The 120,546-nt window shown below is 47.9% G+C and overlaps 2 protein-coding genes across 8 annotated transcripts; one reads left to right on the forward strand and one right to left on the reverse strand.

Annotated features, from left to right (window-relative positions):
- Positions 1–10,055: 10,055 nt before the first annotated feature.
- Positions 10,056–99,304, forward strand: ZNRF1 (zinc and ring finger 1). 6 transcript variants are annotated; one of them, XM_068991998.1, is made up of 5 exons: positions 10,056–10,630; positions 88,756–88,851; positions 95,868–95,973; positions 97,155–97,246; positions 97,752–99,304. In XM_068991998.1, the coding sequence occupies exons 1-4, from the start codon at positions 10,207–10,209 to the stop codon at positions 97,210–97,212; spliced, it is 684 nt and encodes a 227-aa protein (XP_068848099.1). In that variant the 5' UTR covers positions 10,056–10,206; the 3' UTR covers positions 97,213–97,246; positions 97,752–99,304. The 6 variants fall into 6 exon arrangements, with proteins under 6 accessions (XP_068848099.1, XP_068848100.1, XP_068848101.1 ...); XM_068991999.1 differs by having other exon boundaries at positions 97,969–99,304; XM_068992000.1 differs by having other exon boundaries at positions 98,108–99,304.
- A 3,365-nt stretch (positions 99,305–102,669) lies between these two features.
- LDHD (lactate dehydrogenase D) lies at positions 102,670–106,997 on the reverse strand. 2 transcript variants are annotated; one of them, XM_068992120.1, is made up of 11 exons: positions 106,913–106,997; positions 106,328–106,440; positions 105,973–106,114; positions 105,648–105,789; positions 105,381–105,540; positions 104,733–104,932; positions 104,529–104,657; positions 104,322–104,449; positions 103,747–103,837; positions 103,556–103,667; positions 102,670–103,467 (listed from the first exon to the last, which is right to left on the reverse strand). In XM_068992120.1, exons 1-11 carry the CDS (start codon positions 106,982–106,984, stop codon positions 103,302–103,304), a joined length of 1,455 nt encoding a protein of 484 aa, XP_068848221.1. In that variant the 5' UTR covers positions 106,985–106,997; the 3' UTR covers positions 102,670–103,301. The 2 variants fall into 2 exon arrangements, with proteins under 2 accessions (XP_068848221.1, XP_068848222.1); XM_068992121.1 differs by having other exon boundaries at positions 106,328–106,496; positions 106,913–106,995.
- Positions 106,998–120,546: the final 13,549 nt, after the last annotated feature.

The following is a 120,546-nucleotide window of genomic DNA, read 5'->3' on the forward strand; positions in this document are numbered from 1 at the left end:
AAGGACACCTTGACCACAGGCCTTCCTCAAGTGCCTTTTGTCCACACAGGGTACACTGGCCTTGTAGGGGTACCCATGGGGCTTGTGGTTTGCCAGAACCAGATTGGCCCAGAAAGGGCAGCCTCCCAGTTGGTCGTCTCTGAGCAGACAAAGCCATTGCAATCATCTGGGTCTCTTGCATATTTCTCTGGGTGTGTTCAGCCTTTTGGGCCATATCGCTATTGTTGAAAACTAAATAAGCCAATTGGAGCGAATCGTTCACTGGAGTCTGAGGGCCAACAGTTGCTCTCTGCATTTTGTGCCTATGTCTGGGGCAGACTGGACTATGAAATGTGTAGCCAAGAGGGCCTGTCCCTCAGAGGAGGAGCAATCTACATTTGTATACTTGCTAAAAGCCTCCACTAATCTCCTTTGGAAGACTGCAGGATTTCATCCTGTCCCTGTTGGAGCTCTTTCACCTTGTCATAATTAACAGGTTTTACTGTAACTTCCTTCATACCCTCTATTAAACAGTTAATCATATGACCCTGTCTATTTCTATCAATAGAGTTCAGCTGGTGATTCCATTGCGGGTTTGCCTCAGGGACAGCTTCATTCCCCCCGAGTTGCACTGCATGCCTCGGGCTGCCAGTATTACACACTGCTTTTCCTTGATGCAGCAGTGGGATAGTAAAATCTGTAAGTCCTCCCGGATGAGATCAAAAGATCTCACTAGTCAGGTAAAGTGTTTTGTAAAACCTTCAGGATTCTCAGGAAAAACTTCTGGACTTGTTTTCTGCCAAACTTAGATCAGACTTTGAGAAAGGTACAGAGACTCTTATTGTTCCTCAGTTTCCATCAGGAACTTCTCTCAGAGGCAAAACTGTAGGGGCAGTTGGTTGGTAACCTGTACCATTGACTGTGCTAGCTGAGCTAAGGATGGGCCCCTTGGGTGACTCAGGGTACAAAGAAGGGGTTCCCTAATATGAGTGAGGCCTCTTTTCATCCCTAGATGTGTCTTCCCCTGAGTCAACGGTTCCTCCCAGTAGGCCAGGAGGAGCTCTGGCTCCTCCTTGCAGAAGATTTAACCTTTGGATGTCCCCATAAGGTAGATCAGTGAAAATGTCTTTTGTGTCCTTATTGGAATTATCCCTCTGAGCGCCTCACACCTTAGGTCCTTTGTGGGGTCTCATTGTCTAAACACAAGACCGTGAAGATTTGAACATATGGAAGCTCACTCCACTTAAACTTCCTTCTACAATATAACTCTAGCTGCAATATAGTATCATAACACTGGGACTCACTTAGCAGTCAATTTTCTTGGCTTCCTAGCTCATATTGCGGCCAATCATGATTACAAAGCCTAATATGTTTCTTTGGTTTTAATCCCAGTGTCCAAATCTTTCCCAATCCTGGAGGATAAGACCCAGGGGGAGTATTGGTTGGGACTGATGCCTCGGGACCCATTTCAGACTCAAACCAGGATGATGTCTCTAACTCCTGTTCTATTCAAAATTTTACCCTTAAGTCAGAATCTACCACACAATTTGGTCAAGATTTGCACTTAGGATTTTAGATGCTATCCCTTCCAAGGGAGTCTCCCAACCGGTTGTTAATGCAAAAAAGTTGTCACAAAGAAATGGCACAAAGACTTCCCCAAAGGTGTTGACGATGAGCTGGAGGTTGTTTATAAGTTGGGAATAAAGGGTCAACACTTGTAAGGGTTAGAGGGAGGGAATAAAAGCAATCTTCTGGGGTTAACAGAAGAAACAGAACAGAAATCAGCAAGAAGAAAAAAATGTAGGAGAAAAACCTCAAAGAAAGCAATTCTGTCTTGGACCTGCTGTTGGACATGTATAAGCATACAGGATTGACCTGCCAGTCACAAATAAGCAGACAGCATAGCACGTTCCTCAGTATACCTGGCTCAGTGTCCCAGGGACCTCTTCGGACCAAGACCTGACTCTAAATCTTTTCTTACCTTATCACTGGCCCATCTGGGTCACCAGCTGAAACCCTTTACCTCAGATTGGTACTCAGATCCACATGGCTGGGACTTGAACCCAGTCCAAACCCAGTTTGAGACTTAAATCCATGTGGCTTCTTCACTTTGTTGAGCACCAAGAATTGGAGTTCATGATCTGAGCCACAGTCAGCTCCTGGTCTTGTTTTTGTTGACTGTATAGAGCTTCTCCATCTTTGGCTGCAAAGAATATAACCAATCTGATTTTGGTGTTGACCATCTGGTGATGTCCATGTGTAGAGTCTTCTCTTGTGTTGTTGGAAGAGGGTGTTTGCTATGACCAGTGCATTTTCTTGGCAAAACTCTATTAGTGTTTGCCCTGCTTCATTTTCGAGGTCAAATTTGCCTGTTACTTCAGGTGTTTCTTGACTTCCTACTTTTGCATTCAAGTCCCCTATAATGAAAAGGACATCTTTTTTGGGTATTAGTTCTAAAAGGTCTTGTAGGTCTTCATAAAACCGTTCAACTTCAGTTTCTTCAGCGTCAATCCTAAAGGAAATCAATCCTGAATATTCATTGGAAGGACTGATGCTGAAGCTGAAACTCCAATACTTTTGCTACCTGATGAACTGACTCATTTGAAAAGACCCTGATGCTGGGAAAGATTGAAGGTGGGAGGAGAAGACAGAGGATGAGATGGTTGGGTAGCATCACCGACGTGATGGACATGAGTTTGAGTAGACTCTGGGAGTTGGTGATGGGCAGAGAAGCCTGCATGGTCCATGGGGTTGCAAAGAGTTGGACATGACTGAGCGACTAAACTGACTGAAATGGAGATTTCCAGGATTTGGGCCACCCCCCACTCTTTGGTCTTTTAACTGTGCCATGGAACTGTCATGACACCTCAGGGTGTGTCATTTCACTTGTTTATTGAGGATTAAAGTCTTGTCTGCCATCTTGGTCCCATTGGATTCTAATCAGTTTATGTTGTGTCTTTAGGCTATGTCATACTTTCAGAAGTTCTGCCCTGCCCCTTTCCCTCCTGTTACACAACCATCTCACCCTTTGTTGTCTCCTGCCTTCAATCTTTCCCAGCATCAGTGTCTTTTCTAATTGGTCGGCTCTTCCCATCAGATGGCCAAAGAATTGAAGCTTCAGTTTCAGCATCAACACTTCCAATGAATATTCAGGGTTGATTTCCTTTAGGATTGACTGGTTTGATCTCCTTACTGTCCAAGGGACTCTCAAGAGTCTTCTCCAACACCACAGTTCGAAAGCATTAATTCTTCCGTGCTCAGCATTTTTTAGGATCCAACTTTCACACTCATAACATGACTGCTGGAAAAACCAAAGCTTTGACTATACAGACCTTTTTGGCAGTTATGTCTCTAATTTTTAATATACTGTCTAGGTTTGTCATAGCTTTTCTTCCAAGGAGCATGTGTCTTTTAATTTCATGGCTGCAGTCACCATCTGCTGTGATTGTGAAGCCCAAGAAAATAAAATCTGTCACTGCTTCCATTTTTTCCACTTCTATTTGCCATGAGTTGATGCCATGATCTTTGTTTTCTGAATGCTGAGTTTTAAGCTAGCGTTATCACTCTCCTCTTTTGCTTTCATCAAGAAGCTCTTTAGTTCCTCTTCGCTTTCTGCCATAAGGGTGGTGTCATCTTACTGATATTTCTCCTAGCAATCTTGATTCCAGCTTGTGCTTCATCTAGCTGGGCATTTCACGTGATGTACTGGGCATATAAATTAAGTAAGCAGGGTGACAATATACAGCTTGGATGTACGTCTTTCCCGATTTGGAACTTGTCCATTGTTCCCTGTCTGGTTCTAACTGTTGTTTCTTGATCTGCATACAGATTTCTCAGTAGGCTGGTAAGGTGGTCTGGTATTCCAACCTCTTTTAGAGGTTTTAGAATTTTCAACAGTTTGTTGTGATCCACAGAGTCAGAAGCTTTAGCATAGTCAATGGAGCAGAAGTAGATGTTCACTGAACGAGTGATTAGCAAATAGTCTGGTGTAGCTATAACTTAGGGAAGATGGCAGGATGTAACAAAAAGTACAGGTAGAAAAGCTGAAAGGTGCTCGTTAGGAAGGGCCCTGCTTAGACTTTGAAGTTTTATTTTGGATAGAAAAAGTGATTCCGAGCCTCTCTGTCTGTCGACATGTAGCTTGGTAATTCCTTTCCCACTAAAACCAGTAGGACTGCCCCTGCCCAAGCATTTCTGAAACCCTCCCCAACTCCCACCTCTTTAGTTTATTTTTGTCTAGTTCTCAAAATCTGCTTGTCATAGGTATTAAGTACAGAAAGTACTTTGGGTTTCAAGTCCTCGGTGCTCTCTGTTTTCCCAATGTTTTCTTTTCTGAACGTGAAAAAGGCCAGGGAGAATTTTTGGAGAGGGACCATGAGCCCCTTTCTAGCCCCTTTCTAGCTACCTCCCCAAGCCTTCTTTCCACCTCCCACCCACGGTGTCACCAGGAAAGAGTAGGGACTCTGCAGAGAAGTCCAGAACTCTCTGCTTGCTTCTTCACTACTGTGGTCCCTGAGATCTGCACTTGAAGGTCCAGTCTGTGTTAGAGACCGAACAGCACTGGGGGTCCCTTGTCAGGCAGATTCCAACTTGCTGACCAGGCTTCAGGGCTCTTATCACCAAACAATGTCTTTTCAGAAAGTCACTTGCTAGCCACGCCACAGGAAGGCAGGGTATGATGTAGTCAACCCTGAAATCCAGGACTCTGGCTGGGTCTTATCAGCAACTTCCTTGCAAGTCTGAGCACAGTCCTTTATCTTTCCGGTCCCCTGCTTCCTCTTCTGCAGAATGTGGAGTTAGCTGACCCCTTAGTCTCTCTATATCTGGGAAGCTTGGGACCCTGCCCTGAAGTCTACCAGTAATTTTCCTCTCTTCATCAATCAACAAATATTTGTGGATGTGCCCACATGCTCTGGCTCCTTGCTACATACATTTGGTTGATCATTAGCCTGGTTTTCTCTCTTTATGTTTTCTCTTTTCAAGTAAAACGATTCAAAAACTAAAGAACTATGCTGCTGCTGCTGCTGTTACTAGGTTGCTTCAGTTGTGTCCAACTCTGTGTGACCCCATAGACGGCAGCTCACCAGGCTCCCCCTTCCCTGGGATTCTCCAGGCAAGAACACTGGAGTGGGTTGCCATTTCCTACTCCAATGCATGAAAGTGAAAAGTGAAAGTGAAGTTGCTCAGTCGTGTCCGACTCTTAGTGATCCCATGGACTGAGGAGCCTGGTATTTTCCAGGCAAGAGTACTGGAGTGGGTTGCCATTGCCTTCTCCAAAGAGCTATGAGAGGGGACTTAACTGGCAGTCCAGTAGTTAGGTCTCCAGGCTTCCACTGCAAGGGATGTGGGTTTCATCCCTGGTTGGGGAACTAAGATCCTGCATGCTGCAGGGTGTGGCCAAAAAAAACCCCAACAAAATAAAACAAACAATGCCAATAACAAACAAACAAACAAAACCAAGAGCTATTAGAGGGCTGAGAGGACATTTCTTATTTGGAAATATTTGTCGGCTCCTAGAAGCTGCAGTCCATGGGGTCGCAAAGAGTTGGACACTACTGAGCGACTTCACTTTCACTTTTCACTTTCATGCATTGGAGGAAATGGCAACCCACTCCAGTGTTCTTGCCTGGAGAATCCCAGGGACGGGGGAGCCTGGTGGGCTGCTGTCTATGGGGTCACACAGAGTCAGACACGACTGAAGCGACTTAGCAGCAGCAGCAGCAGCAGAAGCCGTGGGAGGTCATTCCCAGCCTGGCTACTTCCCAGGAATAGGCCTTAAGAAGCCTTTTCCTTCATTTTCTGAACCCTTCAGGTCCCAGACTTACATTCTTCCAGGTGATGTTCCAAACTGGGGTTTTGCATCACTGTCACACACTCACACTGCAAAGGCAAATGGCTTTGGCAATGCTGATTTGTTAAAAAAAAAAAAAAATTGAGATATAGTTGATTTACAATATTATAAAAGTTTTAGGTGTACAGCATAGTGATTCACAGTGTTTAAAGATTATACTCCATTTATAGTTATTATAAAATATTGATTACAGGCAATGCTGATTTTGTCAGCTCTTTCTCCTGACTATTCCGGTAGGTGGGTCAGTGATTTATTAATCCTGGTTCACAGCTGGCGGAGAACCAGGAAACAGTTCTTCCAGGGTCAGTAAGAGCGTGAAGATAAAAAATAAAATAGAGGGTTCTCGTCTAGCTGGAGCCATTTTTGCATATGATATCCTTGCATCACGTGTGTCCAGAATGACTTGCCACCTCTCCCCAGATCTGTTAACTTTAAACCAAGAACCCACAGGAGAGACTTGGAGCAAAACACATACTGGATTCTTGATGCAACAAAAGACAAACTGAAGCTAATCTGAGGCTGCAGGTTTCAGTGGATGCCTGTTGCTACAGCATGAGTCACTCTCTCTAAGATGTAAAGGACAGAATCAAGCTGCTGATTGAAGAACTTTCCTTGCTCTATATCTTAATATTTTTATTTCAGGGGGAGATTTGTCATCTGAATAACTGCGCAAGGAGATAACAAGGACATTGCCTGAGAAAGACTGTCATTCAAGGTCTCACAGGCCACTTAAGCTCAGTGTCATCACACTGCAGAAAGCAGGGGCTTCACCTTTGCAGGTTAAACTCTCGGCCATTCAGTGTTGCCAGATGTGAGAGACAGGACAGCCAGCAGACTGGAATATATTCCTCAAGGGCAAATTATTAATATACAAAAAGAAATACAGTTATTAGGCAGAACTAATCTTTTTCACCCCATTGGGAAGCATAGAGAAAAAATGAAATTGTCATCCAAATAGGCCTTAATGAGCATGTTCACTGTAAAGCTTAGAAGTCCAGTTTTGCTTCTTCCAGTGGCTTACACTTTCCATATGCTCCCCTCTCTCTGTATCTAGGCTCTCTGTTCAAACACTAAAATACAAAAAAGTACATAATGAAATGAAACATTTCCCATCCATCATCCCAGCTCTCTAGTTCCTACTTCCCACCCGCCAGAGGATTACATTATGTTGTTTCATGTTCCCATCCAGTCTTCCATTCATATCTTTATTCTTGTCTGTATATATATCCCATGGACAAAGGAGCCTGGCCGGCTACAGTCCATGGGGTTGCAAAGAGTCAGACATGACTTAAGGACTAAAGAGCGGCAGCAGCATCTTCAGGGCTCATTAATCATTTGGCCTTATTAATCGTTACTATTTTTAAGGATAATGATGTTGATAAACTTTCCAGAGCCCCCCCTCCCCTCAGGATACAGTTCACGGCTACCCTGGGCCCTTTGGTCAGCTCTGAGGACCAGCTTCATCTCCGGTTCCCACTCCTCTCTTCGCAGCTCCACTGCGTCTTCCAGCTCCTTTGAACATGCTGTTCCTTTTGTCTGGAACATTCTTCTCTTCCTGAAACACAGCTAATTCCCCACCCCCACCCTGCTTTCCCTGGCTAATCTCCAACTCATCTTTTAGGTCTTGGCTTAGAATCACTATGTCTGTGCCCGTCTCCTTCCATCAGCACACGGTCTTCAGCAATTACTCATTCATTCATTTCATAAACATACACTGAGTGTTGCTTACTTGCCAGGCACTGCTCTAGGCTTATCTACCACACTGGAGTGTCACTGCCTGCGTTGATACCTCATATATATGCGTGTGTGTTATTGCACTGTAATTCACATATCATCAAATTTACCCTTTTAAGTGTATAATTCAGTGCTTTTTTTTGTATATGCACAAGGTTGTACAACCATCACCATTATCTAATTCCAGAACATTTTCATCACTCCAAAAATAAACGCAGTAGCAGTCATTCTCCATTCTCCCCTCCCTTCCTTCCCCCAACCCCCACCTTTCTTTCTGTCAATAAATTCGCCTATTCTGGACATTTCATACTTCTTTTACTTAGTGTTTTCAAGATTTATTCATGTGATAGCATGTATCACCACTTCTTTTTCTTTTTTTTTTTTAGCATTTCATTCTTTTAATGACTGTCCATTGTGTGAATGTATCACATTTGCTTTACCCATCCACCAGTTGATGAACATTTAGGTTAGTGTTTCTTCTGAAGCCCTGTGAGAACAAGACTCCATTTGTTTTGCTCACTATCATATCCCAGAACCTAGTGCAATACCTGGCACTTATTAGAAATTCATATTTTGGGAATTACCTGGCTGTCCAGTGGTTAGGACTCTGCTTTCACCATTGGGGGCCCAGGTTGGATTCCTGGTCAAGGAACTAAGGTTCCACAAGCCTCCCAGTGCAGCAAAAAAAAAAAAAAGGTTTATATTTTGTTCAACTTAAAAAAAAAAAGTGTTGAATGAATAGGTAAATCAAAAGCTAGTTAGATGGTTACAATTCTTATGGATTATATATTTATCTCCTCAGTAGAGATCTGCAGAGGGTATCCTCTTTTCTGCACAGTACTGAACTACCTGTCTTCTTTCTTCAGGGAGGAAATTGGGTTAAATTTAACCTTTCTTGTTTTTCTTCAAATCACTCATTTGGATCTTAGCTGTATACAAATTCCCCATTTGGAAACTTACAGATAATGTTTTGGGTATTAAAACATTCTGTTTTTTCCTTCATCATTTCTCATACAGAAATCTCAGCTTCCTTCTGCAGGGCTTTTTGCTGCTTGCAAAGGCCTCCTATTCCTTCCAAGCTGGTCACACTGAGACAATCAATATCTATGACAGATCAACCTTTCTTTTTTCAGTTTTACTATTTCTTTGCACCCTGTTTTGGCTCCTTGATTTGGAAGTATCTGACATTTAGAACAAGGAAGTCAGTTAGACCAGGGACTGAGTGACAGTCCTAGTCAGCACTCAGCACTTAAAAAAATAGCTGTTGAACAAATGAATGAACGAAAGAATGGAATGAGTTGCAAAACGCAGACTCGGTGAGCAAATATTGGGTACCTGCTGTGTCCCAGGCCCTGCGATGCATACCTGGATAAACGGTAAACAAAACAGGAGTCCTTCCTTGAACCAGGGAGTTTCTAAAATCACTAGCTCTAGCTGCATTATTAGATTTCCACGTCTGTTCTTTTTTTTTAATCGTACACCTGATGATTTTCAGAATCGCATTTTATCTTAAGGATCTACCCATTTGCTTAAGTCCAAAATAGGAAGTTCTGATCTATTGGCAGCAAAATCTGAAATGACAAGCAACCCCCCCCACACACACACCCCCCAGCCCTGTTTAATCCCGGAAAAACTATCGAGTCCCAAAACGCTAAACTTCCTGGTGTTGGGGATTCCAGGACATTGAACCTCAGACAGAACGGACAGCAAGTCCACCAGAGGGTGCTGCGGGGGCAAATTCGTGCCGGGAGGGGAGCTTGACCAGTGACCCTCGGGGCTAGGTAGGCGTCTGGAGTCCTTTTTCTTCTTCCCCGGGTTTTTTTCCCAACCCTTGGACCACCGCCGCCCCTCCGCCCACGGGGGGATTCCCCCTGAATGACCAGCTGCTCTTGGGGGCTTAAAGGTGCCGCGTCGCCTCTGGTCCTGAGCTCCAGCGGCTCGGACCACTCCTGCCCCGGGGCCATCGGACAGGGCAGGGCCGGGCCGGGCGGGGCGGGCGGGGCGGGCGAGGCGTCCACGCCGCGCGTCCCCGCCCGGCGCCGCGCGGGCCGCGAAGGGGTTAACGCGGGGGGGCGGGGGCGCCGCCGCGCCTGCGCGCTGCCGCCCTCCATTGTCTCCGCGGCGGCGAGGAGCGCCGGCGAGCGCAGCCCGGGAGCGAGCGGCGCGGCCGGCGGGGCCCGCGCGGCAGGGCCGAGAGCGCGACGCGAGCGCGGCTTCGCGAGCTCCGCGGGCCGCCGGCGCCGCAGCCCGCCCGGGCCTCGGGGGTCCGGGCCGCCGTCCCGGCCGCGGCGTCTTGAGGCGGCACGCGCCGGCGCCCCCGCCCTCCTCCTCCGGCGGCCGCTGCCGGGCGGGCGGCCTCCTCCCCGCGGCGCCCGGCCCTCGGGAGCCCGGGGGCGGCCTGGGGCGCGCCGAGCCCGCGCGCCTCGCCTCTCCGGACCGTGAGGGGAATCATGCGCCGGGCTCGGGACGCCTGCAGCCCGTAGTCTGGGTCCTGCTCGGGTCCTCTCTTTTTCCTTCTTTTTCCCTTCCCCTCCTGTCTCCTTTCTGCTCCCCCGTATGCCCGCCCAGCCCTGCCCCCGCCGCTGAGGACAGGGGGAGGGTCTCGGCCTGCAGGCTCCCGCCCCGCCGGGGCCCGGGCGAGCATGGGCGGCAAGCAGAGCACAGCGGCCCGCTCGCGCGGCCCCTTCCCGGGGGTCTCCACCGACGACAGCGCCGTGCCCCCGCCGGGAGGGGCGCCCCACTTCGGGCACTACCGGGCGGGCGGCGGGGCCATGGGGCTCCGCAGCCGCTCGGTCAGCTCCGTGGCGGGCATGGGCATGGACCCCAGCACGGCCAGCGGGGTGCCCTTTGGCCTCTACACCCCCGCCTCCCGGGGGGCCGGCGACGCCGAGAGGGCGCCCGGCAGCGGAGGGTCGACGTCCGACTCCACCTATGCCCACGGCAATGGTTACCAGGAGACGGGTGGCGGTCACCATAGAGACGGGATGCTGTACCTGGGCTCCCGAGCCTCGCTAGCGGATGCTCTACCTCTGCACATCGCACCCCGGTGGTTCAGCTCGCACAGTGGTGAGTCCGCGGGCGCCGGAGGCCTCGGAGGGTGGGGTGCCAGGGAGGGCGCGCCGAGGTGCCCCGCACCTTCGCACGCGTGCACGCAAAAGGTCTGGAGGCAAAGTGCGCTACCTGGATCTGGCTGTCGTCCTCTTGGTTCCCGAAGCCAAGGGATGAATGGAATACCCACTCTCTAGAAATGAGGCTTTCTGAGAGGCCGAGGAGAGCCAGGTGTGTGAGGACTTCAGGCGTTGGTTCACTTGTGGATGCCTGTTGAAGTCTCATTCATTGGCCTCCCCGTCCTCAGAGAAGTCTGGCTGGTCGCAAGTCGGCCTCCGTGCTTCCTTTCTGTTACTGCTGCATTGTGCTGGGTGCACCGGTAACACAGAAGGGATCCAATTGGACCGAGCATCTCAGACAAAGGATGTGAAGAGAAGATTGGGGCCAAGTGGGGTTTGGATGAGGGCACTTGCTCTTGCTGGAGAAGTGGGTGCCCAGTTTTGCGGCTGTGCTGGAAATCTGAATTGTTTAAAATGGAGCGGCCGACAGGCTGCTGCCATAGACAGGTGTGGCCTGCTGGTTGGAGGGCGCAGCCAGGGAGCCTCCCTGGGAGGCTTTGCGTGACCGGGGCTCTGGTTACCCGTGCTGCATGCAGTAGCAGCCTTGGCTCAGTGACTCTTGGATCCCTCCATCTTTCTTCTCCTCCATGCTAAAGTGCTTGGGTATTCTGCATCTTTTTGTGACCAAGACATGGCAGTTCTCTTGCACTGCTGTTGGCACATGTCGGGGGGAAAGGAGGAGTCAAAGGACCTGGATGAATTCATTTTGTGAACTTCTGGTGACAGGTCAGCAAAAAGCTGGAGGAGGATTTCCTAGACTCTGGCAGGGCAGAAGAGACACTGGCAGGAGCTTCTGGAGGAAAACAGGTCTGTCTGCTTAGCTAACCTGAGAAACCAGGTTAGGCCTCCAGAAAATTGGTCAGAAGGGGTGTGGGGCCGCTATTTACTAATTGGTGAGTTGGAGTAAAGAAGTTAACATATTCAGACTCCTTTGGGCGACTTCAGAAAATTTAGATACTGTGTAGAAGAAAGATTGCTCTATGGAGGATTTATCTGTTGGATCACTGCTTGCTCTTGTGAAATAGGGGAGACACTTTGGATCTCTATTTCTGGAAATAATGTTAATTTTTTTTTCAGTTCTTTAAACTGATTGTGAAATGAGTTTTCGGGAGGAATAGTGACTAATTTAGGGTAATCCTTGAAAGTGGCTTTTAATTGCTAGGATGGAATTTTAATCCCTGAACAGACTTCTAGATATAATTTGGACACTGGCCTGAAGAGATATAGGGTGTGATTACCTCTGACACTTTCAGATATCATTTGATCAGCTTTAGACATCTTAAACTTCGTAATCTTCCTTATAAAATTTGGTCCAGAAAGGGTCAGGTGTATTTTTGAGGTGATTGTAGTTAAGTTTTTAAGAGAGCTGTCATTAGTGTCTGAGTTTAAACAGAAAAGCACTATAAGACAGTTCTCAAAAGTCACAGGGAGAATTTTGTGTGTTGCAGGAATGTTATCTTAGAGTAGGAGTTCCCTTTTTCCACTCAAATTTCTTTTCTTTTACCAGAAAGTTCTTTTTCCTTCTTCCGCCACCAGGTTCCATGCCAGAGTTATGAGCTTGCATTTGGATTCTAAAATTCAGACTCTTCAGCTGTAAAACCTTAATTTTTTTTTTTCCTTTTCCCAGCTAGAGGTTAGGAAGAGCTGCTGAACCAGGGACTACAGGAAAAGTTGAAGCATATTAATCCCTTGAGGGATTGACATTGAAGTGTGTGTGGGGGGGGGCTGCTGTTAATATTTTGGGTAATAAGGTCATCATAGGGCCATCCTGGCCTTTGCAGGCATTGAACATGCCGGGCTCTGCCCATTCAGCGCCCCCACAAATTTCAGAGTGCTCCTGGTTGGGGCTTGATTGAGAACCACTGCCTTAGGGATTTGTTGTTTTATGCAAGTGAAATAATTAATTTTTCCTGTGCAGCGCATTTGAGAGGAACTTTGATGCTTCTGTTCTTCTGCAGTGGTGGTTCTCTCTCGCCTTCTGAAACTGGCCACAAGCCCTTCCTTCCAGGACATCCCCTTCCTTTCTTGTTCGCTGCTCGCTTGCTGTGAGACGAGGAACTTGTCTCCATCGTGGGGCCTTTGGGTAAGGTCCCAGCAGTTCTCACTCTCGTGTCTGAGGAGCAGAGGAGTACGGGTTTCAGGGCACGGTTGACTAGGTGTCTGGAAGTTGTTGTGATGTCGTTTGTGTTTCCAAGGTGCTTTTGGATCTCTTCATGGGCACAAAAAACAGATGTCTGAGAAGTAAGGAGGGGAGTTCAGTGAGCACGAGGCTTGCTCAGAGGGCCTGAGCTGACACTGTGTCAAGGGGCAGAATGCTAGGGTCCCAGGAGCTGGGACCGTGGACGAGACACCTCACCTCTTTTGAGTCTTGTCTTGGTTACTTTAAAAATACAGATAACAGCCTGTAAAGGTTGTTCCCCAAATCCTGTGAGGATACATGGCAGTCACATTTGCCCTCGCCGGGGTCGTGACCCTAGCTTGCACCCTCTGCTCCCTTTGCCTGGAATGCTTTCCGTCCATTCTGTACATGGATACCCTTTTATGATCCCTTGAGGCTTAACTTAAATTTCTCCTCAGGGACCACTCTTAGAAATTGCCTGCCTCCTGTGAGCCTCTTCCATCACTCACCTGTTACCTTAATAGCACTTAACACTCTTTATTTATCCATTTACTCTTTCTGTTTACTTCATCTGAATTTTTACTCCATGAGAGCGAGACTATGCCTCTTGACCACTGTTGTAACTCCTACGCTCTGTGTGCCAGGCACAAATATTTGTTGAGTGAATGAATTTGAATGCTGTATGTCCATCATATCATTACTCATCACTGCAACAGTAGGAGGTAAAATGTTTTTATTCCCATTTTACAGGTGAGGAAACTGAGGTGTAGAGGGAGGTTAAGGAACCCCCACAAGGCCGGACAGCTAATGGGAGGCAGAGCTGGGATTGCAGTGCAGGCCTGCCAGCGTCAGAATCCATTTGACCTCTTAGCCATTACCCTCTGCTTCCTCTCATCCTAAAACAGAAGGAAGCTGGGGAGCCTTGTGGAAATCTCACTGGCCTGCTTGTCAGAGGGCTGGGTTCCTCTCCTGCTTGGGCTGCTCCTTAACTGCCTGACTTGTGACCTTGTGCAAGTCAGTCATTTCACCTCAAAGTTAACCGTTTCTCCACCTGTTAAAATGGAGATCATACCTGCTCTGCCCACCTTACCGGGTCACTGTTGTGGCCTCACGAGAGGCTGTTTACGAAAGCCAAGTAACTTGCAGTGGGAAGTTCTTATCTTACAGGGATCACTTCTGTAGTTCTCTGCCTTCTTTCACCTCCTCAGAATCTGCTGGGCAGAGAGAGACTTAGAATCGTGGGGACTCTTCGTCCAGAATGAAAGCAAGTGCCCTCTGCTGAAATCTGACCTGTATTGAGGGGGCCATCTGTAGTTAACAAATGCCGTTTGAGAAGAGCCGCCTAATAGAGTCCGGGTCCCTTCTTTTCCACATTAAAATGTGTTTTGCTATAAGGTTTTTCACGCCTCTGATGGTTGTCTGGGTGGTATTCTGGAGGTCTGGTCATCCTTTTATAGTCCTGTTTAATTCAGAATGCAGATTGCCAAATGTAGTGGGGAAATATAGAGACCCAGCATGTTGGAAGGAAGAGGTTGCCCGTTTCCTGGGCCTGAATATAAATGGCCGGTCATAGAGATTTCCCTCCGCCTTCCTAGTCATATATGTGTATACACGTGTGTGTTCAGGAAACTAAACTGTTCTGTCTTGTCACCAGGCCATCAAAGGGGCCGGTAGAAGGTGACTTTTGCTAAGTCTTTGAACCTGCCAGCAGGATATCTCATGGGTTCTGTTGCTGGCACTCTGGGGTTCTCAAGCGATTTGATCTTCTCTATTCTTAAATAGAGAGAGTTGCCAATCCCATTGGAGTAGCTCAGAAAGCCTCTTTGTGCCTCACTCTAGGTGTGCTGGATGTAATGGTCCTTTCCATGGATTCTGGAGAAGGAAAACCATTCTGTGGCCTCCAAGTAGCAGGATGAGTCCTTGCCCTGCAAAAGTTCTGTTCCTAATGAAGACTAGTGTTTTTTTTTTTTTTGGAAGACTTTTTACAAAGCAGAGTTTTTAGTTCTCTGTTACCATGAGGGCTTGTTTGCTATAAAAGAAAAGTAGGGTTCCCTTGAGGAGAAGATCATTTCTTGAAGGTCACAGTTACTTCTTCCTCATTGGGGTTTGAAAGGTGTTGCAAAAAAACAGTGGTTTCACTCTGTTATGGGATGTGTACATTTTGCCATTAAACAGAGACACACCAATGGCAACCCACTCCAGTACTCTTGCCTGGAAAATCCCATGGGTGGAGGAGCCTGGTAGGTTGCAGTCCATCGGGTCGCTAAGAGTCGGACACAACGGAGCGACTTCACTTTCACTCTTCACTCTCATGCTTTGGAGAAGGACATGGCAATCCACTCCAGTGTTCTTGCCTGGAGAATCCCAGGGACGGAGGAGCCTGGTGGGCTGCCGTCTATGGGGGCGCACAGAGTCAGACACAACTGAAGCAACTTAGCAGCAGCAGCAGCAGCACCCCAAATAGGTCACAAGGAATACTCTCTGAGCCAAAGCCACTCTTTACCAGAAATGCAACTCTAGTTGCTTTTGGGAAAAGGAACATGCCTTGTATTTTACAGATATGATATTCAACCCAAGTTTATTGGGCACTTATATTTTAGCAAACCCAATTTTAAAACTAAACTTCAATTTTGACAGTTTCAAAATTGGGGGAAATGTCATAGGGAAGTGGTGGTAACTTAAATGGGCTCTTGGTCTCGCTCTTACTAACCCTTAAGTAGGGGGTGTTTTTAATGACTGGGTCACTGAGGTTGTGGTACCAACATTTCAAAGTTAGTCCAAAACTTAAATCCTGTTACTAGTCTTGTAATGAATGCTTACAAATTTTCATCTGTCTCTTTTCCAGGCTCTGTCCTGGCCTGTCTCAATCAGATGGTTCCTAGTGATGACGGTGGGTGTAGGCTTGAATATGAGACCTGGCAGTTTTCACCTCTGAATCTTTATTTCCTCACAAGGTCACATGTTTATCCTTGAAACCAACAGTTGGGTTCCTGATTTTGATAGGTTGAATGGATGAGGGGTGAGTTGTGGGTGTGAGTGAATAACCTGAAGAGCAACCCTCAAATGTGAAGCAAATAAAGAACCAAGTTGAATCTTAAAGCAGCAGCTGGGGTACTTTATAGACTGGTGAGACTGTTTACCTTGAGATCTCCCTGGCGTTGCTGGAATTGAGAGTACAGCCTTGCTCTGCTGGGAGTAAAGAGGAAGGAGGAGTTGGCTGCGCCCTGTAAAGTTAGAGGAGGCATGGTAAGAATTTATAGTGCACTCCCAAATCTGTAGTGAGAAGGAGGCAGATGCGAACGCCGAGCTCTCCTGATTTCTGTGAATGGTTCACAGGGTGTGCAAACTTGACTCTGCCCAGTATTCTCCAGAGCCTCGTTAACAAATGCAGCTCCCAGAGTTCAGTAGAACCTGAATTTGTCACAAATGATTCTAAAAATGTAGTCAGAATGCCCGCTATAAAGGAAAGGCTCCCCGACCATGGATCTAACTTTTCTCTCCCCAGAGAACTCCGAATGCTTTTCTTATGCATTCATCTCTTTCAGCATCTCTAAACTAGATTCCCGAGTGGGATCCACACAGGTCTTGCCTTCTGTTGCTCCCAGAGGGTGTAGCCATCCAGCAAGAGCATTGTTCAGTTTTTGCCCATTTTCTCTCACGCGGAACCAAGCGTTTTTCTCCTGCAGGCAGGCCTGAGCCAGTCTGCCCTGGTCCCCAGTCGCTCCGAACAGAAGGTGGTTGGGACAGGGTCCCCTCCTCCATGCTTCTCCCCTGGTTTTTTCTCCTGAGGCCTGTGTGCTGTTAGCTGCTTGTGCTGCAGGAGGGCTTCCTGAGTTACATCCTCTTTCTTCTATCCCCAGCCGGGAAGCTAGACAAGTCAAGCTCTTAGGATAAATCCAGACTTTAACGTGGACAAAACACCTTTTTCATTTTAATTTTTAATTGACAAAGTATGGACCTTTATGTGTAGATCTGTTGAACTGAGACATTGACTTATTCAACTGAGATTGAGTGCTTCCAGTGTTCCTAGGTGCCGGGCATGTGTACTTATGGTGAAGGTGAGTAGCATTACTTTGTTCTTTCTAAGAATTTTTGCTTCCTTACTCCTCTGAGAGAGAGTCTGAATACTGCAGCCCACGGCAGATTTGGCCTCCTTCTTCGTTCCCCTGTTGAACACTCAGGCAGGTTCGCGTGTTTGCCCATGAGGTGCTACAGGGATGGCCTCCTCCCTGCCCTTGGCTCAACTCTCCCTTCTTTCCTCAGCCCTCTGCTTGGGGCAGGTCATCTGTTCTTTGCGTTTCCAGTCAAGCGCCTACTAAGAAGAAATTCCTCATATGTGCCAACATGAGCGGTCCTCTCCTCCATGGAAATTGCAAAAGAAAAACATTTTTTTGAAATTATCTTTGCCTTCAGTATCTTTGTCATCCCTAGAGCCTCTTTTCTTTCTGGTCACTGAACACTGTTTTCACTGTGTTTTCACCACTCTTAACCCATGTCTGTGAAATTTATCCTAAGCCAAAATGTACTTAAGGAAATGTAAGTAAGAGTTTTTCCTCCTTGGTCTTGTGTTTGTCTGTGAGCTCCACGACATTGACACTTTAGTGCTGTTTTAAGTAATTTTTGAAGGCAGTGCTGGTGACCAAAATGTTATTTCTCCCCCAGAAATTTTAAAATCTGTTTTATATTTGAGGTTTTTTTTTTTTTTTTTTTTACCCAAAGTAAAGAATATAGGATGTTCCATGCTGAAAGACTTTGTATAGACTTTGGCTGTTGAGGTGATCCCTTAGTCTCGGAAGGATAATCTTTGGAGAAACCTCTCCTTGCATTTCCGTGTATTTGGCCTCTTGGTCTTGGTGAATTACACTCGGTTTACCGTGGCTCCAGCTTGCTTATTGATCATACCTTCAGTACTCTACAAAATGTAATTAAATAAACCATGCTTCAAAAATAGTTATCCTGTAATTAGTCACCTCTGTATTATGCAATGTCTTTTAAGGTCGAAGTTGATTTTTAGCATGTGGAGAAACTTAAATCTGGAGTCGCCCACACCATCTGAGACAGAGGTAGGAGGAGAATGCAAAGCTGAGACCCCCGAGACCTCAGCCAGCTTGGTCATTTTGCCCACATTTCTCCAGTGTTTGGAGAACACCCCTAATCCCCTACCCCTGCTGAGATGGTGCGTTTCCTTAGAGAAAGCTCTTAGGATTCTTTATCTTGATTCCCACCTTGGTACTCCAGGAGTCCCGCAAGGATTTGAGGGAGCCCTAGGGATTCCAGTCTAAACCGATGGAGCATTTGGTCCACCATGAATACAGATGAGTTTTCTGTAATATTGTTTTATTCTCTTTAGATCATACACACTGCTAATGCCCTCAAAGGTACAGCACCAGCTAAGTCAGCTTTTCAAAGAAACTTTGTGACAACACTGCCCACTACTGTAGTTAGCATCACGAAATGTAATGTTAGATTTCCTCAGTCCTGGTCAGGAATGGCTGAAAGATTGATACCATTGCAGCCAGTTGTCCTGATGAACTCTGGTTAAATTCAAGGCCTGTGCTCAGGATTGGCTTGCAAGCTAGCTGCCTTCCATCTTAATATCTGAACAAGCCCAGTCATGTTGGCTGTGTTTAATCCATCCATTTCCTGCTGCTGCTGCTGCTAAGTCGCTTCAGTCGTGTCCAACTCTGTGCGACCCCATTTCCTACCTCCTCTCAAATGCAGAGGCCAAATGCAATGTAAAAGAATAGTGAATCTAAGTATCTCCAGTATTTTGAGGTATAGGAATCTCCTATGAAGTGGCAGACCTTTGAGAAATAGTATTATGAGCTGTTCTGTTTTTGCTGTGGCTTTGGAAAACCTTTGGATTCTTCTACTGAACATTTGTTTGGGGAAAAAAAAATCTTTTTAATGAAACAGTGTGAGTCACAGAGCAGCCACTCCTTCTCATAATAGCATTTCTCACCAGGGGAATTTTTGGTAGCTGTTGGGGGAGGATTTGAGTAGGTTGTCGAAGATAAATCCCTCGGTCGAACATAGCCAAAGGGCTGCCATATCAGGACTCTGGTGCTTTCCGTGCTGACAGCAAGCCCTGAATTCAAAGTGCAGGACAGCAGAATAGAATGGGGAAGGCCTGTGCTCAGAGAACTGTCACAGTGGCCTGACCAATGAGGTTGGTGTTTTCAGCATTCAGACTCTCCATTAAAACAGCGTTGTAGTGTAAAAGGACCATGAAACAGACTCCTTGGGTTAGAGGGCCTGAGACTGTGTACTAGAACAATTATTTCTGGATTAAGGGATGACTGTGGTCCTAATGATGAGACTCATAAAAGCCACAAGCATGCCTGCTCTTTCCACATTGTGAAATGGTGGCATGGCGCCTGGCGCTGACCGCCTCACACAGAGAAGATTCGACAGGGTCTGTGCTCTTAAGACTTCAGGTCTAATAAGCACTTAGAATAACACTCTGTGAACCCTTGAGCCAGTGTCTTTGTGGGATGGTGAAGAGGGGATGCTAGAGACACCGAGACTTAGAACAAACCAGGGTTATACCACCAACATCCAGAATGCCTGTCTTCAGCCTCTCTGCCCGCCAGAACCTGAGTTTTCACCGTTTCCAGCTTGAGTGACTTAACAGTACTTCTTCGGTCCTCGTGTCTGAACCATGGCTTATGTAAGCTACAGACGAAGGAAAGTCTGAAAGGTTATTACAACTGTTGAGATTTGCTTTCCTTTGGAAAGTCAGAGCTGTCTCCATTCCGTGTTTTCCTGGCTTTGTGCTTTTCTTCAAAGCCTTTTACCAGTTCCAAGTCTCCAGAGCTCAGTGAGGGGGAACAGGAAGCCAGCGTTTGATGCCTAAGAGCCAGCAATAACTAAGAGAAAAGGGCAGAAGCAGGGAACTGGGAGGGGGAGTTGTGGGCCTTGAAGGTATCCAGGCCTCTAGGATTATAGATGCATCCTGCAGAGATGACTTTAACCAACTTGCTCAAACAAGGAAAAACCAGTAGGAACCTCTGTTCTGAGAATTCAAATTTCTCTTCGATGGTATAGTGGGGCTCAATATTTTTAATTGATGGCATGATTACAAAATACCTTTTCCCTAAGGAGTTCCAAACAATTTCTAAAACATGATTATCACTTTTATAAAATAGCGGAATAACTTTCCTCTCTTTCCCTGGAGGGTCCCCAGGGTACATCTTGTCATGGGATCCAGGCTGGAGCCTGACCCTTCCTTTTCCTGTCCATTCACATTAGATGAACTCCGTGAAGCCCCAGTCCTGTGACTGCAAGATGGAAGGGTCACAGGGGTTTGTGCTATTTCAGTTTTGGTTTCACTTGCATATTTTAGGAAATCAAATAGTGTGACTCTGAATAGGAATTCTTGTCTCTTGGAATCTTTTCAAAAATGAGCTGTTTCAGGCATTCAAGAGAGAATGTGCTAACCTACCAAGCGGATAAGTAAATAGAACATAATAGATGTAATTGTATGGACCTCACGCGAGTCATAGGTTTCTCCTTCCCTTCCCAAAGGTAACCTCTGCCCTGATTCTCCTGTTGATCATCCTATATGTGTTCCTACTTCTTACTCCCTGTTTCTATCTAAAATAGCATTTGCAGCATTCAATCTAAACTTCATAGTGTCTCGTCTTTTTATATCTCTGTCTATAGATAGACCTCAAGATTGGATTTGGGATCTGTAAATCCACTGCACTATTTGCTGCTCTAACACGTTCATCTTTGCTGCTCTTCTCTATTGTATGAATATCGCACAAATATCACCGTTTATCCATCCATTCTCTTGGATATCAGTGGATATTAAAGTTATTTTCAGTTACTTTGAGAATATTTTGCTGTTTCCTTGCATATTTGAGTGAGAGTTTTTCTAGAGTGCATTCTTAGCCATGAGCTCGCTGGGTCATAGGCTCATCAAGAGGCTCCAACTCTTGATTAAATACTACCCAGTAGATGACCAGTGTGCTGGTATCAATTTTATACTCCCCAGATAGCATATATTCACTTGGTCCATGTTCTTGCTGAAACTTGATATTGTTATACTTGAATTTTTGGCAAGCTCTAGTAAGTGCGAGGTGGTGTATCATTGTGATTTTTGTTATTTATATACATATAAATTAATATGCTAGTATATTTTTAATTATCATGCTTGTTCATGTCTTTTATCCATATTTATATTGGATGGTTCCTCCTTTTCTTACTAGTCCCTATAATATGAATTTGTGTTTTTGTTTCGTTTGTTTCCAGATACACATCTGAAGCATATGTTATACAGATGTCTGTCTCCCAGTTTTTGGGTTACCTCTTTGTTCTTTTTGCACTTTCTTATGGTTAGTTTACCTTTAATATAGTATTCCAATGTTTTCCCTCGTGGCTTATGCATTTTGTGTCTTAAGAAAGATTGTCTTTCCCTGAGGTCAGAAGAGATATCTTACATTATCTTCTGAAAGTTTCTGAATTTTTGTCTTTCATATTTCGGTCCTTAAGCTATGGAGAGTTAAGTTGTTTGAATGGGATAAGATAAGGATATCTTTTCCTTCTTCCATATGAATAGCCAGCTCTCCCAACAGCAAGTGAAGAATGGTAAAGCCTTTTCCTACTGATTTGCAAAGCTACCTTTATCAAGTTTCCAAATACCTCTATCCAAATAATCAAGTTTCCTTCCAGGCATAGGTTTGTTCCTGGGCTTTTTGTTCTGTTCCATTGGCCTAGTTGTCTATCCTTGTGCTAATACTTTCTTAATTACTGTAGTTTTGTCTTGCTGTGTGGAAGGGCAAATCCTTTCAACTTGTTATTTATTCTCTTTCAAAGCTGTGTTGTCTAAATAAAGCTTTCTAGGGGACAAAGAAGGGAATCCGGATAGAATCAGCAAAATGAAGCACAGAGTACCAGGAACTGCTCTGTTTATAGCTGTTTTTCTTAGTGACAGGACATCTGGCAAACTGACCCTAGTGGGCAGTTACAAATTTTTTCCCCTACTATATTGCACAAACAATATCATTTCCCTATGTCTTTGTATTGTAAGCGGCAGAATAAACAGTTCTGTATGTTACAGACAACAACAATAAAAACAACACAAACTGGTTAGTTATTTTTGGTGCTTTTTGCATCCATATAAAATTTAAAATCAGCTTTGACAGCTTTTGTGGGGAAGGAACTGTTAGGATATTTATTGGAGTTTTACGTTGAGTTTATCATTTGCTGTCTTTATAAAATTGGGTCTACCCATGAACCTGATGGGAATGGACCTAACAGATAAAAGAATTTATTTTTTTTTACTTTTTTTAAACTTTGAAATAATTTCAGACTCATAGAAGAAGCCAGTGGAGACCCACTCCAGTACTCTTGCCTGGAAAATCCCATGGATGGAGGAGCCTAGTGGGCTGCAGTCCATGGGGTCCCGAAGAGTGGGACACGACGGAGCCACTTCACTTTAACTTTCATGCATTGGAGAAGGAGATGGCAACCCACTCCAGTGTTCTTGCCTGGAGAATCCCAGGGACGGGGGAGCCTGCTATGCTGCCGTCTCTGGGGTCGCACAGAGTCGGACACGACTGAAGCGACTTAGCAGGAGCAGCAGCAGCAGACTTATAGAAAAGTCGCAAAATGCGGAATAAATATTGCATTTCCATTAGCCAGAATGTTCAGATGTTACTGAAAAGACTTAAGCAGTTGAATATCCACCAAGTTCTTGACTTTGCAAAGCAGCTTAAAGTCCTAACACATGAAGCATCTCAAGTCTGAGGAATCTGCGTTGGTCTGTTGCTAGAAATGGGAGAACCACATGATGTTAAAGTGACGCGATGTCTGAAGGGGCGGCTAGGCCTCACACGGAGATCTGCTTTCTTCCGAGTTGGTCTGTGTCTTTATGTGATTTGATGTAATCAGGCCCCAGTCTCTGCTCGCCCGGTGTGTGCTGTGCTGTGATCTCTGCTAAAAGAGGGGCTTCTTGCTTTCAGTTGAGAATCTTAAGACAGCTAGAGGCTGGGTAATTCCGGTCAAGTCTGCCTCAGTATCACCTGAGAATGTCTTTTGGAGCCTTGACTTCAAGTCCAGAGGTTCCTGTATGGGGGATGCCTGCAGTGAGACACCCCTTCCTGGAAGACAACTATGCTTACCAGTGTATCACCAGTGCACACGAGACACCCCTTCTTGGGAGAGGCAGTGTGGGGTGGTGGTTAAGGTTAAGTGAGACTTATAATAATTATATCTTTCATATGTACTTTGTATCAATTTATTGAGCTTATTGACATATCCACCTCTCTCAAAACAGTGCCCAGAGGGTAGTAAGTGATCAGTAAAAGTAACTACTGAATGTCTCTGGGTAAAGCTGAGTAATTATCTAAAGATCTCTAATCTTTTTTCATTAGATTTATCCGTAGGTACCTTATAGTTTTTGTTACTGCTGTAAGTAACATTTAAAATGTTTTTATAACTATTTCAGGTTTCTGGTATATTCAGCAGACTTGCTGAACTCTTGTAGGTCTAATAGTTTTAATGGAAAGCATCTACAGAGAAAATCCAAGCGAGTCACATTGGTAAATAATAACTGTTTTGTTTCTTCTTTTCTAATTCTCTTGTGTGTCACTTCTCTTTCCTACTTTAGGATTGCTGACAACTTCCTGTGTTAAAAAGTCTATTTGAATCTATGTAACCATGGGCATTCTTGTTTTCCTCCTAGTGAAGAAAGTGCTTCTTGCATTAAAAGCATTGTCTGTGTTTTTGTTGGATAGCCTTCATTCCCTCAAAGGTGAATTCCCTTGTGTTCTTAGTTTGTTAAATCAAATATTTCAAATGGCTGTTTTATCAGATTTTCCCTTGCCTTTATTCAGATTGGGCTTCTTTATTATTTCACGTACTTTCTCTTCTGGTCTGTCTTGTCTGGTATTAACGTCAGTATTCTTTTTGTAACTGTTTGCTGGTATCTTTTCCTGTCCTTTTATTTTCAGTCTCTGTGTCCTCATGTCTTAGATGTATCTTCTGTAAATGACAGATAGTTGGACTCTTTTTCAAGCTAATCTGAGACTTTTAATTGGCAGATTTAATTCATTTTAAAAATGCTGTGAATACAACTATATGTTAATTAAATATCTTACTATATATAGTTATTTTGTGTTATATATCATGTTTTCTGTTTGCGTTTTTCTGCTTTCCTTCCTTCTACTATATAAGTTTTCTTTATCTGCATTTGGGAGCTTTCAATTCTTTTAGAGGCTCCTCTTAGATTTTTGGCCTGCATGTTTGAAAATAATCTAATGTTAAATTAATATCACTTCTCTCTTCCCAAATAAAAAAGAACCCGCAGTTTGTCTTAAACATTGTTGAGATTCAGTATTTTAATTCCACTTCATTCTGTTTTTATACTCTAGAATTAGCCTCTTATTTGATAATGTCTGCTTGGTTGGAGTCACCCACCTGCTTAGCAGATTTTTTGCCTCCTGTTCCTTCTTTCATCGTACTTCATCCTTCTGAGTTAATTTCCTTCTTGTAGAGGTAGGCATTACATTTTTCAGTGAGAATATGTTAAACACTGTATAAAATTTTTATTTATTTATTTTTGCCTATGCTGGGTCCTGGTTGCAGCACATGGGCTTCCTCTAATTGCAGGGGACATGGGCTTCTTGTGGCAGCTTCTTTTGTTGCAGAGCATGGGCTTCTGGGCACTGCCTAGCTTCAGTCGTTGTGGTGTGCAGGCTCAGTGGGTGTGGCACACGGGCTCCAGAGCACAGGGTCAGCAGCTGTGCTAAAAGCCCGTAGCGTGTGAGGTCTTAGCTCCTGGACCAGGGATCGAACCCATGTCTCCTGCGTTACAGGGGGATTCTTCTTCTTTTTTAAACAATTATTTATTTGACTGCCAGGTTTTAGTTTTGGAGTGTGGGATCTTTTTAGTTGTGGTATGTAGGATCTAGTTTCCTGACCAGGGATCGAACCCAGGCCTCTTGTGTTGGGAGCGCAGAGTCTTAGCCACTGGAATACCAGGAAAGTCCTGGCGGGTGGATTCTTAACTGCTAGACCACCAGGGAAGTTCCTAAACACTCCCTTTTTTGCTTGCAAATAAAAAAAAAAGTTTTTATTTGCTGTAACTATTGAGTGATAATTTAGCAGAGTATAAAAATCTGTTTTGGCAGTAATTTTTTTCTCAGCAATTGGGCCATGTTATTCCATTTCATTATCTTCTAGCTTTTGATATTGCAGTTGAGAATTCTGATTCTCAGCTCTAAACAGTTAACTTGTGTTTTCTCTTAACTGCTTTATAATCTTTGTTCCTGGTATTCTGCAAATTTACTGTTGTGTGTCCAGGGTTTGATCTATTTCTATATTTCTTGCTTGCTTTTTGTCCTTGAATATGAGAGTTCATGTCTTTAAAAATGTACAAGAAGTACTCAGCCATGTATCCCTTCATATTTTGCCTTTGTTTTATTGTCTCCCGGCTTTGCTTTTGAGAATCTTAGAAGTCATGTATCGGACCTTTTTCTTCTAGCCTTTGTGTTTCTTAAATAGTTCCATATTTTCCCACTCTTTATTTCTGTATGCTTTGCTCTTTCTTATTGCTTCCCTGGTGGCTCAGACAGTAAAGCATCCGCCTGCAATGAGGGACACCTGGATTTGATGCCTGCGTCAGGAAGATCCCCTGGAGGAGGGCATGGCAGCCCACTCCAGTAATCTTGCCTGGAGAATCCCCATGGACAGAGGAGCCTGGCGGGCTGCAGTTCATAGGGTCGCAGAGTCAAACATAATTAAGCACTGATTGACCTTTCAGTACAATAATTCTTTCTTACCTACTTTTTTTTAAACCTGCTCATTGAGTTTTATGTTTCATTGAACTACATTTTAAATTCCTTGTAGGTTGTTTACTTTTTTCCTTCAATTGTGTTAAAAACACTTTTTCACAAGTAAATCATCTTTTCTGGTTCTAGTTTTTCTCTTTGGGAAAATCAGTGGGGTTAGCTAGCTGTGTTCTGTTCTCTCTTCCTGCTCAGAAGTTCCGTAAAGCCCTATCAGTGGCATCATACTGTTGAGTGAACGCTAGGGAACCTGGAAGCCCATCTTCATTTTGCTCTCTACTCCCAGAGGAAGAGTGCCTCCTGAGTCACATAGGGCAGACTTTCGGCACTGTGCCTCTTGGGGGCTCACAGCACTGGCGGGGGTCTGTTTCTATGGCAGTAGAGGACCTAACTCTTTCTCTGTCCTCGGGATATGCAGAGGGAAGTTACAGGGTAAACTTTTAGAGCTTTCCATTTTTTTCTTCATGAGGCTGGATATATTCTCTTTCTTCTGTCCAGTATAGTAGCACCGTCCTGTATAGTAGCCTCTGGTCACGTATGGCTATTTAAATTACCATCAAGTAAAGTTTGGAATTTCCTTTGAGTCCCACTAGCCATATTTCAGGTGCCCAGTAGCCACAGATTGCTAGTGACGACTATAGTCGGACAGCACAGATACAGAACATTTTCATTGTAGCAGAAAGTTGTCCCGGACAGGGCTGTTCTGAACTCTTCCATAGTATTCTTACAGTAGACAGAATGGGTAAATGTAGTTTCACAAAGTCAACTTGTTGATAATCAGAACCTGGAAGTCTTTCCTTCGAGTCATCCCCATTCTGTACTATCAGTATGTGGGAAGAATACAGAAAGGGTGTTGCGCTCTGAGAATGATTTACGGGGTGAAGTGGTAAACCCAAGCTTACTTGTCTTACCTGTAATTTGTTACCATGGGGAGAGGGTAAGTAGAGAAGTGAAATGAACCTAATGTTCAATAAACTTTGGGGAACATGGAAAAGGATTACTGCATGGGTCTGTTGATTTTATGCAATTGTGATTAAACTGAGAATAGGGAAGATGGATTGTGAATGGAGAAAACCAGCCCAAGCAAGGTCTTATTACTTGAAGTTTGAATCAGACTGGAAATTCCTTGTAATGAAACCATCTTTCTCCACCCCCTTAAATTGCCATCTCATTTTCCTTTGAATTGCAATAGAACCTTCAGGATTCTCAAGAAAAGAGGCACCTCCTTTCTCCACCCCCTCTCCCCACCACATACACACACCCACACCTTCTTCAAATTTAGCAACATTTCACAGTGACTGGACTCAAGATAGACCAAAAATAAGAACAATGTGGGTCATACTCGCCTGGCCCCAGCAGGTTGTAAAGAGAGGGAAAGAGCCAGTGACCCTAACCTTGTTTTTTGCCTGTGAAAAAGAACTGCTGAAAACATACCTTACAGGACTTCCTTGGTGGTTCAGTGCCCAAGACTCTGCATTCCCAATGCAGATGGGAATCGATCCCTGGTCAGGGAACTAGATCCCACATGCCAGAACTAAAGATCGCACATGCTGTAACTAATACCTGGCACAGCCAAATAAGTATTTAAAAATCCCAAAACATACTCAGTCTTTATTATGGAGGCTGCAAGCACTCAGCATCCTCAACACAGTGCTCAGGTGCCCAGTTCAGACTAACTAGCTGGAGTTGGCATGTGAGACTAAGCCTGTTGTTTGCTAGGATTTGAACTTGAGGTTTCCTATTCTGAGAAGGAGCATTGTTCTGGTTGATTGCAGAGTACCTATTATGAGCTAGATAGGGTAGTTGAGAAATTTTTTAAATTCTATCTGGAGTATGCATGGCTTATGGTATAGTTCATTTCAGTCGCTCAGTCGTGTCCGACTCTTTGCAACCCCATGAATCGCAGCACGCCAGGCCTCCCTGTCCATCACCATCTCCCGGAGTTCACTCAGACTCACGTCCATCGAGTCAGTGATGCCATCCAGCCATCTCATCCTCGGCCGTCCCCTTCTCCTCCTGTCCCCAATCCCTCCCACCACCAGAGTCTTTTCCAATGAGTCAGCTTTTCGCGTGAGGTGGCCAAAGTACTGGAGTTTTAGCTTTAGCATCATTCCTTCCATAGAACACGTAGGGCTGATCTCCTTTGAATGGACTGGTTGGATCTCCTTGCAGTCCAAGGGACTCTCAGGAGCCTTCTCCAACACCACAGTTCAAAACCATCAATTCTTCGTCACTCACCCTTCTTCACAGTCCAACTCTCACATCCATACATGACCACTGGAAAAACCATAGCCTTGACCAGACGGACCTTTGTTGGCAAAGTAATGTCTCTGCTTTTCAATATGCTATCTAGGTTGGTCATAACTTTGCTTCCAAGGAGTAAGCATCTTTTAATTTCATGGCTACAGTCACCATCTGCAGTGATTTTGGAGCCCCCAAAAATAAAGTCTGATGACACTGTTTCCACTGTTTCCCCATCTATTTCCCATGAAGTGATGGGATCAGATGCCATGATCTTCGTTTTCTGAATGTTGAGCTTTAAGCCAACTTTTTCACTCTCCTCTTTCACTCTCATCAAGAGGCTTTTTAGTTCCTCTTCACATTCTGCCATAAGGGTGGTGTCATCTGCATATCTGAGGTTATTGATATTTCTCCCAGCAATCTTGATTCCAGCTTGTGTTTCTTCCAGCCCAGTGTTTCTCATGATGTACTCTACATATAAGTTAAATAAGCAGGGTGATAATATACAGCCTTGACGTACTCCTTTTCCTATTTGGAACCAGTCTGTTGTTCCACGTCCAGTTCTACTGTTGCTAGGTACCTAAATAAAAGTTGTTCAGTGAACACACATATGAGAAAAGGATGTTAATTTTAGAGGTGAAGTTAAAGGTAATTTTATGGGAAAGAATCCATTACTTATTAGTTCATCCTGGTGGATTTTGTAGGGTTGGCAAAACTAGCTTAGAGGTGACTTTTTGAAAGAAATTAATCTGAAAGAAAAAGATGGCTTGTAAGATGACTGGGAGGGGTTTAGAAAGAATTCAGAGACGGCATTTCTAGAAGGAAAAAGGTTGTAAAAGAGGGAAACGTCCTATAACAGGCTGGAAAGGATGGAAGAAGCTGCAGAGGATGAAACTAATAGGCACTTGGCAGAAACGGAAGTGAACAGACTTGTGGTTTCTAGATTAGCAGGTTTTTGTTTTTCAAGCAAATCTGGAAGCATAGGTTCTTCCTAGGCTTTTTTTCCCCCTGTCACGGAAATAATCAGACTACAAACATTGATACAGAAAGTGAAAGTTCTCTATGATCTCTTTGGTAAGTGTTTCTCCAGATTTTTGCTTGCCCCTGTGGACTAATATGTTTAAAACGGTAGAAATCACATTCTGCTTATCTCATTTCACAACCTTTGTCTTTCATTTAATTTTTTCTTCATTGTTCCATGTCACTCCTGGATTTTGTTTTGTTTTTGTGTCTGTTGTAATTTCCAGAAACCTGTGCCTGTGGAGGGGGAACCTATTCAAAGTGGATCTCTACCCCTCCCCCTTCCAGCTGTTGCGCTTCTTCGAGTGAACTCATAATGTCACAGGTTGATGCCCAGGAAGTTTGCCCCTAAAGAGCTTTTACCCTTTTAACCTCTTTGCTAGAGACCGTGCCTCTGATTTGGTCAGACTTCCTTAGCTGTAAGTTGTTAACGGGATGTCACAGGGAAGGATCACATAGCCCTTCCAGTAAATTTACTTTGTTCTCGGTAGAGCAATTAAATTATAGACTAGAAAGAACCCAGAGCTCAACACCAAACACCAAGAGCGTTTGGTGAGTAGACAACTCCAGGCAGCAGGCTTCACAGGGCCCCGCTGTCTCCCAGCCTTCAATTCTGAAATATTCTGAGTATGTCCAGCTTGTTCCCAAGTTCACGGCTTCTTCCCATTTTTACTTCTGACGCGATAATTGGTTCTGCCAGTAGCTGGACTTAGAGCATAAGAAATTTTTACCTTGGATGCACAATCTGAGCTGCCCTAAAAGAAAACAACAGGTGGGGGCCAGGATGGAAACATTTCAAGCTAGGCCTGTGTGAGGCAGCTAATCTCAGGGCTCTGCACTCGGCGGGTGCTTTTGCTTCCTCGGGGTTCTGCAAACAGACTGTCATACAGGCAGCATGCCAGTGGCGCGTGCAGCAACCCACTGGGACCCGACACTGTGGTGGGATCCCACAGAGGAGTCTGTCAGGTGACAGGCAGGTGAATAACTGATTCTCCTCCTCCTTCCAGTGACATGTGGAGCAATAAAATGACCAGTAACCAGGCATCTTATTTGAACTGTAGAAGAAGTCTGGTCTCTCTTAAATGAACATGTGAAATGTTCCTAAATTTAAAAAACACCCTTTCCTAGGGTGTTTTTTTTTTCAAAGATGTTGCTATTCCATATGACTATCAAGGCCACCTATGTGGGCAGGAAGCTGGCACAGAACTTAGAAATTGAGTTTCAGTTGAAGTTGAACCCATTACCCAACAGCACAGTTAATGTTTATGGAGTTCCTGTGAGCCCACAGCCCTATTGGACGCACATGTTATTTCTCCCGTGTTCCCAGGAAGTGGAGAAACAGGAGCAGAGTGGGAGCAGTACTTGGAAGAATTCTGTAATGACTTGAGCCTGAGCCAGGCTTCATACTTGAGTCTTTGAACTTTGCCCTACTGAGTAGACTGTTCCTTTTATAACAGTCTGTTTTTTGTTGGTTATTGCAGTTTTTAAAAATAAGGAACGTGCACAATCTTTAAGTAGTATGTGAAGCAATGCTGCTAATGGCAGACATTTCTTTATGGCTTACTCAGAGCCAGGCAGAGGTGCATGGGGCACAGGTTTGATCCCTGGTCTGGGAAGATCCCATGTGGGCACGACCAAAAAAACAAAGAAAAACCTCTCTCTCCTTGATTCTCTGATTTTTCTCCTTCTAGTCTCCTTGAACCCACTCTAATCAGGTGTGTTTGTCTGCACTTCTCTGTCAAAACTGTTCTCAAGGTCGCTGAGAACCTTCATGTCAGCTCCATCAGTGCTTGCATCTCAGTACTCAGCTTGGGAAAGCCAGATGCATTTGACAGGTTGATCTCCTTGAAACACTTGGTTCACGTGCATCCGGGATACCACACTCACCTAATTTTCTTGTTGCCTCTCATTGATCACTCTCCCTCCAGTATTGAAGAAAATGGAGGCGTGGTCCTTGGACCACTTCTCATTTTTTTTGTACAGCAAAACCCTGGAGAAGTCTTTGAGAATACTGGTTATAAATACTGTATATATGCTGACAACTCCAAAATTTACCTGTCTATCTCAGTTTCTCCTTCGACCTATTTTTTTAACTGCTTTATTGAGATGTAATTCACATGCCACACCAATTACAGATTTTCAGTGTATTGAGAGTTGTGCAGTTATCACCATAATAAATTTTAGAGCATTTTCATTGCCCCCAAAGAATCCCCGTAACCATTAGCAGTAACTCAACTTCTCTCAATCTACCTCAGCCCCAGACGATTAGCAGTCTGCCCTCCACTGTGTGTATTTGCCTGTTCTGGACGTGTAATGAAGGTGGCACTGTGCCGTGTGTTGACTCTGTGCATGTCACTCTCTCACTTAGCCTGGTGTCTTTACGGTGCATCCGTATTGCGGTGTGTGTCAGTACTGTGTTCCACTGTGTGAGTTTATTACCTTTTGTCTGTCCATTCATCTGTCGATGGGTATTTGCTTTGTTTCCACTTTGGGGGCATTAAAAACAGTACTGCTGAGGACATTCAGGTGGAAGTATTTGTGTGGATATGTCTTCATTTCACCAGTGTTAGATACCTTGGAGTGAAATTGCTGGGTCGTATGGTTACTATGTTTGATGTTTTTGAGAAACTCCAGATTGTTTTCCAAAGGAAATATTCCATTTTATATTCTCCCCCACAGTATAGGAGGGCTCTAATTTCTTTGCATCTTGTCCAGTACTTGTTATTATGTTTTCTTGATAATAGCCATCCTGGTGGTTGTGAAGTGGTATCTCACTGTGGTTTTGATTTGCATTTCCCCAGGGGTGTTGGGGGATATCCCTGGTGGCCCAGCTGGTAAAGACTCTGTCTGCGGTGCAGGGGACCTGGGTTCGATCCCTGGGTTGGGAAGATCCCCTGGAAAAGGGAACTGTCTACCCACTCCAGGATTCTGTCATGGAGAATTCTGTGGACTGTATAGTCCATGGGGTCACAAAGAGTCTGGCATGACTGCACGACTTTCATTTCCACTTTCACTTCCAAGAATGTTGGGCATCTTTTCTCGTTTGTTGCCTCTTAGTATATCTTCTTTGGAGAAACGTCCATTCATGTCCTTAGACAACTTTTTATTTGGATTGTTTTTGTTGTTGTTGAACTGTAAGTTTTCTGTATGTATTTTGGATCCTAATGTCTTGTCAGATACATGATTTGCAAAAATTTACCCATTCTGTTGGTTTTTCATTTTTTTGATAGTGTCCTTTGAGGCACACAAGTTTTTTGTTTTGATGAAGCCCGATTTGTTTTTTTCATTCGTTTCCTATACTTTAAAAAAAACTGTTGCCTATTTTCCGATCAGAAAGATTTACCTGTGTTTACTTCTAAGAGTTTTATAGTTTTCGGTCTTTGATCTCTTGATTTTTATCTGTAGTGTGAGGTGGAGGTCCGCCTTCATCCTTTCTGCATGGAGACACCCAGTTGTCCCCGCATCATCTGTTGAAAACACGAATCTTCCCTAGTTGAGCGGCCTTAGCGCCCTTGCCGATTGGCCATAGACATGTGCACTTACTTCTGTGCTCTCTGTTCTGCTGCTCTGTGTGTTTCTCCTATGCCAGTGCTGTTTTGATTACTATAGCTCTGTAGTTAATTTTGAAGTTGGGAAGTATGAGCCCTACAGCTTTGTTCTTTTTCAAGACTGGGGTTGCTTGCAGCTTCATTTGAATTTTAGACTCATTTTATCCATTTCTGTGAAGAAGGCAATTGAGATTTTGTTAGGGATTGCATTGAATCTTTAGATCAATTTGGGGAGTATTAACATCTAAACAGTACTAAAGTCTTCTAATGTATAGACTTGAATGGGATGTCTTTCTGTTTTTTAGGTCTTCCTTGATTTCTTTCAGCTGTTTTGTAGTTTTCCATGTACACGCCTTATCTTTGCTTTCATAGTTCATTTTCCATCCTGGTTGTTCCAGCACCAGGTGTTGAAAAGACTATGCTTTCCCCTGTTGAATTGTTGATTCTATTTACAGATAAAGAAAATGTGTATATACAATGGAATACTACTCAGCCATTTGCTACAATATAGATGGACTCTAGAGTACTATGCTAGATGAAATGTCAGAGAAACATAAATATTTGATTTCACTCATAATGTGGAGAACAAAGAACAAGCAGACAAAATGAAGAAACCAGGTGAGAATCCGTGCATAGATAGAGAAGAGTAGTGGTTGCCAGGGGCGGGGGGTGGGTGAAAGTGGTCAGCGGGATCGACTGCAGACATGGGCGGAAACCAAGGTTTTGCTGGTGAGTACGCTATAGCGCACAGACGTAGAAATATACAGTGGTACACATGAAGCTTGCACCATGTTGTAAACCCGTGTTACTGCAAAAAAAGAAAGGAATAAGGGAAAGAAACTTCATCGTTTATATGGTGGGTCTGCTTCGGGACTGTGTTCTCTTCTGCTCTGTATGTCTGTCCTTACGCCAGTTCCACACTCTTGATTATTGTGGTGGTATAGTAAGTCTTGAAATCAAAGCAGTGTAAATCTTCTACCTTATTCTTCTAAATAATTTTTTAGAGTATTCGCTATCCTTTGAATTTCTGTGTACATTTTAGAATCAGCTTGTAAGTTTCCAGGAAAAAAGCCTACAGGAATTTTGATTGAGATCAAGTGAAATTTATGAATAAATTTAAATACTGCAACCTCAAATCTGTGAAAATAGTATTTCTCTGCATTTATGTAAGTGATCTTTAATCCCTCTCAGCAGTGTTTTACAGTTTTAGAGTAAAGGTCTTGCACACATTTTTAAACATTTATCTCTAAGAATTTCACTCTAAAATTAAAAAATTGTGGTAAACAGACACATAAAATTTAGCACCGTAGTCATCTTTAAGGGTTCAGTTCAGCAGTGTTATGTGTGTTAGCCAGAACTTTGTCACCTTGAGAAACTGAAACTCTGTGCCCTTTAAACAGCAGCTCCCATTTTTCCCTCCCCTGACCTTGGCAACCACCATTCTGCTTCTGTTGCTGTGAGTTTTGACGACTCTTGCTACCTCACATAAGTAAAATCATGTTATTTGTCTTTCTGTAACTGGCTGATTTCACCTAACGTGATCTCCTCAAAGTTCATCCATTGATGGCAAGTACCAGAGTTTGTTTCTGTTTTAAGGCTGGCTAATATTCTGTTGCGGATGTATCCCATCTTGTTTAACCATTCATTCATTGATGGACACTTGGGTTGCGCCCATCTGTTGACTATTGTGAATAAAACTGCTATAAACATAGGTATACATACATCTCTTTGAAACCTTGTTTTCAGTTTATGTATACCCAGAAGTGGTATTGCTGGACCATATGGTATTTAATTTTTTGAGAAATTGCCATACAATTTCCCATAGTGACTGTACAGTTTACATTCCCTCTGACAGTATAGAAGGATTCCCTTTTCTCCACAATTACCAGCATTTGTTATTTCTTTTCTTATGGATAATAGACATCCTGACAGGTATAAGGGGATAACTCACTGTGGTTTTGATTTGTATTTTCCTCATGATTAATGACGTTAAGCATCTTTTTGAGTGCTTGTTGACTATTTATATATCTTCTTTGGAGAAATTCTGTTCACATTTTCTGTCCATCTTAAAATTTGGGCTGTTTGTTTCTTGTGGTTGTAGAAGTTCTTTATATATTCTGGCTTTTTCTTTTTTTTAAATTCTATTTTATCTTCACTATGGGCTGTTTGGGATCCCCAGGTGGCTCCGTGGTAAAGAATCTGCCTGCCAATACAGGAGACATGGGTTCAGTCTCTGGGTCAGGAAGATCCCCTGGAGGAGGCAGTGGCAACCCACTCCACTATTCTTTGCAGGAAAGTCCTGTGGACAGAGGACCCGGGTGGGCTACAGTCCGTGGGATCACAGAGAGTCTGACATGACTGAGGGACGGAGCAGAGTCATCTTAGCACTTGGGCTTGTTAGCTTTTTACATATGGGCTTATTTTTTTAGTGGTTAGTCTAGGTTTTGCATTGTACATCTTTAACTTATCATAGTGTACCTTCAGTCTCTTTTATAGTATCTAATGTATGGGCTTCCCTAGTGGCTCCCTAGGCGAAGAATTCGCCTGCAGTGCAGGAGACCTGGGTTTGATCCCCTGGAGGAGAGCATGGTAACCCACTCCAGTATTCTTGCCTGGAGAATCCTGTGGACAGAAGAGTCTGGCGGGCTACAGTCCGTGGGATTGCAAAGAGTCGGACACGACTGAGTGACTAACCACAGCACAGCACATCTAATGTACAGGGTAAGAACCTCCCAGCGGTATTCTTCCATTCATTTGCCTCCAGCAGAAGATTTCTGAGTCCTTTACTTCTGCCTCAAGGTCTCAAGTTCAGCCACTGAGAGAGGAGGGGTGAGTGAGTAGGCCCTAAATAATAAAACTGCGATTTCACAGTTCATATAGCAGAATTATAAGATTTGAGCAAATCGTATTGAGACCTGAAAAGCACATGTAGTCTTATTTTTCTGGTTCATGGTTCAAGTGGATAAAAGAGTGAGGGAGATCTGAGTATAAAAGAGACTGGTGAAGATGGGGCTATAATTAGGAGGAGGCTGCTAGTATCAATTTAATGTCAGTGATGAGAAGATTCAGCTTACTATCTTACGTAAGAAGCAAGAAGGATCCTATTGGAAATCCTTGGTCTCCTAAACCCTAGCAGAACTAAGCTCTGTACCTGCTGGCATTCTTCTGAATATGAAGACTTTGTCCTGTTTCAGCCAAAGCCGCCTTCTCTCTTAAGATACTACTTCCCAGCACTGAAGCATTCACTAGCCAGCTCTGAGTTGGGATCATTAAGACTTGCATAGCTCCTTTGGGCTCAGAGCGCATCTCTGCACTTCTCCTTTTAAGGATCTATCTCTGGACAAGCACGGCCTGTTCTCTGGCAGCTAAGTTATCTTCTCTGTTGTCTAAAGAATTTTGGTCAACCTGTTCAGAAATGTGGAAGCAACTTCACTAATTTTCTTTCTCAGATGTTGAAATTATAACCACTTAAAAGGGATGGTAATACCTGTATGGTACTTGGATGAGTAAGATTTATTCAGTGTACTTGGATACTTATGTTTAATCTCCCTGAGCGCTATGAACTGAGCCGTATGTGATTCAGTTTCTTTATTGTGTTTGCTTAGAGTGCCTTCAAGAAAACCCTTGGGCTGTGCAATACTTCACAGGTTTAGCTGCATTGATTTGGGAGGGAAGAGAGAGTAAACGCGAACCTGACATTTCCCGAGTGCTAGTTCAGTGCAAACCTCCCATCTGTTAGATGGGAAAAGACCAAGCCTGACTCGGCGTCCGCTTTCGCATCTTAGATACGATCGGGTTTAAACTCACTTCCCTGTTGTAAGATTGACAGGGGGTTCTGGTATAATGGGGTTTTCCAGGTGGCGCTAGTGGTAAAGAACCTGCCTGCCAATGCAGGAAGTGCAGGAGACGTGGGTTCGATCCCTGGGTCGGGAAGATCCCCTGGAGAAGGGCACAGCAACCCACTGCAGTATTCTTGCCTGGAGAATCCCATGGACAGAGGAGCCTGGTGGGCTACAGTCCACGGGGTCGCAAAGAGTCGGACACGACTGAAGGGACTTAGCACCGCACATGCTGGTATATAGGGGGAAGAAACGAACGGCTGCACTGTAGAAGACTACAACCTTAGGGTCTTTTGTTTGTTTCAGTAAACTCCTAAGATAAGTGGAATCACGGTTGGTGTGTAACGGCAGTACTGTGCCTGATTTGGCCTTTAGAAAAGCACGAAACTCATGTAACCTGATTCTTAAGTACAAAAACTGGGAAGCAACAAAATCTTTTGCCAACAGATTCGAAAAGTCTTTGAAGCAGATTGAGTCTTGGCTTATGGTCACTTATTTTCTTTCCTGGAAACTGGCTTTCAGGCTCTTCCCACCCCTGAGGTATAGAGACCAAGTCCTTTCATGTTGACTAATGTCTGGCCATTTACCAAGAACATTTGAGAGCAAGCTTGAAACCTGTTTTTGTTTTCTCTTGTTAGGTAGCAAGACCTACCCCAAAATGTGACGGCTTAATTGAGCCCACAGCTGCTTTCTCTTTGCTCATAATGCTGTGGCGCAGGAACAGGCAGGGCTCAGCTGGGAGGTTCTCATCTGTGTGGCCGCAGGCGGGGCGTCTCCTGGGGTGGTGGGTAGTGACGGGGCTGGGGTGGAGCAGGGCATCCCTTCACTCACACCGCAGGGACGCTGCTTGGCGTGGCTGGGAGACAAGGATTTTTCCCTTTCTGTGGGGCTTTCCCACTTCTTGTCTAGCTTGGGTTTCATTACATGGCAGCTGGATTCCAAGAGCAAGCCTTCCAGGCAGGGGACACACAGCTGTCTGTAGCTCTCTTACGGTTTAGCCTGGGAAGTGACTTGCTGTTATCCCCTCCATATTCTGTGGGTCAGTAACAGGAGTCAGGGCTAGGAGAGGGTCCGTTGCAGAGAAGCCTGTGGGATGGACTGCATTGTTGGGACTGTCTTCAGAAACATGGAATCCTTGCCCTGGAGACCTTGAGCCCCACCCCAGGCTGTCTCAGTCAGAATCTGAAACAGTGAGGCGAGGCGCTCTGAGGGAGTCCCGCGTGTGCTGTGCTCAGCGCTCTGGCTGCTTCTGGCCTGTGGTATCCCGTGTGCAAGGCCACTCCCACGCTTTTGAACCATACCGATAAGAGAAGTTGAAAAGAATTTAAGTGCTTTTTTTTTTCCCTAGAAGAGAAGTTGAAAATAATTTAAGTGCTTTTCTTTTTTTTCCTAGAACACAGTCCTCTGTAAAAATTTCTCGTTTCTGCACTCACTGATGTTGGGTGCTATTGTTTTTATGATTTTAAAAAGTATGGTTAATTCCCAGTGTGAACCAGGTCTTCTGTGATAGCTGAGCATTAGACTCCACTAGTTACTGAATTGAACCATTAAAAATGGCACCAGTGCTGTTGAATGTTATCCATGGCAGTCAGAATTGTGATCCTATAGATCAGTTACACATCCTTGTTAAGAATTCAGAAAAACATGTGATCGTGCACCTAAACAGATTTAAGACAGATTCAACCCGAAAAGTAGCCTAAACATTTTTAAAGGAGAAATTTTTTAAAATTGTGGAGCCATATTTAGAATACCTTGAATGAATACAGTTTACTTCTCTGCAAATTACTTTATTTAGAAAGGCCTAAGGCAGAACCCCATCTGATTTTGAGCCATGTAAAAATACAGGACGTTTACTTCGTCATTTTCAAAATAAGAGCACACAGATTTACTCTTGGAACTACTTCAAGTCATTGGAATTAATTGTGTATGAGAATGTGATAGCTCATGAAGTGCTGAACCATGAGACTGAGCAGGAGCTTCTCCCGTACAGTTGGCTCTCTTTGTCCCCAGGTTCCCAATCCATGGATTCAACCAACTGTGGATCAAAAATATCTGGGAAAAAAATTCCAGAAAGTTCCAAAAAGCAAAACTTGAATTTGCCACTCCCTGGCAACTGTTTGCATAGTGTTTAGATTGTATTAAGTATTATAAATAATCTCGAGATGGTCTGAAGTGTATGGGTGAGGCTGTGTTTAGTTTTGTGCATCTGCTGTGAGGGACTGGAGCATCTGTGGCTTTAGGTATCCACGAAGGGGTGGCGTGTCCTGGAACTAGTCCCCGTGGACGGGTACTGAGGGACGGCTATGCCTGTAAGAGGTGGAGATATGCCAGGGCCTCCTTTCCTAAAGATTCTGTGTGGTAGACCTCTGATGGGACTTTGGAATCTATTTTTACTGCATGTTCCGGGAGCTTCTTAGAATTGGACATTCATAGGTCCCATCGCAGACCTGCTGAATCCATATCTGGGATGGGAGGCTATCTGGGTATCTGGGTTTTAACAGGTTTCCAGGTGATTCTTACATGTTTCATGCTAAAGCTTACGAATTTTATGCCACAAAGTTCATCTGTTGTGGTGTACAATTTTGAGATTTTTTTAGTAAACTGACAGAGTTGTGCAGCTATCACTGAAATCCAATTTTGTAACATTTCTATCCCCCCAAACATTCTATCTGCTTACAGTCAATCCCTGCTCAGTCCTGCTGACCTGCTGCCCTGGAATGGTGTTCTCTGGAAATTTCCTGTAAATGAAATCATCCAATATGCACTTTTGCATTTGGCTTCCTTCTTTTAGGTTTATCCACATTGAGGGTGTTGTTCCTCCTTATTGCTAAGTAGTATTCCATTGTGTGAATTTACTGCATTTTGTTGATTCATCAGGTGGTGGACACTTGGATTGTTTTTGCTTTAAGGCAGTTATGAATGGTGCTACTGTGAACATTTATGCATAGGTTCTTGTGTGGACATGTGTTTCCACATGGCAGTTCTTTGTTTAACCTTTTAAGAATCTGACAGACTCTTCCAGAGTGGCTGTACGTTCCAGCCAATGGATTGGGGTGGGGGGTATGCCAATTCTGTCACCTCAAAACCCCTGGCATCGTCAGCCTTTTGAGTTTATAGCTATTCTCGTAGATGGAGAGTGGCATCTTCTCGTGGTTTTAATTTGCGTTTTTCCAGTGACTAATGGTGTTGAGCCTCTTCTCATGTGCTTCATGTAAATTCATATATGATCTTTGGTGAAATGTCTACTCATATCTTTGCCCATTTGTTTATCTGGTTTTTCAGTTGGGTTGTCTGTTGTCTTATTGAGTTGTACACTGAATTCCCTGTGTATTCTGGATATGTGATTTGATATTTTCTCCCAATATGTGAGTTGTCCTTTCATTTTCTTATGGTGTTTTTCAGAGAGCAAGTATTTCAGATTTTGATTGAGTCCAGTTTATCAAGGTTTTTCTTTTATTGATCATGCTTTTGATGTCATGTGTAGAAAGATCTTTTCCTAGTTCACGGTCCCTGAGATTTTTCTCCTGTGTGTTCATCTGGGAGTTTTATAGTCTCAGCTCTTACATATGTTTCTGTTCCCTTCTGAGTTAATATTGGGGTGTAGTGCGAAGTACAGGTGCAAGTTCCATGTTTTTTTTAAAGAACCACTTGCACATTCAGTGATCTTAGCACCATTTGTTGAAAAGGCCCTTCTTTCTCCCCACTGAACTCCCGTGGCAAAGTCAGCTGGCTGTAGAGGTGTATTTCTAGGTCCAGTTTTGTTCCATTGATGTATGCGTCTGTCATTGTCCTAGTTACGTACAGCTTTATGGTGACGTTTTGAAATCTGGTAGTGGATGTTCTTCTAATTTGTTCTTTTTCAAAATCATTTTGGCAGCAGCAGGTCCTTGTATTTCCATCCAAATTTTTAGGATCAGCTTCTCGATTTCTGCAAAACAGTCCTCTGTTTTTGAATCCTGATATTTTTCGTTCAGGAGTCTTGGTGACTTCTCAGAGAGAAAGTGAAACTGACTCTGCTCTTTGATAGGTTATAATGAATGACTCCTGAGAGACGCTTGCTGTGCTGGCCTCTCTCCAGCTTAGGCGTACGGCAGGTTGAGCAGCTAATGAGAACACAAGCCAAGGCCAGCTCCAGAACAGTGATAGCTGGGGTGTTTCCCTTCACCTGGATGTCTCACCAGTAGCTGGCACTCCATAAATGCTTAATAGGGGTAAGAGAGCATCTGCAGTAAAGGACAAGTTGAGGATAATGGCTTTATCTTCTCTGTTCTTTTTGAGCCTTCCTTATGTTAAAGCCGCCCTGTGTAGCCATGAGTTGTGAAGCGGCCTGGCCAGTTCTGGTTCCCCCTTCATTGAGTTACCAGCAGCTCCATGGTTTTATCAGATTTTTTTTTTTTTTCACCTGTTCTTGCCTAAGCCTGTAACACATTATCACTCAAAGCAGAGATGCTTTTATCTTTTCAGAAGCTTGCCAGAGGAAACTGGTATTTCCCTTCCTCAATTTAACTTAGAGGAACACTTTATCTATGTCTTGCAGAGGATGGCTGTTCATCTTTTAACGTTTTTTGAACAGGCTGCCTTCCAGACAGTAGTTTTTATCTTTCTTCCCTTTCATCAGGCCTCTTTGGGCCAGATTTGCTTAAACCCAGCTTATGTTTGTTTGAGCATTTGACTATAGGCAGGGTATCCTTCTAGGCCCTAATAGGTCTACAAAAATGGATAAAACCTGGCCCTCATGGAGTTTATGCTCTATTCAGAGAGACAGTATAGAATGGAGCAGGTAGGAAAGAGGAGGATCTCAGGGTCAAATGGAGTACTGGTTTCCAAAGAATCTGCATGAATCAGAAGCCACCGTTGCATATTTTAAAACCCAGATCTTGACTTTCAGAATTTAATCCTTAGAAGTCTCTTGCATGGTTTAACCATCAGCCTTGCTGGGTAAAGAACAGGCCCCTTATCCTGGTGACTCCGTTTGCTGCCATTGATTTTGCAAGGATCGAATTGTTTGATGGACATTCTGTTTTCCCTTGGAAAAAAGGGCTGTATATGTAATGAATGAACCAAGAGTGACATATGCAGTAACGATATTTTAAGGACGTTATCTGTTATTTCATATTTTATTCTTCAAGGGGAGCTTAACATGTTCTCTGTCACCCACCGGCCTGTTGAATGTGGGACCTTTTTTTTTCTCCAGCATTGTGAGATGTTTTTTCTCCAACTTTGCTTAGTACTTCGTTTGAAGGAGGCAGTGGCAGAGGATTTGAAACAGTGGTTCTATGAGCTGTCTCCCTTGTCCCTCTCTGTACCATGGGAAACCCTCGTCTTTAGCAGGGTCTCTAGCAGATGCCCTGGCTTGCTCAGTGGGCAGTGCTTGTCTGGAGGCCTCAGGGACTCCATGAGGGATGTGTAGGTTGAGCGCCTGTTGTGAGACTTTTGTTTCTTTGTTTTTAATCTAACCCGCACCCATGCAAAATAGGTTTCTCCATGCCAGTACCAGAATAACCCTGGCCAGAGCTCAAGAAAAACCTGGTAACTGACCTAAAATTAAACGCATGAACTCTCTCTGCCCTTTGCATTACAGTTTTTTATTAGGCATTCTTGATTTTTTTTTCCCCCTTAGGAAAAGGCTGGGAAGTAGGCACTGAAGTCATTATCCTAGGCACAGAGAAAGGATGGATGAGCGGGGAATGGTGACTGCTAATAAGCATAGGAGGGGCCAGTGCAGGTTTTCCTGGGTCCAAGATTTCTTTTTTAACCTAGCTGTAAAGATTCCTTGACATTATCAGTTCCTGGCTTTATCCAAGGTATCCCAGTTATGGTCCTGATTTGACATGAACCTGGTGCCTGTAATCCTTTGACTTGGCTGAAAATTCTCTTTAATGACCTCACTGAGCGCTCCCAAGTGGAGAATGTGGTGTATTTATATCCCTGGCACCTTTCAGATTATTGGCGATCACACTAGCCACAAGCAAGGGCACTGCCTAAAGTTGGTTTTTATTCTGACTTAAAAATTAGATGTCTTGAAACCTTAAATCGTTTTCTCTGCTGGTTTTATCTTCCTGCTGGGTAGGAACAGTATGGGAGTGAGCTTTTAAGAGTCTCCTAAGAAAGCATATGTGTACAGATAGTAGAGAAGAGTACTGTGGGTCTTTTAAAATCATGAACTCCTTAGAAGTTTTTTAAGTTTGCATTTATCTGGACCTCAAAGAGTCTATTTCTATCCAAAAAATGAAGCCTTTCAAATATATAGAACAGTACAGAAAATGATATGGCAAACATCTGTGTGCCTGTCACCAAGATGAAATGTCTAACATAAACACCCTGCCTGTGGGTTTATCTGTGCTTGTACTTACATGCATCTCCATGATTTGTGTGTATTAAAAATGAATAGATAGAATGTATCTATTTCTTTGTAACTTGCTTTTTTTTTTTTGTTTTTAATTCAGAGTTGTGTTTTTGAGATATATCTGTGCAAATCCAGCCTCTTTATTTTAGAGATAACTGTTTTGCAGTGTCCCCTTGATCTGTGGATAAGTATAGTTCAGTTTCTTTACCCATCTGCACAGTGAGGGACAGTTAATTAAGGTAACTGTTTGTTCTCGAACCGTCGTTAGCGCTTTGGGAGGCGTGCTGTTGACTTTCTTGCGTGTGGATCTCACATCTGGCAGCTTTACTTAGCATTTCCTAGTTCTCGCAGTTTGTAGATTCGCCTGCCTTCCTCATGCAGGTAATCATAGTACAGTGGTGTCTCTTCCCTTCTTGTCCTGTATCTTTTGTCTCTTTCTCACCATGTTAGGTTGCTAGGGCTGCCATAGCAAGGCGCCACCAACTGAGCGGCGTAGACAGCAGAAGTTTATTACAGTTCCAGAGGCTGGAGGTTTACGATCAAGATGTCCATGGGGTTGCTTTCTTCTGACCCTCGCCCCTTGGCTTATGGATGGTCTGTGTCTTTACATGGCCTTCGCTGTGTGTGTGCGCGCTGGTCTCCACTTGGCATACGGACACTACTCATGTTGGACTAGGGCCCATGCTAATGACCTGATTTTACCTTAGTGACCTCCTCCACCGCCCCGTCTCCAAAGACAGTCGTATTAAGGGTTACTGGGCGTTCAGACTTCCACATGGGACTTAGGAGGGCCACGCTCCAGCCTTTAACACTGTGCTGTCTCAGCCGGCTCACACACCACTGAACGGAAGTAGTTACGGCAGATGCCCTTGATTTGTTCCTGACCACAGAGGGATTTTAAGGGGAATGTTCTTAAACTTTCACCTCTGAAAGTGCTTGTTGCTGTGACTTGTAGATGCTTTCCCTGGGCTCGAAGGTCCTCTCAGAGCCGTCTTTGCTCTCAGGAGTGGAGGCTGGAGACTTTCCAAACCAATGAGGGCCTGCTTTCATCAGTTAGAGCTCAGAAAACTTGAATACCTGGCTCTCCTCACAGCAGGGTCCAGAGAGATGACCTGGGCCCCGTCCAAGGGCTAATTTGGAAAGAGCAACTTGAGGCCATGGAGGCGGTGTATGGACGGGTCAAATTCTAGCAAGTAAATGGCATCGGGGTAGGGTGTGGGTGGTGTGATGGTGGTGCTTTTCTCGAGTGTCCCGAGGCGGGAGGCTCCTTGTCGGTCCACTTGCGCCGTGCTGTGCGCCTTGTCCTCAGAAGCTTAGCTTCTCTCTAAGTTACCCTGCCACCACTAATCTTTTTTCTGCCTAAACACCATGGTTGTTTTATTATTTTTGTTTTCTAGTATATGCATTTTCACAACTTTATTGAGAGACAATTTATATATAGTTCATCTATTTGAAGTATACAGTTCTTTTAGTATTTTCAGAATTGTGCAGCCATCATCACCATCAGCTTAACCCCCAAAAGAAGCTCCATGCCTCCCGTCTTCTCTCCCACCCGCCGACCAAGTCTCCCAGCATTAAGCAGTCTACTTCCTGCACAGATTTGCCTGTCCCATGTTCTGCTTTGCTGTCCCACAAGTCTTTTAATCCGTAGAAGAAATTATTTTTTTTATCCTCTTATATTGTTTCTTTCTTAAAAAATCACTTGCACACTCACATAGGAAGCCTTTTGCTAATTTAGTATTCGGGATTCGTGGCTGTAGAATATCTAGTGAGAACATTATTCTTAGATCTTTTGGTGAAGTTGGCAACTACATTTCCTTAGATGATCCAATACAAGTGCAAACTTTTATCAGCTCTGTCTTAAGTAGCATGGAAATGAGATCTCCTGAAGTAAATGAACTAACTCTCCCTCAAATGATCTCCTGGGGACTTCTTTTTTTCTATAAGTTAGCTGGATTGAAACCACATTAAATCTTTCATTAATTGCTTCTAGTTCTTCCATTCTTTTTTAAACCCCACACTCATTACCATATTTACTTAACCTTGATATGTACATTTTATAAACATAAAAGTTTATAAATGTATAAGATAATGCTTTTCTTTTCCCCAACTTGTTATTTTGAAAAATTTCAGTCCCACAGAAGACTTAAAGAACAGGACTGCCAACACCTACATTCATTCGCCTCACCTAGATCCAGCCAATTAATGTTTTGTCATATTTGAACTCTCTTCCTTCTCACGCCCTTACCTCTCTCATGTATAATTTTTTCTGAGCAATTTAAAAGTTAAGGTGTACGTATCCACAGTATCTGTCAGATTGTACTGCTTTGGTACCCTGCTCTTGGTGGGTGGTTTTCCCGTGTGTTTTGTAATTTTTGACTGCGAGCTCATGGGCACCAGAGTAGGAGGTGCAAGCCTGCAGCTACAGAGCTCAGGAGGGGCCTTTTTTCTCTGTAGCATGAGGAGACCAGCCTCCTCCCCACCCTCACTTTCTCTTTTCAGTTCTCTTGGTTTCTGGTGCTTGGGGATTTCCAGTTCTTTCTTTTTGTTCTCCAGTAATATCAGGTATTTGCAGCAATAGGGTTTTCTGGTTTATCATATTACTGTAACTGGAAGTTCCCCTGGTTTTGATTTTCACAATTGAGAGACTCGGCACTTTAGATCATTTTTAAGGCTTAGGTTTATTCTGTGAACTTCTAGCAAGTGACTCAAGTTGTCACCTTTCTCACAGTTTAACAGATCCCAGAATCTTCGCTTCCAGCTTATTGTTAATCCCGATTACAAAAATCTTATGGGTTGTTTTTTCTTAACGGTTGGAGGTTGGAGAAGGGGTGGAGTGGTGGAAAGCAGCAGGAAGGGCAGAAGCTGTTAAGCTGTAGAAGCTCCAAGTGTGTCCTCTTTTGCTTAACCTTCCAGTTCTTAAGGGCATCAGCACATCAGCATTTAAATGTGCCAGAATGGTTGCCTTTTCAGTGTGTTCCAGCAGGAGCAAAGTTATCACATTTTAAGAATCATGGTTCACTCCTCTGCTGAGGTTGTAGTTTGAAGGATTTATGACTTTTTTAACATTTTCTTTTTTTAGGCAGGATCTTATTTTCAACAACAGATGGAAACAGCTGTGTCTGGAGCATGTCCCCCTCTGCTTCTCATGAAATTTACTAGCAAATAATGGCTTGGGAATTCTGAAAGCTAAGAGAAACCCCTTTTGACAAACCTTGGCTTGGTTGTGAAACACTCAGTTTTCTTAAAACTTCCCTGTAATTTTTAGTTCGCACATTTGCAGCTGCTGCTTTGTAACGTAGCATCTCTCTTTTTTTCCCTCTTCTGTTGGTCCACTTGACCTGCCTCTTTTCCACCAGATTACCCCTGTGGATGATCTGAATCCTGATATTACATGTAATGCCAAGAGTGCCTGTCCGAGGGAAGGAAGGGGGTGTATTTAGACACTGTTGGTTTAGAAGTTTCGACAAACATTTCTGGTACCTGATTAAGTTTAGTTTTAGAATTAGAAGGTAAACCTTTTTGTGATTGAGAGAACTCTATAGAATTTTGATTTTTCTTCTCTATAGTCAGTGATTAGACTAAATGAGTCTAGGGAAATTTGGAATTGTCTGAGGAACTTTTGTTTATAGATTCACAGGAAGTTGTAAAAATAGTAGTGATCCCATACACCTTCATACAGTTGCCCGCAGTGGTGTATATCTTATGTAGCTGTGGCATTATATCAAAATGAGGACATTGGCTTTGGTACCTTTGGGACGGCCCACAGACCTTATTCACATTTCACCGTTTGACATGCGCCATGGGTGTGTGTGTGTGTGTGTGTGGTTATATCACATGTGTCAGCTGAAGCGCCCATCACCACAATCAAGCCATAGAATGTTCCGTCACCACTGAGTTCTCGAATACTCCCCTTCATTGTCATACTCCACCACCACCCCGCCCCATTCCTTAGTGTCTGGCAGCTGTGCCGATTTGTTCTCTGTCTCTATAATTTTGTGATTTTGTTAATGCTGTATAAATGAATCACACAGGTACATAACTTTCAGGATTAACTCTTTACATTTAGCATAATTCCCTTTCCAGGTTGTGTTTATCAATAATTCGTTCCTGTTTTTGTTGTTATTGTTGTTACGTAGTATTCCACCGCAATTTGTTTAACCCGCTTGAGGAACTTCCAAAAAACTACTTGTTTTGCTGGTATAGTCATATCACTGCAACCACCACTACCTACCCGAAACACATCTTTTTTACTCTGCTTGTTTATCACCACATTTCTTTTCTTTTCATCTCGCCACGCAGTCTTATTTTTTGATGCATCTCAAAGTAAATGCAGTTCTCTGCATGCTTCCCTCTGAATATTTCAGCGTGCATACCATTAACTGGTTTTTAGTGTTTGTTCAAAGTTTCTCTTGGCGTGAAATTTTACAGAGTGAGATGCACACATTTGAAGTATGTATGTTCACTGAGTTTTGACAGTGTATACACAGGAACAACACAAACCACCACCAAGATAAAAAAATTATACCACTCCGCCAGCCTCAGCTTGTGGGTCAGGAGACTTACAGTGAGGCCCAAGCATTAGTCGTTTGCGAAGGTCCCCAACTTTGAGGAGGCTGGTTCTGAAGTATGCCCTTGTAAAGAGTCCTTGGTGACTTGACAAGCCGCCTTCAGGCCAGCAAGCATGTTTAAGGTGAGGCAAGGTCTTCTGATCTCACATATGTGAGCAATTTCCTCATTCCTTCAAGGCCACCTCCTTCCTCAAGCAGACGGACCCACCAGAGGCAGCACAGTTGAGAGAACTGTGCCGTGAACATCCATATAACCACCACCCAGACTCCATGATCAGCATTTCCCTACCTTTGCTTTATCATGAACTCATCAGTGCAGTCCATGTTATTGTTCTGATGCATTTCACCAAATGCAGGTTTTTTGTGTTTATTTCTATTGGAGTATAGTTGATTTATAATGTGCTAGTTTTAAGTATACAGCAAAGTGAATCAGTTATACATATACCTACACATATACACTTTTCACTTCCATGCATTGGAGAAGGAAATGGCAACCCACTCCAGTGTTCTTGCCTAGAGAATCCCAGGGATGGGGGAGCCTGGTGGGCTGCCGTCTATGGGGTCTCACAGAGTCGGACGCGACTGAAGCGACTTGGTAGCAGCAGCAGCAGCACACATATATGCACTGGTGTTTGGTTTTTTTTAGATTTTTCCCCCATATGGGCCATTGCAGGGTATTGAGTGGAGTTCCCTCTGCTACAGGGCAGGTTCTTGCTAGTTATCTCTTTTGCGTATGGTAGTGTGTGTGTCAGCCGCAGTCTCCCGGTTTGTCCCTCCCCTTCGCATCCCGTGGTAACCACAAGTTCGTTTTCTACATCCGTGACTCTGCTGCTCTTTTGTAAATAAGGTCAAACACACTATTAATCTCTCCATGATTCTGCTCCTTTGTGGCACCAGCTTTTAAAATTAAGGCAGAGTTGGTGACCCATGTGAAAATGAGGGGAATCTGAGCCTGCAGATGGGAAAAGCATTTTCATTTGCTGCCGTCAGGGCTAAGACACATGTGTTCCCAAGGCCAGACATCCCACCACTGCTCCACGAGGCATGTGTGCTGGGGATGAAGGAGGAACCCCCCTCCCAAGGAAACGCACTTCTCTTATAGCCCCGCTCCAGGTCGGCCAGTGGTCTTCCTGAACCTATGTTCATAGATCCCGGAGGAAATCGCAAGGGCTTTCTCTCACTGCCCATCCCACCTTTTAAAATTAAATTAGTTCAGGTGGGTGGCTAGAACCTTAACATTAAACACCGATTATCTAAATATACATGTAAAATGGGAACCGAGGGTCAGAAAAGAATTACATTCTCCAACTTGAGGACTCCAGCTGGAGAGAGGAAAACTGTAGCCATCAAGGCAGCTACCTTTGGGCCTGGAGGTCGTCCCGTTCTCTGCATCTGTAATTCCCATCACAGGGATGCCTCATGCAAAACGCAAGGGACATATTGAATAAGCAGACTTGACTCACAGAAATAGAGATTTCCCTCATGCCCTCAGATGATACCTTTTCATTTCTTGCATTGAGATGACCTGTCACATTTTCAAGAAAATCTGGACTCCAGAGATATTTCTTCTGGGGTTTCCGGATCTGTCTGGGGCTTGTGGGCTCCTGTTCAGGCCGTAGCCTCTGCTGTAGCGTCGTCCACTGGCTTGTCTGGCTCGTCCTGGTAGCTCACATTCTTCTGTTACATTCCTTTCAGTGGCCAGTGTCCTCCCAAGCCCGGGGCAAAACTTGGCTTTGCTTGGATTAAGTCTGTGTCTCCTCCTTCCTCTCTCAGGTTTGCTCCACCCTTCCTTCCCTCCTGGCTGACAGTCGCTTTGTGCTCCGTCTGCACCCAGCAGGACCACTTGGTTCCTTCTGGGCTTGGAGTCCCTGGTGGAGACGGCAGTGCCCATGTGGAGAATAATCGGCCTGCTGTGTGTTTCAGAGGCACAGCGTTTTCATGGGCGCATTTTTGCCTTCCAGAGTGTGAAGGGTCTTGTTAACCATATTGATCCAAAAATGTGGTTCCTGGTTTGAGGAAGGAAACGAAAACCCAGCAAGTGTTGTGAGCGGCAGGGGACTTTCAGGGTCTGGTTCTGGACTTCCAGCCCCGGTCCTGCTGGGGGAACCTGACCCCCCATTGCCTTCCTGATGCCCTGGCTGTCCTTCCACCTTGCTGGTCTCCGTGAGCCTGGGGACAAGCTGGGTGCTGGCTTGGGGCCCCTGGTCTCAGATCCTGGGCAGAGAGAAAGTGTGGGGAGGGCACAGTGGAGCCGGCACGGAGATCCCTGGGGGCTTCTCGGGTCTTATGCTGGGTTTTCAGCCCTGACTCTGACCTCTGAATCACGCATGTCTAATTAAAGGTCTAGAATCATTGCTTTCTTCTTTAAGAAGTAATTCGTAAATCTACCGGTCAGTTGTAGCAGCGTCCTGCGCGTCCCTGGCCGTCTCCTCCGTCTGCGTCCTGTGACGACACTACCACATCGTGCCGTGGTTCCTCTCCTGATAAACTCCCCTGGGGGCTGGCCTCACCTATTCACGTGGACCATCACGTCTCCTGGAGCGGGAGACCAGCTCTTGGCGATGGTCCTTGGTTTTCACTGCCCCGTCTGCTGGACGGTCTCAGCCCTCCTGGTCTCTCATATGTGGCCTTTGGTAGTGGTCAAGTCTGAACAAGAGAGTCTGAGTCTCTTCCCGGTCTGATCTGTGTAGCTCTCTTGTTTTAGAGGGGTAGTGAAGGAGCAGGGCATCCGGATGGGCCTGCTCCTCTGATCGTTCCCGCTTCCCAGAGCAAAGGCAGAGAGAAGGCTGAGGCGGCGGCAGGGCGGGGTCCTCGCGCATCTGCGGGGCTGGCGTCCCAGGAGGGGCCCCGGGCTGCGGCGGTGCGAGGAGAGGGTGGGCAAGTGTGGGAGCGTCGCTTGGGCTTCTCCCCGCTGCCTCCACGCCGGCGTTTTCTACAGGCGCCATTTCTCTGGCTTGAATGAGCAGCAGCGCTGGCTAACAGGAGTGAAGGCCCTCGGTGTGTACTCCGTCGGCTTTCCCGGCCCCTCATCTGCGGTTGGAGAGTTTCGCCCTTTGTGTGCAGAACCAGGGCCCTGATTTCAGGCTCTTGGTGTCTCTTGTGGAAGAACTTGGTCCTCAAACTTGCCATGCCCTGGGCCCGCTGCAGGCCCACTTTCCTCTTAGGAAGGCTGTGGGCTTCATGATGGCACGTCCGCTCCCGCTGCGGGGAGACCCTTTCCTCTGCTCACAGACTCAGCAGCTGCCACCTGGCGCCAGAAAGCCCTTGCTTCTGGTCTGTGGGGAGACACTTCTGCTGGAAAGGCATGGAAATGACGCTCATAACCTCAAGCGAGCTTGGAGACAAAGGACCTTGATTTTACAGAAGAAAAGCAGCATAAACACGTTGTCCGTAGGGGTGATTATTGCCCTTCCTAGCAAACTGAGCTTGCCCTGGGAGAGTCTCTTAACTGCACGTGTCCTCGAAGGACCAGATGGGGTCTCTCGTATCACAAGCTTTGAAGAAATCAAGAAGAGTTTCTGCCCCGGTCTTTCCTCAGTACAGACGTTTTTCTTGCCATAGACCCCGAACCATTCCGGAGCGCTCAGAATCTAGATCCATCCTTGCTGAGCTGGCAGGTTATATTTATGTGTAATCAGGACTATTTGTTGCTTTAGAAAATTCTGAGGGCTGCAGCCATTTTAGCTACTAATAGCTGGTGGTTATTTTTATAGGTCCCCCTTACCATTTCACTTGAAAAGCCTTTTTTTTTTTTTAAATATCTGTTTGAAATAGAAGGATCCATAGGACTCTCCTGGCTGTCCAGTGATTAAGACTTCACACCATCAGTGCAGGAGCGCGGGTTCAGCGCCTGGTCAGGGAACTGAGATCCCATGTGCCACGTGGCCAGTAACAAAGAAAGAGAAGGATCCGTGAAGATGGGCCAGAATCTTCGTCTTCAGCGGTCGGCGCATTTGGAGGTTGACTGTGAAGGACGGTCTACTTCCGTGGGTCACAGTGGCTGTAATGTGCATTCGCGTGCTATTCGGCGGCTCTGGTCAGAGGCCTTGGAAAGAGGCACTGGGCTGAGCAGTGCTTCCTTTCTGATGACGGGCTGCTCATCAATTCTAGCAATGGTTATGGCCAGGGCAGATTTCAAAGCCAGGTAGACAGTTCTTTCCGATGTCGGTGTTAACCTTTCTGGGTTAAAGAATAAAGGCAGGGTGGGCACTCTAATGACAACAGGAACTGTGTCCCTGTCTAGACTTAAAGGGGCCGGAGTTCCCATGTAGCGCATGGGAGGAGGAATCACCATGTTCTTATCTCATGGAAAAGACCTTTAATACCAGTGAGTTCAGCCGTCCACTTTGGGGATTCCCTTGAGAAGCAGCTAGAAAACCCAGAGCTCTCTGGCTCTGGCCGTCCTCTTGCCAGAAAAAGAGGGCCAGCTTTCCTTCCCCGGAGCATTTGTCCAGTCCCATGGCTTCTTCCGGTTCAGTTACTTGGCTTGTTGGAACTCAAGACGTAGGGTTCTTGTTATGATGCTGTTTCTCCTTAGAGAGTCAACGCTCTGTCTTTTCTTTCAGATTCGTTCAGAGTCTCCTGGTGTTTTCCTTCATTCAGAATCCAATGGCTCCAGGGTCTCTGAAAAATTCCATTTTGCCAGCCGCCTCCTCCATCTCCCCACTCCTCTGACTCCTGTGTAACCCAAATGCTTATGTTTCTTTTCATGGCAAGCAGATTTCTGATCTAAACAGATTTTAGTGGGTTATTCCAGTACAAATAGAGCTGGCGATAGAGTTTTGTTTGCTCAGCAAGAATCACCAGGTTTGATCAATACCTGGAGATTTTTTTAAAAGGATTTTCGTTGGGGAAGTGTCGATTTTATTTTTTAATTTTTTGACTCTGCCACACAGCTTGTGGGATCTTAGTTCCCCACCCAGGGATTGAACCTGGGCCTTCAGCAAGGAAAGCATGGAGTCCTGACCACTGGACCACCAGAGAAAACCCCCTTTTAAATGATTTAATTTGGTCCTTGACTGAGAGGGCCCTGATACTAGAAGCCTTCCCTTAGCCCAGAGGTTGGCTGATTCAGGGCATCGAGGTGGCTTCATTCCTTATCATTCCTCTGGGTCTCTGTCAGTTTTGAACCTTCTAGTTCAAGTTCCAGAGTCAGAAGTCTTAGGAAGTAGGATTGAAAATAACTTTACAGGAGCAAATGAAAACTTCATAAACAAGGGATTCATCACCCCAGGCCTCAGGACGGTCATCCACAGCTGCTCTGCGAGGAAGGCGGTGCTGTCTGCTTGCCTTGGGAACTGAGGGTTAGCCTTGCGTTGCGTGTTGGGGTGGGGGCGGGCAGAGCCACTGTCGGCGCCTCAGCACGCGTGGGGCCCGAAGGGCAGAGCCTTTGTTCGTGTGTCTGGTTCTGTAAATCCTCTGACACTTGACCTGCCTGCCCTCCTTTCCTTTCTCTGCAGGAGTGTATGGACCTGCTGGTATCCGGGGCCGTCCCCTTAAGTGGGCTGCTCTCATCAGGGGTGGGCAGCTTTTTCCTTTTTTGGTTTCTCAGTGGCCGTGTTGCAAGGGGCATTCTGAGAATAGCACCGCAGAAACAGTGAAGCCCAGGGATTATTTCTCCATACCTGCTGGCCCAGCAGCACCGCAAGCAGGAGAGGCTACAGGAAGGAAAGCAGCCAAGGCCTCACGCAAGAGTGAGAGGTGCGGCTGCAGTTAGGGGAGTCGGAGCCCTGTCGGACGATGGGGGTCCCAGCCCTTTGTGTGTACTTCTCGTCACGCTGCTTTGGACAGAAACGTTTAGACTGAGTGTGATAATTTCTAAGACGTTGAAAGTGAGGATGACAGTACCCAGTGTCCAGCTCTTTGTGGCCCCATGGGCTGTACTTTCCATGGGATTCTCCAGGCCAGGGTACTGGAGTGGGTAGCGTTCCCTTCTCCAGTGGATCTTTCCAGCCCAAGGGTCGAACCCAGGTCTCCCACATTGCAGGCGGATCTTGACCAGCTGAGCCACGGGGGAAGCCCAGCAACGCTAAGATGCTAGATAGCAGTAACTCCCAGTACTCAGGCTTGCTTTGGGTACAGCTTTTGCTGGTTGGATCCAGAGTGTTTCCTTTCCTTTTCTCCTTTAAATAAACCAAGTCTCTACTTACCGCTGCCCAGTTGGTTTTCCCCGTTTGAGTATAAATAACTGGATCCTGGCTTTGATCTCTAGCTGTGTAGTGTTTGGGATCTGTGATCTGTGAAGGGAGCCCTGGAAACGTCCCCAACCTGGCCCTGCTGGAGGGTCCCACTCTCGGCTGTCTTGGGCTCAGACACTGGACTCATTATAGACGCTTGGCGGTTACCTTCCCTTTGGCAGGCTTGGCGTCAGATATCTGTGGGATTTGAAAAAGAACAGCATCATAAATCAAGATGGAGCACAATAAACCTCTGGTATCAGAGAAAACCAGTTTTTCTGCCATCAGAAGACTCTGGTTCTTGACGTTTGTCCTTAGGTCTTATTTGATCCTCCCAGCTGTGAGCAGAGAAGTGTTTGGAGCCCAGAGCTTGAGTCTTTCTACTCTGCCCGTGGTGACTAGAAGCTGCCTGATCAGCTTTAAAATGGACTGAAGATCTTAGGCTGGTGGATTTGACAGCTCCCCCTTCTCCTTCAGGCTGGCTTTGTTTCATCTGACCCCTGACAGTCACGTTTCATCTTCCTTCCTCTCCACCCTACCCCCATCCCCCCACCATTTCTCCCATCTCTCCTTGGTGCTTACAGAGTCCAGAGATGTAGAGAGTTGGGGAAGGTCTCTTTGACTAGACAGCTGGGTGAGTTAGGCTGATCCTACCTGGACCAAAACAAGAGGGATAAACTCTATTAATGTCTATTCATTTGAGCACCAGCGCCAGGAAACCCGCCCTGTCACGCCAGCCTCAGGAGGGTTGAGGAGTCCAGACCCCTGGGGATTAGTCTTGGCTGCCCTCTTGATCCGGGGGAAGGCTCCTGAAGGTCTCTCTCCATTTCTCCTCTGTGCTCTGAGGGTGCTGGAGCTTCTGAACTACACGAAGGAGGAGGCTGAGAAAGTGAGGCAAGATCTCAGGAAGACTGCCCAAGGGTGACGACCTTTCAGGGGGACACAGTGAATTCAGACCTGCAGTGATGGTTCTGGTGTTCACACTGAGGGCTTTGTGATGGATTTAGTCAGAAGTAATCGGGGAGGGAGGACATGGGGAATATCCCTGTATGGAGTATAACTTTCACTCCCCCAGCTTTCTTTCACAGAATTAATCACTTGTCACCAGCTCGGTTTAAAGTATTAATTCAAGGAATTCATTTTGTCACAGCTTCTGACCTGGCTGAGGCCTTTTAATGAAAAATTGGCCTAAGTGCAGTATTACCGTGGAGACTGCCCTTCTGAGGAGCCTGGCCGCTGAGACACTGGAAGACACTGGTTTACATCATGTTTCCTCTCAAGTTAATCTGTGAAACATAAAATTATACTTTTGACTTGACAGAGTGTCAGTGTTCTCGCTGCTGCCTTGCTCAGAAGGATCTAAGCAAACGTCTGTTCAGCAGCTTCAGAAGAATCGAGACAGTTTAAAGAAGCTGCTTTGACAGCCTCGTTACATCTCATTTATAATAACACGCTTGGAACCTTGTTTGTTTGAGAGCATCTCAGAAGAAAGTAGTGCCTTGTAGTTGTTCCTAAGCACTTGGGAGGTTAGGGTGACAGGCAGACACCCCATGCCTCTCCAGAAAAATGCATTTCTTAGTCATGTGGGAAATAACTGCTCTCTCCTCAGAACCTCTCTAGGCCTCTCCGAAGGCAGCTGTAGAAGTTCCCTCCAACAGCGGCCCAAGGGTAATGCTTTGACCTTCTACTGAAGTTGACAGTTGCCAAGGTGAGGTGAATTATTTATCAGAAAGGGTCGATTAAAAGAGCTTAAGTAGAAGGGAGTGCTAACATGGAATAGTCTTTACCTTTTCCCAGCAGCTTTGGCCGCACGCACCTGAGTTCTTTGTGGTGTCTCTCCCCAGGCCACTGTAGGTGTTGGAGGTTTTGTAAGGGAGGGCTGGGGGAAGGATGCTGTGCAGGGGTCCGTGGAGGGTTCTCAGGGGAATCTTCTGAGGTTTAGCAATCAGCAGGTGAAAAACAAATATTTCCTTGCCTTTTCTAATAGGGGCTCTCTCTTCTTTTAAACAGGAATATCGGTTCTGAAAGTATTTTAGAATATTTACCGTGTGTGAGGCCTGAGGCTTCCTAACTGTTTCAGCTCACCTGAAAATAATACTGCTTTTCTTCAGGGGCAGTAGAAACCAAGGGTGTTGGGAAATCCCTGGCGGTCCAGCCTGGTCGGGGACCTAAGATCTGATCCCACAAGAAAAAGAAAACTGAACTGAAGAGCACCCCCAGTCGTCGCTAATTTCAAATTCGTGAGCCTTAGAATTAAGAACGAATCTTAGAGGCATAAGCCTGTTTCCTCACCTCACTGGTGAAAAAGTGGAGACTCAGGAACATCACGATTTATAACCCTGATAAGAATGCACGTATTTTAGCTTCCTGCTTAGCCCCTTTCCCCCTGCAGAGGCTGCAGGCTGGCCCTGGGAGCCAGGAGATACACAGGCCTGCCTTCAGGGAGGGCGGAAGGAGCCTCCAGCCTGGGTGCTGAGGTGTGTTCGCGTTCCTGGAGGCCCGGGTGGACCCCAGCCTGGCCTGGGACAGGCATCGGCAGCCAGGCCCCCTCCATCTCCAGCTCCCCTCGCACCCCACCCCGCTGGCCTCACCGTTCGCCTTGGATGGCTGTGCTTGTTCTGTTGCTTTAAGAAAGATGTATGGTGGGATCTCGTATGTATATTCTAAATCTCAGCCCAAAGATCTTGATCAGCGACCCTAGAGTGGAGACAACGGGCCGGTGGTTTGAGAGGGGGTTCTGAAGTCTGTGAGGCCCCTTTCTGAGCTCTGAAGTTGTGTGGCTGTCAGCAAGGCGGCCCTCCTGCCACCAGCACCACAGATGAGGGAGGGCCCCGTTCCTGAAGAATGAAGAGGGGAAGCTCTGGGCCCAGTCACTGCTTTTGTCCTCAGTAGAAAGCTGGGAACAGGCGGGCTGTGACCTGCCTGTGTGTGTCTGCCTCCCTCCTGCTGGGGGGAGGGCTGGAGGAGAAGTGGAGGTTGTCTTCCATCTCAGGATTCTGCTGAAACATGGGTCCGTTCCCCAGTACCATTGTAGTTCTGGACACCTCTGTATTTCCAGGTCATCGCAGGGAGTATAGGAGCGTTATTCCTGAAAACTTCTCCCCTACCTCAAGTCTCATGTTGGGCAGTCTTGGACAGAAGGCCTGATTTTAATCCCAGACTCAGTTGCTCCTCCTTGATTGACAAGGAGGAAACAGCCAGAGCCTTGGTGGGCCCCCCGTCCCACTTCTCCGTGTGGCTCCGGGGTCAGTCTGCCTGGGCTGGGATTCGGCGCCGCCCCATCCTGTCTGGCTTCACGTCTCGGTGCCTCAGTTTCCTCGCCTGTAAATTAGAACTAATCGCAGTGCCCAGCACAGAGGTTCAAGGGCTTTAGTGTAGTCATGCAAATAAAGCGCCCAGCGCCTGTGCCAGGCTCGGCTCCAGGAGCGCGTGCCTCTGTTCTTGCTTCCCCGCCCTCCTCTCCCCCTTCCCCTCCTGCCCACCTCCTGGAGGGATGGAGACCCCGTGAGCAGCCGGCGCAGAGCTGCTGCGGCAAGAGCATGGAGACCTTTCCAGGCTGCGCTTGGCACCCGCGTGTCTTGCGTTGGTGAGAGCCAAAGAGGCTCTTTGGAAGGACTGAGTGCCCCACCCTGCCCTCAGCTCACTGTGCGTCCTCTGTCCACTCCCCAAAGAGGACCCCACATAAGGTGCTTGGAGCTCCCGCTGGCGCGCAGAGCTCAGAGCTGGTCGCCCAGGAGTGTGGTATTCGGTGAACTGAGGCAACGCAGCTGCTCTTCTTGGAGACATGGGGTGTTTCTCACCTTATCTCATGTGACGGCATGTGGTCCTTGCTCAGTAGCTCGTGTGCCTTCAAATAGGGGAGAAAGGAGTGTGCTTTCATAGAGCGAGGAACTGTACCAGTCCCGTTGTAGCCACGCGTTCCAGGAAGCAAACTCCCTCAGAAGGGTGATGCAGATAATGAAGTGCAGGTTACTACAACGGCAGGCCCGAGGCAGAGTCTCCTCTTAGCCAAGGACCCTGACCAGCTTTTATGAAAACCTTATATACACTACGGAGAAGGCAGTGGCACCCCACTCCAGTGCTCCTGCCTGGAAAATCCCATGGACAGAGGAGCCTGGAAGGCTGCAGTCCATGGGGTCGCCGAGGGTCGGACACGACTGAGCGACTTCACTTTCACTTTTCACTTTCATGCATTGGAGAAGGAAATGGCAACCCACTCCAGTGTTCTTGCCTGGAGAATCCCAGGGACGAGGGAGCCTGGTGGGCTGCCGTCTATGGGGTCACACAGAGTCGGCCACGACCGAAGTGACTTAGTAGTAGTAGTAGTATATACACTAAGCGTACGTGCCCAAACCCGCCTCCCCAGATTCCCTGAAACTAGTCTGGACAAAGGAAAAGAAAGATACAGTCAAAGTTAACCTGTGATTCATATGCCTTAAGCCTAGGTGGACAGTTATCCATAGGCCTGTGGTCATACCCCAATAAGCATAATAGATTTTATGATTCTGTTTGGTTACACAGATAATTAGGGTATTCTTTTAGGCAGTGGAGAGTCTAGGTGTGAGCCGTGGGGTTCTTCCATCGGGGGCGGGGTCTGGTTTTCCAGTTGGTATGTTGTTTCCGTAGATACTGGGCTGCTGCTGCTGCTGCTAAGTCGCCTCAGTTGTGTCCGACTCTGTGCGACCCCATGGACTGCAGCCTTCCAGGCTCCTCTGTCCATGGGATTTTCCAGGCAAGAGGACTGGAGTGGGCTGCCATTGCCTTCTCCGAGACACTGGGCGTAGAGCTCAAAGTCCACAGTCCGGCCCAAGACGGAGCCCGTTCTGTTTGCCCCTTCACCGTTGCTTTGGCGACTACAGTAGGACGCGTGCGGCAGGCAGGCAGGCAGGGCTGAAAGCAGCGCCGCCGGGGCAGCCGAAACGACAGGAAAGCTGGAGAGGCTCTGCCGCGGCTGCCTGGCCTCACTGCAGGGCCCCTGGTGCTCCCTTGTACAGACTCACCCTGGGTTTTTCAGTGCGAGTCGTCGTCAGACCTGGACCACTGGTTTTGCCCTCTTAATAAATAGCAATTTCAATCACTATGATTTTCACCGAGTACCAGGGATAATTGGGGTAGGGGTTAGGGAGTGGGAGGACGTAACAAAAAAATCTGCTTTGGTTCTTATAACTCTGAAAGTAATTTGAGTTCCTTATCACAGGGTCAAATACTGCAGAGGGTTGAAAGTAAAAGCTTGTGTCCCTTCTCCCGCGGCAGCCTCTGGTCTGTGGGTAACCGGGTAGCCCCTGTCACACACGGGTGTGTCTGCAGACGTATGTCCAAGCTCACGCTGCAAGCATGTGTGGGTGTCTTTGTTTTCTAAGGGTGTCACACTCTACATATTGTTCTGCAACTGTTTTAAAATTTGTGTACAGATTTTAATATTTAGAACTTTTTAAAAATTTGATTGTCCACTAGCCCATCATATGGACGTTCCACAGATTATTTGTGTACAGATTTTAATATTTAGAACTTTTTAAAAATTTGATTGTCCACTAGCCCATCATATGGACGTTCCACAGATTATTCACCAGACTTCCGTTAACCTTGAAAATAAAGAGAGAAAGTCTGAATAAGGGCCACTTGGCACCCCTTCTCCATCCGGTAGCCCTTCCAGCTCTGCCGCAGTTGGGAGGTATTGTCTCTGGAGAAACTAAGCTGGAGTTTATGGACTTGGGCAGACACCAAAGAAGGGAAGGTGGGAGTGAGGTACCAAGCCAGAGGTAGGAGGATCAGATGAGAATCCACACTGTACCCGGAGGCTCCAGACTTCCTTGCCTGTTTAGTTCCAGAACCCCTACAGTAGGGGTGCAAGTCTGAAGGCTCTGTACTTGAAGAAACTGACATTCCTATTACCAAAGTCCCCAAATAAGAGGCCAGCAATCCAATTCAATAGTGTATTGAAAACGTGTACAAACAAGTACTGTTCCCTGCCCCCGCCCCACCCCACCATACAGGGATGGTTCAGCATCAAAAAATCTGTGATATCAATAGACGAAAGGAAGGAAACTAGGATCTCAGCATTTTTTGTTTTAAATACTCAATAAAATAATGATTAAAAGAACTTAATTTGACAGAAGTTATATAACAGAAATCTATAACAGACATTGTATTTAACTGAAGAAATGGTTTGATTTACTGGAGATCTTGATCAACAGATTAAGGAAAGAAGAAATTCAATGTAAGAACTGGAAGGAAAGAGAAACATTTTCACATGATGTAATCAGATACAAGATGAATCTATTAGTTTAAGTTTTATATCCCTGTGCTAGCAGGGATCAACTAGAAATTTAAGAAATAATAGCAGAAGAAACCATATAGTTTCTGGTATTTAACAACAACAAAAAAAATATAGAACCTCAATGGGAAGGCCAAATGGGAAGACAGTCTGTATTCTTGCATGAGATCTATTATTGTACAGATCATAACCTGCGTTTCACACTGATTTATAAACAGTGCTATTCCAGTAACTATGGAGTAGCAAATTACTCCAAAACTGAATAGCTTGAAACCCAGTCTCTCTCACAGCTTTTATGAGCCAGTGATTGGGGAGCAGCTCTCGCAGGTACTTTTGTCTTTTGGGTTTGCATGAGTATGCAGTCAGGTGGTAGCTGTGGATGGGACCATCACAAAGGTGCTTCACTCATGCGCCAGGGCCTGGTCTGGAAACACTCAAGCATTTGGGGCTTGAACAGCTGGGGATCCTCGGGCATCTCTGGGTTCAGGCTTCTCCTGTGATCTCACCAGCGTGGTGCCTTCCAGGTAGCTGGGCTTCTTACTAGGTGGCTCAGGGCTTCCACATTCCCTTGTCCCAAGAGAGAACCAGGGGCCTTTTTTGACGCAGCCTTGGAAGTCACATGGCATCACCTCTGCACATTATTGATTCAGGCAGGTTGCAGAGGTCACTCTAGGTAGAAGAGAAGGGAACATAAACCCCGTATATCAATAAGAGAATGTTAATATCGTTGGAGAAAGAGTGTGTGGGATAAAGCATGTGCTGGTGCAGCCATCTTTGGAAAATAGAGGCTGCCAGAGCTGCAGTTCCATTAAACTGCATTTTTAGGGGGGCAGCTTTTATCCTTAAATGCATTTGAAATAGCAAAATCAACTTTTACAAAGAAAAAGGGAACTTAAGCATCAGATACAAGCCAACAAGCCATAGTAATAAAAGAAGTATGGTATCTATGCCAGAATAGGTGATAGACAAAAATGAAATAGAATAAAGGTCTCAGAAATAGACCCATGTATATGTGGGAACTTAATATACTATAAAAAGGTACCCCAGGGGACTTGTCTGGTGGTCCAGTGGCTAAGACTCGACCCAGTGCAGGGGGCCCGGGTTTGCCCACTGGCCAGGGAACTAGCCCCCACATGCTACAACTAAAAATCCTGCATCTGGCAAGCTGCAAGGATGAAGAGGGGAGGTCCCACACACTGCAAGTAAGACCTGGCGCAGCCAAAAGAAGTGAGTGAATATTTTAAAAAACAAAATCAAAAGGCACCACAGATCAATGAAGAAAGGATGAATTGCTTGGTAGACAGTGTTGGGAAAACTGACTCATCAGTTGGAAAAACATAAACCAGTTTACCACGTAATATCACATACGATGGTGGATTCGGAGAGGATTAAAGGCCTAAATGAAAGTGGTAACACCACAGAATTAATAGAGGCCCACTCTCCTTTATCCACAAATGTGAAATCCAAGAAGCTCTGAAAACTAAAAGCTCTTTCATAACCCACAAGGCAGGAAAACTTGAGGTGAAATGTTTTGTACATTTCCTTGTCCTGCTGAATGTGAATATCACACATTTAACTGCAATGTTTCATCAAACTTACTGTGAAAACTTACAACAGTCAACATTTAAGAACATTAACAATAATTCTGTAACATCATCTAGTACCCACATTCATACCTGTCCAGTTATCCCCCACACGTTTTTCCCCACTCAACATGTGTTTATTGAGCATTTGAGCATTATTTGTGTACTGTTGATTAAATAATGTTTAGTGAACATTGTTGAACACCTGCTATTGAGGTCACTCCGTAAAATACAGAAATAAATTGAGACGTGTTTGCTGTCCTTGGGAACAATCTAGTGTGGGAGAAACAAACATATAACAACCATACATCCAAAAAAAAATACAGCGCAGGACAGGCTGCAGTGGACACCATAGTGCTGGCAGAAGCGAGACTCTGGAAGGACTGAGCAGGGATCATTGACTTCTCCTGGAGGGGCCTTCCTCCTGCTATAGCTTTGTTGGGAGAATAGCTGACTTCTTTTCCTGGTCCTAACTCATTCTCTCTCTGTTCACACCTTAATGTGATTCTAATCTGAGGGATATTTGGCCTTAAACCAAAAATTTACTTTTTTAAATGGGTTTATTGAACTAAGATCCAGCCAGGATTCCAGCCATTATGTTTGGTTAGTATATTTCATTCATTTCTCTTGATCCAGAAGAGAGAGAGAGTGTGAGTGTGTGTGTGTGTGTGTGTGTGTGTGTGTGTGTGTGTGTATGAAAGAGAGAGACATTGACTTCCTGTAAAGACCAAAACCAACTGACGTATAGAATGGCCCTCATTCTGGATTTGGAGAAGGCAATGGCACCCCACTCCAGTACTCTTGCCTGGAAAATACATGGACGGAGGAGCCTGGTAGGCTGCAGTCCATGGGGTCGCGAAGAGTTGGACACAACTGAGCGACTTCACTTTCACTTTTCACTTTCATGCATTGGAGAAGGAAATGGCAACCCACTCCAGTGTTCTTGCCTGGAGAATCCCAGGGATGGGGGAGCCTGGTGGGCTGCGGTCTATGGGGGGTCCCATAGAATCAGACACGACAGAAGCGACTTAGCAGCAGCAGCATTCTGGATTTGTCTGATTTTCTCACGGTGTCGTTCAACCTGTTTCTCTAGATACTAACTATCCCTTGCATCTCTTTATAAGCTGAAAGTGAGGTCTGGAATAATTTCCATTTGAACATTTTTGGCAAGAATCCAGGTGTTGTTGCTATATACTTCATATATGTGATGTAAGGAAACACATAATGAAATGTCAGGGTTTTCCACCCTAGTTCTGTTAAGTTTGATAATTTGGTTAACATGGTGACTACCAGAAATTTCCCTTGTAAAACCCCCCCCCCCTTTTTTTTTTCTTCCCTCCTTGCAGTTAGCCAGTTACTTTCTGGGCAATTCATTGGTGACTTGCAAATATCCTGTTCTCCAATGTCCAAATTATTTTAGTGTTCTGATGATAATACCTGATGGCTTTATTATCCATTGGTGACCCTTACCCTAATTATTCCCTTGGTGGGTCACTTCAAAACTATTAATGTGTGTAGTATGTGCTGTTCTAGACTTTAACTAGGAGTATCACATGATAACACCTTTCTTAAGTCTGGAACAGTCTGAATTCCAAAACTCCTTTGGCCCCAAGGTTTGCAGATAAGGGATTATAGAAAAGTAGGGAGAGTATCTCTGTGTCACAGGAGCCAGGAGGAGCATTATAAAGCACAAATAAGGCAAGAAACACAGATGGCATTTAAAACCTGAGACTCAGAAGGGAGAGGGTGTAGAAAGAGAATGATAGGGGAGTCGGGACTGAGCCTGGAAGCATAGACCATTATTATGTCTGTGCTTGTGGTTGGGAGGAAGAAGAGGAAATAGAATAGTAGACAGCGCAACCAGCGGAGTAAGAGGAAAACCAAGAGAGTCCAGGTTAGAAGCCAAGCGGAGAAAGTGAGTCACAGAGGTGGGCGCGCCAACCTGGCCCTGCTCCTGGGAGAGCTCACAGGACCGCAGGGTGACTGCTAGGTGTGGTGGCCTGCATGCCGTGGTGCCCTTGACAAAGCAGTTTCAGTGCAGCGCTGAAGGCAAAAATCTGGTTGGAGTGGGCTTGGGGTGAGAGGGAAGAAAGGCGTTATCGAATATAGACAACCTTGCAGAAGAGTTTTTGACACAAAACCTTGAAAAGAAATGGAGAGATAGCTGTCAGTTGAAGCGGAATCAAGGCATTTTTCCAAAATTGGAGAAATACTAGCCTATTTGTTTGCTGAAGAGGATGATAAAGAGAAAAAAAAATAATATGTAGCCAAAATATCACTGCACATTTTGCAAGAACACCTATAAACCAGAGGAGGCATGTGAAGTAGATTGAAATGGTTGCTCCCAGGGAAAAGGTCTGCAGAGCAGAGAATAGAATGACCCTTGGGAACTGAAAGGACACAAGAAAAAGGCCTCGCTCAGACCTGAGTGCCGTGATCGTGTGGTGTGATCCAATCAGTGGGTGCGCCGAAAGATTGAAACAAGTCAGGGAAGAGACCTGTGGCGTAACCAGTCAATCAGCCTCCACTGACAGACAAGTGAGGGTAGAATAAATCCTTTCCCCAGGTCTTGAAATGTAATCATCGATAATCACCTCCGCGGAGCTGAACCTGGGGACTTTACCTTTTTCCCTTGTACTCTTTTGTAGCTATGGTTTTTGTGAAGTATCTGTGTCTTAACTGAGCAGTTTCACTCTGTGAAATTTAACCAAGGATGAAACCGGACAGGTGCTGCCAAGACACCCTAAATTTAGTCTGAACGTGAATGTGAAATCGCTCAGTCGTGTCCGACTCTTTGCGACCCCATGGGCTGTAGCCTACCAGGCTCCTCTGTCCATAGGATTTTCCAGGCCATAGTACTGGAGTGGATTGCCACTTCCTTCTCCAGGGGATCTTCCCAACCCAGGGGTCGAACCCGGGTCTCCCGCATCACAGACAGATGCTTTACCGTCTGAGCCACCAGGGAAAGTTATGTCTCCAGTTGGTAGACTCCTGGGGTTCGCAGTTGGCTCTAGTGGTAAAGAACCCACCTGCCAGTGTGGGAGACACAGGCTCAGTCCCTGGTTCGGGAAGACCCCCTGGAGGAGGAAATGGCAACACACTCCAGTGTTCTTGCCTGGGAGACTGCATAGACAGAGGAGCCTGGCTGGCAGGCTGTAGTCCATGGGGTCTCAAAAGAGTTGGATATGACTTAGCGACTGTCCAAGCACGCACAGTAGGATACTGCATAACCGTTTTTGAAAGAGATGAGGAAGATTATATCATTTCCATAGAAGAAAATGTATTTAAAAATGAAAAAAGTAGATTTCAGAATAGTGTAGATACCAAAAAAAAAAGTCTCAAAATATAATCCAGAAATATATTTTAAAAATAAAACCCTTTTCTGTCACATAAAATGGGCCCCAAAGTTTAGAGTTGAGTCAGCTTTCTCCAAGAGTGCAGTACACTGGGGAAGCCTTGAGCAGGAGGAGGGTGGCAGTTAGGACTGGTGAACATTTTGTAACATGCTTAAGGGACTGGGAAGAAAAAAAAAATCCTCACACATGACACCATCCCCAGCAGTGGAACAGAAGGAAGTGGCTCGCCAGACCAGGGGGTCTTATTCTGTGCGGAGGGCAGGCAGTAGGGCAGCAGCCCCCAAGATGAATCCTTTCTCAGGAGGCCAAGCTGGGTTCTGATCCGTGCCTGCTGTTCCTTTTTTATGGATGATCTGGTTGATTGGTCTTGCCTATTAAAGCCAAACTCACACACTTCTCTGTCCAAAAAGTTAAAGGCCCAGAGATCTCATTTTGAAGCGTGAGACCTTTGGAGGAAGGGTGCCCCAGGAGTGTGCGAGGGCCTCCAACACCAGCTTCGGGGATGAGTGATGCCAAGGGTGGTTCTAGGGTCTGGAGTCTGTACAGCAGGCTCCAGGTCTCCAGCCTTGAATCTTGCCTCCCTCCAGGGCATGAAATATAATCACCCTAATCTATGCTTAGGAGTTGTCCCTGGTGACCAGGGCTGTAAGAACACACTTGCCTTTTTACCATGTGTTTATTTCCTTATTTGTCTGGACCTTTTTCCTCTTTGTGGAATGGACCTGAAGCTCTCTCACCAACACGGACGTCCACTCCCTCCTCCCTGGTTTCATTCAGCAAATGGATGGAATCAAGGTGATGCCCGAGGGGGACGATGGGGCTGGGAAAAGGGAGTGAAGAGGAGCAAGAAGGAAGAAGGCAGGGAGATTGCTCTGTGGGTAGGCATCTACTGTTTGGGAGCGTCATTTGCGTCTTTGCTTTTTGTTCTGGATCCCAAGGATATAAACTATGAATATAGTGTTCCTAGCTGCCCCATTTTACTTCCAGTCTCCGCCATATGTTCCCGTGTATTTCAGTGTGGTCCCATCAGTGTTATTTTCCCTCAAGGCTCTGACTTGAATGTTCACACAGTCTCCTAGATGGGGCGTATCTGTTCCGTGGGTTTTTTCTCTAACTGTGTCTGCCTTAATCCATATCTCCAGGGTAGGTCTTCTCTCAGGACCCCAGTTCCTTACACCAGGCACACCATCGGCTCTACCTCCGTCTTGCTCACGTCACATCCCAGCTGAGTTGTCATCTTTCCTGCCCGCTTTCTGTTGGCCAATCTCCTTAGGATTTGTATATCTGTGAAAACCACGGTCGTCTTAGTTTCTGAAGCCAGAAACCTCAGCATCATTTTTTAACTATGAATGCTTGTGCACCCAGTCCTCTGACTTCTAAGATTAAAAAATAAAAATCCAGGAGAATGAACACGTTGGAGATCATTTTTAATCCATATGCTTTTACACCAGGATTGGGCACAAAGTGTGAGGAGACACCAAAAAACTCAGTAATCAAAGTAAATAATTGTTCAGAGTTGAGTCAACCAGATGTCCTTTTGGATTCTAAATCCACCAGATGGCCCATTGGGCAGTGAGTCCAGAGGCACAGGGGACCCTAATAATGTTTCCCCAGGTTGGCCAGCAGCAACGCAGCCTGGCCCCCCACCCACAGCATCCTTGGCCTGAAAATCCACAGCAACCGCGTAACTGTTGAAAATGGATTCATCTTTCAGTGTCCCCCCTACTGGAGACTGTGTTTTATGCACAGAATTGAGCATTAACGGTGACACACAGGACTAGCAATGTTGTAACACACACACAGGCACCAAGAATTAGAGCAGGGAGCAGTTTTAGGTTTTGACTGTCCTGTCCGCCCCCTGCTTTTGCAGGTAAGGGTTGTAAAGCGAGCTGTGGCAGGAGTCGTCCAGCCGGAAGCTGGAGCCTCTGGGGGCTGCAGTCCCAGGCCTGCAGCAGATGGGCCCCCTGCCCTTGCCTTTGAGCCGGGATCCTGTTGCCTCAGTGATGAGCTCGGGCACTGCCATCCACACGCCCTCCCCAAGCGCCAGCAGTGAGCAGGAATGAGGTGCCCTTTCAGGCCCTCTGCTCTCTCCCTGCCCGGTCCTGGACCATGTCAGCCAGTTATCTAGGTAAAGAAGGCACTTCAGAAATGGGGATCAGGCTTCCCTTCTCAGGTTCATCATTTGCCAGCTTTTGTTAACCACGAGCCTCCCCACTTTCTCCTTAGACCTCCGTCTGGTGCAGAGGGTGCGTTAATGATGCTGCTCTTCAGTTTGCGGCATGTTGTCGCTGGTCTGTGTGAGGCTGTCCTCTTGGCTCTCGTTGACTGTATGTCAGTTTCCTTGCTTCTATTCCTGTTCTCCATTCTCCTGCCCTTGTAGCCAACCACGCAAACGTGCTTCGTACATATTCTCTCATTGTTGCGTTAGGAATTGTTGCTTCGTGTGCTGTGTGTTATTTTTGTTTCGGATTTCAGTGACCACATATATATGTTTTTACCTTAAATGGCTTGCTGCTCCAGATCCTTTTGTATCGTTTCTCCAGTTGGCACTGGGTTCAGATTTCTGCTGTGTGTGCGTTCGGTCCATTGCTGATGCCTGCTGCACACAAACACGCCATAGAGCCCACACTGGCATGGCACTCACCTGTCCCGCTCTTCATCCGGGCTGCCTGCAGCTCCCTGCCGCCCTGCTGGGTGCAGTGGGGAACTTCCCGAGCCTTCTTCTAATGGGCCTGGAGGAGGATTTCTCAGGGAAACCTACCAGAAATGGGCTCACTCGGTCATAGAGCAGTGAACTTTCTACTGTCATTTCTTCTAAAGATTCAAAAGAAGTGATTATATCCCACTTCTCTCCATTTTCTTTCCTAAGTATTAAGAAAGTATGTTGTGTAGACTGCCCCAGCTTTTAGCCTGCCTCTGAAACCTTGCAATGATACCATCCAGAAAACAGAGACAAAGGTTGGGGCTGTATTCTCTTGTGGGTCGGTTTGAAGTATGAATTCCTTTACTCTGAAAAGTTCAGACTCACTCTGCTCCTTCTGTGTCCACGTGGAAAACGATCCACGGTGCTGGGGTTGTCCCAGTGTCCCATTGTCGACGGCTTTTCTTGACCTCTGCCTGGAGGCAGTGGAAGGGGGCCACCCAGCAGAGTCGCCAGCTTGAGTCAGTGCACATTTGGCTTCTCTGTGCGCTTGGCTGCCCCATGCATGAGCTGGAATCGTGTGGTCAGCCCACAAAGTGGGTATGGAGGACCCAAGTGCACAGAACTTTTTAGGGTGGGGAGGTCGATACCTGGAGTGTTGAGCTGTATTAATTTTTGGAATACATGTTGAAATATTCATGAACAGACTTATCTGAAATTGACTTTAAGATAATCCAGGTGGGTGGGGTAAAGATCAGGTGGCTGTATAATTTGTTGTCCAGTCCTCGGCATGTTTGAGACTGAACAAAGTGAAAGTAAGAGTCACTCAGTTGTGCCAGGCCAGAATCCTGGAGTGGGTGGCCATTCCCTTCTCCAGGGGATCTTCCCAACCCAGGGATTGAACCCAAGTCTCCTGCACTGCAGACGGATACAACGGGGCTAATAGTTCCATTAGGACGCCAGGTTTAAACCGTGATTGTCTCCACACACCAAGACATGGCCACCCCAGGGGAAAAAGAGACTGACTGGATCTGAGTTAATCACTGCTGAAGCTGGGTGATGAGTGCCTGGGAGCTCATTATATCCTGTTTTTTGTTTGTCTGAAATTCTCCATGATAAAAAGGCTTTGTAAAAGGAAATGTATCTATCAGACTATCAAGCCTGTCTGGGAAATGGCCCCTGGGTTCCTGGCGGCCCTCACCCCGGGGTAGAAGACCCAGGTCACCAGCAGCTGCTCTTCTGCTGCCCCTGGGCACTGCCCCGAGGGGGCGGCAGCAGGTGGGGGGGGTCTCTGCCTGTCTTTGTTGCTCGAAGCAGTGGGAACTTGAGGGTGTTCTAGCTCAGCGAGGCTTGGTCTGGGGGCAGCGTGGGGGCAGGGCTGACCTTTTCCCTGCCCCCAGAGCTTTCAAGGCCTGCCCAGGTGGCAGCCAAAGCCCCACATCCGCTGCACACCGCAGTGCTGGGTGGCAAGCCACCTGCAGCCTGTGCACACGCCCGTGTGATTACCACGGGTGCCCTCACGGGGACCACAGGCGTGGGCAGGAAGCGGCGTGACCGCAGTGGGCTCCAACCGACGTTCCGTCTCGCACACTGTGACCCCACGTGGCGCTCGCCGCGGTGTGGCAGCTGCTGGAGCCCCGGGTGGCAGCGGGTGAACCTCTGCTGGGAACCGGCTCACAGTCTGGTGTAGCCTCCCCTTGCTGTCTGCCCCCGGTCATACAGCTGGAGCCTTCTCACCCAGTTCCGCAAAGTGCGGTGTTTGTTCACCTGACGGATGTTTTCAGGAGCCCACACTCTGGGGACGCAGCAGTAAAGGGGCCTCCAGGGAGCATGCGGCGGCATGGGGGTGACGCAGGCGCGGCGGCTGGGAGCACTGACAGGGTGCTGCTGGAGAGGGCTGGGTGTTCAGGAGGGTCGTCTGAGATGGTGTGGGGGAACAGACATCATCAGGGAGAGGGTCCTTACGGGGACCGGAAAGCCAGTGCAGCCCCGTGCGACAGGAGCAGGAGAGTCACTTTCTCAGACACCGGTGATGGTTGGAGAAGCAACTTGCAGATACCCCCGCCTGGGAGTCGTTGGTAACCTTGCTGAGGGCAGTTTGGGGGTTTAGAGTAGCTCAGGAGGGCGTGAAAGCAGGGGGAGTGAAGAAGACCATTGCAGACAACTTCTTTGCAGGTGCTTTCCATGGTACGTGAGGCAGTTGCTGCTTTGCAATGGTGGAAGTGGACCTGAGAGAGGCTTGTGTTGGGGGAATGCCTGGCCCGCGCGTGCAGACTCGGTGGACAGGGAAAGTGCACTTAATGGAACTTGTTGTAAAGACCCTGATTGTAAGGAAGAGCCCTGGAGGGCCTGGTTCCATGTATTTGTAATCTCTCTCTTGCTATCCAAATGGTTCTGAACTTCGGGGTTTTAAACCCAAACCCTTCTGACAATCTGAATCTACAGACTCATACCCAAGAAAAACACTCCTATCATGTTGTTTAGGGAGGTTGATGGATCCCCTGGCGTCTGTTCCAGGAGCACCCAGGTCAAGAGGCTACACATCACATACGTTCCCAAGGCCGTCAGTCCCTGAAGGCTCTGGAACTGGCAGGGAAAACTTGCTTGTCTCTTCTTCCCGAGTAGATCATCAGTTCCTTGAGGGTAAAGGCAATGTAATGTTTTGCCTTGTTTCTTACACTTAGTGACCGGAGTAAGAGCGAGGAGACAGACTGCCTGCCTCACTTGGCCGCTCCCCGTGTGAATGTGGGGAGCGGCTGGCCGTGCAGTCCTCACTGACACCCGAGACAGGACACCATGCTTCAGTAACTTCCTGTCAAGCCGACAGCTCCCCTGTAACAAGTTGTTCCTTTGGGGAAATAACCAGGCCTCCTGTTATATTTTGTGTTGGTTACCTGTTACGGGTGTAACAAATGATCACAACACGAATTTATTGTCTTACATTTTCGGAGGTTAAAATTCCTGAAATGGCCAAGGTTTCGCCAGGATTGCATTTCTTGTGGTGGTTCCAGAGAAGCCATTTCCTTGCCTTTTGGAGCTTCTGGAGGCCACCCGCTCTCCTTGGCTCATGGCGCATTCCTTTGTCTTCAGAGCCTGCAGCTAGCATTTTCAAATGTCTCTCTGACATCTGATTCCCTGGCTATCTCCTTTACCTTGTAAAGAATCTGTAACCACATTGGGCCCCCCCGAATGATCCGGGATAGTCTTCCATTTTAAAATCCTTAATTTATCCCATCTGTAATGCCCTTTTCTCCACACAAGATAATATTTACATAAAGTAATTGTACTACAATAAAAAGTATATTTTTATATAAAAAAGGTAACATTTGCAGCTTCCAGAGGTTAGGGTGTGGACACCTTTTAGGGACTGTTATTCTGCCAGCCAAACACTTCTCTAGCTGTTTACACATATGTTCTCATTCAGAGGCTCAGTTGGTAAAATTATTCCTGATTTACAGGTGAGGAAATGGAAGCTCAGAATTTCCCCTGGGCTCCAAAATTCATGACTTAAGTGCTGGAATTCTGAGTCCTAACCACCTTGTTCCATTCTGCTTGGCTGCTCGTGTTTTAATTCTCATATCTTCCATGGATTTCAGTTAGTGATATTTGTCAGTATTATGTTCCTGATACCAATATTTGGGGAAGTTGATGTGCTGACTCAGTGAAATAAGGAAATGTCAAAACCTATGTAATCGTGGTTATCACAGAAAAAGACCAAAGTGAAGAAAGACTTTAATTCCAGTTTGCATGGCCTTCCCATTTCTCATCAGCATTCATGTGTAAGGTCCAATACAGAGACTGCTTAATGGCTTAATAGTTTGTCCGCTGACATATACTTGATTTTCATGTTACAGCATGTTACTAATATTTCGCTTGCCAGCCAGCCAGAGTATGTATCGTTAGGCGATCTCTGACTTCTTTAACCTTGGAACTGTTATGAGGCAAGATGAGGCGGGTTTGCCGTGTTCCTGCTACTACACTGGAGTCTCTTCCTTTGCCCTCTTTGCTGCGCCACACCGACCTCTCCCATTTTTGTCTCCTAGACTCCAAGACATCAGTGTAGTAGCACACTTTACACATCTTGATAGGGGTCATTCGCTGTTTCAGGGATCTTAGAATTGGTGGCCCTTCCTGCCCGCGCTTTGTGTCTGGAGGGTCCTGGGAAATCCTTTCTAACTCATTGGTCAGTACCTCGTAGCTGTCTACCGTCTCCTCACCTCTCTCTCTGTGGTCCTCAAAGCTGTGGATGACAGGAAATCAAGGGCTGAAGCACGAAGGTCTTCTCTTGCCCTGACAGTTCTCTTCCACAGGGTTGATCACTCCACTGCTCTTGAACTCTCAAAACAACCTCATTCTATTCTTCTGGCTTCTTCCTCTTTAAAAGCCATTTCAGAGCACAGTTGTGGCCGACAGGATCGTGTCCGCCGAGTTCCTGCCTGCATCTCCTTCTGTGTTGGAGGTGCAAATGAGCAGCGGATGCCCTGCTGAGAAGGGGCCAGGTCTCTAGGCCCAGGCGAGACGCCAGCCAGCACTCATCCTTGCAGATAACCCAGCTCAGCCTGCCGTGTGGGCGCGTGGCAGGGCCCGACCTGAGCGAATGGTTTCTGTGGAGCGTGTGCAGCAGCGTGAGATCCGCGTCCTGAGACGATACTGGGGCCTGTGGAGGGGTCTTCCGGCAGACCTCCAGTGACACGGAGGACAGGGCTGTCAGCGTGAGTAGACGCAGGTCCCCCAGTGCTAGGCAAGTGGCGTTTTTCAGAATGAGCGGTCACTCAGATGAGAGTGTCATGTCCATTCGCCGGGTGAGTCAGATGCTGGCTGAACATGATCTCATGGTGTGTTTAAGCATTTCCTTTCTTGTAAGTGAAAAATCTCTATCAGGCTTGTGTGCATCGGGATGGACAGTGCCTTCAGAAACCCAGAAATAAACTCTTGGTCCTGCATGGGTTTTGTGCAAAAATTTCCATCTTTGTCCTTTTCTCTTTGCTAACTCTCCTTCTCTCCTCCAATTCCACCTTCTCTCTCTCTCTCTCACACACACCATTTTTTAAAAGTTACTTAAAAGTTGGAAATTTTAAGTATATCAGTCAGGATCCCAGGACTTGGAAGAGTGTGGGCTGACAATAGGGTGATTCCGAGTATAGTCACGTTTCTCTGAGAAAGTCAGCGGAGGGCACCTGTTAGGTGTGAGGGTAGGCCTGCATGGTGCATGTCCTGTGCAGACAGCACCCCCCTCGGAACCGGAAGAAGCGAGGCTCACGTCTGCTGTCACTGTGGAGACAGTCCCCATACCTCTGGGGGTGGAAACTGCCCTTTCTGCTTAAAACCCAGATGTTACGTTCCCTTTGTCTCTTCTGAGGGAGGGGGCTCCTTGGCCCTGCTTGATGCAATTGAGTGAATGAGGAGAAGCCTGAGCAGTCCTGCCTGTTCCACAGGTGCACTGCAGCATTGCCCAGACTCCAGAAAGCCCCCTCTAACCATGGCTGTGGGTGCTGGCTCCTCCAGAGGATGCGGGCCTGTGCTATGCTGGGACTTGGAATGGAGGCAGGACCGCCACTGAGAGGAGAGCATGGTACTTGGCTGAGTAACTGGACATTTCCCGGCCAGCCTTGTCTGTCCTATTGCCTAGCTTATAGATAAGCCTAATATCCAAGAATCTGAAGGAATTCTGCTTTGATCCTTTGGGTCCTGGGCCATCTTCCTCTTTGAACAGATGAGCTATCCTGTAATTAAGACATCTCCAAACTAAGAGCCAGATGTTCATCTGGAGACCACATCCACACTGAGTCATGATTGGCCGCCCCTGAGTTTGGCCGGAGCATGCTAGCCATGTGGTGAGGGGTTATCATTTGACAGTAGTGTTTCCTGGTCAGTGGCTGGTGACTGGAACACTCTCACATGGAGCCTTTCATCCTTTTTGTATTTGTCCTTGCTTAGGCCCAGGTCATCAGGCTGTCATGCCCTTCTTGCTTCCCTCCACCCAGTAATCCTTCTCCTAGGTAGTCCTTCCAGGGCCTCTTTATGGAAGAAATGGGTTAGAGGGCCAAGGGGAACGGGACCAGTTACCAGCATAGCTCCTGCTCCTGGCAAATGCTTTTCCCGCTCTTCTCTTGGCTGGAGCGCTGGCGTCGGGCCCCACCTGGCAGGAGCGCAGCCGGGCCTTGCCGTGGCCGTGGGCGAGTTTGCAGTCACCGGGCTCACGCCCACATGCACAGCCTGCAGCTCTTGCCTTTGTGCCCATGAGAGGCACTCCATTGAGCCTGTTGTCATTTTTAGCCAATGAACAGGATAGAGGTACTGATTGGGATTCAGCCTGTATATTTTAAAAATATTTACGTATGCGTTTTCATGCATCCATTGATTCTAAGGCACGTGCATTTCACAATTTAACAACTGAACACAATCTAACTCTGAAATCGGGGTGTGTCATATCACTCAAATTATGACTGACAGCTTGTTTCTCTTTCTTGGAGGTTCATAATGGTGCCCCTTAAAATGATGGCAGAGGGGGAGACAAGTCGAGAGAGTAGCATTGACATGTATACACTGCTGCGTGTAAAACAGATAACGAGCAGAAGCCTGCTGTGCAGAATACGGAACACAGCTCTGTGCTCTGTGGCGACCTGGAGAGGTGGGACCTTGGGGGATAGGAGGGAGGTTCTAGAGGGAGGGGATTTGTGTATACTTGTAGCTGATTCACACTGTTGTACAGTAGAAACTGAAACAGCATTGTAAAGCAATTATACTCCAATTGAAAAAAAATAAATTGATGGCATCTTAGAGCCCACAAAAATACATTATGTAGGATCAGCTCATTTTTCACTTCTTTGCCCAAAGAATTTGTATATTTCCCCAAATAGGCACATTTACTAGCAAGTCTCTGTACATTCAAGTTGCACTAGGTGCAGCCAAGTAAAATGGGCACCTCATATGTCACATGACTTTGCTCTGCACAGAGCACTTCCATATCCACTGTTGGTTGGATTTTAGAACTATATTGGAAAGAAGGCAGGGTGCTATCCTATGCATATATTACTGAGGAGCTGGTACAAGGCCACCTGGCTAGTGATAAAGAGAGCCTGTTTCTTCTGACTCCTTATTAGGAGTCAGCCTAGAATCCAGAAACAGCAAAAATACATTGGTTTGTTTTCCTTGCTTAGAGTAGAGAATGGCGATCACTACCCTGAGAGAATCTTTATAGTAGGCAACAATTGGGAATCTAAACACCCACAGAAGAAGATGGCTAAACACAATATATGATTACTGTAGAACGCAGAGGCATTGAAAATGACACGTATGTGGACTGTTAATGATACAAAGAGACTGTATATTTAAAAGAGGGAAATATGGATATCTGGGCAGAGAGGATTCTAATCAGAATGCATGTCTCATTGCTTTGATTCTGCTGCCAACCGTTGACCTCTTCCAGCAGGCAGGGACGGGCAGGGCCTGAAGGAGTCATGAAGGCTGAACTCCTGAGCAGATTCTAAGGTAGAGAAGTTACGGAAGAGGAGACGAGACCCAGCTGGAAGATGGAACCAAGACGCTTGACATGCAAGTAGTAGGGGCCCTCAGAGGAGAACAAGGGAAAGGAAGGGAGTATCAGTGAGGACAGGTTAGAAGTAGGTTAAAATGTAGTAGCAGACAGTCCGTACGGTCAGTAGTTTAACTCAACAAGTTTATCTTCCCCCCATGATGCGGTAGCCAGTATAGGTACGGGAGGAGGGGGTTTTGCTCGTTGTTGTTATCCAGGAACAAAAGGTGACAGAGCCTTTGAATCATGAACTATTAATAGCACTTAAAGTTGGCTTGGAAGTGCATATATCACTTCTCCTCTTTTATTCACCAAAGCAAATCACAATCCCACTGTTAACTTCAGAGGGAGGCGCATATGTTCCTACCATACAGCCGGAAGGAGGAAAGCTGGAAATATTTGGTAAACGGCACTCCTGACCTACCGTGAAGGGAAAAAACTAAGATACCTCTAAGAGTATCCTAGTAATATTGCCTTACTCTTAGGATGGAAAGAAAAATCTTTCAAGCTTTCAGGCCAAAGGAACATACCATTTACAAAGGAAAAAGAACCACACTGGCGTCAGATTTTCTATTTGCAACTCCAGGAAGCTAAAAAATGATAGAATTTTATCTGCAGACCACTGAGGAAGAAAGGAGGGCAACTCAAGAATCATATACCCAGGCAAACATTTATCTAACATGGTTTAGTTCAGTTCAGTTGCTCAGTCATGTCTGACTCTTTGCGACCCCATGGACTGCAGCACGCCAAGCCTCCCTGTCTATCACCAACTCTCAGAGCTTGCTCAAACTCATGTCCATCAAGTCGGTGATGCCATCCAACCCTCTCATCCTTTGTTGTCCCCTTCTCCTGCCTTCAAGCTTTCCCAGCATCAGGGTCATTTCCAGTGAGTCAGTTCTTCACATCAGGTGGCCAAAGTATTGGAGTTTCAGCTTTAGCATCAGTCTATCCAATGAACATTCAGGACTGCTTTCCTTTAGGATGGACTGGTTTGATCTCCTTGCAGTCCAAAGGACTCTCAAGAGTCGTCTCCAGCATCACAGTTCAAAAGCATCAATTCTTCGGTGCTCAGCTTTCTCTATAGTTCAACTCTCTCATCCATACGTGACTACTGGAAAAACCATAGTTTTGACTAGACAGACCTTTGCTGACAAAGTAATGTCTCTGCTTTTTAATATGCTGTCTAGGTTGGTCATAGCTTTTCTTCCAAGGAGCAAGTGTCTTTTAATTTCATGATTGCAGTCACCATCTCAGTGATTTTGGAGCCCCCAAAAATAAAGTCTGTCACTGTTTCCATTGTTCCCCCATCCATTTGTCATGAAGTGATGAGACTGGATACCATGATCTTAGTTTTCTGAATGTTAAATTTTAAGCCAGCTTTTTCACTCTCCACTTTCATCAAGAGGCTCTTCAGTTCTTCTCTTTCTGCCATAAGGGTGATGTCATCTGCATATCTGAGGTTATTGATCTTTCTCCCAGCAGTCCTGATTCCAGCTTGTCCTTCCTTCATCCAGCCTGGCATTTCACATGATATACTCTGCATGTAAGTTAAATAAGCAGGGTGACAATATACAGCCTTGACATACTCCTTTTCCGGTTTGGAACCAGTCCATTGTTCCATGTCCAGTTTTAACTGTTGCTTCTTGACCTGCATACAGATTTCTCAGGAGACAGGTCAGGTGGTCTGGTATTCCCATCTCTTTCAGAATTTTCCACAGTTTGTTGTGAGCCACACAGTCAGGTACTGAAAGTCTTAGCCACAGCAATTAAGCAAGAAAAGAAATAAAACACATCCAGTCTCAGAAAGAAAAAAACACATTATCAAATGACACTTTTTCCAGCATTATATTATGAAAATTTCAAACATACAGGAAATGTGAAAAGTTTAGCTAATATATCTTATTTTTTGATGCCTTTTGTTTTAATGTAGATATTAGTACATCTCCCTCTAAATGCTTCGTTTAGCCTATCATTAACTACAGTTCAGTATTTGCTTACACTTTTTTCTGGTTGAGGTGAAATGTACACCAATGAAATCTCAAGTCTTCAGCATACATTCACAGAATTCTGACAGAAACGTGCATGTGTATGACCTAAGCCCTCCCCGTGACATAGCATTTTCATCACCCCAAAAGCTTCTCTGAACCTTTTTCAATTAATCTCTGCCCCAATCACTACCCCTAGAGACAGCCACTGTTCTGATTTTTTCCACCGTAGGTTAACTTTCCCTGTTGTAGAACTTTGTATAATTCCTGTTATATGTGCTCTTTCGTGCACTTCACTCAGCATATTTTTAATGATCATCTGTGTTCCATGTGTCAGTAGTTTATGCTGCTTATTGCTGAGTAGGGTTTTAATTGCATTCCATGATTATATCACAGTTTATCCATGCTATTGACGATCAGTTGGGTTTTTTCAGACATTTCTTACTAGAATAAAGCTGTGATGAATATTCTGAGACATATTCATATAGACATATGTTTTTGTTTCTTTTGGATAAATATTTAGACACTAATTCTTGTGTTAGGAGGGCTTCCCACGTGCTCCAGTGGTAAAGAACCCGCCTGACATTGCAGGTGATGCAAGAGACACGTGTTCGATCCCTGGTTCAGGAAGATCCCCTGGCGTAGGAAATGGCAGTCCACTCCAGTATTCAGTTGAGTTCAGTTCAGTCGCTCAGTCATGTCCGACTCTTTGCGACCCCATGAATCGCAGCACACCAGGCCTCCCTGTTCATCACCGTCTCCCGGAGTTCACCCAAACTCAAGTCCGTCAAGTCTGTGATGCCATCCAGCCGTCTCATCCTGGGTCATCCCCTTCTCCTCCTGCCCCCAATCCCTCCCAGCGTCAGAGTCTGTTCCAATGAGTCAACTCTTCTCATGAGGTGGCCAAAGTACTGGAGTTTCAGCTTTAGCATCATTCCTTCCAAAGAACACCCAGGGTTGATCTCCTTCAGAATGGACTGGTTGGATCTCCTTGCAGTCCAAGGGACTCTCAAGAGTCTTCTCCAACACCACAGTTCAAAAGCATCAATTCTTCGGCACTCAGCTTTCTTCACAGTCCAACTCTCACATCCATACATGACCATAGGAAAAACCATAGCCTTGACTAGACGGACCTTAGTCGGCAAAGTAATGTCTCTGCTTTTCAGTATGCTACCTAGGTTGGTCATAACTTTTCTTCCAAGGAGTAAGCGTCTTTTAATTTCATGGCTGGAGTCACCATCTGCAGTGATTTTGGAGCCCAAAAAAATAAAGTCTAACACTGTTTCTACTGTTTCCCCATCTATTTCCCATGAAGTGATGGGACCGGATGCCATGATCTTTGTTTTCTGATTGTTGAGCTTTAAGCCAACTTTTTTGCTCTCCTCTTTCACTTTCATCAAGAGGCTTTTTAGTTCCTCTTCACTTTCTGCCATAAGGGTGGTGTCATCTGCATATCTGAGGTTATTGATATTTCTCCTGGCAGTCTTGATTCCAGCTTGTGTTTCTTCCAGTCCAGCGTTTCTCATGATGTACTCTGCATAGAAGTTAAATAAGCAGGGTGACAATATACAGCCTTGACATACTCCTTTTCCTATTTGGAACCAGTCTGTTGTTCCATGTCCAGTTCTAACTGTTGCTTCCTGGCCTGCATACAGATTTTTCAAGAGGCAGGTGAGATGGTCTGGTATTCCATCTCTTTCAGAATTTTCCACAGTTTATTGTGATCCACACAGTCAAAGGCTTTGGCATAGTCAATAAAGCAGAAATAGCTGTTTTTCTGGAACTCTCTTGCTTTTTCCATGATCCAGCGGATGTTGGCAATTTGATCTCTGGTTCCTCTGCCTTTTCTAAAACCAGCTTGAACATCAGGGAGTTCACGGTTCATGTATTGCTGAAGCCTGGCTTGGAGAATTTTGAGCATGACTTTACTAGCATGTGAGATGAGTGCAATTGTGCGGTAGTTTGAGCATTCTTTGGCATTGCCTTTCTTAGGGATTGGAATGAAAACTGACCTTTTCCAGTCCTGTGGCCACTGCTGAGTTTTCCAGATTTGCTGGCATATTGAGTGCAGCCCTTTCACAGCATCATCTTTCAGGATTTGAAACAGCTTAACTGGAATGCCATCACCTCCACTAGCTTTGTTCATAGTGATGCTTTCTAAGGCCCACTTGTCTTCACATTCCAGGATGTCTGGCTCTAGATTAGTGATCACACCATCGTGATTATCTGGGTCATGAAGATCTTTTTGTACAGTCTTCTGTGTATTCTTGTCACGTCTTCTTAATATCTTCTGCTTCTGTTAGGTCCATAGCATTTCTGTCCTTTATTGAGCCCATCTTTGCATGAAATGTTCCCTTGGTATCTCTAATTTTTTGAAGACATCTCTAGTCTTTCTCATTCTGTTGTTTTCCTCTATTTCTTTGCATTGATCACTGAAGAAGGCTTTCTTATCTCTTCTTGCTATTCTTTGGAACTCTGCATTCAGATGCTTATATCTTTCCTTTTCTCCTTTGCTTTTCACTTCTCTTCTTTTCACAGCTATTTGTAAGGCCTCCCCAGACAGCCATTTTGCTTTTTTGCATTTCTTTTCCATGGGGATGGTCTTGATCCCTGTCTCCTGTACAATGTCACGAACCTCATTCCATAGTTCATCAGGTACTCTATCTATCAGATCTAGGCCCTATTTCTCACTTCCACTGTATAATCATAAGGGATTTGATTTAGGTCATACCTGAATGGTCTAGCGGTTTTCCCTACTTTCTTCAATTTCAGTCTGAATTTGGCAATAAGGAGTTCATGATCTGAGCCACAGTCAACTCCTGGTCTTGTTTTTGCTGACTGTATAGAGCTTCTCCATCTTTGGCTGCAAAGAATATAATCAGTCTGATTTTGGTGTTGACCATCTGGTGATGTCCATGTGTAGAGTCTTCTCTTGTGTTGTTGGAAGAGGGTGTTTGCTATGACCAGTGCATTTTCTTGGCAAAACTCTATTAGTCTTTGCCCTGCTTCATTCCGCATTCCAAGGCCAAATTTGCCTGTTACTCCAGGTGTTTCTTGACTTCCTACTTTTGCATTCCAGTCCCCTATAATGAAAAGGACATCTTTTTTGGGTGTTAGTTCTAAAAGGTCTTGTAGGTCTTCATAAAACCGTTCAACTTCAGCTTCTTCAGCATTACTGGTTGGGGCATAGACTTGGATAACTGTGATATTGAATGGTTTGCCTTGGAGACGAACAGAGATCATTCTGTCGTTTTTGAGATTGCATCCAAGTACTGCATTTCGGACTCTTTTGTTGACCATGATGGCTACTCCATTTCTTCTGAGGGATTCCTGCCCGCAGTAGTAGATATAATGGTCATCTGAGTTAAATTCACCCATTCCAGTCCATTTTAGTTCTCTGATTCCTAGAATGTCAATGTTCACTCTTGCCATCTCCTGTTTGACCACTTCCAATTTGCCTTGATTCATGGACCTGACATTCCAGGTTCCTATGCAATATTGCTCTTTACAGCATCGGATCTTGCTTCTATAACCAGTCACATCCACAGCTGGGTATTGTTTTTGCTTTGGCTCCATCCCTTCCTTCATTCTGGAGTTATTTCTCCACTGATCTCCAGTAGCATTTTGGGCACCTACTGACCTGGGGAGTTCCTCTTTCAGTATCCTATCATTTTGCCTTTTCATAGTGTTCATGGGGTTCTCAAGGCAAGAATACTGAAGTGGCTTGCCATTCCCTTCTCCAGTGGACCACGTTCTGTCAGACCTCTCCACCATGACCCGCCCTTCTTGGGTTGCCCCGGGGGGCATGGCTTAGTTTCATTGAGTTAGAGGAGGCTGTGGTCCTAGTGTGATTAGATTGACTAGTTGTCTGTGAGTATGCTTTCAGTGTGTCTGCCCTCTGGTGCCCTCTTGCAACACCTACTGTCTTACTTGGATTTCTCTTACCTTGGGCGTGGGCTATCTCTCCACGGCTGCTCCAGCAAATTGCGGCTGCTGTTCCTTCCCTTGGACAAGGGGTATCTCCTTACCACCGCTGTTCCTGACCTTCCGTGTGGGATGGCTCCTCTAGGCCCTCCTGCGCCCACATAGCCACCACTCCTCGGATGCTCCTCCCGGCCGCTAGCTCCTCTCGGCTTCCGCCCCTGACCTCGGACGCGGGGTAGCTCCTCTCAGCCGTCTCCGCTGACCTCGGATGCAGGGTAGCTCCTCTCGGCCGTCCTGCACCGTTGCAGCCTGGCACTCTAGGCCGCTGCCCCTGACGTCTGACGTGGGGTAGCTCCTCTCTGCGCTTAGTGTTCATGCCAGGAAAATTCCATGGACAGAGGAGCATGGTGGGCTACAGTCCGTGGGGCCACAAAGAGTAGGGCGTGATTGAGCAACTGCGCACAACAACCTCTTGGGTTAGGATAAGTGTGTTTTGTTTTACAAAGAGCTACCAGACCTTTTCCCACAATGATGGTGTCTTATACTCCCTCCAAGAATATGAGCGTTCCAGTTGCTCCATATCCTCACCAACGTTTGTTGCTGTCAGCCTTTTAAACTTGTACATTTGACATGCTAATAAAGAAACGTATTTGAGTTCTCCAGAGAAACCAAACCACTGGGATATATTATATATATATATATATATTTCCGTTGCTCTGCCTTTTTATTCTCTGCAGGGCTTCCACAAATTGGATGATGCCAGCCCATACTGGGGAGGTCAATCTGCTTTACTCACTCTTTGAACTCAAACGTTTATCTCATTCAGAAACTCCCAGATATAATGTGTAACCAAATATCTGTGTACCCCATGACCCAGTAAACACAAAATTAACCAACATAACAGATACATTAAGTACATACACAGAGACACACTCGGTATTAAATTGATTTCAAGTATCTATCCTTAGGCTGTCTCCTGATACTTGCTATGAGAATTCTGTTGGCTCCTGGGACAGTAGGTGAGCCGCAGACTCTGGAACGGAGTCTAGAGGCTGAGTCCAGAAGAGGGGTGTCGAAAGAGGCAACAGTCAAAACTGGTGGCCTTTCCCTAGTCCAGGATGTTCTGCAGGAGAGAATGGCCCAGACATCAACCACTGATAAACTGCATTGGTTTCCAGTTGTTTCTCTGATGGAGGGAGGGAGAGAGAGACAGTCAGTGTGTGTTAAAAATGTGATACTTACTCATGTGCTCTCGGGGACACGTTTCTTCGGTATAGAAAAATAAGTCATCCAGCGTTGCCCCTTGGCCTTTCATTGTAATAAATCCCATTTAATAGAATTCATGCGGTCAAGTCTCATTTAACAGACATTAGGCACCACAAGAATATAAGAGGGAGAAATCTGGCAGGACACCGGGCCCTGGCTGGTAGGGACAGAGTGGGGGGTGCTTCCTGTGCCCCTCGGTGGGAGGAATTCCTTCAGCCCCCCACCAGGATGGAGGGCCTGCCTGGCTTCCTTTTCCCTGGCTGCTGCTTTTGCGTCTTCTCCCTTTAGGTGATCCCAGAGACAGGCAGAACTGGGGCAGGGCTAAAATAGCGCATCAGATTAGAGGGAGGGTCCGGAAGGGAACTGGGGCAACGTGAGAGCACACGTTCTGCCTGCCCAAGAAATCAGGTCTTAAAGGAGAAGGTTGCAGTTTTGGAAAATGAGAAAAGCTTTCCTTTGTATTGCAAGATAAATGCTGTAGAGGCACGAGGGAGTTGTAACTTGAGCTGGTTTCCCCAGTCTTTCCTCAGTTGCCCTGACGGTCAGATGGAAGCAACTGGGTCAAGTCCAAGGGGCCCAGTTAACCCTGTCCAGGAAGATGCTGGACATGCATGACCACGTGTGTGTTCCTGGCTCCCTGTTGGTTCTCTGCAGGGGGGCTCACTGACACCACCTGCCTTTAACCCAGGATAGCAGGGGGACAGCCCCTCACCAGGTGGAGGCTTGTCCTGTCCCGGGAGCTCCGATCTTCGGTCCAGCGAGGATTCCTCCCACTCAGGCCAGACTCTTGTCAAACGACAGGAAGCAACTGGGCTCTGGCCTTCACCTCTCTACGTAACCCTGGGCTGATCTGATGCCAAGAGGAAGAAGGAAGACGGGGTCTCCGTAAGGATCTCCCTCTTGACTGGGGGGGTGGAAGAGTCCTGTAGCAGTGTTCATTCGGTGGAGCCCCCCAGCACAGTCCTGGGGCGGAGACGAGTCCCCCGCGGTGCTCTGTCCTGGGCCCCTGCCTCTGCCACAGCCTTGGGGGGCAGACAGGCTCGGGAGCTGCTGGCAGACGTGGCTGGCCAGCCCAAGCTAGCAGTGCCTCCTCCCTCCGGCAGACGAAGACACGACGTGGGCAGGGCCCTCCGAAGAGAGATTAGACAGAGGGGGCGGCAGCGGGCGCATGCTGTCTGCTGACCCCGCTTCCAGGGCTCGCTGGGCAGAGTCCTCAAGAGTCCCACCTGGAGCTTGCTTCCCCGTGAAGGACAAGAGAGCATCTCTTTCCCGAATTTCCTGGGTGCTGATGAGGTCGCATGAAGCTGACAGAAATCATGTCAGTTGGATGACTGCAGGGACCACTGTTTGATCTTTGTTTGCTGGGCTGATTTTAGTTCAGTTGGGACTTCTTTTTCAAAGTGGTATCAAAATTTCCTAGATTTTTTTTTTAACTGTCAGATGGCTCATAGAGATCATAGTGCAGGGGACCGGAGTTCAGTCCCTGGTCAGGGAACTAAGACCCCCACGTGCTGCAGCGGATCTAAGCCCGACTTCAGGGCAACTAGAGAGGCCCTTGCAGCAACGGAGACCCAGGGCAGTCAATAAAAATAAAAGAGGCGTTTAAAAATCAGCCATTTCACCTGAAAAAGATCACAGTACTTGTCATATGCAGGGCTGTTGGTGCTGAGCCGTGACTGCACAGTCCCACGCAGTGCCTGGGGCAGCAAGCAGCGGTGTCCATCCTGATCATCTGGACCTTTCAGGAAGGGAGCGGGGGTCACTAGTGCCCCCACCCCCCAGGCTCTCCATGATTCACCTTTTGCCCTTCACGTTCCATTTAAAAGGTAGTTTGCAAACTCAGCGTCTTACAGCCAATGCTACAGGCTCAGTGCCAGGAGGAAAGCAGAACTCGGTCCTTCCGTATTAATAGAACTCCCAGGGGAAAATAAAGTTATCACTTGGTACAGTGTGTGGGGTTATCCAGGACCGCGGTTGCTTCAGAGGGCATTGCTGGGACGATGTGGGAGCCTTGAGGTGAATGCTTGAGGATGCCTTGTGTGTGTGTGTGGCATTTCACGTCCCTTTGCTGTGTGACCCTCCTGTACTGGTCGGCCTGTCCCACGGTCCTGGGAACACAGTGCTTGCAGGGAGGCGAGACTCCCTGGCTATTGGGTGCCAGCCCTGGCCCTTTGGCTGCGTTACCTGGGCAGGTGACCTACCCTGGTGTCCTCTTCTGCAAAACAGAGTTAACGCTAATGCTGACCCGCCTCATATTCCCAGCAAATGAGAAGAGCTGTAAAGCTGCCCAGATCAGCGAAAGTGCGGTTGATGATCACCTGCATGAGTCAGCGCCTTAGAGGCTAGGGGCCTGGTGTGTACAGTTCCCTGTCAGCTGTACAGGAAGCACCGTTCATAGTGCTCCAGAGTCCTGTGCTCTGAAGAGACGGGCCCAGCTCACTTCTGCATGACCTGTGGCCAGGGTGCCCTGCTGGTCCGTCTCCCCCATCCCTCACCGTGCCCCGCATTCTTCCTCGTTACTCACTGCCTGGGTTGCTGATGGTGTGCCTTTGTTCAGCACCATTTTAGCCCGCTTTCAGATTTCTTATTTGATTCTCCAAAGGGAAGTAGATGTGTCTCTTTTTCAGATGAGGAACTGAGGTCCAGGGAGAGTAGATAACTTGCCAAGGTCTTGAGGCTGGAAAACCCGGGTCATCTTGGACTTCCCCATTCACATGACAACAGACCCTGAGGTTTTTGTTTTTTTTGGCCTTACACACACACACACAAATGCAGAGGTGGGTGACGGAAGTGGTACTGACCCTGCTTTCATTAGAATATAGGTCTCTCCTACCATAGTGGTGCTTCCTCCAAGACCTAGTATTTCCCAGCCCGCCTCTTTTTGAAAACTCTGCTCTGAGGTGTGTTTCCCAACACGACCAAGCAATTAACTTAATTCTGAGGGTATCTACCTGGAGATGGCATCTGATCCCACAGGCTCAGCCCCCCAGGACAGCCCCCACTTCCAAGGCCAGTCACAAGCCCAGGTTGTCACCTCCACTTCTGTCCAGCTGCCTGTTAATTGGAGGTTCCCATGCCCCCTTCCTCTCCCAGACCTCAGAAACATTTCACTCACTAGAAGAACGGTTTATTATGTAAAGATGTAACTCAGGAACAGCCCAGTGAGAGAGGTGCACAGTGTCAGGTTGGAAGGGTAGGGGGGTGGGGTGCGGGGTGGGGGGGTGGCGGATGGGGGCGGTGTGTGGGGGTGTTGGGGTCGTGGTGGGGAGGAACGGCAGAGCCACACTGGCTCCAGGCATACCGCTCTCCCCAGACCTCCAGCCAGAGAGCTCCAGACCCTCTCCTTCGAGGTTTGATGGGAACTTGGTCACATAGGCATGATCGATTAAATCCCTGGCCACTGGTGACTGGTCGAGCCTCTAGGTCAGGGGTGGGGCTGGAAGTTCCAGTCTTCTAATCACGTGGTTGGTTCTCTTGGCAACCGGACCCCATCCTTAGGTTATCATCTAGGGACTTTCCAAAAGTCACCTCAAAGGGGATGGTTACGAATAAACACTCCTTTAACTCTTTCACCTTTGGTTCTGGAGCTGTTTCAGGAAGTGACGACAAAAGCCCAAATGCTACTGGCCTTACGTTAATGGATTCCAAGGGTTTTAGTTTGGCTCTGGGCCAGAAACAGGACAAAGGCCACATATATGCTTCTGATTAGAAATCACAATATCACACCTGCAGTCAACTCTTTCTTCTCCAATGGCGAGGACTTTAGGTTGGGAGCTAAGAAATCTGATTCTGGTCTCAGCTCAGCCCCTCAGTTGTTTGACTGTTGGCCTCCCAGGGTCTCTTTCTTTATCTGTACGATGAGAGGATCGGCCTAAACCTGTGAATCTCAGCTTGTTTTTTCCTAGGACATAAATGCCCAGTGACGTTTCCTCCTAGACCTTTCTTGCGGGGTGTCCCTTTTTCCCAGCATCGTAGCTGTAACTTGACCCTTCTCTGATACTCAGGGAATCACGGTGGGGTGCAAAGGTTCGAATGATGCCATTGTAACAACCATGACTGTGCTAAGTAATCAGAGATGTGAGTAACGTACAAGGTGAAGGGCTTTTCTTTAGTGAGCAGTCCCTGTACCACCTCCCAGTGGCCGCATCAGGACGTGGTATCTGAGGGCCTGTCAGGCCCATCCTGGCCTCCCCTCAGCCCTGCGCCCGCAGCCTGCAGGCAGGGTCCTGACTTGGCAAGTTAAAGTGAAAGCATCTTGTAGTCACTTAAAGCGTCGCAAAACCTTGGTCTTTTGAGTGAGAAAGAAGGGTGAACAACTAGTCTCCCAGTGGCTGGTCATTCTGTGAAATGTTACTGAGTACAAGTATTGGTGTATTTGCAGGGCACAGGCCTGAGGGCAGACTCAGGGAGACAGAAGGACGAGGTTAGAAGAGCATTCTCACCGTGCCAGACTCGAGTTCATGACACCTGTGCTAGGATGCGGGATGGACCCTCCCCTCTCAAGTTTCCTTTCTCTGTTCTGGTGTTGTCTTTAATGGATGCATAACCACCCAGAGATCAGAAAATACAGCCCTTTCTCAAAGCCCAGCCAGAGTCCTTGAGATGACAGCACTTCCAGGACTTTTTAGCCAACGCACGTAGATGCTGAGTATCTCTGAGGAAAGGGGGTGGGGCAATGGGGTTGGTGCCGCAGAGTCTGAGGTCCGCTTTGCCCAGAGTGGGCTGGACTGTGGGTGTTCTGTCTGGTTCTGGAGCTCAGAGCCCTGTCCCTGAAGAGAGGAGGGTTCAGAGAAGACCTCATGCCAAGAGTCTGTGCCCTGCCCAGGAGCCGGCCCACTTCTGGCTCAGCACCGCCAGCTGTCCAGGCCAGGGGCTGCCCTGCAGAGTGAGCGGGCCCCCTCGGGAAGGACACTGGGGAATCTGTGAGCTCCTCTTTGCCTTGAACCCTCTTCTCATGGTAGATACTGCTCCCGCGTCCAGTGAAACTGTGTGTGGACACTTAGGCTGAAACTTAACAGAAGGGTCAAATCTTCACCCCAGTATTCAGACGTCTGTATTTGACCTGGAAACTCCAGACTGGGAAAGTAGGGGTTATGGTCGCAATAAGGGAGACTTAAAATGATGTGGACAAATAAATAGATGACTTTTCAGTCTTTTCAGTAGAATGGAAGTGAAGTATTCTATTTGAAACCAGTAGGTTTTTTTTTTTTTGCTCCACTGTGCAGCCTGTGGAGCTTAGGGTATAGTTCCCTGTCCAGTGATCAAACCTGGGAAAGCAGAATCCTAACCACTGGACCACCAGGGAATTTCCCATTTGTTTTGTTTTACAATATTTACTTATTTGGCTGCACCAAGTCTTCACTGAGGCGTGTGGGATCTTTACTTTCAGCATGCAAGATCTAGTTCCCTGGCCCAGAGACGGAATCCAGTCCCCCTGCGCTGGAAGCACAAGCGTCTCAGCCACTGGAGCGCCGGGGAGGGAGCTCCCCCTTTGAAAAGTAATTTTAATAAAAGTAAAATGGGGAAAATTGGAAAGATTTGTATTTATCTGTAAAAATCTGTATTTATCTGTAAAAATCGGTCAAAAGATAATTTATAAAAAAGCGATCAATGCATAATGGAGTTCAGCTCAAAAGGTTCTCCGCCAAAATATCCAGTGCTGATACACTTTGATGAAACCCCCCAGGTGTGTAATGAATAAACTTCCTGGAGAATAAAACGGCAGGGTCAGTCGCCTGTGGTTGTGAAACAGCTGTCACTCTTGGAGGCATATGGCCAAGGCATGTGCGGCATTCGGGAGTGCACTGCAGGGCCACCCCACTGCGCTTACTCTCCAAGGACAGCTGCAGGGGGCTGTGGGAGGGAAGGTGCTCAGGCTGAGGGGTGGAGGTGCCCACACCTGTAGGGGTTGCTTCCCCAGGAAGGATGTTAACTCTTTGATATTTAAAGACAGACTGTTCAGTCACCTTGATTCGCTCAATGACTCCCTGTCCCCACTGCCCACTAGACCCCCTTGGGAAAGGATCTGAATGCAAAGAAAACTCAAGTCTGATGCCAGAGATGGCTGGTAGGCTTCGGCAAGGGGCATGACAAGGGTGTGCAGTTCAGTTCAGTTGCTCACTTGTGTCCAACTCTTTGCGACCTCATGAGCCGCAGCACGCCAGGCCTCCCTGTCCATCACCAACTCCCGGAGCTCACCCAAACCCATGTCCATTGAGTCGGTGATGCCATCCAACCATCTCATCCTGTGTTGTCCCCTTCTCCTTCCGCCTTCAATCTTTCCCAGCATCAGGGTCTTTTCAAATGAGTCAGCTCTTCGCATGAGGTGGCCAAAGTATTGGAGTTTCAGCTTCAGCATCAGTTCTTCCAACAAACACCCAGGACTGATCTTTAGAAGACTGGTTGGATCTCCTTGCAGTCCAAGGGACTCTCAAGAGGCTTCTCCAACATCACAGTTCAAAAGCATCAATTCTTCGGCGCTCAGCTTTCTTTATAGTCCGACTCTCACATCCATACATGACCACTGGAAAAACCATAGCCTTGACTAGATGGACCTTTGTTGCCAAAGTAATGTCTCTGCTAAGGGTGAGCCTCCATGAGAAAAATGGGATTTGGAGGCTATAACAAAAAAATGAAATGTTAGTTGCCTTAATGCAGAAGTCAGTTGTGGGCTGTATCTAGACCGTCATTCTCTGTGTTGATTCTGAGCCCACACGGCCAGAGTCACACAAGAGTTTCCACCTTTATTATGGATATGCTTGGTTTGGGGAAACAAAACAAAACATTTCCTTCTGTTCTCTCTTTCAGGTTTCAAGTGCCCCATTTGCTCCAAGTCCGTGGCTTCTGATGAGATGGAAATGCACTTTATAATGTGTCTGAGCAAACCTCGTCTCTCCTACAACGGTGAGGGTTTGGTTGGGGCAGGAGGCAGGGGGGTGGCCTCTGGGCAGCTTCTGCACCCTGCCTTCCAAGCGGGAAGGGCAAGGGGAGTGGACCAGGGAGGGAGTCCCTCAGGAGGCTAGTGTGCCCCGTCCTTTCTGCCACCTGCTTAGCTCCTCTTGCGTCTGGTCGGGAGACAGGCCTTGGTCTCACACAGCTGACAGCGGAAGGTCTGCGGGAGCATCAGCTCTCTGTGGGGAAGGGGAGTCCCGGCCGAGCTTTGCACGACCTGCTTAAGCCTGACTGTCCAGGGCAGAATAGATGTGATGTGTGGACACCTTTGGGAACTAAGAACTGACCTGCCACCTTGGGGCTGAGCATGAGTACATCTAGGGACTCCATGAAACCCCAGTCCCCCGCCACGACACCCCGTGGACAGAGTGAAAGTGAACACCTGCCTAGCGTGCTGTGCACAGACTTGGGTGCGTTCTCGGTCGCCTCAGTCATGGCCCACTCTTTGGGACCCCATGGACTCTAGCCCACCAGGCTCCTCTGTCCAGGGAACTCTCCGGGCCAGCATACTGGGGTGGGCTGCCATTTCCTAGGGATCAAACCCAAGTGTCTTGCCCTGGCATGGGTGTGCCCGTGTTGCCCTGCGTGGCCTCCTGGCCTCACTCGGCCACACTCACACTGAGCGTCCCCTCAGAGGGAGCAGAGGTTAGCCAGCCAGCCGGAGGCCTGCCCTGACTGTCCTTAGTCTGTTCCCATTTTCTGCCTCCTCTAGTTGAAAAGCCTTCCCTGGTGGCTCAGACAGACGGTAAAGTAGCCACCTGCGATGTGGCAGACATGGGTTCGATCCCTGGGTTGGGAACATCCCCTGGAGAAGGGGGAACAGTACTCTTGCCTGGAGTATTCTATGGACAGAGGAATCTGGTGGGCTACCGCCCATGGGGTTGCAAAGAGTGGGACTCGATGGAGTGACTTTCACTTGGGAGCTTCCCTGGTGGCTTAGATGGTAAAGAATCTGACTGCAATGTGGGAGACCCAGGTTCGATCCCTGCATTTGGAAGAGGAGGAGGAAATGGCAACTCACTCCAGGATTCTTGCCTGGAGAATCCCATGGACAGCGGAGCCTGGCGGGCTACAGTCCATGGGGTCGCAGAGAGTCAGGAACGGTTGAGCAGCTGACATACACACAGTTGAAACGCCATCTCTTTGGGGCCAGGGGAGGGGAGGGGGTGCATGAGAGAATGTGTGTGTGAGTGTGAGTGGGAGGACCTCTTTTGTAAAAGCCAGTCCTCAATCACCCAAGGCAAAGAGCAGCATGCTGCTTCTGGTCCCATCAGTGGAATTTGTCTTAAGGCAAAGAAGGTGCCTCGCCCCTCTGCGCGCACTGTTAACACAGGCAGTCTTTGTCTAAGGACACCTAAACCTTCCAGGTATGAAGAAGGCATTTGCCACCTGGGGTCTGTATATGGAGTGAGAGTCTCCAGGGCTGGTCTGGGGCCTGTTCTGAGATATGGCACAGGCCTTTTGGGGCCTTAAGCCAAAATCCCAGTTCAGACCTCTAGGTCATATTTTACCAATGACTTCTTATCACCCTACTTTGTCTTTCCTACCAAAAAGGGAAAAAAGAAGAGATTTAAGGCATTCGTGAGGTGTAAAACTCTCAATCTTTCTGGGAAGGGGATGATCTGAGACTTTTTTAGTGGGTATGTGCTATTTTCTTATGAGGATTCACTGAAATTCCTGGTCACTCCCGGGAGATTCCCCATCTACACACACACACCCTTTCTGTAGATGCTAGCACCAATTGGGGAAATTTTAAGGAAATTGATAGCAGTTATATAAGGTGAAATTAACCACCAAAGAGGCGGGGTGGGGGGAAGAAACCTCCTAAATGAGACTGATAGAAAGTAGTATTTTTCTTATTATGAGGGTTGGCCTGAGCCGTGGGTTGGAAGCCCTCCAGTAGCCGCCTGCCAGACTTTTTTTTTTAAAAAGGCCAGTTTAGGAAGGGCAAGACTAGTTTAACTGGTTCACCCAGTGCTCAGGAGAACCTTAAAGACCAGGAGCTGGTGCTCCCGCACGGGCACCTGGCTCGTGAGTCGAGATGACACAGGGATGCGGTGGGCATGCACCCCGGAGCACAGACCCTCCTGTCCTCTCTTCTCCTCTGAGGGCAGCTCTGAACCCAGAATGGATCCCTCTAGGGTGAGAATGGAGTCGGGGGACCCATTTGCTTGGATACATGTGGCCAGCTTGACGGGGTCTTGTAATTTCTCTCCCTTTCCAGTGTCTCTCTGTGTTTCTGAGACTGGCATCCTCAAGAACACGCACTCAGGTTTTGACCTTCATGTTGGTCAGCTAGTAGAATGAATCTGGAGGTGAGGAGCCTGGTTCTGCCATGAACAGAAGGGTCACAGTCCAGGGACCGAGGAGGCCCCTATTTCGCGACCAACAGGGCTCCTTGGCTCTGGGAGAGCCTGGCGTGTGGCAGGCTCTTTTGCCAGCAGTATTTAGCGAGCTTGGTGGCTGTCAGAGCAGCTTTAAAAGCTCCTGTCTGCTTAGCTTTCTTCTGGGGCACAGACCCTTGCCCTGCTTCTTAGGTCCTGCCTGCCCACCCCTCCTCTCTGCCAAAGGTCGTTGCCTCCAGCTAAATGCTGCATGTCACACAAGGTTTCTCTAAATGAAAGGGACTCTGGCTCCCCTCAACGTAGGTGTGCCTCCTGCTCCTTTACCCCCCGCCAGCAGACTTGTGTTCATGGTGCTTGTTTGGCCTGTGTCTCTGCTCTCAGGGACCCCGTGGTTGGGATGGAAGTGCCTTTTCTTGGGCCTTGGGCAGCCAGGTCCTGGGTTAGGAGTTTGCCCAAGCTAGTGGGGCCGCTGCTGGGAGCTGTTATTGATGCTAGTAGTGGCTGAGTCTGACGGCCTGGGGTCTGTCTGGGGGTGTCTGTGCAGGTGCCCTTCCTGCAGGGAGATGGCAGGAGAGGGCTCCTGGCTGCCGGTGCATGAGGCGTGGGTGAGAGGAAGCCCTGGGGAGAGGGGAGAGGGCCCCAGGGCAGCCTCTGTAAAATGAAGCCCCTTGGGCCTGAGGACCCCCCTCTGCTTGTCATGGTGGAAACCCAGCCCACCTGGGCAGCGCTGGCAGTCCGGGGGCTGGGGTGGGACACTGCTTCTGGTAGGGGAGCGCTCCACTCGGAGTCTCCCCTTCGCCTGGAACCTCCCCAGGAAGGGAGCTGACATAGCCTGGCGTGGGTGGCACTGCCCCCTCCCGGCCCTCAGGAGGCTGCGGTGCCAGGCTCTTGGGCACCTGGCCTGGAGGTAAGGCCGCGAGGAGCCTGTCTGGGACGTGTGTGAGGCTTGTCCCTCTGGCTCCCACCATCCTGCTCACCAGGGCTGTGAGCGCCACAGGCCCGGGAACGTGGGTTCAGCCCCCAGTGTCCACACCCACCTCTGTGCCCCTCCAGAGTCCCACTGGGTGACGTTGGGCCTGTGCTCCCCGCAGACAGGCTCCTCCCCCCACCCGAAGGGAGGGCTGCAGCCATAGGTGAGGTGGGTGCTGGTTTCCAGCTCCAGAGGAGAGACTGTCGCCTGGTCTCTGAAGGACGGGAGCAGGTTGGCCAAGTGGAAGGAGCAGCGTGGGGGTCCTGGCTGCTACCCACAGCCTAAGCTGCAGCCCTGACCCCGCGGTGTCTTTGGGGTTCAGCGGGCTGTGTGTGTGACACTGGTGGCCTGGAGCTGGCCCCAGAGAAGCGAGGGCTCCCTCTCCTCCTCCTCAGCCGCTCCTCTTTGATGAACGGCAGCTGTCGGGGACGGGCAGAAGTGTGCCACCACTTCCCACGCCCGCCCCGGCAGCAGGACGCACTGCCTGCCACCCTGGGCTGCTTCTCTGGTCTGCCTTAGAGCCGAGCGTTGGCCCTGTCAGCACCCCCCCTCAGGCCAGGCTCACTTCCACGCTTCCTCCCAGGCCAGAGACCCTGGCTTTGCACGTGGTCTCAGGAAGCTGGGGCTTGTGGGGCTTGAGGAGAAAGAACAGCTTGGTTCTGTGTTCTCATTGACCAGGATCGGTCAAGCCCCCCTGCTCTGGGGACCTCGGGGTGCCCAGCCCAGAGGCATCGGAGTCCATCTGCATAGTAATCTCAGCATGGTTCAGGGTCCTCTCCTTTGGGCGGCGAGGTCCCCTGGCAGCTGACGGCGGGCTCCCAGCATGAGAGAGCAGAGTCCTGTAGGATCTGGGTGGTGGCCAGACTTCAGCTTCAGCTGTGTTCCCGCCCCTGCTGGGCACTCAGGGATACCTGGGGGCTGCTGATTCCTAGCACCCTGAGGATTGGGACAGGAAATTTTACTCAACCCACTCAGACTTGTTGCCGGATTTGGGCTCCTCCTCCCTTCAGCAGTGGGGAGATGCCGCTTCCTGGGCTCTGTGCTGCATGTGGGCACCGCCTGCTTCCCCAAGCTCCCAGGGTCCCCAGCCCGCTCCCCATTCACGCCCTCTGACTTCAGCAAGGTGTCTGGTTCTCTGGCTGCATTGTACCTGTTTGCCAATCAAGAATAAACCAGGTGTCCTGCCTGGCTTGTAAGACCCTGAGGCTCATTGAACACACACATGTGAAATCTCCGTGTGTATCACTGGCCGTGCCCATGATCAATTAAAATCTTTCAGGAGTGAGGAATTCTCCTGCTTCAGGCTCTGCTGTTTTCATATCCAGAAGCCACCCTCTGGATATTTCTCCTGTGGGTTTGAGAACGTCTAGGTAGCCTTTTGCTGACTTCACCTCTTTTCACCTGCCTTTCAATTACTAGAGTTCACCTGGTTCAGTCGTTTGCTCTCTGGGTTTGTCTAAGCTCTGTATCCCCCACCTCCCGCTGTGGCCCACATCTCTCCTCTAAACCCCAGATCTGGACTTGTGCGAATTCCGGGAGGTTTCTGTGGCCGTGTCGCCGGGGAGATTCCTGCTCAGCACCTCCCACCCAGTGCTGAGCTCATCTTTCATTCCCAAGCTGGCCCCCTCCTCCTGGGCTCCCTCTCATCATGATGAGCGCCCGCCTGTGCCCCGCCCCTCTATTTGCCCAGCTGCCCCAGTTCTTGTCAGCCTCCCGCCCCCAGTGCTGGCGCTGGCCTTGAGTTCCCCTCTCCTGCCATGCTGCATCAGCCTCCCTAGCGGGCTGCCCACCGAGGGCTCTTCCAGTCACTTCTAGTGGTTTCAGAAGACCAGATGTGATCAGAGCACGACTCGAGGGCCCCTCAGTGAACCAGCGAAAGGCCAGGCCCCGCAGCAGAATGCAGGTCCCAAGCCTGTCCTCGGGAAGTTGGTCTCTCCTCTCCCCGTGGCCCCACGACTCTGCAGCAGCGTCCTTCCCTCCAGGTGCACAGAGGCTGTCCCCTCGCCTGGACTCCCTGAGCCGTCCCCTCCCCGCCCAGGCGCTTCCCACACCTCTTACATCTGGATCTGTGTGTGTCCTAAGACTTCCAGGAATCCCCATGCTGTTCATTTCCGTCTTGTTCACCCTCCCCTGCTGGGCTGTGAGTTTCCTGAGTCCTGAGACCATGGCTTATTCACTTGAGTCACCAGTGTCCAGAATGTCACAGGAACGTCCTAGAGGGTGTTGGCCTTGCCCCCAGCTCTGCTTGTGCTGTTGTGCTTACGGCTTCATCTGGGGCCATGTGCAGCAGCTTCCTTCCATTCATTCTTTTCTGGTGGGAGCGTAAGGTATCCTTTTTTTTTCTTTTTTTTCCCCAGTTCAGTTCAGTTCAGTCACTCAGTCATGTCTGACTCTTTGCGACCCCATGAATTGCAGCACGCCAGGCCTCCCTGTCCATCACCAACTCCCGGAGTTCACTCAGACTCACGTCCATCGAGTCGGTGATGCCATCCAGCCGTCTCATCCTCTGTCGTCCCCTTCTCCTCCTGCCCCCAATCCCTCCCACCACCAGAGTCTTTTCCAGTGAGTCAGCTCTTCACATGAGGTGGCCAAAGATTTTCCCTTATTTAATTGAGTTAAAATGTGTTTGACACGCAAGGAACAGTGTCGTAGCATTTAGGACATGCACAACATTGTGCAACCACCGTCTCTGTCTAGTTGCAAACATTTCATCACCCCGGAAGGACCTCGTTGTATGATTCCACTTAAATGAAGGATCTAAAGGCATCGACAGTCGACGCCATAGACCCAGAGAGCAGAAGGGTGGATGGCCGAGGAGAGCGAAACAGGCACTTGCTTTTCAGCAGGTAGAGAGTTTCAGCTACGTGAGATGGAGAAGTCTCGCGGTCTGCTCTGCAGCATGATGCCCGCAGCAGTAGTGTCCTGTACTCTTACATTTTTATCAGGAGGGTACATCTCATGTTACCACAAAAAAAAGAAGGAAAATCCCTTAGTCATGAAGCACGCAGTCTCCAGTGCCCCCTGACCTAACTTTCTGTCTCTAAACTTTCCTCTTCTGGACATTTCGCATGAAGGGAATCGTACAGCCGGTGGCCATTTGCGTCTAGCTTCTTTCACTCACACCATGTTGTCGAGGTGCGTCCATGTTGCGGCCCACATCAGCCCTTCACCTTTCCTGGCTCAGCGATACTCCACTGCGTGGGTCCACACGGTTCATTTCTCCATCAGCTAGTGGACATTTCCCACCCGCTGTTGGGAATAATCCTGGGTGCACGTATATTGGCTAGAGTGCCTGTTTCTCCCCCTCATTCCTGCCTAGTCCAACTCTCTTCATCACCTTTTTTTTCCCTGGCCTGTGTGTATGTTTAGAGGAAAGTCTGTCCAGGGAGCCAGTCTGTCTCCTGCTGCCCAGCTCCCGGTGTCTCCCTCTCCCGTCCATTTTCATCCTCTATCTCCTGGGCTGTGTATTTGGTGATTGTCCTCAGAGAGTTGGCATGTGGTTTACATGTCTGGTGTCTGCAGTGAGGACCTCCACGTCAAGGCCCGCCTCGGGCTTTCACCCACTCAGGCGGCCCACGTCGTCCCACCCGGCTCTCAGAGCCCGGCCAGCTGGTGACTGACCCCCGTCCTCTCCCACTGTCCCCTCTCTGCAGATGACGTGCTGACTAAAGACGCGGGTGAGTGTGTGATCTGCCTGGAGGAGCTGCTTCAGGGGGACACGATAGCCAGGCTGCCCTGCCTGTGCATTTATCACAAAAGGTACGAGGGAGCTGGCAGGCCCGGCTCAGCCACACCCAGACCCCAGAGGGCTCCTTCCCTGTGGTGGGAGGAGAGAGCCAGCCGTCAGGAGGACCCTGGGCGGCCTCGAAGCAGAGGCCAGCCCGCGGGGACGTCTGGACGTGCGGGGCGCAGAGCCGGGGAGGCCTGTGGATCCCCGGCCCCCTGGAAGGTTGGGTCTCCGTGTGTCTCCACGAGCCCCCACTGGTCCGCAGTGTGTAGACCCTGGTCTGTGCCGCGGGGCCTGCACGGAGGGAGATGCTGGCTGCCTCGGCCCCAGGCCCCGCCCATATTCACTACCTGTGGGGCGGGCCCCTCCATAATAGGGCCGAGATTCGTCCTCAGGCTCGGGCTCCAGCTCCAGCCTGTGTCTTGTTTCCAACTGGAAAGAAGACGCCTCACTCAGGCCGCCACTGCTCTCGGCCCCTCGGCCCCGGAGCCGCTTCCTGACGCAGGCTTTCCTGAAGCCTGACTGGGGCCGCCGGCCCCGGGCCACACGCGGATGCGGCTGGTGCGGGGAGGGCGCGAGTGAGGGCCGGGGAGGGTTTGGGCCCGGGCCCAGCGCCAGGCCGCCCGCGTCCAGAACTGGGGACGGGACCCTCTAGCTCTCGGGGAGACATATGCAAATAGCCAGTCTGGTTCCTGCTTCGAAAAGACAGGCTTGGACAGCCCTTTCTGTGACTCCAGGACTTCACTGCCGGCCTTTGCCTGGTGCTCCTGAGTTCCACCCCCCTGGCCACCTTCTCCCGGGAGGGCTGGCTGCTGGCTGCCCGCCACAGCCGGGCAGAGAGCCTCAGGAGATGGCCCGCCCAGGGCGCTGCCCAGCCTTTCTTGCCCTTCAAGCCTTGGAGATGGTCGCCTGGCCGCCCCTCGCAGCCCCCCGCACTCGCCGTCTCTCTGGTAGTTGTGCCGTGTTCCCGTGCTCCACGCCGCCGAGGCCTCATCCTTTTCGAGGCCGCGCTCCCCGCTTCCTGTGGGCCTAGGCCCACGCCACCCCGCCTCCCGGCACGGGGCCTCCGGCTGAGCCAGCGCCCATCTGAGTGCCCTGCTCCTTCCCGCCAGTAGACAGTGGGTGTCGGGTCCTCGCGGGTGAGACGTAGGAATCCTGCTCCGAGACCGCTGCTCAGCCGGTGACGCATCCCCCTTGCCGTCTCCCCGCTCAGTTGCATAGACTCGTGGTTTGAAGTGAACAGATCTTGTCCAGAACACCCTGCGGACTGACCCTGCTGGGCTCGCTTGCTGACTCCTCTCAATGGTGAGCCAGTGATTGGGGCCCTGGAGTGGGGAGGGCGTTGCTGAGCTGCCCTCTCACACCGCCCCGCCCTCCCCACTGAAAGGGGTCGAGGGAAGAGGGGCTAAGCAGCAGTGCTTCTGTGAGGTGGGAGTGGTTCCTGGGAAGCCCTAGAGTCCACTCTTGCATGGTCGTCCAGAAGAGTGGAGGTGGAGCTGGGAAAAGATCAGTGTGATCCAGACGTTGAGGGCAAATCTCCCTGAAGGAGGTTCAGCAGGAGCCTCACCACGTGCTGAGTGGGGGAAGCCTGGGACCAGTGCTGTGCCTTGTGCTCCCTGGGCTGTGGAGCAGGTCCTCACCCGGGTGGGGGTGGGGGGCCCTGCTTCTTTGGGGCTGGGGACATCTCGCTTGCACTCCCACGTGGACATCACGGTCATTGAACAGGACCGCGCATTGTCCCTGCAGCACTTGTCAGCAGTCACCTCACCAGATTCTTCCCTCCTCTGGCCCCCTCCCTCACCCCCTTCAGATGAGTTAGACTTGGGGCCCCGCCACCACAGCCCAGGTCCCTGACTGCACTGCAGACCAGCCCAGCCAGCTTGCTCCCCAGACAGGGGAGTACCCATCAGGTGGGGGGCATTTCCCACCCTGTAACCATTGTGTAGCCCGTGTGTCCCTCGGGCACCTTACTTCACTGCTGAACGTCCTCTCCTGTCTCCATCCTACTTGTCTCTTCCGCCAAACAGACAACACCCCCAGAGGAACCAAAACCCACCTCATCTCACACCCAGGGGTTCAGGGCCCTCTTTCCGTTCTTTCTCTTTCTCGCTCTCTCTTCGTCTCCCTCTTTCTCTTGTTTTTTTGTTTTCTTTTGTTCTTTGTTAGGTTTGTTTCATTTATCCCAAGTAAACCCCCAGAACAGCTGACGATGTCAAACTATTCAGGGACACTTGCTCTTTTTACCTTCTCCTCAAAAACTGAGGACGTGGGGTGAAGAAAACGCGAGGGGAAGAAAGAGGCAGAGGGCATGGAGCCTGGCACCGGCTGCGAGTCCCGATTCCCAGCGTGACGTCCGGTTCAGGGGGCGCCCCAGCCTGGCCTCTGCAGGACACACACGACTGGCCTCGGGCCCACCAAGCGCGACTGACATCTTCCGGTCCCCACAGGGACAGCCAGGGCCCCATTCCTGAGAGGAGGCTTCAGACACTGGGGCAGAGCTGAGCTGGGGACAGCAGTGGGAACAGGGCGCCCTCCTGCACTGACTTCCAGAGAATGGTCCCCCTTTCTCCCCGAGGACACCAGATTGGATGAGAGCCAGTTTGAGAGAAGAAAGAATCACCCGCTCTCCTTCCCCTCATCCTCATCCCAGGAGGGAAAGGGCATTTTCTTTTTCACTTTTGAAAGGCATTGTGGGTCTGTCTCTAAAGTGTTTACAAAAAAAAAAAATTATAAAAAAAGCAAAAAGTCTAGTGTCGACTGGTGTTTTCCCTCGTGATGTTTACAGATCGCTTTCTGCTGCCCGGCCAGAACCCACTCAGTGACAAACGAACAGAGCCGGGTTCTTGCCACTCAAGTCCCAAGGGCGCGGAGCGAGCTCACAGCCCTCCTGTGCCTGGCATCCAGCAGCCTCTCCATCAACCACTCTGCCTTGGTTTTTTTGTTAGTTCGATTCCCCCCCCCCCCCATTTTTCTGGCTTGATTTTGCACTTTTCTCCCCTGGGGACCCCAATATCTTGACTTCATTGCCAAAAACAAGTCCATCAGGACCTTCTCCCCCTTCTTCCCATTTCTCCTTCCTACTTCCCTCCTGGTTCTGGTCAGTTCAGAGGATTTAACAATCACAAGTGTCCTGCAAAAATGCCTGAACGTTTTTCCTAGACCCCTGTGTATTTTCTTTCTTCCAGAAAACTTAGACAAACAAAAGACTAAGAGGATATGTACAGCTGCCCCTGTTTTCAGGCATTCTGTTCGAGAACATTTTAGCTGTTGATGTTCACATGTGACATCAGTTCCGGCAAGATAGGTTTCTGTATTTATATATTAAAATCCAGAACAAAAAAAAACCTTATAAAATGTTTAAAAAAATGTTCAAAGCTGGGGGAAAAGGCTTTCTTCATTAGTCAAGGTGTTTTGATATGGTATTAAAATAATGTCTAATAAAAGATGCACTGTGTGACTTCATTTTAATCAAGTGTTATTACACAACCAAGAAGTGAGCATTGAAGGTCTCTGTCCCTGCTCTCTCGCCCACCCGCCTTAGCCTTCCTTCAGGCTAGTGTTGGGGCTACTAGTGTGTCAGCAGGGATTCATGGGTGAGGGAACAGGGCAGGGCAGGCTGGAGTCCCACAGGTTTACAAACCCGCTCAAGCCTCATGGAATCTATCTGCCGTCACCCGTGGCGTGGTTGTGACAGAACTTTTCTGGAAAAATCTGCTGGGCAAGGATCTTGCAGCCGGTGGAGGCTGTAGGGACTCACGTTCTTCCAGGCATTACCTCCCCCCCTACCACCATACTTGGCTCCCCATTCTGCACCCTGCCCTTCCTGTTGCTCCGGCCGAGTCTCCATGCTGACTCACGGGCATGCTTCATTGAGGCCCAGAAAGAGGCCTTGCTTGGGAGCTGAGCCAGCTCAGAGCCCTTGAATTAGAACCAGCCACTCTGAGCTCACCAGAGTTGGCACACCTTGGGCAGGGTGGGAAGCGTAGGGCAGGGGGTACCAGTGCCCACCTGGCCTCTGTCTCTGCGCCAGGCCCGCTCCCGGAGAGGCACTGCAGGGCCTATGAGGGCAGCTCAGGAGGGGGACACATGCTCTGCCGGCCTCCAGCCTCCTGTGTGTGGGCTCTGACCCCACCAAGGCCCTGCAGTCGTGTTCTGTCAGATGCTTGCTAAAGCACCTGCTCTGTGCATTGCAGGCTGGTGGGCAGCTGTGAGCCAAGGCCCCAGCATGTCCAGCGTTCCAGAGAAAAACTTGAGAGGAGTTTGGGTCCAAGCTGGTGGGGTGGTGACCCCGGAAACCTGCAGTTGCCATGGTGTCAGGAACCTGGGCTCTAAACTGTCTGTATGGGGCTTCTCTGCCTGGCAGAACCATGTTTGGGGAAAGGACTCCCATCTAAACCTCAGATGCCCCACAGGTGAAGTGGGAACAAAGTCACAGCTCAGAGGTCACCGTGAGGGTCAGAGAATCTGCCCAGAAGCCTTGGCACATGCATAGCAGGCTCTCTCATGGCTTTGTCACCACAGAAAGCACTGTTCTATTCACAGCACCTCCTGCTTCTGCCTGGCAACTGTGTCTCCCTGTTCTATATTTAATTCCTCCAGCAAAGCTGGCCCTGAACGTCTCCTTGCCTGACCCCTAGGCCTGCAGGCAGGGGGGAACCATGTGCCCACCTCGGTGGCTTAGACCTGGCAGCCTTGGCGGCACCCTGGGTGAGCTGGGTGAGAGGAGGGCTGGAGCCCACGCCCCGGGTGCTATTCCAGGCTCCTGTGCTGGCGTTTATCCCACCCCCAGGGACTTCACTCCCACCCGGCTCACTGCAGCCCTCTGCTGGTGGCCGTGTCCTCTGAATTCAGCCCCAGATTGCCAGCTTCTGGGCGGGGGTGGGATGGGGTTGTCCTGACTTCCCAGATGGAACTGGTGTCTGTCATCCTCCAGCCAAACGGTTCTCCCGAGCTCTGCCTTTCTGAGGGCAGGGGGCATTGGCAGGAACTAGGAGGTGGGTTCCACCCACTCCCTCTGCCAAGGGCTTAGCACGCTCAGCTATTTAAGTTATGTCTGACTCTTTGTGACCCCATGAGCTGTACCCCGCCAGGCTCCTCTGTCCATGAGATTTTCCAGGCAGGAATACTGGAGTGGGTTGCTATTGGAGGATTGCCAAGTGGATTGCACACTTGGAGAGGGTGGCTTCCTGGGCAAAGGGCACCTCACTAAAACTAGTCATCTAGTAGTCCCAGGCAGCACTCGTGGGACTACCGCCTACCAGTGCGGGAGACGTAATGAGACTCAGGTTCAGTCCCTGAGTCAGGAAAATCCCCTGGAGGAGGGCATGGCAACCCACTCCAGTATTCTTGCCTGCAGAATAACATAGAGAAGCCTGGCAGGTTATAGTCCATGGGGTCCCAAAGAGTCAGACACGACTGAAGCAAGTTAGCACGCAGAGTAGCCATTTAATCATGTCGAGGTTTTTAGGTCCTTATTCCTAGGAAACATGCTGAATTGTATAGGTGAATGATGTGAAAAAATTTGTAACTCAATTCCAAATGATTTTCCAGCGATACACATGAAGCAAGCCAGGTAAGAATATTCATTGTTGAATCTTCAGTGAACAGTGTGCTTGCTCTTTCAACTCTCCTGCACGTTTGGAGCTTCTCCTTATAAAGAACTGTGGGGAAATGGCCATTCCCTGAGCACCTACTAGTTGCCAGGCACTGGGGGGTGGGGTGGCACACCAGGGAGGAGCCTTGGCCCTGCAGAATGCTGCCCCTGGAGGACTGCTGGCGGGAGGCAGCCTGCGTGGAGGGGAGGCACCAGTGAGTTCATGTGGCTGATGGTTAGAGTGTTGCTGTTTCCTTTATTGGGGAGTGGGGGGAACATGAAACTTGCCCCACACTACCCCTGTTACATCCAAGGGACAGAAATGTCAGAAGAGCGAATTCAGGGCTCAGCCTGGTGTTAGCAGAGGAGTCGTTCGAACCAAGCTTGTCTCAGTTAGAGGGGCTGCCTCTGCTGGGGGCCTGAACAGTTGATGGGTGATGGGGTGGAGGCAGGGTCTTAGGAGGATAGGAGTGAAGTGAGTTCGGGGGTGACGCTGGCTCCCCTGCACCCCTTGCTCAGCCTCTTTCCTGAGGGCCAAGGCTACCAGGGAGGGAGGTGGGCCTGCACCAGAGGCTCCTGGGACCTGCAGGTGGGTGGGAGCTTGGAGATCTGTTTCCTGGGCTCCAGGCATCTGCTGTACCCTGGGAAATGGGGGGCCCAGAGCTGAGAGCTGTAAGTCCTTCCAAGGGGAGCAGATACCCCAGGCGATACTGGTGTCTGAGCTTTGTGGTGTCAGGCGCCCTCGCGTGGGCTTAGGGGGAACAACTACCAGGCACCCTGGACGAGGAGCTCTGGCTAGAAATTGTGACCAAGCCTGGGGCAGGCCTCAGGGGGGACGGAGCCTGACGTTGAGAGTCAAGAAAGCTGGTAGAGAAACATACCACACCGTGGACAGATGTGGACCAGGAAAATCACTTCCATTTCCAGTGCTTGGTAGCAGCCACTTGAAGGACATGATCAGAATGTTCTAGAGCCCAGTCTGGGGGCTCAGTGGGGGAAGTCTATAGTAAGTGAGGATGGCCACGGTTTAATCCTCAGGTCCTGGGGTTCTCACGGGCAGAGTAACTGGGACAGGGACCTGAGTCCCCTTACGTGACCTTCCTCCTGCAACCTGAGCACTGTCCCCTCCTCAGGCTGCAACAGGTCAAAGAGCAGAGGCCGGGTGAGGGATGAGGGCATCACGGAAGGACAGAGAATCTGGAGGAGGAGAGGTGGGCAGGCACAGGAGGCCATTCACAGCTGCAGCTTGCTCATCTCCAGATAGCTGCAAGTGGGGCTCAAGTTTATTTGGGGTGGGGGAGAGCGCAGGATTGAGAACGTGGAGCAGAACTTTCCTTCCCCACCAGCAAAGGGGCGTTCCCCTCACCAGGCAGATGGAGCTGGGCTATGGGTGCTGCGTCCCCAGCTTTTGTCCTCCTGTCCTGGGCTGTGGAGGCCGAGGAGAGGAGTGGACCTAGTCTTTGGGGTGACCCATGGTGCCCACCCAGGCCCGGATGTGTCAGAGCAGAGAGGAAGCTGCTTCACTGGGAATGACCCCCAGCAATTTTATTGAAGCAAAGGCTCCCGAGGACAGCAAGAGAGCTGGGGAGAAGCCGGAGGCCTGTCCAAGCTTCTCTCTCCTCCCCATGGCCTCAGGTGCGTTTAAAAAGACAGGTGAAGGCCTTTCCAGCTGGGGAAGACCCCTGCAGAGTCTGGGGGCTTGAAAACAGGCTCCAGAACGGGAGGTGCCACTCTGTGGGGGCTTGTGGGCCAGGTGCCCAGAGCCCCTCACAGCACCTTGCCTGGGTTCATGAGGCCTCGGGGGTCCAGCGTGGCCTTGAGCTGCCGCATGGTCTCCATGCCCACCGCGCCCACTTCCTCGAGCAGCAGCTGCCGCTTGCCCAGCCCGATGCCGTGTTCCCCGGTGCACGTGCCGTGGAGCGCCAGTGCGCGCCTGGGAGGCAACCGGAAGGGACCCTCAGCGGGAGCTACCCGCGGCCCCTGTCACCGCCTTCCTGCCCTGCCTCCCGCTTCGCCCTTACCTGCCCAGCTGCTCTGCAAAGGCCTGGACCCTGAGGAGCTCCTCAGGGTCCTCGGGGTCTACCAACAGGATGCAGTGGAAATTCCCGTCGCCCACATGCCCGACGATGGTTCCTGGGGGCCCAGAGGACAGAGCTGTGGCCCTGGCCTCCCCTGTGCCCTGCCCCACGCACCCGCAGGGGGCTGGCGGAACCTGTGAGTCTCCAGGCCTCCAGGTCCTCTTTGGTCTGCACCAGGATCTCCGGCAGCCGGGAGATGGGCACACACACGTCGGTAGAATAGCCCTGAGTTGTGGCAGCTCCATAAGCGATCCCCCCTCACCCGGCGTGCCCAGAAGGTAAGGGGTCAAGGCTACAGATGGGCTCAGGGAGCTCGGCCTCTCACATGCATGTGTCTGCTCCGTCTCTAAGCCTCAGTTTCCCCTGGGGAGCAAGAGGACTGGCCCAGATAGGTTCCCAGGGCTCTCCACCTGCTCCCCACCCCCGATCAGGTACCCCAGCACTGGCTGCCTGGGGCCCTGCCTCCCCTTCCCGTAAGCTACCACCCCCCCCTTCACCACCTATTCCTCCAGGAAGTCTGCCTTCTGTGTTCAAACTCCTAAGGGCACCATGCTGCCACTGCTCGGTCCCTGCACCCAGGGCCTGGCTCAAGGAAGGGGCTCCCTCCCAAGGATGTGGCAGTCTTGCCCGCCAGGGCCTCAGCTGGCCACCCTGGACAACAGGGTGCCCGGCCGAGGAAAGGCTCCCGCCTGCATCCCAGCCTGCTCACCTTGCAGCCCGGCCGCAGGGCCAGGCTTGCGTACCAGGCGTTGTGCCGGGCTGCCCAGAGGCGGCTGCGCTCCTCTGCCTCCTTGGCCCAGGAGAAGTGGGAGCCTCCGTTATGACGGATGATCTCCTCTGTGGGGGACCGAGGGAGTTACACCAAGCTCTACTCTGGGGGCAGCCTGTGCCCCCTGCCCACAGCACCCCCACACACCTGTGCGCTGCACCTGCTCTGCCAGCGCCTGCTCGGAGCCGTGGAACTCGAGGAAGAGCGTGGGTGCCACGCAGCAGTTCAGCTTGCTGTGCCTGTTGCAGGCATCCATCATGACCTCATCTAGGAACTCTGGGGCCAAGGAGAGGCCAGGTGAAGTGAAGCTTTAAAGGGGCCTCCCCCGGGGAGCCCACCTGGACTGCTCACCAATGCGGGCCACAGGTACTGCAGCCTGGAGGATGTGTACGGTGCTGTCCACCGCCGCCTGGACGGTGGGGAAGGCACAGGTGGCGGCCACAGTGGCCTCAGGGACAGGATGCAGGCGCAGAGTGGCGGCTGTGATGAGACCTAGCGTTCCCTCGGAGCCCACAAAGAGCCCGGTGAGGTTGTAGCCGGCTGCGCTCTTCCTGGGCCCGGGGACACAAGGCAGATGAGCGCCCAGGCCACATGCCGCCAGATCTCTGGCTAGAGGCCAGAAGGGAGTAGAGCCCGAGGTCTGGGCTGCCCGCCCTCGGCGCAGACTACCCCCCAGGCAACTGCTCCCCTACGCGCCTGCTAAGTCGCTTCAGTCCTGGGCAGCTTTCTGCGACTTCGTGGACAAGGCTCCTCTGTCCCTGGGATCCTCCAGAGCCCTGGAGGGGGCTGCCGTGCCCTCCTCTGGGGATCTTCCCCGCCCAGGGATGGAACCTGCGGCTCCTGGGGCTCCTGCCTCGCAGGCGGATTCTCTAAGCTTGAGCTGCCGGGGAAGCCTCGCCGTTCCCTGGCACAACCCCCACCACTGGACCACCAGCTTGGGCCACAGGACAGTCTCCTGTCGCGCCTCTCCCGGGGCCGCGGCCGGGAGAGGGCGCTCACCGGAAGCGCCGGCCGCGGCCCGCGGTGTGCAGCCGCTGCCCGCTGGGCAGCACCACCTCCAGGTTCAGCACGTTGTCGCGCATGGTGCCGTAGCGCACAGAGTTGGTGCCCGAGGCTCCAGTGGCCGCCATGCCGCAGAGAGAGGCGTCTGCACCTGGGTCTGGAGGGCAGAGGGCAGCTTGGGGCCCGCAGAGGGGTCCCACCGAGCCTCAGAAACACCCCCGCTCCCAGGGAGCCCGCCAGGCCCGGGGAAAGACCCCAGCCTACCCACAGGGAACCAGAGGCCGCGGTCCCGCAGGTGGGTGTTGAGAGCTTTGCGGGTGACGCCGGGTTCTACCACCACAGAGAAGTCTTCGGGATTCAGCTCCAGGATTCGGTCCATATGGGTCAGGTTGATACAGACGCCACCCTGGCGGGAGGCATTCAAAGGATGGCTGCCCTAGGTCTTCCTCCAGGAGGACCTCAGCTCGTGGCCAACCTCCCAGCAGGCTGGCTGGTAAGGGGCGCTGCGCGCGGTGGAGGAGGCCGCCGCCCCTGGGACAAGTGTGACGGGAGAGCCCGGCCCGCGGAGGGGGCCAGCCGCAGCGCGTACCTGGACCGCGCAGACTCCACCCTCCAGCCCGGTGCCTGTGCCGAAGGGGATGATGGGCACGCCTTGGCCATAGCACAGGGCTGCCAGCCGGCCGACCTGCTCCACGTCCTGGGGCCACACCACGGCGTCCGGAGGCTGGCACCTGCAACCAGACCCTCAGCAGTGTAGGGGTGTGTGGCACCTTCAGGTCCTGCTCGTGTCTATAGGTACTGCAGGGCCTGAGGCTGCGCAGTGGGTAGAGAACACCCTTCTGGGGGCATAGAGGAGAGGTGGAGAATGCGGAGCGCCCAAAAGGGGGCCGAAGACACTCCAGGACCCTCGCTCCCGGGGGGTTCTGATGTGGAGGGGAACCCACCTGTGCATGGACTCATCGTGCCCGTGCTGCTCTCGGACCACAGCCGCGGTGGACACGTGCGGGCTCCCCACAACTGCCTTCAGGGCCTCCACAAAGCCCGCGCTGAGTCTGCCCTACAGGGCAGGAACACGCGTTGGCAGGGCACTCAGAGATATCTGGGGCCACCTGGCTGGTGGGAGGGGAGGGGTGGGGCTTCATTGCCTGTGAACAGAGGCACCGACAGCCCCGCCCCACGTTGGCCGGGACCTCCTAGGGCTCTTGGAGCCCTTCTGAGTATTTCTTCCCATTTTACTGACGGGGAAAAGAGGCCATCGAATCCATGACAGGACCTGGCCTAGAACCAGCTTCCTGCCTCCCAGGCATTCTTTCAAAATGTGTGTGTGTTTCGGAGCCCCAAAGGGGCGCTCTGGAGTTGAAACCCTCCAGGCCCCCTCACGGTAGACGCTGGGGCTTCAGTCCCCCTCACTCAACGCCCACATCTGACATGGGGTGAGCCCAGCGATCCTCCCCCGGAGATCTCCGAATGCTGGGGCAGCACGGAGCCGGGCCCCCCACCCTCTAAGGGGCCCCTCCCCTCCTACCCACCTGCGTCCCCCTGGAGCAGTAGCCCCTCCAGGAGAACAGTCCCCAAGTTGCAGGCCGGAGCAGGCTGGCCATAGCTGTGCAGTCGCCAGTTACCACCCCGGGCTATTGGTTGTGCTGGGGGCGGGGCTGCTTAAGGTGGTGCAGCCTTAAGGTGGCCCTGCCAGACCTTGCTGAGTCAGTACTTCTTGAAGGAGAGGTGAGGTTTATTGAACCAAAGGGAAACAGAACAGCAGCCACTACCTTACTTGAGATTATGCAGTGGCTTCTTGTGGTCCGAGTACCCAGAGCTCCAGCCAGGCTCAGGGGCTCGGCAGTACCCTTGAGCTTTCTCATTGCACAAGGCCCAGCTCCAGTGTCACAGAGTGCGTCTTGATGGGGCTCTGAGAAGGAAAGCGCAGGGAGGCTCTTGGGGCATGGGGTGGGCTATTGCAGTAAGGCAAGCCAGGAAGAATTCCTGGAAGAGGAGTCCTAAGGAGGAACCCCAATTTACCAGGTAAGTGAAGGAAAAAACAGTTGCATCCCCTTGTCTCCACTCTCCCACTGGGCATATCCCAGGATCTTGGGGAGTGATATGGCTGCTGCTCTTGAAGCTGTTCCAAGCTTGGTTTTCCTTCTACAGAAACTGAAAAAACGTGTTGTAACTTTACTGAGATAAAGCTATTCTTGTCTTTGTTTTCCTTCCCAGTCAAACCAGGAATACAAACTCCTACTTGGGTCTTTCTCCCCAACCACATTTGAAATGAATCCATGTGTCCACTTTCAATGTGTTGCTTAACTGGCATCTCAAAAATTGTCTCTGTAACTTCCCTGGTGATCCAGTGGTTAAGACTCAAGCTTTCCAGTGCAGGGGATGCAGGTTCAACCCCTGGTCAGGGAGCTAAGATCCCACATGTCACACTGCCAAAAATTTTAAAAAGAAAAATCAAAAAAGTCTTTTACAGTTGGTTAGTTCAAATTAAGATCTAGGGAAAGCCCTCACAGAGCAACTGGTTAATGTGTCTCATAAGCCTCTCTTAATCTACCACAGTTTCCCTCTCCCCCATTTTTCCATGCCATTTGCGTGTTAAAGAAACTAGGATGCTTGTTCTGTAGAATTTTCCACATTTAGTTTTTGGATGATGGCATTCTTGTGGGATTGCTTAAGGTATTTCTCTAGCCTCTGTACTCTGATAACTTATATGATGGATACCTGACATTACACATTTTTCATAACCTATAAAACTTTACAACACCGAGAGTGAGCCTTAGTGGAGGCAGATTTCTAAAAGATCGTTTAGGAGGTTGGCGGATCCCAGGCAAGAATGAAGACTGTGACAAGAGAATCTATCTTTCTAAACATATAAAGCGACCTCTCTGAAGAGGGTGGAGGAAACAGGTGCTGACTTACATGAATGGAGTTTTCAGTTAGACTAAAGGCAAAAGGAATTGCCCGTGAGCACTGTCCTCGAGTCGGTCAAGTTGTTTCCCACAGGGAGACGAGTTAACACTTCTGAATCGGCATTACGTGTAACTGGATAGATTGACTAAATTAATAAGTAGGGAAAACAGACAAGTCTCCTGTGCAGAAGAATTGTACATAAATTATGTAGAACTTTCCCCCTAAAGGTAGGAAGCATAACTTCCCACTTCCTAATCGTGGGCTGCTCCTAGTGACTTCCTTCTGAAGTGACAGTATGGAAAGGGGGAAAGGAAAAGGGTCATGTTATAGTGGAGAGGCCTGGCAAGTGCCACTCCAGCCCGATGATCAAAATCAACACCAACAGTCAAATCATGTTGACGGTGCCTGTTCTGCGTTGAATAGCATCCTCTCAAAATTCATGTCCTTCCCAGGACCTCAGAGCAGACTATATTTGAAAACTGGGTTGTTGCAGATATAATCAGTTAAGATGGTGTCCTACTGCGTAGGGCTGGCCTTTAGTCCAGTGTGGCTGGTGTCATAAGAAGGGAAGAAGAGACACGGAGACGGGAGAGGAGAATGTCACGTGGCCATGGAGGCAGCGGTGAAGAGGCTGCACCTGGGCATCTCGGAGGCTGGGAAGAGCAAAGGAGGATTCCTCACTGTGGGTTTCAGATGCTGCATGGTCTTGCCAACACTTAGATTGCAGAATCAAGAACTGCGAAAGATAAGTCTGTGTTGTTTTCAGTCACTCAGTTTGTGATACTTTTTTTTTTAATTTTATAACAGCCCAAGGAAGCTAATATACTGCCCTTGATAGGATAGGATAAAAATGGTTCTTTTTACCTCTGATGTCTTCCTCCCCAAAACCTATAACCCCAGTCTAACCATGACAGAAACATCAGACACTCACCAATAGAGGAATATCAGAATGCCCGACAGTACTCAAAGCTGTCCAAGTCATCAAAAACAAGGAAAGTCCGAAAAAGCTACAACCAAGGGAGTCCGTCTCAGTTCGTTCGGATTTCGTTGCTGAAGTCCATTGCTGAATGGACTTCAGTAACCCATTAACAGCAACATTTACTGGCTTACATAACATTTACTTCTCACAGTTCTGGAAGCTGGGGTGTCGTGCTCAAGGCATGGGCAGATCTGGTGTCTGATAACCACTTCCTGGATCAGAGAGCTGTCTTCTAGGTGAGTCCTCGCATAGTGGAGGGGACGAGGGAGCTTTCTAGACTAAGCACATTCATGATGGATTCACCCTCCTGATGTAATCCTCCCCGTAAAGACCCTACCTTTAAGTACCATCACATCGGGGGTTAGTTTTCAACCTATCAATTTTATGGAGACACAAACATTCAGTCTGTAGCAAAGCCTAAGGAGACGTGAAGACTAAATGTAGCCTCCTGGATAGAATCTGGTAACAGAAAAAGTAGTCAGTAAAATTAAGGAAATCTGAAAAACTATGGCTTTTAGTTAATAATATACTATTATTGATTCATTGGGCTTCCCAGGTGGTCCTTGGTAAAAACCTCCTGGTAAAAACCCATAAGAGATTTGGGTTTGAACCCTGAATCAGGAAGATCCCCTGGAAGAGGGCATGGTAACCCACTCCAGTATTCCTGGAGAATCCCATGGACAGAGGAGCCTGGAGGGCTGTAGCCCATTAGGGTCGCAGAGAGTCAAACACAACTGAAGCAACTTAGCACTCACATGCATTGGTTCATTAATTATAACAAATGAACCATACTGATTAATGTAAGAATGTTAATAATAGAGGAAAACTGCACTCTTGTTGGGGGGGAGATATGGAGCTCTGCTATCTGCTCAATATTTGGTAAATATAAAACTTTTCTGAAAAAAATAAGTGTATTAATAAAAATACAAATAGAAAGGGGGATTAATGAGGGGGCATTGGACCCTAGTGATTAAACATACCATAAGACACAGGGATAATAAGTGCGATATTGTTGTACGAATAGACAGACCAGTGGAACAGAAATAGAAAGTTCAGAAGTGTAACCAATTACAAATATTTTATGTTTGATAAAGGTGGCACCTAAAGTCAATGACTCATTGGAAAAGACTGATGCTGGGAGGGATTAGGGGCAGGAGGAGAAGGGGACGACAGAGGATGAGATGGCTGGATGGCATCACTGACTCGATGGACATGAGTTTGGGCGAACTCCGGGAGTTGGTGATGGACAGGGAGGCCTGGCGTGCTGTGATTCATGGGGTCGCAAAGAGTCAGACATGACTGAGTGACTGAACTGAGCTGAAAGTCAGTGTAGTAAAGATGGACTTATTAACCCATGGCATCAGGCAGAAAAATAAAGTTGGCTCCATATCCAAAATAAATACCAAAGAGATAAAATATTTAAATGTAAATAAGTGACATCATGAAAGTATTAGAAGAAAATGGTATTATGTATTTACTTATTTTTGGCCAGGCTGGGTCTTCATTGCTGCTCAAGGGCTTTCTCTAGTTGCACAGAATGGGAGCTACTATCTGGGTGCAGTGTTCGGGCTTCTTACTGCAGGGGCTTCTGTTGCAGAGCCCTGGTGCTAGGGCGCGAAGGCTCAGTAGTTGCGGTGCGCGGGCTTAGTTGCTCTGCAGCATGTGGGATCTTCCTGGGCCAGGGATCTAACCGGTGTCCCTGCATGGCAAGGGGGATTCTTACTACTGGACCACCAGGGAAGCTCGAAAATGGCGTCTTTTAAATGTGTTGACCCCGTAGGTTACTAATTACAGGTTTAAAATTTCTGTTATACAAAATGAATGAATTCTAGAAATCTACTGTACCGCACTGTGCTCGTGCAAAACACTACTGCACAGTACACTTAAAAAGCTGCTGAGGAGATAGATCTCATGTTGAGTGTCCTTACATTAAAAAAAACATATTTGTTAATTTATTTGGCTGCACTGGGGCTTAGTTGCACACCCACCTTTGTTGCGGCGCGAAGTTTCTTTTTTAGCTGCAGCATGTGAGCTCTTAGCTGTGGCGTGTGGGATCTAGTTCCTCGGCCACGCCCCCTGCATTGGGAGCTCCAAGTCTTGGCCACTGGGCCACCAGGGGGGTCCCAAGTGTTCTTACACTTAAAACAATAGTTTAATTAAAAAATGTTAAAGATCTAGCCGACAAGGAAAATGATGCAAGAACCATTTTTTTAAATTAATTTATTTTTTATTGAAGGATAATTGGTTTACAGAATTTTGCTGTTTTCTGTCAAACCTCAACATGAATCAGCCATAGGTATACTTATATCTCCTAAGAACCACTTTTTAAACCAAAGAAGAAGCATTGCTGACACTTCATTGTCACATTTAGAACCAGAAATGTTTGCTTGACAGCAGTGTGTTGCGAAAGTGTGTCTTAGCAGTTGTCTGCTTTGTGTCAGTACACTTTAATTTCAAAAAGTAACTTTCGTTGCTCTGTTTACTACCCCACTGAATCAGTTAGCTGTTGCTATAGTATAACAAACACCTAAAACTCCATGGTATAAAACAATAAACATTTATTCTTTTTTTTGATCCCAGGGTATCAGCTTGACCTGGGAAGGGGCTGGAGACTAAGGTCAGCCGTGTGGGTAGTCAGACATGCCCATATGATCAACCTCCAGTAACGACCCTGGATACCAAGGTTCAGCTGAGCTTAGGGTTAGCTATACTCCACATATGATGTCACACACCATTGCTAGGAGAATCAAGTGCTGTGTGCATGACACCGCTGAGAGAGGACAGCTGGAATCTTGTGCCTTGTGTCTTCTGGACCTTGGCCTTTGTGCCTTTTCCGCTGCTGATTTTAATCTGTATCCTTTCACTGCAGTAAAATGTCGCCATGAGTATAACAGCTTACTGAGTTCTGTGTCCTTCTAAGGAAAAATTGAACCTGAACGTGGCCTGGGGGAGCCCCTAAAACAGTCATACTATCATTATGAAGCCATAAACAGCTTATCTTTGTCAGAATTAAAACTTGTTGGCTTCTCCAGGCTTTTTCCGTTTGTGAATGGGTATTTAGACCAATGGAGTCCTGATCTGTTCGGTTAATATTTATGGATCTGCTCTTAAAATAGAGGAAGCTTTGATTCAGTTGCTTATTTTGCAATAATACTTTGTCCAATGGGGGATGGAGAGGGTGGGATGAAGTAACATTGAAATATATACATTACCACGTGTGAAATCAATAGCTAATGGGAAGTTGCTGTATAGTGCAGGGAGCTCAGCCTGGTGCTCAGTGACAACCTAGAGGGGTGGGATGGGGTGGGAGGTGGGAAGGAGATACAAGAAGGAGGGGACATGTATACCTGTGGCTGAATGGTGTTGATGTGTGGCAGAAACAAACACAACAGTGTAAAGCAATTATCCTCCAATTAAAAATAAATATAAAAAAAAGACTAAGGCAAATAGAAGAAATAAAACAAGTTCAGAATATTTGCTTTTTAAGAGAATAAGACTGTGTCCAATAATATTCAAACCTATGTCTTTCTGACTTGTATGCAGTTGTCTCTAAATTCTCTTAAAAACCAATGTACCCAAAATTAAACCTGATTCAGAATGACTATGATTTTTTTTCCCCTAAGGTGGGATAAATAGGATATTCTTTTTTAAGTTTATTTAATTATTTATTTGTTTTGGCTGATTCACGTCTTAGTTGCGGCACTTGGGATCGTCGTTCCGTCACGTGGGATCTCCTAGATGTAGTACACACATCCTAGATGTGACGCGCAGGCTTAGTTGCTCCGCGGCATGTGGGATATTAGATTCTGAGTTCTCTGAGCAGGTATCCAACCCTTGTCCTCTGCACTGCAAGGCAGATTCTTTACCACTGGGCTACCAGGGAAATCTTTTTTTCTTCTATTTTTAGCGTAGTCTTTAGGTGTCTCTTCACAAAGAGGAGAGAGAGCGAGGAAATAGCTGGAGTTCTTTACAACCCCAAGACCTGGCCAGCCCGAGAGAAGGGCCAGAGGAGCAGCTACCTGCCCTGGTGTGTTGCAGAGGCACTGCTGGCCCACTGAGGTGGGCAGCCCTGAAAAGCTGGGTGATGCTGGAAGCTGCCCACTCCCGCAGGATGCACGATGCGCAGGCAGCCCTTGGTGCCCTCAGGTGGACAAACGTGCACGGTACTGGCCGTAGCTGGGTTTCAAGCGTGACTACTTCCTGCCCCAGTCATTCATTCTTTCCTCATCTACATCAAGCACAGTGCGGGAAAGGCCATGACAAATGAGATAGACAGTACTCAAATGCACAGAGGGTCCCTGGATCTCAGCCACTGACCTTGAAAGACCCCTTCGTTCACCGAGGATAAAGATGGCCTTGTCAAGCACTCAAATAAGATAATTTTTTTGAGGCTCAGGTTGGTTCCATTTCCCAGAGTTCATTTATGTTAAAAATAAAGGAAAGAAACCCCCCTGGTGGTCCAGTGGTTAAGAACCCACCTTGCAATCCCTAGTCAGGGAACTAAGGCCCCACGTGCGTGTGTGTGTGTGAGCTCAGTCGTGTCTGACTCTGCAACCCTATGAACTGCAGCCCGCCAGGCTCCTCTGTCCATGGGGATTCTCCAGGCAAGAACAGTGGAGTGGGTTGCCATTTCCTCCTCCAGGGGATCTTCCCCACCCAGGGACTGAACCGGTGCGTCCTGCGTCTCCTGCATTGGCAGGTGGATTCTTTTACCCCTGAGCCGCCTGGGAAGCTCCATGCTCCAGACCAACTAAGCCTGTTGCTACAACTACTGAGGCCGCACCCCACAGCTAAAGGGTCAGTACCTCCAACGAAAGATCCCGCATAACGGAATGAAGATCCCACGTGCAGCAACGAAAACCGGATGCAACCAAATAATTTTTTAAAAAAAGGAAAGATAGCATAATATATTCAACTTTGCTACAAATAAGAAGAATTTTTGCAGGGTCCCTACTTTGTAATTTTGCCTTGAAAAAAGTAAATTGAAGGTCACTTCTCAGAGCCCCAAACGAGGAGGGAAAAGCTTGTGATTAGATATCATTCCTTTTCCATTATCTTGGCTATAAAAAAGAGAGAGGCTGGTCAACTAGCTGGGAGAAACTGGGGACCAGATGGAGTGGTGTTGTCAGACACTGGAAATAATACAAGGAAGGAATATCCACCGGTAGGGGTCTGATTATGGAGTCTTTAATTATGGAGTCTAAGAGAGTCTTGGCTCAAACCTAACCTGCTGAGTAAAGCCTTCACTAGCCATTCTGCTCAAAAACGCACCCCCCCCCCAAGCTCTTGATACAACTTTTTTTGGGCATGCCAAGTGGGGTGTAGGATCTTAGTTCCCTGACCCTTGCCCCCTGCAGTGGAATTGCAGAGTCTTAACCACTGGACCACCAGGGAAGATATGACCTTCTTAACAGTAAACGCCATCTGACATGCTCTGTTTTACTTGTTTATTGCCTGTCTCCCCAAGTAGAATGGAAGCTCAGAAGGAGAGGGCTCTGGGTCACTCAGAGCTGTGTACACACACGTGCCTGCCGCCAGCAGGTGCTTGATAAACGATGGCAGGAATGCTGAATAAAGGAGTAGAAAATAAAGACACTTGGGGGAAAAGTTAAACTTATTCAGAAAAAGAATTGTTCCAAGACCTGGAAAGGAGTAAGGAATCACTGGTAATATTTGGCTAAAATTTCTTCTTAAACCTTGACCTCAGGTTCAGAGTTCAGATGAAGGAAGAGAAAATTGACAATTAAAATTTAAGGTGATCAAGACAGTCCAGACTATGTGGAAGTTCTTCAGATTAGACAATCCAGTGTTTCTAGCATGTAAGTGACAAAGGGGAAAAAAGATATGGAGGAAGGACCTATGTATTAAAAGACATTAATCCTGGGCCATGGATTCATTAGGATTTTTTAAAAAATATTTATTTATTTGGCTGTGCCAGGTCTTAGAGCATGCAGGAACTTTAGTTTCGGCATGCAAACTCTCAGTTGCATCATGTGGGATCTAGTTCCCTGATCAGGGATCAAACCTGGGCCCACTGCGTTGGGAGTTAGGAGTCTTAGCCACTGGACCAGGGAAATCCCCGACTGGATCTTGAATTTGAAAAATTTGAAGAAATGTATGATGTTCATGGAAACAAGTTGGAAATGTGAACACCAACTGGATATTTGAATAGTATTTAGGAAATACTGTGCAATTTTTGGAGAAGGCAATGGCACCCCACTCCAGTACTCTTGCCTGGAAAATCCCATGGATGGAGGAGCCTAGTAGGCTGCAGTCCATGCTAAGCTTTGGACACGACTGAGCGACTTCACTTTCACTTCTCACTTTCATCCATTGGAGAAGGAAATGGCAACCCACTCCAGTGTTCTTGCCTGGAGAATCCCAGGGATGGGGGAGCCTGGTGGGCTGCCGTCTATGGGGTCACACAGAGTCGGACACAACTGAAGTGACTTAGCAGTAGTGCAATTTTTAGGTGTGATAATAGTGCACAGTGACTGTGCTTTAAGTATGACCCACAGACCCCTGAGGTCTCCAAGACCCTTGCTGAGGATCCAGGAGGTCAAGGTCACGTTTAAAAAATTACATGCTGGGGAGCCTCCTGGGGATTCCAGACAGTGGCACCGAACCGCACTGGCAGTCACTGCCCTGTTTTAGTGTTTTTGGGCTGTGCTGAGGCGCGCAGGGTAGTAGTTCCCGGACCAGGGGCAGAACCTGTGCCCCATGCAGCGGAAGCACAGAGTCCTAACCACCAGACCACAAGGGAAGTCCCTGATAGTCCCTGCTTTCTGCACTCTCACACAATTACAGGAAAGAAGCGCCGGTTTCACTGAAGACTGACTTCAGTAGAGCAGTAAAAATGATTAATTGTGCTTGTCTCAACCTTCCAGCGCTCGCCTTTTTAATATTCTGCCTGATGAAACAGGAAGTACATACAGAGTATAATACTTCTGCTGCACACAGAGTGGCAATGTTGTCTCCAGGAAAACCACTTGTGCTGCTGTTTGAGTCATGAGTTGAACTAGCTGCTTTTCTCATGAAACATTTTTACTTGAATGGCTTACAGTCAATCCAAGGCTGGGTGTTTGGCAGACATTTTCTCTAAAATGAATGAAGTGAGCTGTCATTTCAAGAAAAACAAGTGGCTACAAGTTGTTGCTCAATCGTAAAATTATCTTTCAAGTGAAAATTTGAATGTTGGCAAAAACCTGATTCTGCTTCCTAAAACTTAGGAAAGCTTTTCTGTTGAGACCAGTGGTGATGTTATTATGGTCATTTGATACTATGCAATAAAATGTATCAACATTTTAAAGACTTTTAGGACTCAGGAAGCCAGTATTTTTCAAGTGGCCAGGGTATGACATGACAAACTCATGGATTTGAGATAAAGGATCCATTCAAAGTGCAAGAAAGACCAATGAATTTTAATGTAACAGAGTACACAAGTTGTTTGATAAAATTGGGTGATCTAGGATCTGTGCCCCATGGGAATGTCATTTGATCAAATGAACAAAAATAAAATTTTTTGCCAGTATCTAAGAACAAACCCATAGACAGAGGAGCAGAGGAACCTGGTGGGCTCTGGTCCACAGGGTTGCCAGAGAGTAGGACACGACTGAAGCAACTCAGCACGCAAGCACGCAGGAACAAACCACACTTTATTCATGTGCTTTGGAATATTTGCTCCACTCTCAACAGTCACTATTATAACAAAGTCTTTTTGAATCCAATAACAGTGTCGTCCAAGCATGTAGTTACTGTTCGGTGCTTGTTGGAAAGGAAGCTGATGCTACAACTTGCTGGGAAGATGAAACAGCCACTAGGACATGCTGGGTAGTTGACTGAGAAAGAGTGTGAAACCTTAGTGGAAGGTCAAAAAAATTAAAGGCAACATTTAAACTAAAATTTGCAATATGTTTTTTTTAATCTTCCACACTTTCCCTTTGTTCCTAAGAGGAAATTAATAAAGAATAATGTGCAAGGTCTTCAGAAACAACCCCACAGTACTCTACATTGTTGCGTAAGGCAGTTGGGAATTTAACTCATGTGTGTGGAATTTAACTCACTGGGGAAGAGTGTGTATTTATTCTTTTTATACATTTAAGTATTTAGTCTTTTTAAAATATGTATAATTTTTTACAAAAATAGGCTCACACGCTACATAACCTGTGTGATCTGCAATTTTTCATTTCTGAATGCATCAGACACCTCCCCCATGGAGTTAGCATGTGTGTGTGCTCAATTGCGCAGTTGTGTCCAGCTCTTTGCAACCCCATACACAGACTGTAGCCTGCCAGACTCCTCTGTCAATGTGATTTCCCAGGCAAGAGTACTGGAGTGGGTTGCCATTTCCTTCTCCAGGGGATCTTCCCGACCCAGAGATTGAACCCAAGTCTCCTGCACTGGCAGGTGGATTCTTTACCACTGAGCCACCAGAGAAGCCCAATGGAGTTAGCATGCATTATCATTTTCAATGTCTCCCCAAATTCTATTTACATATTATGATTATTTTAATTACATCTACCGAAAGATTTTTAGATTTTTCCAGTGTTTTGTAGCAGATATAGGCTGCAAAGTGAGAACATTCACGTATATACATCGTTGTACAAGATTAAAATCTATAATTTAAAAATTTTAACTTTTGATATAATAAGGCCTTCAGAAAGATTTTATGTATTATAGTCCTACCAGAATTGTATAAAATTTTTTTGGGGGGGCTTCCCTGGTGGTCCAGTGGTTAAGAATCTGCCTTTAGTGCAAGGGACACCAGTTCAATCCTTGGTCTGGGAGGATCCTGCGTGCTGTGGCGCAGTAACTGAGCCTGTGAGCCGCAACTACTAAGTCTTTGCTCTGGAGCCTGTGAGCCGCAACTACTGAGCCCACAAGCCTAGGGCCCGCCCTCTATAACAAGAGAAGCCACCGCAGTGAGAACCCCGCTCACAACTAGAGAAAGCCCGTGTGTAGCAATGAAGGCTCATCACAGCCAAAACTAAATAATAAAATGAATGAATACACATTAAAATTTTTTTTTTGCAAAGTTGTTCCAACCTTGGATATCCTTACTCTTTTAAAAATTGTCCAAACTGATAGGTCAAAATGATATTACATATGTTATCATATTGCTTTTCTTTGATTTTGAGTAAAGAGAAAACACTTTTTAAATATTTCTTTAGTTGCATCGGGTCTTTTAATTGCAGCATACGGGGTCTTTGTTCTTCATGCTGGATCTTTCGTTGTGGCAAGCAGATGGGCTCAGGCTTGGTTGCATGTGGGGGTCTTAGTTCCCTACCACGGATCGAACCTATATCCCCTGTTTTGCAAGGTGGATTCTTAACCATTGGACCATCATGGAAGTCCCCTCTGCCTGCCTCTTGCTTGAAGAAAACTTTTGTCTTGTAGGCCTTCCCCAAGGTTCAAGGAGAAATTTAATCCAAGAAATACAAACATACAAAAACAGTTAAGCAAGTCAAAATAATAATTGTTTAACCATTAAACAAATTCAGGGATCTTTAGTTACTCCTCAAGGGCTATAGATAATATTGTGAACCATGTCCTTGAGCTACTTTCCGAAACCTCCACCAGGTGGAAGAAGTTATCTAAATTTTGACCACAAACATGTAGAGCCCAGACTGGTTGAAACCAGAAGGTTGGTGAGTCAATCAAGGTAGACTCCTGATTACTTCATCACCAGTCAATCGTAAAAATGTCCATGAGCTGATTACCCCACAACCCTCTCCTTCACCCTGCCTTTGTTTATTTTAAGATTGATGTATTTATATACTTTTGGCTGTAGGGGTCTTCACTGCTGCGTGTGGGCTTTCTCTAGTTGCTGAGGGCGGGGCTCCTCTATCTGCGCGTGGGCTTCTCACTGTGGTGGCTTCACTAGTGGTGCCCAGGCTCTCAGGGGCTCGGGTTTCAGAAATTGAGACTAGAGGCTCTAGAGCCCTGGCACAGTAGCTGTGTTGCACGGCCATTGTTGTTCCACAGCACATGGGATCTTCCCGCACCAGGGGTCAAGCCCGTGTCCCCTGCATTGGCAGGTGGACTCTCAACCACTAGACCACCAGGGAAGCCCCATCCTGTCTTTAAAAAAATTTCCCTGAAAGACATCAGGGAATTCCATTCTTTGAAGCAGTATCTGACCCTACGCCTTGCTTGGCCTCACAATAAACTCTGCACTTTTGTTTACCACAACCTGGCATCATATATTGGCTTCAGTGTGTGCATACAGACCCAGGTCTGGTTCAATAACAGTAGATTTTGGGACCGTATATTGTTTAATTGAAAACTGGTTGCTTCCACTACACACCTATTAGCATGGTCAAAGTCCACAACACCGACAACAGCAGAAGCTGACAGGGATGTGAAGCAACAGGAGCTCTCATTCATTGCTGGTGGGGATGCCCAATGGTGCAGCTAGTCTAGAAGACAGTCTGGTAGTTTCTACAAAACTATATTGTCACTATACAACCTAATAATTGTGTTCCTTGACATTTACACAGATGAGAAACATTTTATTTCCATGCAAAACACTGCACAGGGATGCTTATAGAAGCTTTTATACTTGTCAAAACTTGGAAGCAGCCAAGATGTCTTTCAGTTGCTGAGTGGGTAGATAAAATGGTGGTACGTGCAGACAATGAAATATTATTCACTGCTAAAAAGAAATGAGCTGACAAGCCATGAAAAGACATGTAGGAACTTTAAATGCATATTACTAAGTGAAAGAAACCAACTTGAAAAGGCTACAAACTGAATGATTCTAACTATATGACATTCTGAAAAAGACAACTGTTAATAGGGAAGAAATTTTGTATTCTATTACAACTTAATCACTAAAGGGATATTGCCTCAAAGCTTACATTATACATAATCACCCATCTCTGGGAACACTGCTTCCCAGGTGATGTGCATTAGGCTAAAATACCTTTCTTCAGCTCACTGGAAGCACCTTAACCAGGCCCACCTGTGAATAACTGCAGGAAGAAGAAAGTAATATATCCCCTCCAGAGGCTGCCGGGAACCAGGAACTGTTTGACTCCACTCCCTCCCCTTTTAGGGGATGCATAAAGGATGCCTGAATCCAAAAGTAGGCAAGATGGTTCTTTGGGACATGAGTTCATCATCTTCTTGGTCTGCTTGGTTTCCCAGTTCAGTCGCTACTCCTTGCCCCATCAACTTGTCTGTTGAGTTATTGGTCTTTCGTGCAGCTTGGACTCGGTAATAATCCTAGCAGTACAGTACAAAGGTCATTGACTTTCAGGGACTTAGGGAGAGGGA

This window comes from Capricornis sumatraensis, chromosome 20 (assembly GCF_032405125.1).
Source record: "Capricornis sumatraensis isolate serow.1 chromosome 20, serow.2, whole genome shotgun sequence".
NCBI lineage: Eukaryota > Metazoa > Chordata > Mammalia > Artiodactyla > Bovidae > Capricornis > Capricornis sumatraensis.

Coding starts and splice junctions, on each gene's coding strand:
- ZNRF1 (XM_068991997.1), top strand. CDS start 10,207: ATGGGCGGCAAGCAGAGCACAGCGGCCCGCTCGCGCGGCCCCTTCCCG. Junction 10,631..88,755: donor GTGGTTCAGCTCGCACAGTG/GTGAGTCCGCGG, acceptor TCTCTCTTTCAG/GTTTCAAGTGCCCCATTTGC. Junction 95,974..97,154: donor CTGTGCATTTATCACAAAAG/GTACGAGGGAGC, acceptor CTCCCCGCTCAG/TTGCATAGACTCGTGGTTTG.
- LDHD (XM_068992120.1), bottom strand. CDS start 106,984: ATGGCCAGCCTGCTCCGGCCTGCAACTTGGGGACTGTTCTCCTGGAGG. Junction 106,441..106,912: donor ACTGCTCCAGGGGGACGCAG/GTGGGTAGGAGG, acceptor CCTGCCCTGTAG/GGCAGACTCAGCGCGGGCTT. Junction 104,933..105,380: donor GGCCGCGGCCGGCGCTTCCG/GTGAGCGCCCTC, acceptor CCCCGGGCCCAG/GAAGAGCGCAGCCGGCTACA.